Source organism: Coregonus clupeaformis, chromosome 23, assembly GCF_020615455.1.
Source record: "Coregonus clupeaformis isolate EN_2021a chromosome 23, ASM2061545v1, whole genome shotgun sequence".
Taxonomy (NCBI): domain Eukaryota; kingdom Metazoa; phylum Chordata; class Actinopteri; order Salmoniformes; family Salmonidae; genus Coregonus; species Coregonus clupeaformis.
Window position 1 is genome coordinate 13387532 of NC_059214.1, and position 138472 is coordinate 13526003.

A 138472-nucleotide genomic window follows, 5' to 3' on the forward strand; every position below is an offset into this window, starting at 1 on the left:
AATCCCGGAACATATTCCAGTCTACGCTAGCAAAACAGTCCTGTAAAATATGCATCCAAGACAAACTGAAATACTATCAGAAACATGTTGGATCATTTTCACAGATTTTAATTTCCTTAAAACCAGTCAACAAATTGTCAATGATGAGATGAGGAGCGGCAGTGGCTGGAAGGCCAGTGACGACGAACGCCGAAGCCTGCCCGAACCAGGAGAGGAGGCAGCTTTGGAGGAAGTCGTGACACAATGGTGACTTTAAAACAGTTACAGAGTTTAATGGCTGCTATGGGGAGGGGATGATGTTCTTGGGGTCATAGGCAGCATTCCTCCTCCTCCAAACACGGCGAGTTGAGTTGATGCCAAAGAGCTCAATTTTCGTCTCATCTGACCACAACACTTTCACCCAGTTCTCCTCTGAATCATTCAGAAGTTCATTGGCAAACTTCAGATGGCCCTGTATATGTGCTTTCTTGAGCAGGGGGACCTTGCGGGCACTGCAGGATTTCAGTCCTTCACGGCGTAGTGTGTTACCAATTGTTTTCTTGGTGACTATGGTCCCAGCTGCCTTGAGATCATTGACAAGATCCTCCCGTGTAGTTCTAGACTGATTCCTCACCGTTCTCATTGCAACTCCACGAGGTGAGATCTTGCATGGAGCCCCAGGCCGAGGGAGATTGACAGTTATTTTGTGTTTCTTCCATTTGCGAATAATCGTACCAACTGTTGTCACCTTCTCACCAAGCTGCTTGGCGATGGTCTTGTAGCCCATTCCAGCCTTGTGTAGGTCTACAATCTTGTCCCTGACATCCTTGGAGAGCTCTTTGGTCTTGGCCATGGTGGAGAATTTGGAATCTGATTGATTGATTGCTTCTGTGGACAGGTGTCTTTTATACAGGTAACAAGCTGAGATTAGGAGCACTCCCTTTAAGAGTGTGCTCCTAATCTCAGCTCGTTACCTGTATAAAACACACCTGGGAGACAGAAATCTTTCTGATTGAGAGGGGGTCAAATACTTATTTCCCTCATTAAAATGCAAATCAATTTATAACATTCTTGACATGCGTTTTTCTGGATGTTTTTGTTGTTATTCTGTCTCTCACTGTTCAAATAAATCTACCATTAAAATTATAGACTGATCATGTATTTGTCAGTGGGCAAACGTACAAAATCAGCAGGGGATCAAATATTTTTTTCCCTCACTGTACTAATTGATTAAAAAACATAATTTTTTTGTTTAAATGTTTAAAAAAGGTATAATCTTCATAAATGATATCATAGGTAGGACAGGTGGAGTTATGTCACACATGCAGCTAACAAAAACATATGGAAATGTCTGCTCTACCCAAAATTACAACCAAATAATTGCAGAATTATCGCAAAAATGGAAGAGGAAAGTGGAAGGGGGAATAAGTAAGGAACTTGTCTGTCGGCCGTGCATTAAAACCATAATTGGTTAAAGAAAATTGTGATAAATAAAAAAGTATACCAGTTTCATTTAAGGACCAAAGGATTGACAGCCGTCCTATTTGAATTGCAAAATAGTTGGCATAGTGTTTATGAACTGATACGCAAAACAACGCCAAATTAAACTTTGCATTTTTCAATTTTAATTATTATACAAAATTCTTGCTACCAATAGAATGTTATTTATATGGGGGATACAATCTTCCCAGCTCTGCAGATTTTGCTGCAAAGAGACAGAATCATTAGATCATTTGGTTTGGTACTGTCCATTTGTAGCTTGTTTTTGGACACAGGTTCACGAATGGCTAAAGGATTGCAATATTTACCTGGAGCTGTAGATAGCACTACTGGGTGATCTGAAAAGTCATAGTCAATCGATCAATAATATAATAATATTTTTAGCAAAAATGTTTATTTTTAATTCACAATCTGTAGAAACAATGAGAACAGAAGGGTTCAGAATTTGTGAAACATCACAGTACAGTTGAAAAATATGGCAAATAGAAATCCAATTTGGATGGTGTTAAGAGCTAGATTGGAGGGGTTGAATGGAGCTGAAGGTTGGGACTAATAACTAATAACAACTAAATAACTAATTATGGACATACTGTGTCGATAATACGTTTTTAGGTTATAGGTTGAGAACTTTTGTGAAAGAGCACATTTTGAAAGATATGGCATATAATTTAGAAGCAAACCAGATGGACATTATGAAAATGATCGGAGAGGTTAAGGATAGAGGAAAATAAACTAATTCGAATTATTGTAAAATTATGAACTTATCCTCTGCAGCAGAGGTAACTCTGGGTCTTCCATTCCTGTGGCGGTCCTTGATGGTTTTTGCGACTGCACTTGAAGAAAATTTAAAAGTTATTGAAATGTTCCATATTGACTAATCTTCATGTCTTAAAGTAATGATGGACTGTCGTTTCTCTTTGCTTATTTGAGCTGTTCTTGCCATAATATGGACTTGGTCTTTTACCAAATAGGGCTATCTTCTGTATACCCCCCTTACCTTGTCACAATTCAACTGATTGGCTCAAACGCATTAAGAAGGAAAGAAATTCCACAAATTAACTTTTAAGAAGGCACACCTGTTAATTGAAATGCATTTCAGGTGACTACCTCATGAAGCTGGTTGAGAGAATGCCAAGAGTGTGCAAAGCTGTCATCAAGGGTGGCTATTTGAAGAATCTCAAATCTCAAATATATTTTTACTTGTTTAACACTATTTTGGTTACTACATGATTCCATATATATTATTTAATAGTTTGGATGTCTTCACTATTATTCTACAATGTAGAAAATAGTAAAAATAAAGAAAAACCCTTGAATGAGAAGGTGTGTCTGCTGTTTACTGATTTCACACACCTCGACATCATCACTTTTCAAAGTGCAAGGACGTGTCCGAATCCATATCACCAACCAACATACTGTAGATACAGCCTCTTTCACAGTGAAAAGTCGTGTCCATTTCAGCGCCGTCATTTTGAGTAATGAAGTAAAACATTTTTTTAAAGTCAAATGACAGCATACCCTGTTTCCGGTTTCTGGTTGATGACAACAGCCACGCGAGTACGACAACACGTTGTTAGCACCTCCCTGACCAAGGCCCTTCTCCCCCGATTGCTCAGTCTGGCCGCGCGGCCAGCTCTAGGAAGAGAAGAATGATGGAGGCCACTGTGTTCTTGGGGACCTTCAATGCTGCAGAAATGTTTTTGTACCCTTCCCCAGATCTGTACCTCGACACAATCCTGTCTCTGAGCTCTACGGACAATTCCTTCGACCTCATGGCTTGGTTTTTGCTCTGACATGCACTGTCAACTGTGGGACCTTATATAGACAGGTGTGTGCCTTTCCAAATCATGTCCAATCAATTGAATTTACCACAGGTGGACTCAAATCAAGTTGTAGAAACATCTCAAGGATGATCAATGGAAACAGGATGCAACTGAGCTCAATTTCGAGTCTCATATCAAAAGGTCTGAATACCTATGTAAATAAGGTTTTTTATTTTTTATACATTTGCAAAAATGTCTAACCTGTTTTCGCATTGTCAGTATGGGAAATATATTGTGTGTAGATTGCTGAGGAACATTTTTTATTTAATCTATTTTAGAATAAGGCTGTAACGTAACAAAATGTGGACAAAGTCAAGGGGTCTGCATACTTTCCGAAGGCACTGTATATCCAAAATATTTTTTATGACAGGGCCATTAACAATAACTAGAAATGCTGCATACTCCAAGAAAGGTTAAAATCTCACCTTTTTGGTAAAACATTGTTATAAATTGCTAAGGTGTTGACGACACAAGCTCAATTATACAGTACAAATATGAAATATTTTATGACTTATTTCCTATTCAACAAAACTGTATGAATAAGGCTTGAAATTACTTAAATGCTTTCTAAATATAGTTTAATCAAATTATAATACAACTAACTATAAGATTTCACCTTCCTTATAACAGTAAAATACATATTTGTATTTTTAGTGTTAAAGAAAATGAGCATATTTTCTAAAGGTCTCTCTTAAACATAATGTACAGTTGAAGTCGGAAGTTTACATACACCTTAGCCAAATACATTTAAACTCAGTTTTTCACAATTCCTGACATTTAATCCTAGTAAAAATTCCCCGTCTTAGGTCAGTTAGGATCACCACTTTATTTTAAGAATGTGAAATGTCAGTAGTAGAGAGAATGATTTATTTCAGCTTTTATTTATTTCATCACATTCCCAGTGGGTCAGAAGTTTACATACACTCAATTAGTATTTGGTAGCATTGCCTTTAAATAGTTTAACTTGGGACAAACGTTTCGGGTAGCCTTCCACAAGCTTCCCACAATAAGTTGGGTGAATTTTGGCCCATTCCTCCTGACAGAGCTGGTGTAACTGAGTCAGGTTTGTAGGCCTCCTTGCTCGCACACACTTTTTCAGTTCTGCCCACACATTTTCTATAGGATAGAGGTCGGCTTTGTGATGGCCACTCCCATACCTTGACTTTGTTGTCCTTAAGCCATTTTGCCACAACTTTGGAAGTATGCTTGGGGTCATTGTCCATTTGGAAGACCAATTTTCGACCAATCTTTAACTTCCTGACTGATGTCTTGAGATGTTGCTTCAATATATCCACATAATTTTCCTTCCTCATGATGCCATCTATTTTGTGAAGTGCACCAGTCCCTCCTGCAGCAAAGCACCCCCACAGCATGATGCTGCCACCCCCGTGCTTCACAGTTGGGATGGTGTTCTTCAGCTTGCAAGCCTGCTCCTTTTTCCTCCAAACATAACGATGGTCATTATGGCCAATCAGTTCTATTTTTGTTTATCAGACCAGAGGACATTTCTCCAAAAAGTACGATCTTTGTCCCCATGTGCAGTTTCAAACCGTAGTCTGGCTTTTTTATGGCGGTTTTGGAACAGTGGCTTCTTCTTTGCTGAGCGGCCTTTCAGGTTATGTTGATATAGGACTTGTTTTACTGTGGATATAGATACTTTTGTACCTGTTTCCTCCAGCGTCTTCACAAGTTCCTTTGCTGTTGTTCTGGATTGATTTGCACTTTTCGCACCAAAGTACGTTAATCTCTAGGAGACAGAACGCGTCTCCTTCCTGAGTGGTATGACGGTTGCGTGGTCCCATGGTGTTTATACTTGCGTACTATTGTTTGTACCGATGAACTTCGTACCTTCAGGCATTTGGAAATTGCTCCCAAGGATGAACCAGACTTGTGGAGCTCGACAATTATTTTATTTTGATTTTCCCATGATGTCAAGCAAAGAGGCACTGAGATTGAAGGTAGGCCTTGAAATACATTCACAGGTACACCTCCAATTGACTCAAATTATGTCAATTAGCCTATCAGATGCTTCTAAATCCATGACATCATTTTCTGGAATTTTCCAAGCTGTTTAAAGGCACAGTCAACTTAGTGTATGTAAACTTCTGACCCATTGGAATTGTGATACAGTGAATTATAAGTGAAATAATCTGTCTGTAAACAATTGTTGGAAAAATTACTTCTGTCATGCACAAAGTAGATGTCCTAACCGACTTGCCAAAACTATAGTTTGTTAACAGGAAATTTGTGGAGTGGTTGAAAAACGAGTTTTAATGACTCCAACCTAAGTGTATGTAAACGTGTTAGGAACTCACCTTTCATCTCATATTAATCTTGTCCATGTATGACAAACATAAATGTTTTTTTGTTTAAAATCTATTAATTATTTTAGATCACTAGCTATAAATCGATCTCTGAATGTGCTACAGCGGGGAAACTACACTCTTCTGCTGCACTACGATGTAAGGATTGCAGGCATATGCATTGTTAGTGGCTGTGAGGTAGGGTTCAGCCAGGAGTTGATGGACAGTCAGAAGAGCGAATGAAAGGGTAGGAGGGACATCCCAACTTCAAATGTTGTCAGATTTTTCATCCTGCTTCACATAGGTAAAATAAACATACTCCTGTGTCTGTGAAAATCAGGGCTACCACCCAAGCAAGCAATTTCGATCTACGGTGTCCACAGATCGATTTATGAGTGAAAATGTCAGTCTGAACCAGTACCAGAACCAGGTTCTGGGGACCTGTGTGGTTCTGGTTCTGGAAAAAAACTAAGTGTTACTTTCCTGTTCTCGCTTAAGCCATTGTTAGATTATTTTTGCCCTCAAATGATGTCATCCTTGTATTTGAAGGCCAGAAAATGACATCTTCACTAAAAAGTAGAAATGACAGCCACAATGTAGTGATAGGCTTATTTAAAGAGGCAATCTGCAGTTGCTACACCCATTTTTGTATGTTTAAATTCATGATACAGTATATACCCATTGATACTTGAACAATATAACTTATAGATGCCTTATGAGCTTCGGTCAACTGTTATACCCAATCAGAACCCAAAATATGAGCTTGTTTTACACCTTTGTTTGTAAATAATGTAAATGTAAACCAACACTATAGCCTAAAAACATGGTCAGTCCCTGTATCCATAGCTCTGTCCATGAGTTTGAGCGTGATTACATTCCTCCAACCCCATCCCTCAGCTATTTACAAAATCAGTTGGCCTTTGTTATTGTTAGAACTGCAAATTGCCCCTTTAATGAAGCCTAAATTAGCATTATTATTAAGTGTTATGGTTTATATGGAGACTTTAGCCTGTCACCTTTAAAAACAATTTGCCCTTCCACCATATATTTCAATATATTGCTTTTCTGTATGGGATTGCTGGCTATATAGCATGAACTACATGGCAGGCAGAGCCCACAATGGATGGGATATTAACCTAACCCACGTCTATGAATTATCTAAAATATATGGGTAAAAATGCAGTCCTGTCATTTGCAGACACATGCATGCATTCCAACACACACACACACACACACACACACACACACACACACACACACACACACACACACACACACACACACACACCCCCTCCCTCCATCCCTCCCTCTTGCTGGAGGGGTCTATCCTGCAGGGTTTCCCAAACTCTGTCCTTGGGACCCCAAGGGTGCACGTTTTGGTTTTGTACTAGCACTACACAGCTGATTCAAATAATCAACTAATCATCAAGCTTTGATAATTTGAATCAGCTGTGTAGTGTTAGGGCAATAACCAAAACGTGCACCCCTTGAGGTCCCGAGGACTGAGTTTGGGAAGCGCTGGTCTATCGCCTTTAAAGTCAACGCCCACTTTGCGCTCTCCCCCTATAATGAAACCATATCAACAGTGAGGAGGCACGGCTCACGCATCAGGTATATTATGCATAATTTCATAATGACCAATGTTAGACAAACGACTTATAGCCAAACGGCGATAATTAAGTAAGCTACATTCGCCATCTTACTCGGTAGGTTCCGCGACAAACCTGCATTGCTTGCTAGACAGGGCGTTCGGATTTGAGAATGAGTTGGCAGAGAAGATGATACGGAGGACCTTATCCGTGAGGGTGTAGAAGGCGCATTGCGATGCAGAAGCAAAGATGGGGATACGTTGAAAAGGAGACAAAACGAGCCGTGAAGTCCTAATAATTAAGGAGAATGGTGTTGTTAGCGCGCACCTTTAGACACTGTGACATTTTGCTACAAAAAGGACGACCTGCCTCCGCAACCCGACAATTTCACACCAACGGTGCTGCCAACCGGAGGAGATATGCGGACGCTGTACGTGACTCAAACCCAGGGTACCTCTATACCCCTGCCCTGGATTTGGTCCCCCTAAAGCGGTACCCCGCCCGTCCATAAATCCGAGACTGCACAAAACGGAAACAAAGTAATTCATCGTGATATCAACACCATAACTGCAGATAAAGGCTGTTCCATTTTTTTGCACCGTTATCTCGCACCTCTGCGCAAACGGTAAGTCATGGATAGGCTACCCGATGCACCCGTGGTCAGAATGTTATATTTTATTATCTTTCATTGTTTTCGATAAGAATGGTGACCAAATGAATTGTAATATGTTTATAGTCAAACAACTACATTGGTATAAGTGTCGTGTGTATGTGTTGATCACTTTAAATGAAGTGAAAGTGATTGATTTAAAGCCTGCGTCTTGTTAATGAGATGGGCATTAAGAAATGACATAGGGGAATCCCAGAGTAACCCAATAGCGAGCAATTGTAGGATACTGTTCAGTGCAGTCCCTATTCAGTCATGTGCGCAAGGCAAAGAGCATGTGTGCTCGACGCACCACAGAAACGTTTTGACATGCAAATTAATTGATGTAAGGTAGTTGCATTACCGTTATCCTAGCAGCAGGATAGTATGCTGGCAACACAATCGCGGATTGTTTAATTCAAAATAAGAGTCCCCCTGCAAAGACATGCTAAACTTTGGGTATCCATTTTTATGTTTTTTCGGGGGTTTGACTCTAGTGCAGTACAACTGTTTTTCACAGCACTGCAACCGCCTTTGACGAAATAAATGGATAATTTGGCAAAGTTTAATATTGTATTATTTATACCAGCATTTCTTTTGAAAGTTTACACAAATACTGAAATTTGCAATGGAGGCTGCTGAGGGGATGGCGGCTCATAATAATGGCTGGAACAGTGCAAATGGAATGGCATCAAACACATGGAAACCATGTAAACTCAGCAAAAAAAGAAATGGCCTCTCACTGTCAACTGCGTTTATCAAATCAGATTTTATTTGTCACATACACGTGTTTAGAAGATGTTATTGCGGGTGTAGCGAAATGCTTGTGCTGTATGTGTAAGGTTAGGGTAAGGGTTAAGGTTAGGGTTATGGTATAGGGTAGGGATGTCCCAAGGATCCCAGATACCAATTACCATAAACATATAGGCGCTATGGATGCAAGTACTGGCCATCCATTAACCTTTTCACGTGTGAGTTCCAGATATCTCTAACAGTTGCCCCAGCCTGAGTTTTTTTTATGCTTGTGATGTAAGAATGAATGCATTCACTGTTCCAAAATATGATTATTACGCAACAGGACATTTAACCCGCGCTGCCCTCAAACCAGAGCACGCTGCCTGCTAATTATCTATAGGCAATGTTTAACATTGTCCATTTCTAATTATTTTCTAACAAGTTTTATTTTCTAACAACAGTTTGAATTAAGGTGTGTTCCACCTCCTCATGAATTCACATAAGACGTAGCCCATTTCACTGTTGCGGACAATTTATGTTTGAGGAGCCCAAGCAAGATTTGACGGTACATGGCCCCGTCCATCGCCCAAGAAAGACACCGACCGCTGGAAAAAAACTATTTTCTTGTTTAACATAGAGATTATGCTCCAATAGTCTTCCCAGCACAGACCTGACTAACGAGACATGCTGGACTTGGTCAGCAGAATAGACCAAAATGTAATCCATATAAACCACTACACCCCGTCCCAGCATGTCCCGAAACACTTTGTTAATAAAGGCCTGGAAGAAGGAGCATTAGACAGGCCAAAGTGCATTACGAGATACTCGTAATGCCCCGTGGTCGTAGAAAATGCCGTTTTCCATTCGTCACCTGCTTGAATGCGCACAAGATTGTAGGCGCTCCTCAAGTCCATTTTCGTGAAGTACTGCGCCCCGTGCATTTGTTCGATGATCAAATAAAATAAAATAAAAATGGATTTGTCACATACTAGTGTTTAGCAGATGTTATTGCGGGTGTAGCGAAATGCTTGTGCTTCTAGCTCCGACAGTGCAGTAATATCTAACAAGTAATATCTAACAATTTCACAACATATACCCAATACACACAAATCTAGTAAGGAATGGAATTTAAGAATATATAAATATATGGACAAGCAATGACAGAGCGGCATGGACTAAGATACAATAGAATATTATAGAATACAGTATATTATACATTATTCAAGTGACTAGTGTTCCATTTCTTAAAGTGGCCAGTGAATTCAATAGGCAGTAGCAGCCTCTAATGTGCTAGTGATGGCTATTTAACAGTCTGATGGCCTTGAAATAGAAGCTGTTTTTCATTCTCTCGGTCCCAGCTTTGATGCACCTGAACTGACCTCGCCTTCTGGATGATAGCGGGGTGAACAGGCAGTGGCTCAGGTGGTTGATGTCCTTGATGATCTGTTTGGCCTTCCTGTGACATCGGGTGCTGTAAGTGTGTTGGAGGGCGGGTAGTTTGCCCCCGGAAATGTGTTCGGCAGTCCGCACCACCCTCTGAAGAGTCCTGCGGTTGAGGGCGGTGCAGTTGCCGTACCAGGCAGTGATACATACAGCCCAACAGGATGCTCTCAATTGTGCATCTGTAAAAGTTTGAGGGTTTTAGGTGCCAAGCCTCCTGAGGTTGAAGTGGCTCTGTTGCGCCTTCACCACACTGTCTGCGTGGGTGGACCATTTCAGTTTGTCAGTGATGTGTACGCCAAGGAACTTGAAGCTTTCTACCTTCTCCACTGCGGTCCCGTCGATGTGGATAGGGGGGTGCACCCTCCTCTGTTTCCTGAAGTCCACGATCATCTCCTTTGTTTTGTTGACGTTGAGTGAGAGGTTATTTTCCTGACACCACACTCCCAGAGCCCTTACCTCCTCCCTGTAGGCGGTCTCGTCATTGTTGGTAATCAAGCCTACTACTGTTGTCTTCTGCAAACTTGATGATTGAGTTGGAGGCGTGCTTGGCCACGCAGTCATGGGTGAAAAGGGAGTACAGGAGGGGCCTGAAAACGCACCCTTGTGGGGCCCCAGTGTTGAGGATCAGGGAAATGGAGATGTTGTTTCCTACCTTCACCACCTGGGGGTGGCAGTCAGGAAGTCCAGGACCCAGTTGCACAGGGCGGGGTTCAGACCAAGGGCCTCAAGCTTAATGATGAGCTTGGAGGGTACTATGGTGTTGAATGCTGAGCTATAGTCAATGAACATCATTCTTACATAGGTATTCCTCTTGTCCAGATGGGATAGGGCAGTGTGCAGTGTGATGGCGATTGCATCGTCTGTGGATCTATTGGGGCGTTAAGCAAATTGAAGTGGGTCTAGGGTAACTAGTCTCTCAAAGCACTTCATGATGACAGAGGTGAGTGCTACGGGGCAATAGTCATTTAGTTCAGTTGCCTTTGCTTTCTTGGGTACAGGAACAATGGTGGCCATCTTGAAGCATGTGGGAACAGCAGACTGGGAAAGGGAGAGATTGAATATGTCCATAAACACACCAGCCAGCTGGTCTGCGCATGCTCTGAGGACACAGCTAGGGATGCCATCTGGGCCGGCAGCCTTGCGGGGGTTAACATGCTTAAATGTATTACTCACGTCGGCCACGGAGAAGGAGAGGCCACAATCCTTGGTAGTGGGCCTCATCGGTGGCACTGTGTTATCCTCAAAGTGGGTGAAGAAGGTGTTTAGCTTGTCTGGAAGCGAGCCGTCGGAGTCCTTTTGTAGTCCGTGATTGTCTGTAGACCCTGCCACATACGTCTCGTGTCTGAACCGTTGAATTGCGACTCCACTTTGTCTCTATACTGATGTTTTGCCAGTTTAATTGCCTTGCGGAGTGAGTAGCTACACTGTTTGTTTGTATTCTGCCATATTCCCAGTCACCTTGCCATGGTTAAATGCAGTGGTTCGCGCTTTCAGTTTTGCGCGAATGCAGCCATCTATCCACGGTTTCTGGTTAGGGTAGGTTTTAATAGTCACAGTTGGCACAACATCACCTATACACTTCCTGATAAACTCAGTCACCATTTCAGTGTATTCGTCTAAATTATTTTCGCAAGCTATCCGGAACATATCCCAGTCCGCGTGATCAAAACAATCTTGAAGCGTGCATTCCAATTGGTCAGACCAGCGTTGAATAGTCCTTAGCACGGGTACTTCCTGTTTGAGTTTCTGCCTATAGGAAGGGAGGAGCAAAATGGAGTCTTGGTCAGATTTGCCGAAAGGAGGGCGGGGGAAGGCCTTATAACCATCCCGGAAGTTCGAATAGCAATGGTCGAGGATTTTAGCAGCGCGAATACAACAGTCGATATGTTGATAGAACTTCGGCAGCCTAGTCCTCAAATTTGCTTTGTTAAAATCCCCGGCTACAATAAATGCAGCCTCAGGATATGTGGTTTCCAGTTTGCATAAAGTCCAGTGAAGTTCTTTGAGTGCCGTCATGGAATCGGTTTGAGGGGGAATAAACACGGCCGTGACTATAACCAAAGAAAATTCTTGGTCGGCATTTCATTGTGAGGTATTCTAGGTCGGGTGAACAGAAGGACTTGAGTTCCTGTATGTTACTACAATTACACCATTAGTTATTAATCATGAAACACACACCTCCACCCTTCTGCTTCCCAGAGAGATATTTATTCCTGTCTGCGTGATGAACTGAGAACCCATCTGGCTGGAACGATTTAGACAAAATATCCCCAGAGAGCCATGTTTCCGTGAAACAAAGTATGTTACAGGCCTTGACGTCTCTCTGGAAATAAATCCTTGCCCGGAGCTCGTCGAGCTTGTTAACCAGAGACTGAACATTAGCGAGTAGTATACTTGGATGCGGTGGGTGGTGTGCGTGCCTCCTAATTCGAACCAGCAGGCCGCTCCGAGTGCCTCTCCTCCGCCGGCGATGTTTTGGGTCAGCCGCTGGAATCGGTAGAACAAATGTTGGATGACAAGGATGGGATTCAAACCCATGCATGCAGAGCACAATGGATTAGCAGTCCATTGTCTTAAACACTCAGCCACCTCGTCCTGTAAATATTTGTATGAACATAACAAGATTCAACAACTGAGACATAAACTGAACAAGTTCCACAGAAATATGACTAACAGAAATTGAATAATGTGTCCCTGAACAAAGGGGGGTCAAAATCAAAAGTAACAGTCAGTATCTGGTGTGGCCACCAGCTGCATTAGGTACTGCAGTGCATCTCCTCCTCATGGACTGCACCAGATGTGCCAGTTCTTGCTGTGAGATGTTACCCCACTCTTCCACCAAGGCACCTGCAAGTTTCCGGACATCTCTGGGGGGAATGGCCCTAGCCCTCACCTTCCGATCCAACAGGTCCCAGAGGTGCTCAATGGGATTGAGATCCGGGCTCTTCGCTGGCCATGGCAGAACACTGACATTCCTGTCTTGCAGGAAATCACGCACAGAACGAGCAGTATGGCTGGTGGCATTGTCATGCTGGAGGGTCATGTCAGGATGAGCCTGCAGGAAGGGTACCACATGAGGGAGGAGGATGTCTTCCCTGTAATGCACAGCATTGAGATTGCCTGCAATGACAACAAGCTCAGTCCGATGATGCTGTGACACACCGCCCCAGACCATGACCGACCCTCCACCTCCAAATCGATCCCGCTCCAGAGTACAGGCCTCGGTGTAATGCTCATTCCTTCGACGATAAACGCGAATGCAACCATCACCCCTGGTGAGACAAAACCACGACTCGTCAGTGAAGAGCACTTTTTGCCAGTCCTGTCTGGTCCAGCGACGGTGGGTTTGTGCCCATAGGTGACATTGTTGCCAGTGATGTCTGGTGAGGACCTGCCTTACAACAGGCCTTCAAGCCCTCAGTCCAGCCTCTCTCAGCCTATTGCGGACAGTATGAGCACTGATGGAGGGATTGTGCGTTCCTGGTGTATTGGCTTGTAGAGAACTTTTCTACCGGTCTCAGCTAAAGTGGGGTGGGAAATACTCAGTAGGGTCACTACTAACCAAATATGTGTAGTTTTGGAGGGGGGAGTGTGTCATACATATCCGACAGAGGGCACCTCGCCTCGAGCTCCGATAAAACATTGCAGGTTTGTACATTTTTTTTTTCTCAAATGTTCTTAATCAGTTTGTTTTGTTCATTACTACATACATCCGGGTAGAACTATTGGAATACGAATCGCTGGGTACTCACCGTCCACCTGAATTCCCTGAGATGGCGGAACAATGGACTATTTTTTTCTACCGGAGAGTAGGAAGCGACGACACCGACGGGGAGGTAGATGTGGTGGGGTCTTAGTAAGATTTAAGACACCGGGCGACCTGTCCTCCATTACCGAGCATACTACTACTACTACTACTATGTTCAATCATTAGTGAATAAACTTGACGAACTCGAGGATCTCCTTCCAGAGGGACATCAGATCCTGCAACATACTCTGTTTTTCAGAGACTTTGCGAGCTTCTGCTCCCCCGACATGGAATAGTTGGTCATTAAATGTCGGCCTCTTTACCTTCTGAGAGAGTTCTCAGGGATTATCACAATGGCTGTATGCATCCCGCCCCAAGCCGTAACCAAAAAGGCTCTCAAAGATCTTCATTGGACCCTGAAAAAACTGGAGACCGCATTCCCGGAGGCAGCATTCATTGTTGTGGGGGACTTTAACAAAAATAATTTGAGAACCATGCTCCCAAATTATTACCAACACATTGACTGTCTAACACGCGGAAATTCTACTCTTGACCATTTCTACACGCCTTTTCGACACGGGTATAAGGCCCTCTCCCGTACTTCTTTAGGCAAATCCGACCATAACTCTATCTTGCTTCTCCCCGCCTACAAACAAAAACTTGAGGGAAGTTCCGGTGGTCAGGTCTGTACTGCGTTGGTCAGACCAATCAGAATTCACGCTCCAAGACTGTTTTGATCACATGGACTGGAATATGTTCCGGGTCACCTCTGGAGATAAATAACATCAATGAATATGACGATTCAGTCACCGGATTAATAAAAATGCATAGATGACGTGATACCGATAATGTCTTTCAAAACGTTACCGACTCAAAAACTGTGGATTGATAGCAACCTTGTAGGAAAACTGAAAGAGTGAGATGCTGCTTATAAACAGGGCAAGGTGACCGGGGACAATTTTGGTTAAACAGTAAAAATACGACCTACGCAGATCGATCAAGATGGCGAAACACAAGTATAGGGAAAAAGTGGAGAAGCAATTCAGAGGGTCGGACACAAGGCATAAGTGGCATGGGCTCCTAACAATCATGGATTACAAAAAGAAAGCCAGCCACATCGCGGTCACCAACGCCACCCTACCGGAGAAGCTAAACACCTTTTTCTCATGATTCGAGGACAATGAGCCTGAGCTGCCAAGCAGAGCCCCCGATGACAACTACTCAGTCTCCACTGAGATGGCGTAGCAGTGCGGTCGTGTTTTTTTCTGTGTCCTTGTGTAAATAGCCAGGTTTTTTTGTCTATTTTGTATATATTTCTCAATTTTACTTTTCATTCTTTAACTAAATATACTTTCCTGCAACCCGCCTCACCCAACGTGGAAAGGATTATATTATTTCTTTATAACTTTTATCAAGAACCTTAAGCTGAAACTAGTCTAGCTGCAACCGAATGGCTACTTGCTATTAGCCCCCGTTAGCGTCTTCACCATTGTCCGTGGCCTGCACTACCCACCAGCTAGCTCTAGCTCTAGCCTGGACAATTTGTCGGCCAGTCTGCACAGCGCGCTATCGACCCAGAGCATATTGGATTTGCTGCCGGAATCACTGGACCCTAGCGCCGGATCATCGCAACCAGCTAGCTGCAACCAAATGGCTGTTGTCGTTGGCTAATTACCATTACCCCTTAGCAAGCACCAGTTAGCCTTGAGCTAGCCTCGAGCCAGGCCCATCTCCCGGCTATCTACCTCTCTGTCAACCAGACGGGACCTCCTAGTGTTGACACGGAGCCCCACCGATCCAACACATCTAGTTTGCCGACAAAATCGTCTGATGTGGTTTCAACAGGCTTCCCGTTACGACGTCGACCACGAAGATCCATCTGCTAACCCCGGCCCGCTAACACGCGCAAGCCAGGCCTCTTGCTCGCCAGTGCTGTAGCGGCCCCCGAACTACCTCCGAACTCTCCTATTGCTGTTCACCGGACCTTATGATAACTCAGCTATACAGCTGATGCCTGCTGGACTGTTCCTTTATACAGTACTGCATCCTGTTTATGTTTAGCCTCAGCCCAAACTTTGTCGCCATTACCAGCTGTTGTCTTAGCTCTCTCGAATAACACCTGTGATTGCTTTATGCCTCTCTCCCATGTCAATATGCCTTGCTTATTGCTGTTTCGGTTATTTCCTATTGTACTATTTCACTGTAGAGCCCCCAACCCAGCTCAACCTGCCTTAGACAGCTCCTTTGTCCCACCCCCCATTCACACGGAGACCGACTCAATTGCTGCCTCCAGTGATGCTATCTCTTTCATCGTTACCCAGTGCTTAGGTTTACCTCTACTGTACTCATATCCTTCCATATCCTTGTCTGTACATAATGCCCTGAATCTATTCTACAACGCCCGGAAATCTGCCCCTTTTTTTCTCTGTACCCAACGCACTAGAAGACCAGTTCTTAAAGCCTTTAGCCATATCCTTATTCTACTCCTCCTCTGTTCCTCTGGTGATGTAGAGGTTAACCCAGGCCCGGTAGCCCCCAGTATCACTCCTACTCCCCAGGCGTTATCATTTGTTGACTTCTGTAACCGTAAAAGCCTTGGTTTCTTGCACGTTAGCATCCAAAGCCTCCTCCCTAAGTTTGAGTTATTCACTGCGTTAGCACACTCTGCCAACCATAATGATCTAGCAGTGTCTGAATCCTGACTTAGGAAGGCCACCAAAAATTCAGAAATGTCCATACCCAACTACAACATTTTCCATCTCGATGGAACTGCCAAAGGGGGTGGGATTGCAATCCACTGTGGAGATAGCATGCAGAGCTCTATTATACTATCCAGGTCTGTGTCCAAACAGTTTGAGCTTCTACTTCTAAAAATCCACCTTTCCAGAAATAAGTCTCTCACTGTTGCCGCTTCCTACAGACCCCACTCAGCCCGAGCCGTGCCCTGGACACCATATGTGAACTGATTATCCCCCATCTATCCTCAGAGTTCGTACTGCTTGGTGACATAAACTAGATGCCCTCAATCTCACACAAATGATCAAAGAACCTACCAGGTACAACCCAAAATCTGTAAACATGGGCACCCTCATAGATATCATCCTGACAAATGTACCCTCTAAATACACCTCCGCTGTCTTCAACCAGAATCTCAGCGATCACTGCCTTATTGCCTGCGTCCGTAATGGGTCCGTGGTCAAATGACCACCCCTCATCACTGTCAAACGCTCCCTAAAACACTTCAGCGAGCAGGCCTTTCTAATTGACCTGGCCCTGGTATCCTGGATGGATATTGACCTCATTCCATCAGTAGAGGATGCCTGGTTGTTCTTTAAAAGTGCTTTCCTCTCAATCTTAAATAAGCATGCCCCATTCAAAAAATTCAGAACTAAGAACAAATATAGCCCCTGGTTCTCCTCAGACTTGACTGCCCTTGACCAGCACAAAAACATCCTGTGGCGTACTACATTCGCATCGAACAGCCCCCGCGATATGCAACTTTTAAGGGAAGTCAGGAACCAATATATATACAATCAGTTGGAAAGCAAAGGCTAACTTTTTCAAACAGAAATTTGCATCCTGTAGCACTAACTCCAAAAAGTTTTGGGACACTGTAAAGTCCATGGAGAATAAGAGCACCTCCTCCCAACTGCCCACTGCACTGAGGCTAGGAAACACTGTCACCACCGATAAATCTACAATAATCGAGAATTTCAACAAGCATTTTGCTACGGCTGGCCATGCTTTCCACCTGGCTACTACTACCCTGGCCACGAGCTCTGCACCTCCGCTGCAACTTGCTAGACAATCTGGACCCTTTCTTTCTAAAATTAGCCACCAAAATTGTCGCAACCCCTATTACTAGCCTGTTCAACCTCTCTTTCGTAACGGCTGAGATCCCCAAAGATTGGAAAGCTGCCGCGGTTATCCCCCTCTTCAAAGGGGGTGACACTCTAGATCCAAACTGTTACAGACCTATATCCATCCTGCCCTGCCTTTCGAAAGTTTTTGAAAGCCAAGTTAACAAACAGATCACCGACCATTTCGAATCCCACCGTACCTTCTCCGCTATGCAATCCGGTTTCCAAGCTGGTCATGGGTGCACCTCAGCCACGCTCAAGGTCCTAAGCGATATTATAACTGCGATCGATAAAAGACAGTACTGCGCAGCCGTCTTCATCGACCTGGCCAAGGCTTTCGACTCTGTCAACCACCGCATTCTTATTGGCAGACTAAATAGCCTTGGTTTCTCAAATGACTGCCTCGCCTGGTTCACCAACTCAGATAGAGTTCAATGTGTCAAATCGGAGGGCCTGTTGTTTGGACCTCTGGCAGTCTCTATGGGGGTGCCACAGGGTTCAATTCTCAGGGCCGACTCTATTCTCTGTGTATATCAATGATGTTGCTCTTGCTGCTGGTGATGCTCGGATCTCGGATGAGGGAAAAAAGTATTTGATCCCCTGCGGATTTTGTACGTTTGCACACTGACAAAGAAATGACCAGTCTATAATTTTAATGGTAGGTTTATTTGAACAGTGAGAGACAGAATAACAACAAATAAATCCAGGAAACGCATGTCAAAAATGGTATAAATTGATTTGCATTTTAATGAGGGAAATAAGTATTTGACCCCTCTGCAAAACAAGACTTAGTACTTGGTGGCAAAACCCTTGTTGGCAATCACAGAGGTCAAACGTTTCTTGTAGTTGGCCACCAGGTTTGCACACATCTCAGGAGGGATTTTGTTCCACTCCTCTTTGCAGATCTTCTCCAAGTCATTAAGGTTTCATGGCTGATGTTTGGCAACTCGAACCTTCAGCTCCCTCCACAGATGTTCTATGGGATTAAGGTCTGGAGACTGGCTAGGCAACTCCAGGACCTTAATGTGCTTCTTCTTGAGCCACTACTTTGTTAACTTGGCCGTGTGTTTTGGGTCATTGTCATGGTGGAATACCAATCCACGACCCATTTTCAATGCCCTGGCTGAGGGAAGGAGGTTCTCACCCAAGATTTGACAGTACATGGGCCCCGTCCATTGTCCCTTTGATGCGGTGAAGTTGTCCTGTCCCCCTGTTTGATGGTGGGGATGGTGTCATTGGGGTCATAGGCATCATTCCTCCTCCTCCAAACACGTTGAGTTGATGGCAAAGAGCTCAATTTTGGTCTCATCTGACCACAACACTTTCACCCAGTTCTCCTCTGAATCATTCAGATGTTCATTGGCAAACTTCAGACGGGCATGTATATGTGCTTTCTTGAGCAGAGGGACCTTGCGGGCGCTGCAGGATTTCAGTCCTTCACGGTGTAGTGATTTACCAATTGTTTTCTTGGTGACTATGGTCCCAGCTGCCTTGAGATCATTGACAAGATCCTCCCGTGTAGTTCTGGGCTGATTCCTCACCATTCTCATGATCATTGCAACTCCACGAGGTGAGATCTTGCATGGAGCCCCAGGCCGAGGGAGATTGACAGTTATTTTGTGTTTCTTCCATTTGCGAATAATCGCACCAACTGTTGTCACCTTCTCACCAAGCTGCTCGGCGATGGTCTACAGGGAGGAGGTAGGCGGAATGGTACCAGGTAAACAACCTCTGCCTTAGCGTTAGCAAAACAAAGGAGCTGATTGTGGACTTCAGGAGAAACCAGACTGGACACACCCCCATCCTCATCAACAGGGCCGCCATGGAGACGGTCAATAAATTCAAATTCCTCAGCTTACACATCTCGGAGAAGCTGAAATGGACTAACCACACGGACTCCGTGGTGAAGAAGGCACGACAGCGTCTCTTCAACCTCAGGATGCTGAAGAAATGTGGCCTGTCCCTGAGGGTCTTCACAGTGTTCTACAGGAGCACCATCGAGAGCACACTGTCCGGCTGCATCACAGCCTGGTACGGCAACTCCACCGCCGCGGACCCCAAGGCATTTCAGAGGGTGATACGTGCAGCCGAACGCACCATTGGGTGCACACTGCCTGCCCTACAGGACACCTACAACACCAGGTGTCGCAGGAAGACCAAGAAGATCATCAGGGACCCCAGCCACCCAAGCCATGCCCTTTTCTCCCCGCTTCAATCACTCAGATATGGGAAGTGCAGGAGCATCATGGTAAAAACTGGAAGACTGGCCAATAGTTTCTACCCTCAGACCATCAGGCTACTAAATATGGAGTAAAAAGTACATTATTTTCTTTAGGAATATAGTGAAATAAAAGTTCCAAAATATAAAAAGTAAAGTATAGCTACCCAAAAAAACAACTTAAGTACTTTACACTACTGGCCAGTGGGAAAACGTTTGTGCAAGGCCTGTTCTGACTAGAGATGCGCAAATGTCTGCATACTTGATCTGGGGAAACACTGGGGAAGTGCTTGGGCTCTCGTCGAAGAGAGCAGTTTGTCCGGGTCAGTAACGCCTCAAACGTAAATTGTCCGCTACAGTGAAATGGGCTACTTATTATGTGAATTAATGAGGAGGTGGAACACACCTCAATTCAAACTGTTAGAAAATAAAACCTGTAAAAAAATAATATGAAATTGACAAGTTGAAACAGCCTATAGATAATTAGCAGGCAGCGTGTCTTGGTTTGAGGGCAGCGCAGGTTAACTCTCCTGTTGCGTAACAATCACATTTTGGAACAGTGAGTGCATTCTGACATCATGCGCATTCAAAAAACTCATGCTGCGGCGACCGTTAGAAAGTTAACACACGTGAAAAGGTTAAAACATATTTTTTTATCTTTTTTCAGAAATTACTTATTGCATTTTCTTGTTGACACAATAAAAGTGGCCATTGATTAAAATTCAATGCAGGCTTTTATTTTGAAGGTTTCCTCATTACCATAGGAAAGTGATGTCATCATTTGTGTTGCTGGCAGAATACTAGTGCTAGGTGTGATAGTAAGATGTGCGAACTATTTAATTTGCCTGTCAATATTCAGAGTATTATGCTAAACATTATGATAGGCTACTGATTGTAACATAACTTTGTGGTGAATAATGCCCTTGGGAGTAGAGAATAATGCTTACTCTATGTAGCTAAGCATTGACATTATGCCATCATGTCAGATGTGAGTGGGTTTATGTTATGCCTATAGCCAGGGTGTCAGAGCTCCAGTCTTCAAGGGCAGACATGTCTGCTGGTTCTCGTTCTATCCTTTTCATCTGAGACTGATTGAGTCCTGGGAAACGGAAACAATTACCCTTTCACAATATCATGCAGACTCAAACAATATTGTGCTGGCTCAGTTATTTTTATTTCACATTGTTCTTTTCAGAACGGTTCCAGTAACTATGGGGGATCTGTAACCAGGCGAGCTCAGTACGCCTTGATTTGGGCTCGGTTCGGCTCAGTTGTGTCAAAAGCCTCCGTGTGTGCATTCTGTGGGTAATCAGTGACTTTAATCGATCAATTCAGTGATAGTACAGGGAGAGATAAGGCAGCAAGACTGCAGCCCCTGAAGACAAGATATTTGCCCTCTGGCCTTTGCATACAAACAGTATAGTCACCTCAAACCAAGTGGGACACACCCAGGATTTATCAAAGCAAACTGTAACATCTTATATTGAAATTCAAATAGGCCTAATGTCTATTAATTTTTTTACTTGTACATTTTCAATACATCACAGTCACCACCAACAACCACCTTAAACATACAACATGGGGAATTCCACGGAATTTCACTTTAAAATGTATGCCAAACAAAAACCATTGATTTCAAAGTTTAACAATCAATACTCTATGCACAAGGACTACTTTGAGCGATTTACACAAAGTTTCACAAAAACACATTTACTGGAACAACAGTGCAGATGCAAACTTTGTCAACAGAATTACGGTAAAATCTCCCTTAGTTTTTTATGCGACCACATTTTCCAAAAACTCTGTTAAATATCTGTTCCAAATTAAGATTCAAAGATGTCTGCAGAAAGAATAGGGTGTCCGCTATGACATGACACCTTTTGAGTAAAAAAATATAATAATTTGGTTATTGAAATACAGTAGGTGAAGTTGATCTATATCCGGTAACAGAATTACATCCTAGGTCCCTGATCTGTACTATACAGAAATGCATAATCTGGATACATAAAGGTATAAATATACAATATCCTTCTATTGCATATTTGGGTATTATTCTACACACTGGCTATTATTGTAATGAGCTCCGCCCCCAAACAAGACCACATTTTGCTGGTCCGTACCAGACCAAATCTGAAACAATAATAGATGTCTATGTCTAACAAAAAATGTAGACAGCATAGTGGAATTCACTACGTTACAGTATAGTATAGTAAAGAAGATATGTTCAGTAGAGTACAGTACATTATACTGTACTCTAGTGTACAGTACTGCACTCTACCTTTCTTTACTGTACTGTTCTCAACTGTGCTATACTGTACTGTGATGTCCAACTTGTGAAACATAGATGTCTATGATTGGTTCAGATTTGGTCCGGCCAGGGCAGACTGACCAAATTTCAACTCCTTTTCAATGTCCATGGACGTCCGGTGTCGGTCGGTGCGCAGTGGGTGAGGATGCTTGTTACAGTAAATGGAAAGACTGTAAGTGTGTGTGTGTGTGTGTGTGTGTGTGTGTGAGCTTTCACAGTCTTGCTTTGACCACCAGATTGCAGAAAGAGAGAAAAAAAACAGCTACAGTTAAAGTCGGAAGTTTACATACACTTAGGTTGGAGTCATTAAAACTTGTTTTTAAACCACTCCACAAATTTCTTGTTAACAAACTGTAGTTTTGGCAAGTCGGTTAGGACATCTATTTTGTGCATGACACAAGTATTTTTACCAACAATTATTTACAGACAGATTATTTCAGTTAAAATTCACTGTATCACAATTCCAGTGGGTCAGAAGTTTACATACACTTAAGTTGACTGTGCCTTTAAACAGCTTGGAAAATTCCAGAAAACGATGTCATGGCTTTAGAAGCTTCTGATAGACCAATTGACATAATTTGAGTCAATTGGAGGTGTACCTGTGGATGTATTTCAAGGCCTACCTTCAAACTCAGTGCCTCTTTGCTTGACATCATGGGAAAATTAAAAGAAATCAGCCAAGACCTCAGAAAAAAAATTGTAGACCTCCAGTCTGTTTCATCCTTGGGAGCAATTTCCCAACGCCTGAAGGTACCACGTTAATCTGTACAAACAATAGTATGCAAGTATAAACACCATGGGACCACGCAGCCGTCATACCGCTCAGGAAGGCTCCTAGAGATGAACGTACTTTGGTGCAAAAAGTGCAAATCAATCCCAGAACAACAGCAAAGGACCTTGTGAAGATTCTGGTGGAAACAGGTACCAAAGGTATCTATATCCACAGTAAAACGAGTCCTATATCGACATAACCTGAAAGGCTGCTCAGCAAGGAAGAAGCCACTTCTCCAAAACTCAACTGCCATTAAAAAGCCAGACTACGGTTTGCAACTGCACATGGGGACAAAGATCGTACATTTTGGAGAAATGTCCACTGGTCTGATTAAACAAAAATATAACTGTTTGGCCATAATGACCATCGTTATGTTTGGAGGAAAAAGGGGGGCGCTTGTAAGCCGAAGAACACCATCCCAACCGTGAAGCACGGGGGTGGCAGCATCATGCTGTGGGGGTGATTTGCTGCAGGAGGGACTGTTGCACTTCACAAAATAGATGGCATCATGAGGAAGGAAAATTATGTGGATATATTGAAGCAACATCTCATGACATCAGTCAGGAAGTTAAAGCTTGGTCGCAAATGGGTCTTCCAAATTAACAATGACCCCAAGCATACTTCCAAAGTTGTAGCAAAATGGCTTAAGGACAACAAAGTCAAGGTATTGGAGTGGCCATCACAAAGCCCTGACCTCAATCTTATAGAAAATTTGTGGGCAGAACTGAAAAAGCGTGTGCGAGCAAGGAGGCCTACAAACCTGACTCAGTTACACCAGCTCTGTCAGGAGAAATGGGCCAAAATTCACACAACTTATTGTGGGAAGCTTGTGGAAGGCTACCCGAAACGTTTGACCCAAGTTAAACAATGTAAAGGCAATGCTACCAAATACTAATTGAGTGAATGTAAACTTCTGACCCACTGGGAATGTGATGAAATAAATAAAAGCTGAAATACATCATTCTCTCTACTATTATTCTGACATTTCACATTCTTAAAATAAAGTGGTGATCCTAACTGATCTAAGAGAGGGAATTTTTTTACTAGGATTAAATGTCAGGAATTGTGCCTTCAGGAAGTATTCACACCCCTTGACTTATGTAACATTTTGTTGTGTTACAGCCTGAATTTAAAATGGAATAAATTTAGATTTTGTGACTGGCCTAAACACAATACCCCATTTATGTCAAAGTGGAATTTTGTTTTTAGAAATCTTTACAAATTAAATAAAAAATGAAAAGCTGAAATATCTTGAGTCAATAAGTATTCAACCCCTTTGTTATGGCAAGCCTAAATATGTTAAGGGGTACACATTTGCTTAACAAGTCACATAATAAGTTGCATGTAATAATTGCAATAATAGTGTTAAACAACTTTTTTATGACTACCTCATCTCTGTACACCACACATTCAATTACCTGTAAGGTTCCTCAGTCGAGCAGTGAATTTCAGACACAGATTCAACCACAAAGACCAGGGAGGTTTTCCAATGTCTTGCAAAGAAGGGCACTTACGTAATTTTTTATTATTTATTTTTTTGTAATTTTTTTTGTTATTTCTTTCATTATTGTTTTTCATATCCTTTAAAAAAGATATATTCCCCTTTTATTACTTTCCAACCCCACCACCCTTTCCCTAAGTGGAGTAAACTAGTGAACAACAATGCTTAGGCCTCTACTTCCAGCTAATACTTACTATATACATTTTATGGACACGGGGATCATGGGATCGGTACGTCAAAAATCTCTTCCCAACTATTTTGCAATCTAAATGGGACGGCTGTCAATCCTTTGGTCCTTAAATGAAACGGGCATACTTTTTTAAATCTATAGGCTATGTCTCATCAATTTCAAATTATTTTCGAACAAATTGTATTTTCTAACAACAGTTTGAATTGAGGTGTGTTCCGCCTCATTAGTTCACATAGATCTAACAGCGCCGGAGAAGATGGCTGCCGTTTTACAGCCCTCTAACCAATTGTACTATTATGTGTGTTTTTCCGCGTTATTTGTAATTTATTTTGTACATAATGTTTCTGCCATCGTCTCTTATAACCAAAGAGAGCTTCTGGATATCAGGATAGCGATTACTCACCTCGCATTGGACAAATAATTTTTCTTCAACGAGGCGTTCGCGAAGGATATCCTACAGACACCCTACAAGGCCCAGATCCCCGTCATTCGCGTGAGGAAGAGACGGAGATATCGTGGACGCAGATCCGGTGCCTTGTAAGGGATCCGACGGCGAGCGAGTAAACTGCCTCTCCCATCAATCCTATTAGCCAACGTTCAATCTTTTGAGAATAAAATTGACGATTTAAGATTACGGTTATCCTACCAACGGGACATTAAAAACTGTAATATCTTATGTTTCACGGAGTCGTGGCTGAACGACAACAATGATAACATTCAGCTAGCAGGCTATACGCTACATCGACAGGACAGAACGGCAGACTCCGGTAAGACAAGGGGCGGCGGTCTGTGTATATTTGTAAACAACAGCTGGTGCACAAAATCAAATACTAAGGAAGTCTCTAGGTTTTGCTCGCCTGAGGTAGAGTATCTTATGATAAGCTGTAGACCACACTATTTACCAAGAGAGTTTTCATCTATATTTTTCATAGCTGTCTATTTACCACCACAAACCAATGCTGGCATTAAGATTGCACTGAATGAGTTGTACAAGGCCATTAATCAACAGGAAAACGCTCATCCAGATGCAGCGCTCCTAGTAGCCGGGGACTTTAATGCAGGGAAACTTAAATCCGTTCTACCTAATTTCTACCAGCATGTTAAATGTGCAACCAGAGGGAAAAAAACTCTAGACCACCTTTACTCCACACACAGAGACGCATACAAAGCTCTCCCTCGCCCTCCATTTGGCAAATCTGACCATAACTCTATCCTCCTGATTCCTGCTTATAAGCAAAAACTGAAGCAGGAAGCACCAGTGATTCGGTTAATAAAAAAGTGGTCAGATGACGCAGATGCTAAGCTACAGGACTGTTTTGCTAGCACAGACTGGAACATGTTCCGGGATTCTTCAGACAGCATTGAGGAGTACACCACATCAGTCACTGGCTTCATCAATAAGTGCATCGATGATGTCGTCCCCCACAGTGACCGTACGTACATACCCCAACCAGAAGCCATGGATTACAGGAAACATCCGCACTGAGCTAAAGGGGTAGAGCTGCCGCTTTCAAGGAACGGGACTCTAACCCGGACGCTTATAAGAAATCCCGCTATGACCTCCGACGAACCATCAAAAAGGCAAAGAGTCAATACAGGTCTAAGATTGAATCATACTACACTGGCTCTGACGCTCGTCGGATGTGGCAGGGCTTGAAAACTATTACAGACTACAAAGGGAAGCACAGCCGCGAGCTGCCCAGTGACACAAGCCTACCAGACGAGCTAAACCACTTCTATGCTCGCTTCGAGGCAAGCAACACTGAAGCATGCATGAGAGCACCAGCTGTTCCGGACGACTATGTGATCACGCTCTCCGTAGCCGATGTGAGTAAGACTTTTAAGCAGGTCAACATTCACAAGGCCGCAGGGCCAGACGGATTACCAGGACGTGTACTCCGAGCATGTGCTGACCAACTGGCAAGTGTCTTCGCTGACATTTTCAACATGTCCCTGACTGAGTCTGTAATACCAACATGTTTCAAGCAGACCACCATAGTCCCCGTGCCCAAGAACTCTAAGATAACCTGCCTAAATGACTACCGACCCGTAGCACTGACGTCTGTAGCCATGAAGTGCTTTGAAAGACTGGTCATGGCTCACATCAACAGCATAATCCCAGAAACCCTAGACCCACTCCAATTTGCATACCGCCCCAACAGATCCACAGATGATGCAATCTCTATCGCACTCCACACTGCCCTTTCCCACCTGGACAAGAGGAACACCTACGTGAGAATGCTATTCATTGACTACAGCTCAGCATTCAACACCATAGTGCCCTCTAAGCTCATCACTAAGCTAAGGATCCTGGGACTAAACACCTCCCTCTGCAACTGGATCCTGGACTTCCTGACGGGCCGCCCCAGGTGGTAAGGGGTAGGTAACAACACATCTGCCACACTGATCCTCAACACGGGGGCCCCTCAGGGGTGCGTGCTCAGTCCCCCTCCTGTACTCTCTGTTCACCCATGACTGCATGGCCAGGCACGACTCCAACACCATCATTAAGTTTGCCGACGACACAACAGTGGTAGGCCTGATCACCGACAACGATGAGACAGCCTATAGGGAGGAGGTCAGAGATCTGGCCGTGTGGTGCCAGGACAACAACCTCTCCCTCAACGTGACCAAGACAAAGGAGATGATTGTGGACTACAGGAAAAAAAAGAGGACTGAGCACGCCCCCATTCTCATCGACGGGCTGTAGTGGAACAGGTTGAGAGCTTCAAGTTCCTTGGTGTCCACATCACCAACGAACTATCATGGTCCAAACACACCAAGACAGTCGTGAAGAGGGCACGACAAAGCCTATTCCCCCTCAGGAGACTAAAAAGATTTGGCATGGGTCCTCAGATCCTCAAAAATTCTACAGCTGCACCATCGAGAGCATCCTGACTGGTTGCATCACCGCCTGGTATGGCAACTGCTTGGCCTCTGACCGCAAGGCACTACAGAGGGTTGTGCGTACGGCCCAGTACATCACTGGGGCAAAGCTCCCTGCCATCCAGGACCTCTATACCAGGCGGTGTCAGAGGAAGGCCCTCAAAATTGTCAAAGACTCCAGCCACCCTAGTCATAGACTGTTCTCTCTGCTACCGCACGGCAAGCGGTACCGGAGTGCCAAGTCTAGGTCCAAAAGACTTCTCAACAGCTTCTACCCCCAAGCCATAAGACTCTGAACAGCTCATCATGGCTACCCGGACTATTTGCACTGCCCCCCCACCCCATCCTTTTACGCTGCTGCTACTCTGTTAAGTAAGTATTTATGCATAGTCACTTTAACTCTACCCACATGTACATATTACCTCAACTACCTCAACTAGCCGGTGCCCCCGCACATTGACTCTGCAACGGTACCCCCCTGTATATATAGCCTCCCTACTGTCACTTTATTTTACTGTATATATAGCCTCCCTACTGTCACTTTATTTTACTTCTGCTCTTTTTTTCTCAACACTTTTTTTGTTGTTGTTTTATTCTTACTTTTTTGTTTAAAATAAATGCACTGTTGGTTAAGGGCTGTAAGTAAGCATTTCACTGTAATGTCTGCACCTGTTGTATTCGGCGCATGTGACCAATAAAATTTGATTTGATTTGATTTGAAGTAGCCCATTTCAGTGTTGTGGACAATTTATGTTTGAGGCTTTACTGAGCCGGACAAATTTCACTCTTCGAGGAGAGCCCTTCCCCATTTTTTACGCACATCAAGTATGCAGACATTTGCGCAGTCTTGCACGAACTAGCACATTTTCTTGCTGGCGCTTGCATTGTTGCATTGTTGTTTTCCTTACAAATAATAACTTTGGACATGTGTGAGTTCCTTTCAAAGTAAGTGCCTTATTTTCTGTATATCGTGTTGTCGTTTCTATTGTAGCATACAGTATATACAGTGGGGAGAACAAGTATTTGATACACTGCCGATTTTGCAGGTTTTCCTACTTACAAAGCATACGTTTCCTGTAGGCCTTGACCAGGTTTGCACACACTGCAGCAGGGATTTTGGCCCACTCCTCCATACAGACCTTCTCCAGATCCTTCAGGTTTCGGGGCTGTCGCTGGGCAATACGGACTTTCAGCTCCCTCCAAAGATGTTCTATTGGGTTCAGGTGTGGAGACTGGCTAGGCCACTCCAGGACCTTGAGATGCTTCTTATGGAGCCACTCCTCAGTTGCCCTGGCTGTGTGTGTCACACCCTGGCTCTGGGGACTCTATATGTTGAGCCAGGGTGTGTAGATTCTATGTGTTTGTGTTCTGTGTGGTAGATTCTAGTTGTTCTATTTCTATGTTGGCCAGAGTGGTTCTCAATCAGAGGCAACAAGTGTCAGCTGTTGCTGGTTGTCTCTGATTGGGAACCACATTTAGACAGGCTGTTTTCCCACAGTAGTTGTGGGATCTTGTTCCGTGTTGGTTGTGTTAGACCTAGGACGTCACGTTATCGTGTGTTGTTTTGTTTATTGTGTGCACTTAATAAAATAAGATGTACGAATTTCACGCTGCACCTTGGTCCTCTTCCTTCGACGATCTTGACAGTGTGTTTCGGGTCGTTGTCATGCTGGAAGACCCAGCCACGACCCATCTTTAATGCTCTTACTGAGGGAAGGAGGTTGTTGGCCAAGATCTCGCGATACATGGCCCCATCCATCCTCCCCTCAATACGGTGCAGTCGTCCTGTCCCCTTTGCAGAAAAGCATCCCCAAAGAATGATGTTTCCACCTCCATGCTTCACGGTTGGGATGGTGTTCTTGGGGTTGTACTCATCCTTCTTCTTCCTCCAAACATGGCGAGTGGAGTTTAGACCAAAAGGCTCTATTTTTGTCTCATCAGACCACATGACCTTCTCCCATTCCTCCTCTGGATCATCCAGATGGTAATTGGCAAACTTCAGACGGGCCTGGACATGCGCTGGCTTGAGCAGGGGGACCTTGCGTGCGCTGCAGGATTTTAATCCATGACGGCAAAGTGTGTTACTAATGGTTTTCTTTGAGACTGTGGTCCCAGCTCTCTTCAGGTCATTGACCAGGTCCTGCCGTGTAGTTCTGGGCTGATCCCTCACCTTCCTCATGATCATTGATGCCCCACGAGGTGAGATCTTGCATGGAGCCCCAGACCAAGGGTGATTGACCGTCATCTTGAACTTCTTCCATTTTCTAATAATTGCGCCAACAGTTGTTGCCTTCTCACCAAACTGCTTGCCTATTGTCCTGTAGCCCATCCCAGCCTTGTGCAGGTCTACAATTTTATCCCTGTTGTCCTTACACAGCTCTCTGCTCTTGGCCATTGTGGAGAGGTTGGAGTCTGTTTGAGTTTGTGGACAGGTGTCTTTTATACAGGTAACGATTTCAAACAGGTGCAGTTAATACAGGTAATGAGTGGAGAACAGGAGGGCTGTGAGAGACGGAATTCTTACTGGTTGGTAGGTGATCAAATACTTATGTCATGCAATAAAATGCAAATTAATTACTTAAAAATCATACAATGTGATTTTCTGGATTTTTTAGATTCCGTCTCTCACAGTTGAAGTGTACCTATGATTAAAATTACAGACCTCTACATGCTTTGTAAGTAGGAAAACCTGCAAAATCGGCAGTGTATGAAATACTTGTTCTCCCCACTGTATGTATGGAGCATAATGTATTACCGTTTTATTCACATGTTTTCAAGTACTGGTGACAAATAATGCATTCCGATTATTGCATAGATTGTAATGGATGCCTATGATGTGTGTAAAATACTTTTTGGTATTTTGTTGTACAGATTATAATGAGCTAATGCTAAACTATTTGACAGCTATGTGTGGCGCCATGTATGTTGACATTATACAATGTATTCTGGGTGTGATGTAAACGTCTGTCAGATGAAAGATTGTTATAATGTGGTGAAGGAATAGTTCGCTTATCTTTCGATTAAACTTCCGGAAGTGAATGAAGGGAAGTGAATGATCGTAGACGACACACCCCCTTCAACATGCATACTGCAAACAGACCAAACTCATCTAGTCTCCTCTTATTATCTTTGGTTGACGGGAAAAACGTTGGGCACAAACTACCCAACGTCGGATTACTTTTGATTTCTAGAAAGTGTTTTACTCAATTATTTCGATCAATGTTGTGCTTACTCGTGATGTGATGAATTATAAATAGTAATTGCTATTAGCTAATTCATATTGTGGTTTCTGTTAGCCGAGAGTTCTCTAAATATGACCGCTTGTGTTACGTCAATCTTTCCTCAGTTAGCGCTAGGACTAATGTAGCCTACATTTTCCAGTTTGGATGATTGTATGCTGTCACTACTTCTGTGAATGTCTGAACATTGCATCCAAAAAGAAACTGGTCACATTCAGGACATAACTTTGTAAGGACTGTGTTTGTGCAAAATGTTTCTGTGAAAAAAAAACAGTGGCTAGCTCAAATGGTGACTGTTGCATCAATCGAAACTGGACGTTCTAAATAAGCTTTCTAATCACACTGGTTTGAGCGTACGCTGCAGAATGATCACACCCGTTTGTTGGTACGTGTGAAAAGGTTAAAGGCTGTGACGAGAGAAAACTGAGGCTGGATCAACACTAACCTAAATGACAGAGTGAAAAGAAGGAAGCCTGTACAGAATAAAAATATTCCAAAACATGCATCCTGTTTTCAACAAAGTGAAACTGAAAAAAATGTGGCAAAGAAATTAACTTTATGTCCTGAATACAAATCATTATGTTTGGGGCAAATCCAACACAACACATCACTGAGTAAAACTCTTCATAATTTCAAGCATGGTGGTGGCTGCTTCATGTTATGGATATGCTTGTCAACGGCAAGGACTAAGGAGTTTTTTTGGATAAAAAGAAACGGAATAGCGCTAAGCACAGGCATAATCCTAGAGGAAAACCTGGTTCAGTCTGCTTTCCAACAGACACTGGGAGACAAATTCACCTTTCAGCAGGACAATAACCTTAAACACAAGGCCAAATATACACTGGAGTTGCTTACCAAGATGACATCGAGTGTTCCTGAGTGGCCTAGTTAAAGTTTTGACTTAAATTGGCTTGAAAATCTATGGCAAGACTTGTCTGAAAATGTCTGTCCAGCAATGATCAACAACCAACTTGACAGAGCTTGAAGAATTTAAAAAATAATGTAAAAATATTGTACAATCCAAGTGTGCAAAGCTCTTAGATTTACCCAGAAAGACTCACAGCTGTAATCACTTTCAAAGGTGATACTAACATGTATTTACTTAGGGGTGTGACTAGTATACTTATGTAAATTAGATATTTCTGTATTTCATGTTCAATACATTTGCAAAAATGTCATTTTTATGGGTTATTGTGTGTGTAGATGGGTGAGAAAAAAATCAATTTAATCAATTTTGAAATCAGGCTGTAACTCAACAAAATGTGGAAAAAGTCAAGGGGTCTGAATACTTTCCGAATACACGGTATCTGTGACCAATAGGTGCATATGTGTTCCCAGTCATGTGAAATCCATAGATTAGGGCCTAATTTATTTATTTCAATTGCCTGCTTTCCACATATGATCTGTAACTCAGTAAAAACTTAGAAATTGTTGCATGTTGCGTTTTATATTTTTGTTCAGTGAAAAAGGACCCATGAGCACCAACATGTCAAGTTCATAGGACCATGTCAAATGAAAAGCAACGCGTCTATATATTTTTTAAATGAAGGCATATACAGTGAGGGAAAAAAGTATTTGATCCCCTGCTGATTTTGTACATTTGCCCACTGACAAAGAAATGATCAGTCTATAATTTTAATGGTAGGTTTATTTGAACAGTGAGAGACAGAATAACAACAAAGATATCCAGAAAAATGCATGTAACATTTTTTATAAATTGTTTGCATTGTAATGAGGGAAATAAGTATTTGACCCCCTCTCAATCAGAAAGATTTCTGGTTCCCAGGTGCCTTTTTAAACAGGTAACGAGCTGAGATTAGAGCACACTCTTAAAGGGAGTTCTCCTAATCTCAGTTTGTTACCTGTATAAAAGACACCTGTCCACAGAAGCAATCAATCAATCAGATTCCAAACTCTCCACCATGGCCAAGACCAAAGAGCTCTCCAAGGCTGTCAGGGACAAGATTGTAGACCTACACAAGGCTGGAATGGGCTACAAGACCATCGCCAAGCAGCTTGGTGAGAAGGTGACAACAGTTGGTGCGATTATTCGCAAATGGAAGAAACACAAAAGACCTGTCAATCTCCCTCGGCCTGGGGCTCCATGCAAGATCTCACCTCGTGGAGTTGCAATGATCATGAGAACGGTGAGGAATCAGCCCAGAACTACACGGGAGGATCTTGTCAATGATCTCAAGGCAGCTGGGACCATAGTCACCAAGAAAACAATTGGTAACACACTACGCCGTGAAGGACTGAAATCCTGCAGCTCCCGCAAGGTCCCCCTGCTCAAGAAAGCACATATACAAGTTTGCCAATGAACATCTGAATGATTCAGAGGAGAACTGGGTGAAAGTGTTGTGGTCAGATGAGACCAAAATGGAGCTCTTTGGCATCAACTCAACTCGCCGTGTTTGGAGGAGGAGGAATGCTGCCTATGACCCCAAGAACATCATCCCCACCATCCCCACCGTCAAACACGGAGGTGGAAACATTATGCTTTGGGGGTGTTTTTCTGCTAAGGGGACAGGACAACTACATTTAAGTAATTTAGCAGACACTCTTATCCAGAGCGACTTACAGTAGTGAGTGCATACATTTTCATACTTTTTTTCGCTGGTATACCTCCCAGTATGTGACTCATTCCAGGCACGTATTCTCACAGGGAAGCAGTCCGCAAAGTAACCCTGACGGTAGCTCCATGGCATATGGCTGGGAATACTTGGGCACAGTCTGCTGTTACTGTTCTCATTGTGAGTAAGAACTGCATTCAGTATTATGAGAACTCTGTGCGTTGACAAAGCTTACATGTTTAGATTAACTGCGTTACCCATGGTGCACGGGTCCATGAAATGATTAGCCTACATCCACAGTAACATTAGCATAGTTAATTTACAACATATCATTCTTATAGCTGTGTTTGTGTGTGGACTGTGAGCGCATTCGGCATGTGGTTTTGTGTGTGATTCTGGGGGGTGCCGTATGTGTAAGCGTCATATGCCTGTGTGGGAGTATAGTGTGTGTGCTGGCTGTATGTTTGAGTCCTTACTGAAAGTGTTTGTGGGGCACAATTAGATCCCGGTGACACTCTTCATGCCAGCTCCCCAAGGTTCCTGTTCTGTCAAGCGGGAAAGTGCTGCAGTCACCTCCACAGGAGCACTGAGGGGTCCCTATGCTGACACACACACACACACACACACACACACACACACACACACACACACCCCACCCCCCCCCCCCCCCCACCACACACCACACACACACATACATACATACATACATACATACATACATACATACATACATACATACATACATACATACATACATACATACAGTAAAGGAATCCCTTTGCTGACATCACTGCAGGTGCATAATGTACACAAGCTCACAGATATTTATTTATGCACATACATGAACTCACACTTTTCCATTACAGTATTTGATAACCAATACAGGTCTGTGCTGTGTCAGGTCAAAAAACAAAACAATACTTGCTGACATACTACTGTCAGTGTGTACACACACCCATGCACATTACATAATGGGAGTGCAAGTTTGTGTGTGCTGCAAAGGAGTGCTGTATACAGCGCCTTGCGTTGTGAAGATTCAGCACTTCTCCTTGGCAAGAGGTGTGTAAGGGAGGGAGGTGTGTGCACTCTTCCGTACTGTCATCTATCCTCCCTGAGTTTTTCAGCCTTTGAGAGACCCGAATCTCCTCTGGACAGACTGATATCGACAGGAAGCCTGGAAGACGGACAGCTGTCAATCAATATTCACAAGGCCAACCACCCTCTAGCAGGGACACAGACGTGTAGGGAGAGAGAGAGAGTGATACCTTTCCCACTGTCTAAGTGTGCAGTGGTGTTGGTAGAATGCGGGTCAATTGCCAAGAACCGCAATATCCTCCTTATTCCAGCCATCCTATTTATTTATTTTTATAGATACTTTATTTTTCACCAACTTCCCGTTTGAATGAATACTGTAGTTGTGAACTTCCCCAAAGTTTGTTGCTAGCACTTTTGCTTTTGGAGTAAGGCAACCTGGACTCCATCCCCGCTCAGGGAGGTAATCACCCCCATTCTTCACTACATTGGTGTCAGAAGTGGGATGGCACACTGTGTGGCCATTGGAAGTGGGTCCCAGGTCTGAGGTGTGAGGGATTTGTAATAGTGAAGCACAGGGATGTTACAAACGCCCCAAGGGTAATATCTTTACTCACCCCTGCCATTCGCTACAATACATTGCAAGTATAATCTTCCTTCTTCCTTTCTTATTTCCTTGAAATACTTATTGATTTAACATGACTGGACGGGAGAAAGCATATCTTTAGTCATATCAGATCAGTGACGTTCCTTTTCCGTTTCAAAGAAGGGATGGGATGGAGGAAGATAGCAGTTCAAAATCTAAACTCAGCAAAAAAGAAACGTTCCTTTTTCAGGACCCTGTCTTTGAAAGATAGTTTGTAGAAATCCAAATAACTTCACTGATGTTTATTGTAAAGGGTTTAAACACTGTTTCCCATGCTTGTTCAATGAACCATAAACAATTAATGAACGTACACCTGTGGAACGGTTGTTAAGACACTAACAGCATACATATGGTAGGCAATTAAGGTCACAGTTATGGAAACTTAGGACACTAAGGAGGCCTTTCTACTGACTCTGAAAAACACCAAAAGAAAGATGCCCAGGGTCCCTGCTCATCTGCGTGAATGTGCCTTAGGCATGCGACAAGGAGGCATGAGGACTGCAGATGTGGCCAGGGCAATAAGTTGCAATGTCCGTACTGTGAGATGCCTAAGACAGCACTACAGGGAGACAGGATGGACAGCTGATCATCCTCGCAGTGGCAGACCACGTGTAACAACACCTGCACAGGATCGGTACATCCGAACATCACACCTGCGGGACAGGTACAGGATGGCAACAACAACTGCCCGAGTTACACCAGGAACGCATAATCCCTCCATCAGTGCTCAGACTGTCCGCAATAGGCTGAGAGAGGCTGGACTGAGGGCTTGTAGGCCTGTTGTAAGGAAGGTCCTCACCAGACATCACTGGCAACAACGTCGCCTATGGGCACAAACCCACAGTCGCTGGACCAGACAGGACTGGCAAAAAGTGCTCTTCACTGACGAGTTGCGGTTTTGTCTCACCAGGGGTGATGGTCGGATTCGCGTTTATCATCGAAGGAATGAGCATTACAACGAGGCCTGTACTCTGGAGCGGGATTGATTTGGAGGTGGAGGGTCCGTCATGGTCTGGGGCGTTGTGTCACAGCATCATCGGACTGAGCTTGTTGTCATTGCAGGCAATCTCAATGCTGTGCGTTACAGGGAAGACATCCTCCTCCCTCATGTGATACCCTTCCTGCAGGCTCATCCTGACATGACCCTCCAGCATGACAATGCCACCAACCATACTGCTCGTTCTGTGCGTGATTTCCTGCAAGACAGGAATGTCAGTGTTTTGTCATGGCCAGTGAAGAGCCCGGATCTCAATCCTATTGAGCATTTCTGGGACCTGTTGGATCGGAGGGTGAGGGCTAGCGCCATTCCCCCCAGAGATGTCCGGGAACTTGCAGGTGCCTTGGTGGAAGAGTGGGGTAACATCTCACAGCAAGAACTGGCACATCTGGTGCAATCCATGAGGAGGATATGCACTGCAGGTCTTAATGCAGCTGGTGGCCACACCAGATACTGACTGTTACTTTTGATTTTGACCCCCCCCCCCCACCCCCCTTTGTTCAGGGTCACATTATTCAATTTCTGTTAGTCACACGTCTGTGGAACTTATTCAGTTTATGTCTCAGTTGTCGAATCTTGTTATGATCATACAAATATTTACATGTTAAGTTTGCTGAAAGTAAACGCAGTTGACAGTGAGAGGACGTTTCTTTTTTTGCTGAGTTTAGTTGATATCAACAAAAATTGGAACCATGCCATTGGATTTAGGTTAAAAGTTGACTGAGAAAAAGTCAAACATTTTCAAAAAAATTTTACGTTGATGACTGCTTTCAAATACAATCGTTTTCTATGGCTTTACAATAAGCTTGGTGTCCAATGAGCTCAAAATTGAACTAATTATTTATTTATAGGCCTAATAATACACTATGTTTCATGCAGCTATAATCAGAATGTCAAGGCACCAGATGGAATCTGTGGGTCCCACTACATAAGAACATCCTTTTATTTTACCAACCTTTCGAACCTGCAATTTGTCCTAAACAGAAATGGCTACCATGGCCTTGTTATGCTCCTTTGAAAATGAATCCTTGCTTCCTTCTTTTCTTCTTAGACTTCAATAAAGCACATATCTCACATGACATGATGGATGAAAGCAGTGTAGTGGAAGCCTAGCTTTCACCTATCCAGTCATGTTAGATCAGTAATTATTTCAAGGAAGGGAAGAAGGATTTTCAGGTCAAGGCCCTGTGTGTAGAGGCAGTGAACAGACTCCTTCTCCCGTTAGCTCAGTGAGAAAGACAACCCAGACTTCTCCCACTCAAATCAGTGAAAACAATGGAACACAGACATGGAAAGAATTTGAGGACTGACCTCAAGAACAGTTACATAACTACCATGCAAGTGTACAGACTTTTCTCTGTCTCTGTTTGTTTACTGATAATGCTCCTCTTTCCACAAGTGTGTTTGTTTGTGTCTGTGTGTGTACATGTAGCAGGGACATCCATGCAGGCATCCCTTTCTCCAGTTTCAGCATCAGTCTGGAAGCACAGGCAATCATCACACACACACACACATATATATATATAGCATGCTTCTGTTATAGGAATGTCCAGGTGAATAAAAAGGAGAGCAGTCATAGGTAAAGTCAATCAAAAATCACTTGGTGTATTACAAACTGCATCAGGGAGACAACACCCAGCACAGAAGCAGAGAAAAAGTATATCTGGCTTTCTCTAAACAGGCCTTTAAATCCCAATCAGACAGGAAACTGTTTTGTCAGCATTAGCCCTAGGGGCTTGTAGGAAACCCAGTGTAGCAGTGACCTTTGTCTCCTGCTACATAGTTATAAACATCAGCTACAACAGAATACAGTAAGAGAGCGATCACAGTAGTCGGACGATCATCGGTAATCAATGACATCAAAGGGCAGTCATAAAGTAATCAGATCATCAAACAGTGTCCACATAATGTCATCAATACAATACAACAGTGAATAATCAGTGTGTCCTCGGTCCTTGTACTGGGACCTTCAGTAACTTGCTCTGGCGTCAATCACTACTTACAGATATGAGAACAATCTATAACATTAGGGCATCAAGTCTAGTGACCATCAACCCACACCCTAAGTGTCACAAATAGAACACTGGAAATCATGTGTACTACAGAAACATTACAGAAACATTGTGTTCATCACTCTAAACTAAAATGAACTTTAGTGATCATAAATGTACCCATCACAGCTTCACTCTGCTACAACGTAGCTGCGGGGACAAGAACAGCAGAAAAGTTTAGCCTCACACTTCACACTCGTACTTCTTGCGGACTTTGGCCTGCTGTTTCATTTGTGCATTGCTGACTCTGATGAAGGCTGTCGACCTGGCTCCTAACATTACATGTTTTCTTTCAGATAGTTTAGGTGCTTGATTTAGCTCGCACCCCTTAAGCTCATCAAAGATCACCTCAATTTACAGAGGAGCTACAATACTATGCAATGGTCTGCATCACCCAGAACAGCTTAGTTGGCTAGAATAGTGCTGACCAGCCGATGAGACGAGCCCAGCATAGATCAGCCCAAATCAAAAATGACTTGCGCTAGCATTAGCTCAAATTATACCCAAGCCTCCAAAAAGCCTTGGTTATTGCTCAGCACATCTAAAATAAGCTCCCGTTGAATCATAGAGTCGCATGTCCCCCTTTTTCCTACTAAACGGCTGTGGTTCAGAATCGGACAGCCAATCAGACAGTCCTCCCTCCTGATATCCCCCTGCGGCCTTTGCTGATTTAGGAGCTTCCAGAGAGGCAGTTAAAGCTGTCGGTCTCTACTGGGTCTCCACTTGCCTTTTCTGGGGCAGTCAATCTGACAGACAGAGATTTCCTGATTCATTTGGAAGGTTGATTAAGAAGGAGAGAATGACACAGTGTGCAAATTGGAATGGCTAGGCCTAGTACTGCATTGGTGACTGGTTGCTTGATGACTCAAACTGAATTCTTCTGCTGCTCTTATCGTTCGCTACATACTTCAGTCTGAGACTGCCATCATTGAAGTTGTTTGTGGTGGTGTCAAAATGAGGGGTGTTGTACAAAACAAAGTAATCAGTGATTGGATCATCTCTAACCAATCAGAGTATCAAAGCAAATGATTAATTTTCAAAACACTGCTTTACCCACATGTTGAACCAATCAGATGCTCTAGAATAGATTTCCATTCTAGATATTGTTGGAGAGGTACTCAGATCCAGACACATTGCGGAGAAGAAGGTAATGTCCGTGTGCGTGGCATAGTGTTTGGGGAGCCAGGCAAGGTGACTCGATCTTTGACAACACACCTGCTGGTGACAAATGCTTGTTCAGGGATCTCTTGATTGCATTTCACTGAAACTTGTCCAGTGTCCACTGCTTTTGCTGTGTGTGTGTGTGTGTGTAGTGAATCGGTTAAGAGTACTGACGTGTTTGTTTCTTTGTGTCTCTTCATCTGTCTGCTTCTGTCCCTCATTTTCCCCTCCATCTTGCCTTGTTCTCCTCTTTCCTAGCCTCGAGGTCTCTCTCTTGATCTTTGCATGTCGGACAACGTCAATTTGGAGTAACGTAGTGGACAATGCTGGCTGTGTCTTCAACCCGTCTTTACTCCTGGATAAGGTCTGCAGCCTCCACATCAAACACTACTGCCACCACCATCAGAAAGCTAAAGCTGTAGCAAGCTACTATAGTTATTAAGTGGCCGAAGTAGACCACATCTTTGAAGCCTAACCCAACCACTAAGACCAAGGGTTTCCGGTTATCTGACCCCTTGCCAGCTCCCGTAACCCCGCCAAACGTTCCATTTCCTGCTTTGTCCCCTTCCCCGCAGCCACCATGCGTCCCTCACTCGCGGTCCTTCCCAGGACCCGTAACCATCCCCACACAGCCCACCCCCACAATGCACACGGATTGTCCGCACACGTCGGGCGGGAGCACCTGTCGGCACCGCGGAGGCGCAGCCCACACCTGCGACACACACTCAGCCCGGAGAACCTGCGGAGCCTGGCAGAGCGAGGCAATGCCGCCAGGGACACGGCTTCCGTGGTGAGCAGCCCCATGGGCCTCCCGAGGGCCAACAGCGACACAGACCTGGTGACGTCGCAGAGCCGCTCGTCGCTGACTGCGTCCACACTGGAGTTCACGCTGGGGAGGGGCCAGAACCTGGTCATCTCCTGGGACATCAAGGAGGAGGTGGACGCCACCGACTGGATCGGCCTGTATCATATCGGTGAGACACTCCGTATATTCATTTCATAATGGTGTAGTTCGTAACTAGGAAAGTTTAAAGTAGAAAACCTGTACTGGTTGCCCCCAGGGATACACAGTAATGTTATAGTCCTGCATGAATACAACCTGATTCAACTACTCAACTAATAATATAGCCATTGATTTGTTGAATCAGGAGTGTTAGTACAGGCCTAAACAAAAATTAACTGGAGTTTAGAAACATTGTCTATTTACTGGTGGAGCATGGAATCAAAGGTTGAAAGAAATGTTAAACATTTATTGATTATATGACAGTAAAGTGTTTCTTTGAATTGTACAGACAAGGCTAACTTTTTAACTAATTGCACTGATCTGACTGAACTGATAGCTGCTCTGTAGGACTGGCTGATTCTAGCTTGTAGAGCGCAAGTCTTTGGTGCAGGAGACTCCAGAGTCAATACTGAAACTGAAGCTGTTGAAGTTCCACAAAAGGGAAGCCTGAGTCAACATCAATACTTCTGTCTTGGTGTACTTTAAAGGCGCCGCATACTAGGTTCAATTTGCTCCTAGCAGAACTCGGCTAGGTGAAGCGAATGTCTGTGCCTCGCATACCCCCCTAAAAGACCTACGCTTGAAAAACTAGAAAAAAGCAACAATATTACTGTTTGTCCCTCTTGAGATGCCATAGCAACAACATAGCAGGTATACACTTCCTCATATAGTCAGAATTAATCTAAGATAAATCAAGAAATCGTATTTATATTTTATTTTGCAGATTGTAACTTCCATCAATGTAATTGTCTGCATCACTTCCAATCCTTCGTTTTATTTTCTCACAAATACTGTATATACGTATATACAGTGGGGAGAACAAGTATTTGATACACTGCCGATTTTGCAGGTTTTCCTACTTACAAAGCATGTAGAGGTCTGTAATTGTTATCATAGGTTCAACTGTGAGAGACAGAATCTAAAACAAAAATCAAGAAAATCACATTGTATGATTTTTAAGTATTTCATTTGCATTTTATTGCATGACATAAGTATTTGATCACCTACCAACCAGTAAGAATTCTGGCTCTCACAGACCTGTTAGTTTTTCTTTAAGAAGTCCTCCTGTTCTCCACTCGTTACCTGTATAGATACACGCAATTATTAGAACATGGATGAAGTTCAAGATGATGGTCAATCACCTTCGGTCTGGGGCTCCATGCAAGATCTCACCTTGTGGGGCATCGATGATCATGAGGAAGGTGAGGGATCATCCCAGAACTACACGGCAGGACCTGGTCCATGACCTGAAGAGAGCTGGGACCACAGTCTCAAAGAAAACCATTAGTAACACACTACGCCGTCATGGATTAAAATCCTGCAGCGCACGCAAGGTCCCCCTGCTCAAGCCAGCGCATGTCCAGGCCCGTCTGAAGTTTGCCAATGACCATCTGGATGATCCAGAGGAGGAATGGGAGAAGGTCATGTGATCTGATGAGACAAAAATATAGTTTTTTGGTCTAAACTCCACTCGCCGTGTTTGGAGGAAGAAGAAGGATGAGTACAACCCCAAGAACACCATCCCAACCGTGAAGCATGGAGGTGGAAAAATCATTCTTTGGGGATGCTTTTCTGCAAAGGGGACAGGACGACTGCACTGTATTGAGGGGAGGATGGATGGGGCCATGTATCGCGAGATCTTGGCCAACAACCTCCTTCCCTCAGTAAGAGCATTGAAGATGGGTCGTGGCTGGGTCTTCCAGCATGACAACGACCCGAAACATACAGCCAGGGCAACTAAGGAGTGGCTCCATAAGAAGCATCTCAACGTCCTGGAGTGGCCTAGCCAGTCTCCAGACCTGAACCCAATAGAAAATCTTTGGAGGGAGCTGAAAGTCCGTATTGCCCAGCGACAGCCCTGAAACCTGAAGGATCTGGAGAAGGTCTGTATGGAGGAGTGGGCCAAAATCCCTGCTGCAGTGTGTGCAAACCTGGTCAAGACCTACAGGAAACGTATGATCTCTGTAATTGCAAACAAAGGTTTCTGTACCAAATATTAAGTTCTGCTTTTCTGATGTATCAAATACTTTATGTCATGCAATAAAATGCAAATGAATTACTTAAAAATCATACAATGTGATTTTCTGGATTTTTGTTTTAGATTCCGTCTCTCACAGTTGAAGTGTACCTATGATAAAAATTACAGACCTCTACATGCTTTGTAAGTAGGAAAACCTGCAAAATCGGCAGTGTATCAAATACTTGTTCTCTCCACTGTAGTTAACTTACAGCAGGGCCATAAAACAAATGGGGACTTCTCTTTGGTGTATGGGTTGCTCAGGTCTAGGATATAGGGTTGGGGACCGTTCCATCATGATAGGACAATAAAATAATAGATTAGATGTATACTTTATTTTTAAATGTATATCCCTCATCTGCACAAAATTGAAAGCTCTCTCACAACCCCTGCTCACAGACACACGTTGGTTCTGGGATATGCAACCATTTCCTTTCTCACTCACTTAACACCACACTTTTCCAAACACAAAAATGCACACCACACCTTCCATCACAATACATCCACACATACCCACAAACTGTGCCTTCTATTTCTTCTGTTTGCTATGTTTTTATCTCCACTATGTTGATTGAGTACTTGTGTTCTAATTAGTTATATTTGAAGATGTATTATTTCGCTTGTTATCCTTTCTTGTAATACCGTCTTATCCCTTTATAAAATAATATAAATACTATAAATGTGTTTTATTATTACAATCCCTTCCATGGCTACTATTGGGTGTTCCATTATTCGACTCCTCTATTAGAACTTTCAGAATAGCCACTGAGTAGTCTTTGTGTCGCGGAACATTTGGTTGTCAGTCCCGTGTAGCTCAGTTGGTAAAGCATGGCGCTTGTAACGCCAGGGTTGTGGGTTCATTTCCCACGGGGGACCAGTATGAAAATGTATGCACTCATTAACTGTAAGTCGCTCTGCATAAGAGCGTCTGCTAAATGACTAAAATGTAAAAATGTTTATCAACTACGAGAGCAACACGCTTCCCTTTTATTCTATTTTCCTTGAAGATTGGGTACAGAACTTTGCGCGGTTCTGCATTCCAACTCGGAAACTGATCATTCATGCCTATTTTCATGCCAGCAAGTCTTTTACCTAGGCTTTGAACCATTACTTTATCCTTAAAGAAAGCAAATTTGGCAACGATTGGACGCTCATATCTCTGTCCTCTTTGTCCGAAACGGTGTACACGTTCGAGTTGGATTTTATCGACAGCATCGAGTGGGATTTGAAGCGCTGTAAGAAAGAAGTTCTTCACCATTTTTTTCGGTAACGTCTCCTTCTTTTTCTTGGATACCCGTAAGTACTAGATTTTCTCTCATCGATCTAGTTTCTGTCTAGTAAGGCTTCATTGAACAATCCCGTCCATAGTTCCCACTCCTACTAGCAGTAGTACTGTTGACCAATCAACGATGAAGGGGTCGTAGACTTCAGCTACCAAATTTCAACTTGACTCAAGAAAATATGCTGTGCACACAAACAGCCGAAAAAAAAAAACTGCCGAACACCAAAATGAAGAAAAACGTCACACAAATGGTCATAATATATGCGCAAACTGTTTTGACTGGGAAGCATGCGATAGACTTTACACACATGCCATTACATATACCATGTACACCTAGACTATCCTGGGTGGTCTCCAACATGATAGCCCTGCTTAGTCAGGACTTTGATTGTAAACTATATTAAGCGGTACACTGCATAAGGCTACTAAGCCTAAATGTTGCAGTGAAAAGCAACTTATCTAGCATATTCATATTTGTTCATAATATGAACCACATATTGTTTTGAAACTACAGTATGACCAATTTGGTTCTATGCAAGTATGCATACCCACTAGAGACATTCAGCCAACAAACTCTATAGTATTTATCTAACAGAAAGCTATAGCAACCACATTATGATTGACTCTAATACTCTCTAATACTAATTTACCGGTTTACCAATATACCAATCGGCTGTTGGATGAGTCAGTCGACCTCTAGAAGCTCCTGAATCCTCTATCCACCCGCCCCTTGACCTCTCTGGACTTCCCCCCTTCCTCATTTAAGGAAGAAGGATCCCAATGGTTCACTGTAAGGTAAAAATATGAGAGGCGGTAGAAAGCAGAGAAAGCATGCAGGGAGGGCACCAGGCCATGTGGCTATCGATCACGAGGCCATCATGCTCTTCATTACTAGCGTCAGGGTCTTTATCCCCCCCCGGGGTGCTCCGTCCTCTCCCACTTTCCTCGACTAAGCAGACATTCAATGATATCACCTACCTCCTCCTTCTCTCTCCCCCCTCATCGTGCTGCTTCGTGCTTGTTCAGTTCAGCCTGAAGTGGGGGGGGTCATGAAAGTGCTACGTACAGCGGAATTCCCTGAGTTTTAACACCGTGGTAGGTTACAATTTCTTGTCCTTTGTGTTAGAGGTTGTAGAGAATGTATGTTAGGCACTACATTTACGGATTAAAGGAAAATTGTTTGAAGTTTGAAGTATCTGTCATGGTTATATGACATGAGGCAAAACAGACATTATACATGGAACAACAGCTGTGATAAGGCTGCAATGTGGAGCAGAGATAAATGCTGTTCAATAAACATCTGACCATAACATTATAATGTTATTTGGGGTCAACCATTTTCAAGGTTAGACAATAGTCCAGAAGTTTGTCTGTCACTGTCATGTCTTCATTGAACACAACACACACACTCACTCATTTAGAACCACACACACAAACTGAATGGACTGACGAAGCTTTCTCTCTGTTCCCCGGCCGGCCCAGATGAAACCAGCCCATCCAATGTGTGGGACTGTAAGAACCGTGGGGTGAATGGGACACAGAGGGGCCAGATCATCTGGAGGCTGGAGCCTGGGCCTTACTTCATGGACGGTGAGTGGAAGGAGAAGGAGAGGAGAGAAATGAGAGGGAAGGAAAGAAAGCATCAGTGGGATTTATACAGTGAGAAATATGATCAAGTATGATGTGGAAACTACGTTTCAAAAGGTCTTTGAGTAATGAGTGTGGTCAAATGGGACAGGATTAAGAAAGGGGGAGATGCAATACTTAATAATTTACATAGGTTTCGTTCCAAATGGCACCCTATTCCCTATGTAGTGCACTACTATATCTATATATCTATATATATATATATATATATATATATAACAGTTGAAGTCGGAAGTTTACATACACCTTAGCCAAATACATTTAAACTCAGTTTTTCACAATTCCTGACATTTAATCCAAGTAAAGATTCACTGTCTTAGGTCAGTTAGGATCACCACTTTATTTTAAGAATGTGAAATGTCAGAATAATAGTAGAGAGAATGATTTATTTCAGCTTTTATTTCTTTCATCACATTTCCAGTGGGTCAGAAGTTTACATACACTCAGTTAGTATTTGGAAGCATTGCCTTTAAATTGTTTAACTTGGGTCAAACGTTTTGGGTAGCCTTCCACAAGCTTTCCACAATAAGTTGGGTGAATTTTGGCCCATTCCTCCTGACAGACCTGGTGTAACTGAGTCAGGTTTGTAGGCCTCCTTGCTTGCATACGCTTTTTCAGTTCTGCCCACAAATGTTCTATAGGATTGAGGTCAGGGCTTTGTGATGGCCACTCCAATACCTTGACTTTGTTGTCCTTAAGCCATTTTGCCACAACTTTGGAAGTATGCTTGGGGTACAGTATATATGTATGTGATATATCTTTGTATATTTACACACATACATATGTATGTGTGTGTATATATATGTATAGATATATATGTATACATATACATATATGTATGTATGTGTATATATGTATGTATGTATGTATGTATGTATGTGTATACATACAGTGGGGGGAAAAAAGTATTTAGTCAGCCGCCAATTGTGCAAGTTCTCCCACTTAAAAAGATGAGGCCTGTAATTTTCATCATAGGTACACGTCAACTATGACAGACAAAATGAGATTTTTTTCCCCAGAAAATCACATTGTAGGATTTTTAATGAATTTATTTGCAAATTATGGTGGAAAATAAGTATTTGGTCAATAACAAAAGTTTCTCAATACTTTGTTATATACCCTTTGTTGGCAATGACACAGGTCAAACGTTTTCTGTAAGTATTCACAAGGTTTTCACACACTGTTGCTGGTATTTTGGCCCATTCCTCCATGCAGATCTCCTCTAGAGCAGTGATGTTTTGGGGCTGTCGCTGGGCAACACGGACTTTCAACTCCCTCCAAAGATTTTCTATGGGGTTGAGATCTGGAGACTGGCTAGGCCACTCCAGGACCTTGAAATGCTTCTTACGAAGCCACTCCTTCATTGCCTGGGCGGTGTGTTTGGGATCATTGTCATGCTGAAAGACCCAGCCACGTTTCATCTTCAATGGCCTTGCTGATGGAAGGAGGTTTTCACTCAAAATCTCACGATACATGGCCCCATTCATTCTTTCCTTTACACGGATCAGTCGTCCTGGTCCCTTTGCAGAAAAACAGCCCCAAAGCATGATGTTTCCACCCCCATGCTTCACAATAGGTATGGTGTTCTTTGGATGCAACTCAGCATTCTTTGTCCTCCAAACACGACGAGTTGAGTTTTTACCAAAAAGTTATATTTTGGTTTCATTTGACCATATGACATTCTCCCAATCCTCTTCTGGATCATCCAAATGCACTCTAGCAAACTTCAGACGGGCCTGGACATGGACTGGCTTAAGCAGGGGGACACGTCTGGCACTGCAGGATTTGAGTCCCTGACGGCGTAGTGTGTTACTGATGGTAGGCTTTGTTACTTTGGTCCCAACTCTCTGCAGGTCATTCACTAGGTCTGGTGTGGTTCTGGGATTTTGACCCCACGGGTGAGATCTTGCGTGGAGCCCCAGATCGAGGGAGATTATCAGTGGTCTTGTATGTCTTCCATTTCCTAATAATTGCTCCCACAGTTGATTTCTTCAAACCAAGCTGCTTACCTATTGCAAATTCAGTCTTCCCAGCCTGGTGCAGGTCTACAATTTTGTTTCTGGTGTCCTTTGACAGCTCTTTGGTCTTGGCCATAGTGGAGTTTGGAGTGTGACTATTTGAGGTTGTGGACAGGTGTCTTTTATACTGATAACAAGTTCAAACAGGTGCCATTAATACAGGTAACGAGTGGAGGACAGATGAGCCTCTTTAAAGAAGAAGTTACAGGTCTGTGAGAGCCAGAAATCTTGCTTGTTTGTAGGTGACCAAATACTTATTTTCCAACATCATTTGCAAATAAATTCATAAAAAATCCTACAATGTGATTTTCTGGAAAACATTTTCTCAATTTGTCTGTCATAGTTGACGTGTACCTATGATGAAAATTACAGGCCTCTCATCTTTTTAAGTGGGAGAACTTGCACAATTGGTGGCTGACTAAATACTTTTTTCCCCCACTGTATGTATGTGTGTGTTTATATATGTACAGTGAGGGAAAAAAGTATTTGATCCCCTGCTGATTTTGTACGTTTGCCCACTGACAAAGAAATGATCAGTCTATAATTTTAATGGTAGGTTTATTTGAACAGTGAGAGACAGAATAACAACAAAAAAATCCAGGAAAACGCATGTCAAAAATGTTATAAATTGATTCGCATTTTAATGAGGGAAATAAGTATTTGACCCCCTCTCAATCAGAAACATTTCTGGCTCCCAGGTGTCTTTTATACAGGTAACGAGCTGAGATTAGGAGCACACTCTTAAAGGGAGTGCTCCTAATCTCAGCTTGTTACCTGTATAAAAGACACCTGTCCACAGAAGCAATCAATCAGATTCCAAACTCTCCACCATGGCTAAGACCAAAGAGCTCTCCAAGGATGTCAGGGACAAGATTGTTGACCTACACAAGGCTGGAATGGGCTACAAGACCATCGCCAAGCAGCTTGGTGAGAAGGTGACAACAGTTGGTGCGATTATTCGCAAATGGAAGAAACACAAAAGAACTGTCAATCTCCCTCGGCCTGGGGCTCCATGCAAGATCTCACCTCGTGGAGTTGCAATGTTCATGAAAACGGTGAGGAATCAGCCCAGAACTACACGGGAGGATCTTGTCAATGATCTCAAGGCAGCTGGGACCATAGTCACCAAGAAAACAATTGGTAACAGGACTGAAATCCTGCAGCGCCCGCAAGGTCCCCCTGCTCAAGAAAGCACATATACAGGCCCGTCTGAAGTTTGCCAGTGAATATCTGAATGATTCAGAGGAGAACTGGGTGAAAGTGTTGTGGTCAGATGAGACCAAAATCAAGCTCTTTGGCATCAACTCAACTCGCCGTGTTTGGAGGAGGAGGAATGCTGCCTATGACCCCAAGAACACCATCCCCACCGTCAAACATGGAGGTGGAAACATTATGCTTTGGGGGTGTTTTTCTGCTAAGGGGACAGGACAACTTCACTGCATCAAAGGGACGATGGACAGGGCCATGTACCGTCAAATCTTGGGTGAGAACCTCTTTCCCTCAGCCAGGGCATTGAAAATGGGTCGTGGATGGGTATTCCAGCATGACAATGACACAAAACACATGGCCAAGGCAACAAAGGAGTGGCTCAAGAAGAAGCACATTAAGGTCCTGGAGTGGCCTAGCCAGTCTCCAGACCTTAATCCCATAGAACATCTGTGTAGGGAGCTGAAGGTTCGAGTTGCCAAACGTCAGGCTCGAAACCTTAATGACTTGGACAAGATCTGCAAAGAGGAGTGGGACAAAATCCCTCCTGAGATGTGTGCAAACCTGGTGGCCAACTACAAGAAACGTCTGACCTCTGTGATTGCCAAAAAGGGTTTTGCCAACAAGTACTAAGTCATGTTTTGCAAAGGGGTCAAATACTTATTTCCCTCATTAAAATGCATATCAATTTATAACATATTTGACATGCGTTTTTCTAGATTTCTTTGTTGTTATTCTTTCTCTCACTGTTCAAATAAACCTACCCTTAAAAGTATAGACTGATCCTTTCTTTGTCAGTGGGCAAACTTACAAAATCAGCAGGGGATCAAATACTTTTTTCCCTCACTGTATGTGTGTGTGTGTGTGTCTATGTATGTATGTATGTATGTATATATGTATATACATATATGTATGTGTATATATATATATATATATATATATATATATATATATATATATATATATATACACACACACACACACACACAAGTGGGGAGAACAAGTATTTGATACACTGCCGATTTTGCAGGTTTTCCTACTTACAAAGCATGTAGAGGTCTGTACTTTTTATCATAGGTACACTTCAATTGTGAGAGACGGAATCTAAAACAAAAATCCAGAAAATCACATTGTATGATTTTTAAGTAATTAATTTGCATTTTATTGCATGACATAAGTATTTGATACATCAAAAAAGTAGAACTTAATATTTGGTACAGAAACCTTTGTTTGCAATTACAGAGATCATACGTTTCCTGTAGGTCTTGACCAGGTTTGCACACACTGCAGCAGGGATTTTGGCCCACTCCTCCATCAGACCTTCTCCAGATCCTTCAGGTTTCGGGGGCTGTCGCTGGGCAATCACGGACTTTCAGCTCCCTCCAAAGATTTTCTATTGGGTTCAGGTCTGGAGACTGGCTAGGCCACTCCAGGACCTTGAGATGCTTCTACGGAGCCACTCCTTAGTTGCCCTGGCTGTGTGTTTCGGGTCGTTGTCATGCTGGAAGACCCAGCCACGACCCCATCTTCAATGCTCTTACTGAGGGAAGGAGGTTGTTGGCCAAGATCTCACGATACATGGCCCCATCCATCCTCCCCTCAATATGGTGTAGTCGTCCTGTCCCCTTTGCAGAAAAGCATCCCCAAAGAATGATGTTTCCACCTCCATGGTTCACGGTTCGGATGGTGTTCTTGGGGTTGTACTCATCCTTCTTCTTCCTCCAAACACGGCGAGTGGAGTTTAGACCAAAAAGCTCTATTTTTGTCTCATCAGACCACATGACTTTCTCCCATTCCTCCTCTGGATCATCCAGATGGTCATTGGCAAACTTCAGACAGGCATGGACATGCGCTGGCTTGAACAGGGGGACCTTGCTTGCGCTGCAGGATTTTAATCCATGACGGCATAGTGTGTTACTAATGGTTTTCTTTGAGACTGTGGTCCCAGCTCTCTTCAGGTCATTGACCAGGTCCTGCCGTGTAGTTCTGGGCTGATCCCTCACCTTCCTCATGATCATTGATGCCCCATGAGGTGAGATCTGGCATGGAGCCCCAGACCGAGTGTGATTGACCGTCATCTTGAACTTCTTACATTTTCTAATAATTGCGTCAACAGTTGTTGCCTTCTCACCAAGCTGCTTGCCTAATGTCCTGTAGCCCATCCCAGCCTTGTGCAGGTCTACAATTTTATCCCTGATGTCCTTACACAGCTCTCTGGTCTTGGCCATTGTGGAGAGGTTGGAGTCTGTTTGATTGAGTGTGTGGACAGGTGTCTTTTATACAGGTAACGAGTGGAGAACAGGAGGGCTTCTTAAAGAAAAACGAACAGGTCTGTGAGAGCCGGAATTCTTACTGGTTGGTAGGTGATCAAATACTTATGTCATGCAATAAAATGCAAATTAATTACTTAAAAATCATACAATGTGATTTTCTTGATTTTTGTTTTAGATTCTGTCTCTCACAGTTGAAGTGTACCTATGATAAAAATTACAGACCTCTACATGCATTGTAAGTAGGAAAACCTGCAAAATCGGCAGTGTATCAAATACTTGTTCTCCCCAATGTATATATATATATATATATATATATATATATATATATATATATATATATATATATATGTGTATATGTTTGTATGTATGTATGTATGAGTGTATGTATATGTATATATGTATATACATATATATCCATATATGTGTATATACAGTGGGGGAAAAAAGTATTTAGTCAGCCACCAATTGTGCAAGTTCTCCCACTTAAAAAGATGAGAGAGGCCTGTAATTTTCATCATAGGTACCCGTCAACTATGACAGACAAAATTAGAAAAAAAAATCCAGAAAATCACATTGTAGGATTTTTAATGAATTTATTTGCAAATTATGGTGGAAAATAAGTATTTGGTCAATGACAAAAGTTTCTCAATAGTTTGTTATATACCCTTTGTTGGCAATGACACAGGTCAAACGTTTTCTGTAAGTCTTCACAAGGTTTTCACACACTGTTGCTGGTATTTTGGCCCATTCCTCCATGCAGATCTCCTCTAGAGCAGTGATGTTTTGGGGCTGTCGCTGGGCAACACAGACTTTCAACTCCCCTCCAAAGATTGTCTATGGGGTTGAGATCTGGAGACTGGCTAGGCCACTCCAGGACCTTGAAATGCTTCTTACGAAGCCACTCCTTTGTTGCCCGGGCGGTGTGTTTGGGATCATTGTCATGCTGAAAGACCCAGCCACGTTTCATCTTCAATGCCTTTGCTGATGGAAGGAGGTTTTCACTCAAAATCTCACGATACATGGCCCCCATTCATTCTTTCCTTTACACAGATCAGTCGTCCTGGTCCCTTTGCAGAAAAACAGCCCCAAAGCATGATGTTTCCACCCCCCATGCTTCACAGTAGGTATGGTGTTCTTTGGATGCAACTCAGCATTCTTTGTCCTCCAAACACGACGAGTTGAGTTTTTACCAAAAAGTTCTATTTTGGTTTCATCTGACCATATGATATTCTCCCAATCCTCTTCTGGATCATCCAAATGCACTCTAGCAAACTTCAGACGGGCCTGGACATGTACTGGCTTAAGCAGGGGGACACGTCTGGCACTGCAGTATTTGAGTCCCTGGCGGCGTAGTGTGTTACTGATGGTAGGCTTTGTTACTTTGGTCCCAGCTCTCTGCAGGTCATTCACTAGGTCCCCCCGTGTGGTTCTGGGATTTTTGCTCACCGTTCTTGTGATCATTTTGACCCCCACGGGGTGAGATCTTGCGTGGAGCCCCAGATCGAGGGAGATTATCAGTGGTCTTGTATGTCTTCCATTTCCTAATAATTGCTCCCACAGTTGATTTCTTCAAACCAAGCTGCTTACCTATTGCAGATTCAGTCTTCCCAGCCTGGTGCAGGTCTACTATTTTGTTTCTGGTGTCCTTTGACAGCTCCTTGGTCTTGGCCATAGTGGAGTTTGGAGTGTGACTGTTTGAGGTTGTGGACAGGTGTCTTTTATACTGATAACAAGTTCAAACAGGTGCCATTAATACAGGTAACGAGTGGAGGACAGAGGAGCCTCTTAAAGAAGAAGTTACAGGTCTGTGAGAGCCAGAAATCTTGCTTGTTTGTAGGTGACCAAATACTTATTTTCCACCATAATTTGCAAATAAATTCATTAAAAATCCTACAATGTGATTTTCTGGATTTTTTCTCCTCAATTTGTCTGTCATAGTTGACGTGTACCTATGATGAAAATTACAGGCCTCTCTCATCTTTTTTTAAGTGGGAGAACTTGCACAATTGGTGGCTGACTAAATACTTTTTTCCCCACTGTATATATATATATATATATATATATATATATATATATATATATCTATATCCCCAATATCGAATTGGTAGTTAGTCTTTTCCCATCGCTGCAACTCCAGTACGGACTTGGGTTAGGCGAAGGTCGAGAGCTATGCGTCCTCCGAAACACGACCATGCCAAGCCGCACTGCTTCTTGACACACTGCTCGCTTAAACCGGAAGCCAGCCGCACCAATTTTTTCGGAGGAAACACTGTACAGCTGGCTACCGAAGTCAGTGTGCATGCGCCCGGCCGCCACAAGGAGTCGCTAGAGCGCGACGGGACAAGGACATTCCAGCCGTCCAAACCCTCCCCTAACCCGGACGACGCTGGGCCAATTGTGCGCCGCCTCATGGGTCTCCCGGTTGCGGCCGGCTGCAACACAGCCGGGGATCGAACCCGGATCGGTAGTGACGCCTGTAGCACTGCGATGCAGTGCCTTAGACCGCTGCGACCCTCGGGAGGCCCGGTAGTGCACTACTTTTGAGCAGGGCCCATAGGGAACACAACCACAGTGCCATTATTCTATGGGTAACTAATGGGAAGGTAATTACACTGCAGTAGTAGTACACTACTTTTAATTGACTTGTTTATTATGTAATGCATGTAAATACAAGTAATTGTAAGCAAGATTTGTATGTTTTGCATTACTCCGTGTACGCACTTCCCTCTTACATAAGACTATATAACGAAAAGCCTTTATTGAATATTAGAAGTCACGTCTCACAATTGAGATGCAGCCAGCCAAAGAGTGGGTGAAGAGGGAAAAAGAGGGATGATGTTCATCATGCATCTCTCTGTTTTCCCATAGCTGAGACCAAGATCTGCTTCAAGTACTATCACGGTGTCAGTGGAGCCCTGAGAGCAACCACCCCCTGCATCACTGTGAAGAACCCTGGAGTCCTGGTGTGTCTGTGTGTGTTTATGGTTTGTTGTGTGTGTGTGTGTGTGTGTGTGTGTGTGTTTACATTCAACTTCTCTGTGTCTCTCAGGGAGAAGGTCAAAGTGAGGGGCAGTCATCCACAGATCATCCTCGCACACTAATCAGCTTTACTTTGACAGGTGAGGTGTGGTTTGGCTAAAACCAGGAACATGTCCTCATTGACTCTGACTTTGAAAAGGTGCTCTCTCTAGTTCCGATTCAAATTATTTAATAGAAAATCATCGAAGTTTTCCATTATTGATTAACTTATTATTCTAATCTACTACTACTTCTTCTTTATTTGACCATTTATTTACATGTGTTATTCCCACTTGAAAATAAGTGGTTCTAACTTTGCATTGCTCCTAACATCCGACATGCAAGCTATTATACAGTCAGTCTCAATCATTGACTAAAGTTTCTTCCAATTGGCCTCAAAATTAACAAAAGCACTGATTTCTATTACAAAAGTAGAACCAACTTAGTATGCATGTATGTATTTATGTATGTATGTATGTATGTATGTATGTATGTATGTACAGTACCAGTCAAGAGTTTGGACACCTATTCATTCAAGGGTTTTCCTTTATTTTAAGTATTTTCTACATTGTAGAAAAATAGATAAGACATCAAAACTAAAAATTAACAATTTTTTTTAAACAAATCAAAATATATTTTATATTTGAGATTCTTCAAATAGCCACCCTTTGCCTTGATGACAGCGTTGCACACTCTTGGCATTCTCTCAACCAGCTTCACCTAGAATGCTTTTCCAACAGTATTGAAGGAGTTCCCACACATGCTGAGCACTTGTTGGCTGCTTTTCCTTCACTCTGCGGTCCGACTCATCCCAAACCATCTCAATTGGGTTGAGGTCGAGGGATTATGGAGGCCAGGTCATCTGATGCAGCACTCCATCGCTCTCCTTCTTGGTAAAATAGCCCTTACACAGCCTGGAGGTGTTTTGGGTCATTGTCCTGTTGAAAAACAAATGATAGTCCCACTAAGCCCAAACCGGATGGGATGGCGTATCGCTTCAGAATGCTGTGGTAACCATGCTGATTGTGTCTTGAAATCTAAATAAATCACAGACAGTGTCACCAGCAAAGCACCCCCAACCCCCATGGCGGTTGGAACCAAAAATCTCCAATTTGGACTCCAGACCAAAGGACAAATTTCCAATGTCCATTGCTCGTGTTTCTTGGCCCAAGCAGGTCTCTTCTTCTTATTGGTGACCTTTAGTAGTGGTTTCTTTTCATCAATTTGATCATGAAGGCCTGATTCACACAGTCTCCTCTGAACAGTTGATGTTGAGATGTTTCTGTTACTTGAAGCATTTTTTTGGGCTGCAATTTCTGAGGCTGGTAACTCTAATGAACTTATCCTCTGCAGCAGAGGTAACTCTGGGTCTTCCATTCCTGTGGCAGTCCTCATGAGAGACAGTTTCATCATAGCGCTTGATGGTTTTTGCGACTGCACTTGAAGAAACATTTTCGTATTGATTGACCTTCATGTCTTGAAGTAAAGATGGACTGTTGTTTCTCTTTGCTTATTTGAGCTGTTCTTGCCATAATATGGACTTTGTCTTTGACCAAATAGGGCTATCTTCTGTATACCCCCCTTACCTTGTCACAACTCAACTGATTGGCTCAAACGCATTAAGAAGGAAAGAAATTCCACAAATTAACTTTTAAGAAGGCACACCTGTTAATTGAAATGCATTCCAGGTGACTACCTCATGAAGCTGGTTGAGAGAATGCCACGCGTCTGCAAAGCTGTCATCAAGGCAAAGGGTGGCTATTTGAAGGCTCTTAAATATAGAATATACTGTATTTTGATTTGTTTAACACTTTTTTGGTTACTACATGATTCCATATGTGTCATTTCATATTTTTGATGTCTTCACTATTAATCTACAATATAACAAATAATAAAAAAAAAAAAAAAACCTTGAATGAGTAGGTGTTTCCAAACTTTTTACTGGTAGTGTATGTATATCATCCTTCCCTTGCAATAAAAAAAGCAGAAGTTTCTGTTCACTCTCTGATTGCAATACGAGTTCAAATGGTAAGCTGCTCTCCACCCAATGGCCTCCTCTGGTTGGCAGTTTAGCCTCCAATTTTGTTTGGTCAAAGCCTCAGACGATGCACAGTGAAGCAGGATATGGGTCTGCCTCCCCTGTCCATGTAGTCTTATTCATTGTGAGCTAAAAAGCTAAACTGATCCTGGGTCAGCACGCCTACTCGGAGACTCTTGATAGATACAGCCCCTGATTTGATGACGGTCTTCCTCTGTGTAGATATGCGTGCTGTGGGGCTGAAGAAGGGTATGTTCTTCAACCCGGATCCCTACCTGAAGATGTCCATCCACCCTGGGAAGAGAAGCGGCTTCCCCACCTTCAGCCACCACGGACAGGAGAGACGCTCAGCCATCATCGCCAATACCACCAACCCTAAGTGGCACGGAGAGGTGATCTATATGCATGCATGTGCGCACACACACACACACACACACTTACACACGTGCACACACATACACACACTCATTCCACTCATAGATCACTGGTTCACTATAAATGTGTTCCCTATTATTTACAATATTGTAACGATTAAAGTTTGAAATCAATATGGCTGAAGAGTCTAGCTAAATATAGAGTTCATGGGGAGCCGAGCGAGCCTTTCCCTCTAGGCTTCTCCTGGTGCTGAACTTCAGACTTCCAATTAAGTTGCTGCCCACTTAAATTGGTGCTGATTCTCTGATCGCCGCAAATCCCTTTTACTTAGCTAAGCACCATCTGACCATCTTTTTAATAGTCTGTTTCTCCCTCTCTCTGTAGAAATACACGTTTGTAGCACTGATGACAGACATTCTGAACATCGAGGTGAAGGACAAGTTTGCCAAAAGTCGACCAATCATCAAGCGCTTCCTTGGTCAGCTGACCATTCCTGTGCAGAGGCTGATTGAGAAAATACCTGGGTAGGTAACGTAGAAAACGGACGCATGCACACACACACACACACACACACACACACACACACACACACACACACAAAATGTGCTTTAAAACAAGTAGACCCATGCTCATAATTATTGATTTTTCACTATACTTTATCATTGCGTGTTAACTATAGTTGAGTAATTGCATTTGGTTGTTTGTTTGTCTGTCCTCAGTGTCCAGCCTCTGAGCTTCTCTCTGTGTCGACGGTTGCCCACTGAGCACGTGAGTGGCCAGATGCAGTTCAGAGTGGAGCTCACATCCACTGGACCTGACGGTGAGGGCTATTGCCTGTAATTTATTGTGTTTGTAAACAACAATACATAATTAAAGTACACACTGATGAATTGTAATGGAATAAAAATCAAGGTATTACAAAATGATTCATCTTTATCTCGTTCATGCTCAGGGGCCTCTCCAGACTCTATCATTGGTGTGCCCAATAACGGGGCCCCGGGGACTCCGTCAGATGACGAGGATCTGCCCCACCTACTCCTGGGGGTGGTCACTGGAGGCCCCTCCCCTACTGGCTCCCTGGGCTCACAGAGGTCCTGGGAAGGCGGGGCCACAGCCTATCCAGTCTCAGACTACAGGGACTTCAGCGGTACAGAGAGCAGAACCACAGAGGGCGAATCCTACTCTGGCCCTCAACGGTTGCTGAGGTCCCTTAGCGAAGGCCTGGATGCCATCGAGGCCCCCAAGGGCCCCGGAGAGAGGCCCCTGGGCGCTGCCTCACCGAAGCTGCGCTCTAGCTTCCCCACTCATACACGCCTCAGTGCCATGCTGCACATTGACTCAGACGAAGATGAGGAGCGCTCGGGGCCCACCGACATCTACCCGGTACCCGGGTCACCCCTACTGCTCAACGGGGGTCCCGAGGGGCCTGAAGAAGAAGACGTCTTCCCTGAGCAGATGGAACCTAGGGTGGAGGGGGATGAACAGGAGGTGGTAACGGGGGAAGACTGTGCCTGTGGTGGTGAATCCGATGTGGCCCCTGAGTTAGACCTGGCCCTCGACTTGGAGGACTCCTCAGAGCCTGATGTTTTCTCGGAGGTGGAGGAAGTTCCTTTCTTCTCAGAGGCGCTGTCCCAGAGTATTTTGGCTGAGGGCCTGGAGGGGCCAGAGGAGGGCCAGGGGCCCTCTGACGACCCCTTGTCGGAGATTGACACCTGCTTCATGGCAATGGCCCCACAGACAGTCTTCTCTTCCTCAGAGAGTTGCCCAATCACAATGTCTGCGGCTCAGGTGAGTGACTGGTGGTGCAGTAAGTAGATCTTACCTGTGGTTAAAAGTTATCTATGCAATAATAAAATAGCCTCTAATATACAATATCTGTAGTAGTAAGTCAAGGAACAATCATGGAAACCCAGAACTAAAATCTTGCGGGATTGTGTCAGATGCTCGATTAAGTTCTGGGGGCAGACGTGTTAGAAAATATACTAGAATGAGGAGCGGAAGCAGGGCAGTAGCTCCACCCCCCTCTCTTTGCAAGTTACAGGCAAGTCTATGGGCCAAATGTCCCCTCCCCGTCTGAAATCAGAAAAATGCAAAATCAGGATTTGTCCAAATGATAATTGACAAAGAATCTGCGCACCGGAACAAAGTTCCTCGTTAATCGTCGCGTCCCACTGTCTGTTTACAGATGCTAGGATACCAGTTATGTTATGTGCGTCTGTCCATGAGACATTAGTAAAGGAATAATTGAGTTAAAGGATTTAAAGCTATAAAGATGCTTGTTCACTGGTGAGTGGTCTTCCTGTTTCAGGATTGGTTCTCATTCTCAGAGGTTGAAAACAGAAATAATATAACACTACCTCAAAAACATCAAACAATGTTTCTAGCCAGGACCTTACTTTGTTTCAACAAACAAAATCCTCACAAAGAAAGGTATGAAAATAAAAAGCAATGAACCACAACCCGCCAATGGGTCCTAACCAGAGATGTAGTAGTGGTTAAAAAAAGGTGGGTAAACATGAACGCCTTTCGAGATGATGCTGGCAAATGCTAACAATGTCATTTTAGTGTAATAGGCGTGCACCAAAGCAAATAAGGGTGTGTTAACATAATTTATTAATGCTCCACTACATCCCTGGTCCTGACCCATCATTTGGGAAACACTGTTCTGACCTCATTGAGCCCTCCTCATGTTGTCAGATGTCTTTGGGCTTTGTAGGAGTTAGAGGAGAGGGCAGAAGCTGCCATTGACCCAGGGGGAGACACCTTCACTGACAATCCACCCACCCACCAGCATGTAGACGACGAGGGGGGCGGGCAGACCCCAGCCATTGAGGTTGAAGGAGACGCTCCGTCAGCCAATGAGCTGGAGCCAGGGGAGGAGATTAGTGAACGGATGCGGAGCTTGCAGGTATCTGGGGGTGTTCCCCAGGATGAGGAGGCGGAGGAGCCAAGACCCGCAGGGGTGGCGGTATCTGTTGATTCAGATGCAGTTGACATGGAGACAGATGGAGAGGACGGTGTGTAACTACCACCTTTAAAATAATTACTTCATGCTTTATTTAACAGTCTAATATTTACGTTGTATTATCTTTGAAATTACATGGTGAAATTATAACTACATTTTTCTTCCTTGGGATTCATTAAAGCATCCACATACTTCCCTACCTGAAATTATCATTAAATATTATTAATTAATTCATCCAGTCATATAGAAACTAATAATGAATGACTATAAAAAGGCTAATGTGTTCTTCCTTTTCCTGAATGTATGCTCAGGTGCTCAAGTGAACGGTCACCCCGTGCACTCCCTCCCATCAGTGCGCCATGACATTCACCGATACCAACGAGTGGACGAACCCTTACCTCCTAGTAAGTGTCTGTCTGTACATACTACATCTGGATGTATTTGAGGTGAAGGAAGATGACAAAAAGGAGAGAAAGAAAGCTGCTTGATACAATGTGTGTATTTGTCTCCATAGAGGCTGATAGAGGGGGCTTATTTGTATATGTGCCTTAATGGCTTCTGTGACAGCATGGGCAGTGCCATTGAAGGCTTTCTCCAAGTATTCTTCTTCTTCTATTACTTCTATAAGTATCTAGACAAACTGAAAGGGTGCATACTGCCGCCTGGAGTGTGTTGTTTGAACATGTATAAAACAAAGGTTGGTGATTTACTGCCACATGCAGATATGGAATGTTTGATCAGGATTATAATTAATTGGCTGATCCTTTCCTTATGACCTGGATGTCTACTTCAAAATGGTGACAGTTCTCAATGGCACTGCCCATGCTAAAACAAGCTTTGGGGCACTAGAGCTGTCTATCTAAGTCTATGATTTGTCTTACATTTCTAACTGCTATGTACACAATGGTATACTATTTGACATACTGAATGTTTATGCTATTTCAAGGTGTCATGGTTGTGTGTCAGAACGCATCTGTGCATGTCAACCATGTGTGAATTTAGTTTGACTGTGGTTGTATCCCAAATGGCACCCTATTCCCTATGGCCTTTGGTCAAAAGTAGTGTACTATAAAGGAAATAGGGTGCCATTTGGGACAAAGCCTCTGACTCAAATGTTAAGTGTGTGTTTGCGACTGTAAAGCCATGTGTTTGTTCTCCTCACAGACTGGGAGGCGAGGATCGATAGTCACGGTCGTATTTTCTTTGTCGATCATGTGAACCGGACCACCACGTGGCAGCGCCCCACGGGACCCCCCGCCCCCCAGGGCCTGACCCGCTCCAACTCCATCCAACAGATGGAGCAGCTCAACCGCAGGTCTGTATCATGTAGAGACACACAGGCACACACACACGTACATACACACCATACGCTCATACACATATACACACACACTCGCACACATATATGTACGTACATATACACTCACACGTTCTCTCTCACTCACACACACACACAGACACACACGCACACACACACGTGCACACACTTTTGTAACTTCAGTCCTCTACGTTTCCTCTTCTCTCCTTCACCCTTCACACCCTTCCTCTCTCTCTCTCACACTGTCCTTCTTTCCCTCTATTTCTATTTCTGTCTGTCAGATATCAGAGCATCAGGAGGACGATGACCAGTGAGAGGTCTGAGGAGAACACAGTTGACCTCCCGCCAGAGCCCACAGAGAGTGACCTTCTGCCCCAGACCATCCCTGGTGTGCTAGTACACTAACATACACACACACTGATAACACTCACGAGATATGCACACACACCCACACTTGCGCGCATACAAGCGCACACGCACAAGCACACACACACACAAACACACACATCCTTCCCAACATATATTTAACTCTAACAGTTTGTGTTTTGTCTGTTGTAGAGTACAGGAGAGAGAGTGCGTTGGGTCACTCCAGCTCTCGGTCGCGTCTCTCTCTGCTGCTCCAGTCCCCAAGTGCAAAGTTCCTGTGCAGCCCAGACTTCTTCACCGTGCTGCATTCTAACCCTGTGAGTCTGGCTGCACAGGTGCTCAACTCTCACCTTTCACCTTCTTATGGATCACATTTGATCCCTCAAGGTCTCACTTACCACGTCACATCTCTCAGTAGTTGATAATGATCTGCAAAGGTGTGTGGTAAGGGAATAGCTTTTTGGAATGAAATGCTATTTTCTAGTGTAAGTCAAATGTTGCCTTCATCAGGTTAATTGAAATATAACTACGAGCTATGCTACCTGTGTTTTCATTTTTGACAGAAATTCATAATTCTCCCTTAATATGTGTTTGCTCAAAGTAATGACAACCCCATTTACAGAAGAGCCCAGCATTTCATATGTCCCTCTTTGATGTCCTCATCAGTCTGTTCCCTCCCTCCCCAGAGTGCCTACAGCATGTTTACGAGCAACACTTGCCTGAAGCACATGATCAGTAAGGTGCGTCGGGACGCCCACCACTATGAGCGTTACCAGCACAATCGGGACCTGGTAGCCTTCCTCAACATGTTCACCAACAAACAGCTGGAGCTACCCAGGGGCTGGGAGATGAAGCACGACCAGACCGGCAAGGTCTGGACCACAGTATGTGTGGGGGAGGGAGTAGGGGTGTGTGTGAAGTGGGGTTGGGTGTAAGAGCAGGGTGTGTGTGTGTGTGTGTGTGGATATATGCACAGTACACCTTTATAAACTGTAGTTTGTTTATCTATCTTACTGTAAGTGTCTGGCTGTGTGTCTCCACAGCCCTTCTTTGTGGATCACAACTGTCGCTCCACGACCTTCATCGACCCGCGACTCCCCCTCCAGAGTGCACGCTCCACTAGCCTGCTAGCCCACCGCCAGCACCTTAGCCGCCAACGCAGCCACAGCGCAGGCGAGGTGAGAGACTACTACTAAGTTCACATAGGCGAATCAAAAAAAGGTCAGACCAGACTGCATGACGGCATGCAAGCTAGTGGACTACCCTACATTACATGTGGCTTGGCAGTTTGCCTGGCTAGCTGGTTTGAAGAACATGCTAGCTTACACATCCAAAATAGAAAATACCACCACAGTGGATGGTATTTTCAGTCAGCCTCAACGGAATTTGCCGTCATAGTCTCAGTGAAAACATGTAGATTAATCTTGCCGGATTCAGTCGCTTATGTGAACGCAGGAAACTACTGTACTACTGCACCACTAGTACAGGCCCGAGGTCAGCTCTAAATACAGTCTATTGCACCCACTGCACCACTGACACACTGGCCTGAGATCAGCATTAAATCTAGTCTATTATACCCACTGACACACTGGAATACAGGCCAGAGATCAGCACTAAGACGTTACATAAGCTGCTTTAACAAGACCAATATTAATCATAATGCTTATAGCAAAACAAATAATAATGCAGGTTAATGGAATGGACTAAAATGAGTGTCCCCTTCTGTTGCAGGTGGTAGATGACACAAGACACTCCAGCCCACCTGTCATGCCCCGTCCCTCCAGCACCTTCAGTGGGTCCACTCGCAATCAGTACCTGGACCTGGTGCCTGTGGGTGAGTACACTGGCTTATACACACACACACACACATGCAGTTACAGACCCAGGAATGTTGATATTGACACATGTTTCTCCCCAGCCTACAATGACAAGATTGTGGCATTTCTACGGCAACCCAACATCATTGAGATCCTACAGGAGAGGCAGCCAGAGCTTGTCAGGAACCACTCACTCAAGTAGGTCACCCCAATCACCATGGGAACCCTTTAACCAGATATTTAAACTTTAATCCTAACCCTCTAAGTGTATTATGTTTGTGCCAAACAGCAGTATCACGAATGTTAACCTGTGTGTGTGTGTGTGTGTGTCTGCAGGGAAAGGTTACAGTTCATTCGCAGTGAGGGTGTTTCTGGGCTTGCTCGTCTCTCTAGCGATGCTGACCTAGTCATTTTGCTCAGGTGTGTCTTTAGGGGTTAATGTCTGTTTGTGATTAGTGTGTGTTTGTGTGTGCGAGATGGTATTGAGTGTGTGTGTGTCAGTGTGTGTGACTGTGTGTGTTTATGTATGTATGTATGTTTGTGAGTATTGTGTTTGTGAGTGTGTATTATTAAGCACCCCTCTCTCCCTCAGCCTGTTTGAAGAGGAGGTGATGTCTTATGTGCCACCTCATGCCTTACTGCACCCCAGCTACTGCTCCTCCCCTCAGAGCTCCCCCGGTGAGAGCACACACACACACGCGCAAAGCCGCACGCGTGCACACACACACTTTCCTCTCATCTTCTCCTCACGCCCTTCTTCTTCCCATAGCCTTGCTTCTAATCCAAACTATCCATCCAAAGCAGGGCAAGATAATGAGATAAAGCCTTGAGTGGTAAAAGTTGCTTAGCGCACTCAATCAGTAAAGTTTAGTGTTTTATCTGAACTAATTATATTCTAATGAAAGTTGTAATAATGAGATACACGTTACTTATCATAAACGTATGTATTTGTTGTATATTTTTCATCCCCCTCTTCCTCCTTTCTGCTCTTCCTCCTTCTTCCGCCCCTCTCTCAGGTACTCAGCGAGCTAATGCACGCGCCCCTGCCCCTTACAAACGTGACTTTGAGGCCAAACTGAGAAACTTCTATCGCAAGCTGGAGACGAAAGGCTACGGCCAGGGACCTGGGAAAGTCAAGTGAGTACTGTTGCTGTTTGATGACGTCATTCAATAGGTGGAGAGAACAGCTAAATATCAGCCGTATCCTGTATTGTTTAATCCTAACCTGTGTGTGTGGTGTGCGCATTCGTGACTGTCTGTGTTTCTCCTTCTTCCAGATTGATCATTCGTAGAGATCACCTATTGGAGGATGCCTTCAATCAGATCATGTGCTACTCCCGCAAAGACCTGCAGAGGAGTAAGCTCTATGTCAGCTTTGTGGGCGAGGAAGGGTGAGTGTTGCCGTTGGGGTTTAGGTCTTTCATATATGCTACACATTTCCTTAAAGTTTGCTCATATGCATCGGCTGTCATGTCAAGGTCAGATACGTGGGTGCTTATATTTGTCCTGTTCCACACACACAAGTGTTTTACAAGTGTGTTGGTGTGAAATGGAAATGTGTTTTTTGCATTTCCCAGCTTCCCCTGAGACACCTTCGGAGAGTGGGGTCACGGCCAGGGATCAGCCATTATTGACGGTGACCCTGGAGCAATTAGGGTTGAGTGCCTTGCTCAAGGGCCGATTGACAGATCACCTTGTCGGCTCTGGGATTCGAACCAGCAACCTTTCGGTTACTGGCCCAACGCTCTAAGTGCTAGCATACCGCTGTGTACGTTATGTGTATATTTTCCATAATCTTAATACATGGTTTACAAAAATGTGTGTGTGTGTTATAGACTGGACTACAGCGGCCCCTCAAGGGAGTTCTTCTTCCTGGTGTCGAGGGAGTTGTTTAACCCTTACTATGGCCTGTTTGAGTACTCAGCCAACGACACCTACACTGTGCAGATAAGCCCCATGTCTGCCTTCGTGGACAACCATCACGAGTGGTGAGTGACAAGTTTACATCACCATGATTAGGATGGATGGGTTGTGGGTGGGTGGATGGATGGAAGGACGGATGGACGAATTTAGGAGGACAGACAGACATGCTGTAGATCAAACAAAGAACAAAGACCCAGAAAATCTGACTTGTCATCATAAACATACTGTACTGTACACCTAGCAGTGATGCTCTGTGTTCAAGGTTTCGTTTCAGTGGGCGTATCCTAGGCCTGGCTCTGATCCACCAGTATCTGCTGGATGCCTTCTTTACCCGCCCCTTCTACAAGGGCCTGCTGCGCATGTGAGTGTCTCAATCAGGCCCTCTCAGCCAGCAGCTGGCTAGGGCTCCTATTGTCATGAACACTGCATTGTTAATAGGTCTGGGAACACAACCACCATGGCAAATAGCCAATTATGCTTTAACGTAAATATTTTATATAAAACTACTGAACTGGTGGAAGCTGAACTGACAGGAATTGTTGAAATGGATTTGACTTTAGTTATTCAGTTACCATGCTTTCATTAAGTGGTTGATATACACTCTGGAGAAGAACATTCTAAATGACTAAAATGCCAACGTAAGACTTAATCATTGTAGAGTTATGAGTTCTATCTTTGACCTCTATTTACCCTTGTTGTCCTCTCGTTGACCTTTGTCCCCTGCAGCCCGTGTGACCTGAGTGACCTGGAGTTCCTGGATGAGGAGTTTCACCAGAGTTTACAGTGGATGAAGGACAACGACATCGAGGACATGCTGGACCTCACCTTCACCGTCAACGAGGAGGTCTTCGGACAGGTATGTGTGTGTGCGTGCATGAATGCATGATTGTGTTTTGAATAATGAATATATTGTATGTATCTTCAATGGTTTTTAGACTATATACTATTGCAATGTGCTGTCGTTGTGGCTGAATCCTAACTTTCACTTAAGTCACATTTTTACTTAGTCATGCATTGATGTCAATGGGAAGGTAGGATTCACCTAGCCTGGGTATCAGTCTTTTTAGCTAACATTCCACTCCTTGCCACTACTGTCATTTGCCAAAGAGACTGGCCTTTCGGCAATCTCAACGTGCAGCTTGATTTCCGCAGGAGTAGCTCGTTGGTTGTTGGAAATATGTCTTGAGGAGTTCCCACATATGCTGAGCACTTGTTGGCTGCTTTTCCTTCACTCTGTGGTCCAACTCATCCCAAACCATCTCAATTGGGTTGAGGTCGGGTGATTGCGGAGGCCAGGTCATCTGATGCAGCACTCCATCACTCTACTTCTTGGTCAAATAGCGCTTACACAGCCTGGAGGTGTGTTTTTGGTCATTTTCCTGTTGAAAAACAAATGCTAGTCCCACTATGTGCAAACCAGATGGGATGGCGTATCGCTGCAGAATGCTGTGGTAGCCATGCTGGTTAAGTGTGCCTTGAATTCTAAATAAATCACAGACAGTGTCACCAGCAAAGCACCCCCACACCATAACACCTCCTCCTCCATGCTTTACGGTGGAAATACACATGCGGAGATCATCCGTTGACCCACACCGCGTCTCATAAAGACACGGCGATTGGAACCAAAAATCTCCAATTTGGACTCCAGAACAAATGACACATTTCCACTGGTCTAATGTCCATTGCTCGTGTTTCTTGGCCCAAGCAAGTCTCTTCTTCTTGGTGTCCTTTAGTAGTGGTTTATTTGCAGCAATTTGATCATGAAGGCCCCTTACACTTCAGTGTAGTGACGCAACAATTCTAGCAAAAGGCATAGCGCATAAAATTAAAATGATATTGTCGGATATTATTCATCCTAATCAGATATATTATCTCCAATGTATCATCCATGTAAATAACCTAACACAAGTACTGGAAACTATAGAACATTATAAAAAATCTGGGAAACCAGGCCTGGTATTCATAGCAGACTTTGAAAATGCTTTTGATAAAGAATGACTGGAATTTAGATATAAATGCCTGGAATATTTCAATTTTGGAGAATCTCTTATACAATAGGTTAAAGTTATGTATGGTAACCCTAGGTGTACAATAGTAAATAATGGCTACTTCCCAGAAAGTATTACTGTCAAGAGGAGTAAAACAAGGTTGTCCACTATCGGCATATTTATTTATTATGTCCATCGAAATATAAGCTATTAAAATCAGATCCAACAATAATATCAAGAAGCTAGAAATCCAGGGCTTAAAAACAAAGGTGTGATTGTATGCTGATGATTCATGTTTTCTTTTAAATCCACAATTTGGATCCCTCCACAGCCTCATAGAGGATCTAGATAATTTTTCTAACCTCTCTGGATTACAACAACATGTTGATAAATGTACTATATTACGTATTGGCTCACCAAAAAATACAACTTTTACATTACCATGTAGTTTACCAATAAAACAGTCTGACGGTGAAGTAGACATACTCTGTATTCATATCCCGAAAGAAAGAAATGATCTCACTACAATACATTTTAATAAAAAATTAGCAAAAATAGATAAGATCTTGCTACCATTGAAAGGAAAATACCTGTCTATTTGTGGAAAAATCACCCTGATTAACTCTTTAGTCATATCCCAGTTCGACAAAAAAAAAAAAAGTATTATATGAGCAAAAAATATTCTATTTTATTTGGAATGGCAAGCCAGATAAAATGTTATATAATGAATATGAATTCAGAGGGCAGAAATAAAATATTAAAGCATTAGACCTCTCACTAAAGGTTTCAGTCATACAAAACTGTACTTAAATCCTAACTGGTTCTCTTGCAGATTAGTAAGAATGGCTCACCCCGTGTTCTAGAACGGCCTTTTTCCATTTATTCAGATTACAACCTCACTTTAGGTTATTTTAAAATATAAAAAAAAATATATATATATATTGGTTGGTTGCAATTTCAGTTTAATCCACCAGAAAAGACAGAACAAATATTATGGTTAAACTCAAATATACTAATTGATAAAAAAAGAAATGAATGAGCCATTCGCAGTATTATTGTACCAGCCATGTAAAACAATTGGTGAAAGAAAATTGTGATAAATAAAAAAGTATACCAGTTTCATTTAAGGACCAAAAAATTGACAGCTGTGCCATATAGATTGAAAAATAACTGGGAAGACTGATACACAAAATGACGCCGGATTCAAAACTTTGTTTTTCAATTTAAATTATTATACAAAATTCTTGCAACCAATACAATGTTATATACAGTGCATTCCGAAAGTATTCAGACCCCTCACTTTTTCCACATTTTGATTACATTACAGCCTTATTTTAAAATGGATATTCTAAAATGGATTAAATTGTTGTTTTTTCCTCATCAATCTACACACAATACCCCATAATTTGCAAATGTATAAAAAAGCAACAACTTCAATATTACATTTACATAAATATTCAGACCCTTTACTCAGTCCTTTGTTGAAGCACCTTTGGCAGCGATTACAGCCTCGTCTTCTTGGGTATGACGCTACAAGCTTGGCACACCTGTATTTGGGGAGTTTCTTTCATTCTTCTCTGCAGATCCTCTCAAGCTCTGTCTGGTTGGATAGGGTGCGTCGCTGCACAGCTATTTTCAGGTCTCTCCAGAGATGTTAGATCGGGTTCAAGTCCGGGCTCTGGCTAGGCCACTAAAAGGACATTCAGATACTTGTCCCGAAGCCACTCCTGCATTGTCTTGACTGTTTGCTTAGGGTCGTTGTCCTATTGGAAGGTGAACCTTCGCCCCAGCCTGAGCTCCTGAGCGCTCTGGAGCAGGTTTTCATAAATTATCTCTCTGTACTTTGCTCCGTTCATCTTTCCCTTGATCCTGACTAGTCTTCCAGTCCCTGCCGCTGAAAAACACCCCCACAGCATGATGCTGCCACCACCATGCTTCAGCGTAGGGATGGTGCCAGGTTTCTTCCAGAAGTGACGCTTGACATTCAGGCCAAAGAGCTCAATCTTGTTTCTCATGGTCTGAGAGTCCTTTAGGTGCCTTCCGTCTGACCACTCTACCATAAAGGCCTGATTGGTGGAGTGCTGCAGATATTGTTGTCCCTCTGGAAGGTTCTTCCATCTCCACTCTCTGTCAGAGTGACCATCGGGTTGTTGGTCACCTCCCTGACCAAGCCCCTTCTCCCCCGATTGCTCAGTTTGGCCGGGTGGCCAGCTCTAGGAAGAGTCTTGGTGGTTCCAAATTTCATCCATTTAAGAATGATGGAGGCCACTGTGTCCCTGGGGACCTTCAATGCTGCAGACATTTTTTGGTACCCTTCCCCATATAGACAGGTGTGTGCCTTTCCAAATCATGTCCAATCAATTGAATTTACCACAGGTGGACTCCAATGAAGTTGTAGAAACATCACAAGAATGATGGATGGAAACAGGATGCACCTGAGCTCAATTTTTAGTCTCATAGCAAAGGGTCTGAATACTTATGTAAATAAGGTATTTCTGTTTTTAATTTTGTAAACATTTGCAAACATTTCTACAAACCTGTTTTCACTTCGTTATTATGGGGTATTGTGTGTAGATTGATGAGGAAAAACATTTATTTAATCCATTTTAGGATAAGGCTGTAACGTAATAAAATGTGGAAAAAGTCAAGGGGTCTGAATACTTTCCAAATGCACTGTAGATGGGAGAGGTTGAGGGAGCTGACTTATTGGACTAAAAACAAACAAAAGATAACTAATGTAAAATATACTGTGTCCATAAAATGGATATAATATGTATAAGCTGGAAGGAGAATCCTTAGTGTTGTTGTCCATTAGTTTACTCCAATAAGGGAGGGGGGGGAATAATAAAGGAAAATATATACAAAAACTGAACAAAAATAAATGTAAATTGTAAAGTGTTGATCCCATGTTTCATGAGCTGAAATAAAACATTCCAGAAATGTTCCATATGCACAAAAGACGTATTTCTCTCAAATTATGGTGCACAAATTTGTTTACATACCTGTTAGTGAGCATTTGTCCTTTTCCAAGATAATCCATCCACCTGACAGGTGTGGCATATCAAGAAGTTGATTAAACAGCTTGATCATTACACAGGTGCACCTTGTGCTGGGGACAATAAAAGGCCACTCTAAAATGTGCAGTTTTGTCACAAAACACAATGCCACAGATGTCTCAAGTTTTGAGGGATTGTGCAATTGGCATGCCGACTACAGGAATGTCCACCAGAGCTGTTGCCAGAGAAGTTCATGTTAATTTCTCTACCATAAGCCGCCTCCAACGTCTTTTCAGTGAATTTGGCAGTATGTCCAACCGGCTTCACAACCGCAGACCATGTGTAACCACGCTAGCCCAGGACCTCCACATCCGGCTTCTTCACATGTGGGATCGTCTGAGACCTGCCACCCGGACAGCTGATGAAACTGAGGAGTATTTATGTCTGTAATAAAGCCCTTTTGTGGGGAAAAGTGGGTCAGCCTGGCTCCCAAGTGGGTGGGCTTTTGCCCTCCCAGGCCCACCCATGGCTGCGCCCCTGTCCAGTCATGTGAAATCCATAGACTAGGGCCTAATGATTTTATTTCATTTGACTTATTTCCTAATAAGAACCTTAACTGAGTAAAATCGTTGAAATTCTCACGTTGTACTTGTCTCATCGCGCTCTAGCGACTCCTTGTGGGGTGCCGGGCGCATGCACGCTGACTTCGGTCACCAGATGTACGGCATTTCCTCCGACACATTGGTGTGGCTGGCTTCCAGGTTAAGCGAGAAGTGTGTCAAGAAGCAGTGCGGCTTGGCAGGGTCGTGTTTCGGAGGACGCATGGCTCTCGACCTTCGCCTCTCCCGAGTCCGTACGGGAGTTGCAGCGATGGGACAAGACTGTAACTACTAATTGGATATCACGAAATTGGGGGGAAAAAAGTGGGGGGGGGGGGAGTACACAAAAAAAATGACATTCTCACATGTTGCGTTTATATTTTTGATCAGTGTATATATTTATTTTTAAAAAATGTATGGGGGATTGGAAATGATGCAGACAATTACATTAAATGAAGCCACAATCTATTCGCAATATTAAAGCTGATCCACCCCCTAAAGAAAAAATATATACAGTGGGGGAAAAAAGTATTTAGTCAGCCACCAATTGTGCAAGTTCTCCCACTTAAAAAGATGAGAGAGGCCTGTAATTTTCATCATAGGTACAAGTCAACTATGACAGACAAAATTAGATTTTTTTTCTCCAGAAAATCACATTGTATGATTTTTAATGAATTTATTTGCAAATTATGGTGAAAAATAAGTATTTGGTCAATAACAAAAGTTTATCAATACTTTGTTATATACCCTTTGTTGGCAATGACACAGGTCAAACGTTTTCTGTAAGTCTTCACAAGGTTTTCACACACTGTTGCTGGTATTTTGGCCCATTCCTCCATGCAGATCTCCTCTAGAGCAGTGATGTTTTGGGGCTGTCGCTGGGCAACACGGACTTTCAACTCCCTCCAAAGATTTTCTATGGGGTTGAGATCTGGAGACTGGCTAGGCCACTCCAGGACCTTGAAATGCTTCTTTCGAAGCCACTCCTTCGTTGCCCGGGCGGTGTGTTTGGGATCATTGTCATGTTGAAAGACCCAGCCACGTTTCATCTTCAATGCCCTGGCTGATGGAAGGAGGTGTTCACTCAAAATCTCACGATACATGGCCCCATTCATTATTTCCTTTACACGGATCAGTCGTCCTGGTCCCTTTGCAGAAAGACAGCCCCAAAGCATGATGTTTCCACCCCCATGCTTCACAGTAGGTATGGTGTTCTTTGGATGCAACTCAGCATTCTTTGTCCTCCAAACACGACGAGTTGAGTTTTTACCAAAAAGTTATATTTTGGTTTCATCTGACCATATGACATTCTCCCAATCCTCCTCTGGATCATCCAAATGCACTCTAGCAAACTTCAGACGGGCCTGGACATGTACTGGCTTAAGCAGGGGGACACGTTTGGCACTGCAGGATTTGAGTCCCTGGCGGCGTAGTGTGTTACTGATGGTAGGCTTTGTTACTTTGGTCCCAGCTCTCTGCAGGTCATTCACTAGGTCCCCCCGTGTGGTTCTGGGATTTTTGCTCACCGTTCTTGTGATCATTTTGACCCCATGAGGTGAGATCTTGCGTGGAGCCCCAGATCGAGGGAGATTATCAGTGGTCTTGTATGTCTTCCATTTCCTAATAATTGCTCCCACAGTTGATTTCTTCAAACCAAGCTGCTTACCTATTGCAGATTCAGTCTTCCCAGCCTGGTGCAGGTCTACATTTTTGTTTCTGGTGTCCTTTGACAGCTCTTTGGTCTTGGCCATAGTGGAGTTTGGAGTGTGACTGTTTGAGGTTGTAGACAGGTGTCTTTTAAGCTGATAACAAGTTCAAACAGGTGCCATTAATACAGGTAACGAGTGGAGGACAGAGGAGCCTCTTAAAGAAGAAGTTACAGGTCTGTGAGAGCCAGAAATCTTGCTTGTTTGTAGGTGACCAAATACTTATTTTCCACCATAATTTGCAAATTAATTCATTAAAAATCCTACAATGTGATTTCCTTGTTTTTTATTTCTCAATTTGTCTGTCATAGTTGACGTGTACCTATGATGAAAATGACAGGCCTCTCTCATCTTTTTAAGTGGGAGAACTTGCACAATTGGTGGCTGACTAAATACTTTTTTCCCCCACTGTATAAAAAATATTTATAGGTAGATATATTAAACTTTTTATCGCATTACTCAACAATATGAAAGCAGATCTATTTAAATGGAACAATCTTCCTATAAATCTTACAGGTAGAATAAACCTCTTCAGAATAGCATGGCTCCCAAAGTTTTTATATTTATTCCCTGTAATACCAATTACCCCACAGAAGACATTCTTTAAAAAAGAAATAGACTTTATATGGGAAAATAAAACTCATAGAATAAAAAGGAAAGTTTTACATCTCCCTTAGTCTGAGGGTGGTTTTAACTTCCCAGACTTGGAATTGTATCAACTCGCCACCCAAGGCTTTTACTTAAATGCACTGAAGAGAGTATGAAAAATGTATGCACTCACTAACTGTAAGTCGCTCTGGATAAGAGCGTCTGCTAAATGACTAAAATGTAAATGTAAATGTAAGAGGAACAATGGGTCATTATTGAAGATGCGGATGCTCACCCCCAGAATCTTTTCACGTGTCTATTTTCAAAGGATAAAGCTAAGAACATTAACAACTTCATAGTTAAGAACACTATAACAATATGGAAGAAAATTCTACAGATTCTACAAGAACCAATATCACTCCTAAAAAAGAAAACCAATGGAAAATGAAAGGTATAGAAACCGTAAATGAATTGGTAATAGGAAATAAAAAAAATCCATGAAAGAATTCAAAAACAATTTTGGACTGACCAATGTAGATATTTTCTAATAAATATCAAATTCATATCATAAACTGTCGATTTGAAATATTTTGGACATCGGAGCAATCTTACAATACAAATGTATTTGGATTAATTATGAATCCCCATTGGCAGCAGCTACACTTCCTGGGGTACAGCAAAATTAAGTCAGTTATACAATTTTTTAAACATTACAATACATTCACAACAGATTTCACAACACATTAAGTGTATGCCTTCAGGCCCCTACTCTACTACCACATATCCACAACACAAAATCCATGTGTACGTGTGTGTATAGTGCATATGTTATCGTGTGTTTGTATGCATGTGTCCATGTTTGTGTTGCTTCACAGTTCCCGCTGTTCCATAAGGTGTATTTTTATCTGTTTTTTAAATCAAATTTTACTGCTTGCATGAGTTACTTGATGTGGAATAGAGTTCCATGTAGTCATGGCTGTATGTAGTACTGTGCACCTCCCATAGTCTGTTCTGGACTTGGGAACTGTGAAGAGACCTCTGGTGTCATGTCTTGTTGGGTATGCATGGGTGTCTGAGCTGTGTGCCAGTAGTTCAAACAGACAGCTCTGTGCATTCCACATGTCAATACCTCTCACAAATACAAGTAGTGATGAAGTCAATGTCTTCCAATCTGTCTTGAGCAAGGAGGGATTGACATGCATATTATTAATGTTAGCTCTATGTGTACATCTAAGGGCCAGCCATGCTGCCCTGTTCTGAGCCAATTGCAATTTTCCTAGGTCCCTCTTTGTGGCACCTGACCACACAACTGAACAATAGTCCAGGTGTGACAAAACTAGGGCCTGTAGGACCTGCCTTGTTGATAGTGCTGTTAAGAATGCAGAAAAGCGCTTTATTATGGACAGACTTCTCCCCATCTTAGCTACTGTTGTATCAATATGGTATACTCCAAGCAATTTAGTCACCTAAATTTGCTCAATTTCCACATTATTTATTTCAAGATTTAGTTGAGGTTTAGGGTTTAGTGAATGATTTGTCCCAAATACAATGCTTTTAGTTTTTGAAATATTTAGGACTAATTTATTCCTTGCCACCCATTCTAAAACTAACTGTAGCTCTTTAAGTGTTGCAGTCATTTCAGTCGCTGTAGTAGCTGATGTGTATAGTGTTGAGTCATCCGCATACATAGACCCACTGTATTTACTCAAAGCCAGTGGTCCTCTGTAGCTCAGCTGGTAGAGCACGGTGCTTGTAACGCCAAGGTAGTGGGTTCGATCCCCGGGACCACCCGTACACACAAAAAATTATGCACGCATGACTGTAAGTCGCTTTGGATAAAAGCGTCTGCTAAATGGCATATTTATTATTATTATTATTATTATTATTATTATTATATTATTATGTTGTTAGTAAAGACTGAAAATAGTAAAGGGCCTAGACAGCTGCCCTGGGGAATTCCTGATTCTACCTGGATTATGTTGGAGAGGCTTCCATTAAAGAACACCCTCTGTGTTCTGTTAGACAGGTAACTCTTTATCCACAATATAGCAGTGGGTGTAAAGCCGTAACACATATGTTTTTCCAGCAGCAGACTAACAAAACAGCCCCCACAATCTTTTATCATCAATTTCTCTCAGCCAATCATCAGCCATTTGTGTAAGTGCTTGTTGAAGGTCCTTCCCTATAAGCGTGCTGAAAGTCTGTCCATTTGTTTACTGTAAAATAGCATTGTATCTGGTCAAACACAATTTTTTCCAAAAGTTTACTAAGGGTTGGTAACAGGCTGATTGGTTGACTATTTACTATTCTTAGGTAGGGGAATGACTTTTGCTTCCCTCCAGGCCTGAGGGCACACACTTTCTAGTAGGCTTAAATTGAAGATATGGCAAATATGACTGGCAATAACGTCCTTTATTATCCTCAGTAACTTTCCATCCAAATTGTCAGACCCCGGTGGCTTGTCATTGTTGATAGACAATACTTTTTTCACCTCTTCCACACTCACTTAATGGAATTCAAAATTACAATGATTGTCTGTCATTATTTGGTCAGATATACTTGAGTCTGTAGTGTCAGCGTTTGTTGTTGGCACGTCATGCCTAAATTTGCTAATCTTGCCAATGAAAAAATCATTAAAGTAGTTAGCAATTTCAGTGGATTTTGTGATGAATGAGCCATCTGATTTAATGAATGATGGAGCAGAGTTTGCCCTTTTTCCCAAAATTTCATTTAAGGTGCTCCAAAGCTTTTTACTATCATTCTTTATGTTATTTATCTTATCAACATACTAAAAAACAATTTTAGAAAGTTATTCGTTATCATCTTATCTCATAGATACATTTTCACCGGGCCTCCCGAGTGGCGCAAGGCACTGCATCGCAGTGCTTGAGGCGTCACTACAGACCCAGGTTCGATCCCAGGCTGTGTCACAGCCAGCCGTGAACAGGAGACCATTGAGGCAGCGCACAGTTGGCCCAGCGTCGTCCGGGTTAGGGGAGGGTTTGACCAGCCGGGATTTCCTTGTCCCATCGCGCTCTAGTGACTCCTTGTGGCGGGCATGGCGCCTGGACGGTGTTTGGTGCGGCTGGCTTCCGGGTTAAGCAAGCAGTGTGTTAAGAAGCAGTGCAGCTTGGCAGGGTCGTGTTTCGGAGGACGCATGGCTCTTGACCTTCGCCTCTCCCGAGTCCTTAGGGGAGTTGCAGCGATGGCACAAGACTGTAACTACCAATTGGGGAGAAAAAGGGGTAAAAGAACAAAAAAATAGATTGATTTTCATCATGTAATTCTCAACCTATCCCTAAAAACAGCACGTTACAATGTTTCCCTTTCTTTACACTGTGTGAACGTTCGTTGGTCCTGTCACCATGACTACGACAGGCTAGCTTGACTGGAGCTAACTTTAGCCAACGTTAGCTTCTATACTAACGGACTTATAAATTAATTAAACTATCAAAACATATCATTAAAAAAAACAGCTATTATATCATTACACTCTGCTGCTTAACTTGATGTTTCATATCTTCTGCTTTATAACTCGCTCACCGGGAAGATAACATTTAAAATATGTTGTTTATCTGGTACTTCTCTCTTCTGTTGGCTCTCTCATTCAACTGACTCACTTACTAGGTAGGTTAGTGAGAGAGCGTGAAGCAACCACTAGAGCGAACGGATCCTTCTGCGGGCCAAACCAAGCGCAACAGCCCTTGACTATGAATAATGTAAATTACAAAATGCCAAAGATTAAGCTACCATATAAATTATATTACATTCTACCACATTTCAGGTTGGCAACACAGGGAACCCAAACATGAGCAAAAAACTGTACTATTAATACAGGAAGTATGACCTCTTTTTTACAGCAACTATTCCCCTTTTTCTTTGATGTTACAGATTGTTGGTTTGAGGTTTTATTCATTCGCACCAAAGAAAATAAGTGAAAGACAAAACAGAATAGAAAAAGAAATAAAAAGAAACGGTGTGCAGGTGAGGTTGGAAGCCCAAAAGGGCTTATATGAAAACCACACCACAAATATAAGTACAAAAAAAAAAGTTTGTTCAATCAGTTAAACAAAGCATTATAATTGTACATGGTATATTCAGTATACAAGAAAAAACATGTTTGATTATGTGCGTATGAGTGTGAGAGGTAGGCTACATGGAGGGGAATATTGGGTAGTTTGGTTCATCAGGCTGACCCCCAGTCTTTGCTTGAAGTTATTGAGGGATGATGAGGTGTTGGCAATGTTAAGATAAGAATTCCAGAGTATGGTACCTCTGTATCTGATAGAGAATTGACTGTGAGGTGCTGCAGTGGGGAGGGTGAAGGTTACCATAGTGTCTTGTGTCTTGTGTTATATAGATGGATTTCAGAATTAACCTGGAAGAATCCACTGAAGGGTTTAGGTAAACTGTCTGGGAGGTATGAGTATTTGTAGATGAAAGTGCATAATTGGCATACATTAATGTCATAAATAGACAAGATATTTAGTTTCTTAAACAAAGGTGCAGATGGAGCCAGGTAATTAGAGGAGGTGGCTAATATTGCACATTTATTTTGTATGATGAGTAATTTGTGTAGGTAGGAGGCATATGTACTGGCCCAGACAATATTACAGTTAATGAGATATGGGTAAATTAAGCTATAGTATAGAGTTAGGAAGCAAGCCTGATGAAACAAACCACTAATCTTTCTGATGATACCAACAGATTTCATCACTTTGCTACAGAGAAATGTAACAGGATCTTTCCAGGATAACTTTTCATCAATTAGAACTCAGAGGAATCTAGTGGATGTGACTTGTTCCATTTCATTCCCACCAACTGACACTCTGGCTCTTAATTATTTAAAAAAAAATGTATTTGTAAAATATTTTGTAGTCTTAAAGTTGGATTTTTTTTACATGTCAAAATAATTGGTTTATCTGAAACCATTCAGAAAATTTGGCCATACCAGAGTTGGCTTCATTAATTAGTGAATCAACATTTCTTGTGTCATAAAATCAAATTGGTATCATCAGCAAAGAGAATGGGAAGTATGGTAGAAGACACAGCAGCAAGGTCATTGATATATATTAGGAAAAACAAAGGTCCAATTATCAAACCCTGTGGCGCATCACAGGATATCTTGGCCCTGTAGATGCACAGCTATTTGCATAAACAAATTGTTCTCTATCATAAACATAACTATATAACCAATTATATGTATAATCATGAAAACCGTAATAATTCAATTTAGAGAGTATTATTTTATGATCAACTGTGTCAAATGCTTTGGATAAATCTAAAAAGATAACAAGAGCGTATTCATTGTTGTTAAGGGCTGTAAAGATTTTATCCGCAAGTCGCAAAAGAGCCGTATCTGTGGAGTAGTTTTTACACAAACCATATTGGTGATCATATAGAATACAGTGTTGATTTAAATGTTTCAACTTTCTCTTATACACCAATTTTTCTAGGATTTTAGAAAAACATGGTAGTACCGATATTGGGCAATAATTTGTAAAAGATCTTGGATCCCCAGATTTATAGAGGGGGATAACTTTGGCAATATTCAAATTTTTAGGAATGATACCTGTTTGCATAGATTTGGTGAAGATCTACGTTAGAGGCTCATTAATCGAGGAAGAAACGTATTTCACCAAAGAGGCACCAATCTCATCATGACCTGCTGCTATCTTTGTTACCAATTTCATCCATTACATCAGGAGGATCAAACTGAAGCAGAGAAGGGAAATGTCCCTTAATGTAATCCAAGGGATTCCCATCAGTTTTCTCAATATTCTTTGACAGAGAGGAACCCACATTCACAAAAAAATATATTAAATTCACATGAAATAACATCAGGATCACTATTGGACTTATTTCCAACAATAAATTGAGATGGAATAGTTGTAGATAGCTTTTTCTTATTCAACAGTTGACGTTATATTATTTAAGGATTCTTGGAATTTGTTAGTAAAATACATTTTTTGGGATATCCGAAGTAGGTGAGTAAATTTGTTCTTCTACTTTTTGTAATTTGCAGAATTCAGGAGAGGGATTTGTGAGAAACATTTTATACAACTTGTTTTCTTATTACAGAGTTTTTTTTTAGGTTTCCAGAACCCTTCTGCTGCTTTCTTACGTGGTTTAACTAAGGGAAAGGAGAATAACTAAGACCAACAATAGTAGCCTGCCTCTGTCTTTATCAGAAACTTGCTCATACTGATATATAAATTCATCAGTATAATACCAATTAACCAGTGGCGTGTATTCATGGACGACAAGGGAAGCCAGGCTTCCCCAAAAATTGTAACTAAAAAATAAAATCAAAGTCTTATAATAATTGATCTTTCATCTCTGTATTTCATAATTTTCCTTACATTCCGCCTCTTGGGAATTTATCTCACAGTAGAAAGCATCCGAGCGAGCGAAACAGCACCCCTCTGTCTCTCTAAGTGTAGGCCATATATCTGATGCTGTCTGGTCCAAACGAGTATGACATCGTTGCCGCCCGTAGCATTGAATGCAAGAGAAGCCAGCGAGCATTTGGCGTGCATTGACAAAAAAAGTATAAAACGTTAGCCAATCAGCGTTGAGCTAAACTGAGCGAGCTCAACTGTGAATGGTCCTGGTAAAAAAAGAAAGGTGTCAAGGGAAGCAAGATTAGAATTGATGTCTCTCCTATCAAATCGCTTTGAGAGCACACGTCATTAACAGAAACAACTTGAATTGTTTCTCATGAATGGGAGTTAGGCTAGCGAACAAGCATTTTAGCCAGATAGCCTAGGACAACAAAAAATAAAAGCGTGTACTGTATGACAGAGTGATAGACCGTTTCGTCAACATGAAAGAGAGGAGGATGGTATTGGCATTTCTCTACAAGTAGGGTGAGTCAACATGTTTTTCTAAATGCTTGGCTTCTCCAGTGATTTTACCCACACACTGCTACTGCAACTAACCTCTTTTGACCTTGAGCGGTTTATTTATTTAATGCATTATACTGCCATTGTGCTATGGTAACGCACAATTAATAAACATGGTACAATATGATAATTATTGATACCATTTATCATAATTGTGCATTACCATGGTAGAATATATAATGCAGGTTAAAACCATGGTATTTCCATGATCCACATCTACCATGGTATAAATGATGCAATACCATGGTCATATTTAGGTACAATGGCAGTAGCATGGTAGTACCATCATACTGTAAAGCTAAAACCATGGTACATTTCCATTATTCTGAATATACCATGATATAAATTATGCAAACCATGGTAATATTTAGGTACAATGGCAGTAACATGGTACTACCATCATACTGTAAAGCAAAACCATGGTACATTTCCATGATTCTGAATATACCATGGTATAAGTGAAAGTACCATTGTAGTACCATGGTATGAATGAAAGTACCATAGTAGTACCATGGTACATATTTGTAAGTGTCGCTTCGCCTCTTCCTCTCTGCCTTAGTCCTGCTTGCAACCAAAGTCTTTCAAAATATGTTCGCCCTCTGGTTGGTATTGTCATCGGAAAAACGTAGTCCCTTTTTAACAGACTAAGGTCGATTTGATCTACTTGACAATCATTCCATACAATAACAAATAAAGTATTTCCTCGTTTACCATGGCAAATATACTGTTGCAATTTACCTGACACTGTATGAATGGAAACTAATGTTGGTGTAGCATACTGTTATGATTTTATTTGTTTCCTATTTATGTTATCCAAAAGTGTCTGGTATGGTCATTACTTAAATTATCCCTGGTCTGTCCATATTTGTAATGTGTAACTAAATCAAGTCAATCAGGGGCATTGAGTTATTTGTGTCAGAACGACACGATAGGCCTATATGTGCGGGCTGAAGGCAGCGACCCTAAATCTAGACCACCCCTGGCAACGATTGAACTAAATCTTGACAGGTCATTCATAACCTTAGGATACACTCCACACTTGTATGTCGTAGCCTAGTGGAGACCAATATCTATCTTCTGTTATTAAGCTATATAAAACAACGGTTGATGATGTGTATGGCTGCATTTCAGATACATTTTTGTACATTTGAATGTTCCGGTAATATGACCTAGGCCTAGCATTTGAGCGAGCAAAATATAATATTATTTTGATAGCAGACCCAATGACTCAACTGCCCCCCCATGGAGAGAAAGAGAACTGCTCATTTTCAAGGAATCACTAGGCTCATTTGAATTTCTTGAAACAACAGGAACATTCTCAGTGACAAAAGAGTAATCAAGTTAACATCCAACATCTGTATAAAAGTCAAAAACCAACATTTAGCTGTTAGCTAGGCAAGTTGTTGTATGATATTTGTGGTTGGAATTGCAGTATGTATTTAATTTGAGAATTTAGATGTGCGCTAACAACTTCTGACAGACTGGTTTTCCTCTGGACAACTAAAATCAGTTGCTTAACAACCAAACTCCAACGGATCTGTGGAGAACAAAGAGTTCCAATATTTGCATAACCTTTGTGATTGGAGGATAGCTATTAGGGTTATCTAATCAGGATCAAATCCTCTGATCTCCTCGAGCTCATTAATGATAGAATGTTCATATTTGAAGATTTAAGAAAGGCCAGTCTCTTTGGCAAATGACAGGACTGTCAAGAAGTGGAATGCTAGCTAAAAAGACTGGTACCCAGACTATGATTCACCCGATATTGTGTATCAATCTCTACGGCCCTTTAGATCACAGAGAGAGAGCTGAAGCCAGGCGGGGCAGGTATTCCAGTGTCAGAGAAGAATAAGAAGGAGTACATCGAGGGCATGGTTAAGTGGCGCATCGAAAGGGGTGTTGCTCAGCAGACGGAGAGCCTTGTGCGAGGCTTCTATGAGGTAGGGCCCTGTGTTTTGCGCAATCATGTGACATGCAGTCGTGGTCAAAAGTTTTGAGAATGACACAAGTATTGGTCTTCACAAAGTTTGCTGCTTCAGTGTTTTTATATATTTTTGTCAGATGTTACTATGGTATACTGAAGTATAATTACAAGCATTCCATAAGTGTCAAATGCTTTTATTAACAATTACATGAAGTTTATGCAAAGAGTCAATATTTGCAGTGTTGACCCTTCTTTTTCAAAACCTCTGCAATCCGCACTGGCATGCTGTCAATTAACTTCTGGGCCACATCCTGACTGATGGCAGCTCATTCTTGCATAATCAATGCTTGGAGTTTGTCAGAATTGGTGGATTTTTGTTTGTCCACCCGCCTCTTGAGGATCGACCACAAGTTCTCAATGGGATTAAGGTCTGGGGAGTTTCCTGGCTATGGACCCAAAATTTCGATGTTTTGTTCCCCGAGCCACTTAGTTATCACTTTTGCCTTATGGCAAGGTGCTCCATCATGCTGGAAAAGGCATTGTTCGTCACCAAACTGTTCTTGGATGGTTGGGAGAAGTTGCTCTCGGAGGATGTGTTGGTACCATTCTTTATTCATGACTGTGTTCTTAGGCAAAATTGTGAGTGAGCCCACTCCCTTGGCTGAGAAGCAACCCCACACATGAATGATCTCAGCATGCTTTACTGTTGGCATGACACAGGACTGATGGTAGCGCTCACCTTGTCTTCTCCGGACAAGCTTTTTTCCGGATGCCCCAAACAATCGGAAAGGGGATTCATCAGAGAAAATGACTTTTCCCAGTCCTCAGCAGTCCAATCCCTGTACCTTTTGCAGAATATCAGTCTGTCCCTGATGTTTTTCCTGGAGAGAAGTGGCTTCCTCGCTGCCCTTCTTGACACCAGGCCATCCTCTAAAAGTCTTCGCCTCACTGTGCGGCAGATGCACTCACACCTGCCTGCTGCCATTCCTGAGCAAGCTCTGCGCTGGTGGTGCCCTGATCCCACAGCTGAATCAACTTTAGGAGACGATCCTGGCGCTTGCTGGACTTTCTTGGGCGCCCTGAAGCCTTCTTCACAACAATTGAACCTCTCTCCTTGAAGTTATTGATGATCCGATAAATGGTTGATTTAGGTGCAATCTTACTAGCAGCAATATCCTTGCCTGTGAAGCCCTTTTTGTGCAAAGCAATGATGACTGCACCTGTTTCCTTGCAGGTAACCATGGTTAACAGAGGAAGAACAATGATTTCAAGCACCACCCTCCTTTTAAAGCTTCCAGTCTGTTATTCTAACTCAATCAGCATGACAGAGTGATCTCCAGCCTTGTCCTCGTCAACACTCTCACCTGTGTTAACGAGAGAATCACCTGACATGATGTCAGCTGGTCCTTTTGTGGCAGGGCTGAAATGCAGTGGAAATGTTTTTTTGGGATTAAGTGCATTTTCATGGCAAAGAGGGACTGCAATTAAATTCAATTCATCTGATCACTCTTCATAACATTCTGGAGTATATGCAAATTGCCATCATAAAAACTGAGGCAGCAGACTTTGTGAAAATTAATATTTGTGTCATTCTCAAAACTTTTGACCACCAGTGAGCTCCAAAAAGTATTGGGACAGTGACACTTTTTATTTTATTTTTTTATTTCACCTTTATTTAACCAGGTAAACCAGTTGAGAACAAGTACACATGTTTTGTTGTTTTAGCTCTGTACTCCAGCACTTTGGATTTGAAATGATGCAATGACTATGAAGTTCAAGTGGTGAATGTCACAGACGCACAAATATACCCCCAAGACATGCTAAACTCTCACCATTACAGTAACAGGGGATGTTAGAATTTCTTGGGAGGTATGATACAGTATTTCTGCATCTAACTTTCTCACTCATTATTCAGAATTTATTCAGGATTATCTGTAATCATACCCCCAAGACATGCTAACCTCTCACAATTACAATAACAAGATTCAGTCAGGATTATCAGTAATCATGGTAGCATCCACATTCATTTAGAAGTGTTTAGAAACATATACTATTCTTATTTACAATAAAAGTGAATCTAAAATGACACAATAAATTGTTTACCATTAATTTCTATTGGGCACAAAATAATCTGAAACACAACCAAAACAAACAGCAAATGCATCCAACAAATTTGTAGAGTCACAAGCTTGATTGTGGACTATGAAATGGGACCAAATTCTTAACTTTTGGCTACTTTTAATACACATATAAGTGCATTTTGTCACAATACTTTTGGTCCCCTAAAATGGGGGGACTATGTACAAAAAGTGCTGTAATTTCTAAACGGTTCATCCGATATGGATAAAAATACACTCAAATTAAAGCTGACAGTTTTACATCAACCTCATAGTCATTGTATCATTTCAAATCCAAAAGTGCTGGAGACCAAACAACAAAAAATGTGTCACTGTCCCAATACTTTAGGAGCTCACTATAGTATGATTTTATCCTGTATTTTAAGCCTTATCCTGAAATTAGTTGCACCAAAAATGAAAGCAATTGTCAGAGGATGGTGCTGGACCATCTGAAATATAAAGATAAGGGGACAGTTTGATGAAAAAGCTTTAAATAAAGGTTCAAATCTAGGTCATGTGACATGATTGTACAAAACACAGGGCCCTATCACATCACACACATCATCAATAATGGTCCATCATTGTGATATGTATTGGTCAAGTGTTATTGTATCTGCAATAGATAATGTTGCACAGTTACATTGTGGTAATGTACAGTATGTGTATTGTGTAATAGATAATGATGCAGCAGGTGGTAATGTATCTTAAATACAGTGTGGGAAAAAAGTATTTGATCCCCTGCTGATTTTGTATGTTTGCCCACTGACAAAGAAATGATCAATCTATAATTTTAATGGTAGGTTTATTTGAACAGTGAGAGACAGAATCACAACAACAAAAATACAGAAAAACGCATGTAAAAAATGTTTAAATTGATTTGCATTTTAATGAGGGAAATAAGTATTTGACCCATGGGGGAGCACTCTTAAAGGGAGTGCTCCTAATCTCAGCTTGTTACCTGTATAAAAGACACCTGTCCACAGAAGCAATCAATCAATCAGATTCCAAACTCTCCACCATGGCCAAGACCAAAGAGCTCTCCAAGGATGTCAGGGACAAGATTGTAGACCTACACAAGGCTGGAATGGGCTAAAAGACCATCGCCAAGCAGCTTGGTGAGAAGGTGACAACAGTTGGTGCGATTATTCGCAAATGGAAGAAACACAAAATAACTGTAAATCTCCCTCGGCCTGGGGCGCCATGCAAGATCTCACCTCGTGGAGTTGCAATGATCATGAGAACGGTGAGGAATCAGCCCAGAACTACACGGGAGGATCTTGTCAATGATCTCAAGGCAGCTGGGACCATAGTCACCAAGAAAATAATTCGTAACACACTACGCCGTGAAGGACTGAAATCCTGCAGCGCCCGCAAGGTCCCCCTGCTCAAGAAAGCACATATACAGGCCCGTCTGAAGTTTGCCAATGAACATCTGAATGATTCAGAGGAGAACTGGGTGAAAGTGTTGTGGTCAGATGAGACCAAAATCGAGCTCTTTGGCATCATCTCAATTTGCCGTGTTTGGAGGAGGAGGAATGCTGCCTATGACCCCAAGAACACCATCCCCACCATCAAACATGGAGGTGGAAACATTATGCTTTGGGGGTGTTTTTCTGGTAAGGGGACAGGACAACTTCACTGCATCAAAGGGACGATGGACGGGGCCATGTACCGTCAAATCTTGGGTGAGAACCTCCTTCCCTCAGCCAGGGCATTGAAAATGGGTCGTGGATGGGTATTCCAGCATAACAATGATGGAAAACACACGGCCAAGGCAACAAAGGAGTGGCTCAAGAAGAAGCACATTAAGGTCCTAGAGTGGCCTAGCCAATCTCCAGACCTTAATCCCATAGAAAATCTGTGGAGGGAGTTGCCAAATGTCAGCCTCGAAACCTTAATGACTTGGAGAAGATCTGCAAAGAGGAGTGGGACAAAATCCCTCCTGAGATGTGTGCAAACCTGGTGGCCAACTATAAGAAATGTCTGACCTCTGTGATTGCCAACAAGGGTTTTGCCACCAAGTTCTAAGTCATGTTTTGCAGAGGGGTCAAATAGTTATTTCCCTCATTAAAATGCAAATCAATTTATAATATTTCTGACATGCATTTTTCTGGATTTTTGTTGTTGTTATTCTGTCTCTCACTGTTCAAATAAACCTACCATTAAAATTATAGACTGATCATGTCTTTGTCAGTGGGCAAACGTACAAAATCAGCAGGGGATCAAATACTTAATTCCCTCACTGTAGATATAATGAAATAGATAAGCATGCAGGCCATTAACATTCCATGTGGTTACTCTAAATTAATTAGGGGTGTATCAGTATTGCAATATGTATTGGCCAGGTGGCAATGTCTCTGTGATAGATAATACATTAGTATTGTGACATGCATTGGTTAGGTGGTGGACGTGCGGCTGGTATCGGTGTTTGATGCCCGGGAGCTGGAGCTGGTGATCGCTGGCACTGCAGAGATCGACCTGGCAGACTGGAGGAACAACACCGAGTACAGAGGAGGTAGAGACAGGGGAGCTGTGGTGGGCCTGGGAGGGTCAGATGTTGTGGGGGCAAGCTTTTTCTAATTCTGCTAATCTTAGTCTTCAAAGATTAGATCATGACTTTGATTAGTGGAATCAGGTGTTACTGCTTGGCCCCGAACAACCCACCCAGTTTACAAACAAGTGCAGGGGCAACACTTTTGACTGGACATGAAAGTTACATATTGTACTTTTTAAGAACAGGAGGCTTCCATCTTTCTCCCAAGGGTATCATGACAGCCACATAGTCATCCGCTGGTTCTGGGCGGCAGTGGAGAGGTTCAACAATGAGCAGAGACTGAGACTGCTGCAGGTACTACTTTTCAGGGGAAACTCCAACAGATTTTGATACTTACGAAAGGCTGAGCTCCCCAGTCTTAACTTACAATAACTCTTTATTTTACAGCCCTGTTACCACTGGTATTTATCTGGTATTGAATGTGAAATTACTTGCTTAAAATTGGTACTTCCTGTTACAATTAAATCTCCTAGTGACCTAGAAGTAATTTCTGAGAAAAATGGATGTAATTGCCCTTTTTTACATGTCTTTTCTAGGTAAATACCTGGTTATTAGGTCCTGTAAAAAAAAGTGTTACCTAAATTGGATTGTTAACATTGTGTATTTCTCCCTAGTTTGTGACAGGAACCTCAAGTATTCCCTATGAGGGCTTTGCCTCTCTCAGAGGTAGCAATGGACCACGCAGGTTCTGTGTGGAGAAGTGGGGCAAAATCACCTCCTTACCCAGGTACAGTACACCTGTCTGTCTGTCCATATTTGCCTACCTGTTTGTGTGAGCTATTCTACATTTTCCGCTTCTGTCGCCATTTTCTTGTGTGTACTGTGTGTGTGTGTGTGTGTGTGTATGTGATGTGTGTGCACATCAGTGGATGCTCCTCAGAGGAGGAAGGGGAGGACCATCCTCCTCAGTGAATTTAATAAAAGTTTAATAGTGAAACATAAAAAAATTTAACTATCATTTTTAGATACAACTATACTAAATATATTCACGTCACCAAATAATTGATTAAAACACACTGTTTTGCAATGAAGGTCTACAGTAGCCTCAACAGCACTCTATAGGGAAGCACCATGAAGTAGCTGGAGGACAGCTCGTTTCCGTCCTCCTCTGACTTGACTTCAATACAAAACCTAGGAGGCTCATGGTTCTCACCGCCTTCCGTAGACTTACACAATAATTATGACAACTTCCAGAGGACGACCTCCAACCTATCAGAGCTCTTGCAGCATGAACTGCAATTTTGTCCACCCAATCAAGGGATTAGAGAATTAATCTAATACTGAAAGCATAAGCTACAGCTAGCTAGCACTGCAGTGCATAAAATGTGGTGAGTAGTTGACTCAAAGAGAGAGAAAGACAATAGTTGAACAGTTTTGAACAAATAAATGTCTTCTATTTTTTCACTTTCACTTACTTAGCTAGCTAGTTTAGCCTACTCAAACAGCTGGCTAAAAACAAAGAGGGATGCTACAGTATGTTAGCTAGCTGGCTATTGCTATCCAACATTGGAACGCTTTCGGTTTTATTAATTTATTGCCACCGGGCGTGCCGGTGTAACTGCTAAAGTGCTTGCTGACTGTACACTGTACTGCATGATTGTAGCGGGTTTACTAATGCGTTTAGTTCTATTAGCTATGTTGACAATTACGTGAGATGGTGACAATGATTTAGGTTGTGTGTCGCTTTTATAATATGAATGTTTGGCTTGGAAAGCTTTTTTCGCCTGGTCACAGATAGCTGATGTGTTGTGCACTGAAGTCCACAAGCGAAGTGAAAAGGTGAGAGAGGAGAGCGCGTAGATGCGAGAATGAATTACAACCAGCAAAGTGATCATGCTGTTTGTATGTGGCTGCTATGAAAGTGAACTGTGTTTGTGTGTGATTAGGGGTGTATTCATTCCGCCGATTCTGTTGAAAAAAGTACCTTGAATGGAAGCAAAGGGAACGAAACGGGGATAAACATACCTGAATTTGTCCAATAGAAACTCTCATTTGCAACCGTTGGACTAATGATTACACCCTAGATCTGCTAGATTCAGGCAAGAGTGTGCAAAGTGGTATTGAATGTGTCACTGTCTGTCCACTTGATTATTAAAAATTATCTCGACCTGTGCACCTAAGTTGTAAACTTCATTTTATAGGCTAGGTTGTAGCAACCTAGGTATAGGGAAATTCAAGTATCATGTAGTAGCCTAAATCTATCGATGTTACATTGAGTTGGGTGAATGGAATATGAATGACAGTCATCCAATATGCTGTAATAGAAATAAGGCCATGCTCCTAAAAAAATAAACAGCATCCTCCATTTTAAACGGCACCGACCGCCACTGTTGCACATATAAAGTAGAATGTGTGTGTATATTAAGCACATTGTACACGCATGGGTGTACTCCTCTCACTATCGGTCTGTCTCTCTACAGGGCTCACACATGCTTTAACCGTCTGGACCTCCCGCCGTACCCATCGTTCTCCATGCTCTACGAGAAAATGCTGACGGCCGTGGAGGAAACCAGCACCTTTGGCCTGGAGTAACCTCTCCAAAATGTCAGCCGCAGCCAGGGGTTGAATTGGGAAAGAACAATGGTGGAGAGGAAATCCCACCACCACCTTAGCTTGAGGCGAGACAGTACTCACAGTACACAATGGAAACTGAATAGACATCTACAATAAATTATCATTGAAACAAACTTTTGGGGACAATTCCACCACCAAGACAATCCCAATTTGACCCCCCTGGCTTTGCTATACCTCCCTGCTCCATGATCCCATACTTCCTGGAATAACGTTACTGTTCTTTTACCTGCACTGATGCCCTCCGTTCGATTCCTGCGTACAACAACCACAATTGTGCTTTATCTCTTATCAGTTTAATGGCCTTGGTTACTGTATCTCCAGTCCTTCTTATTCCTCCAGGGGTTCAGCCTGCACTTCAAGCCCAGATAAACCTTATCCTAATCCCATATGCTTCCTCCTGGAGTGACCCTGTGCTCTGGACCTCAGAACTGTGTCAATTTCTACTCTGGGGCTGCAGACTTTGCACACTATAATACATTATGGACTAATGCCTTGGCTTCTAGCATACACACACACACATGCACTCACACACGCACACAATTTCAAGATGACTCTCATGAGTAAGACTGTTATAATTTTTGAGGGGATGAAATTGTATGTCAGAGCTCCTAAGGGGCACCAAAGGCATTGTCACACTCCAAAACACACTGTACTTATCTTCTTATGTTAGACTACATGAGCAAGGCTTTAAAACTGACACACACTGATTTACGGATACAAATACAATTGTAGGGTAACTCTTTTTCCAAATAGATGAGATGCACTTTCTCATAGACGCATGTAGCTCCACACGCATGTACACACACACACACGCTGAGACATTGCCAAACAAAAGGCTTTATTTCTCACTGATGTAATTTTTCTCCCATTCAGTGAACTGATGAATGTATCACATAAAAGAGTGAATGTATGAACCTCCAGCTTACTGTAGTAGGAGGACTGAGGAGCCTTCAAAGAAGAAGAAGAAACATCGGAGCCGAACGAGGAAGTGTAGCTCATACTATTTGACTGTGGTTGATTGAGGAATATGGAAGCCGAGACTCAAAGTGGCATCGGACACGTGCCTTGACATGAGAGACACTTTCACTCATTGTTTTGCGAAGGGTTGCGTCCATTTCCTATTGGATCACAACTGAAAACTGAGTTATAACGAGAGACTTTGCATTGTTTATTTGGTTAGTCAAAATGACATTCAAAAGGCTTTAGGTGTGTCACACACAAAAAAAATACAGAGCCACAACTCTTAAAGCTAGAATCCTTAGTTGCGACCTTTATCCATTTTTAGACCTATAAATTAATGATATATACCCATTGATTCTTGAAGAATATAACTTATAAATGCATCATGAACTTAGTTCAACTATTGTACCCCATCAGAACTTAAAATATGAAACTTGTTTTACTCCAATGTTTGTAAACAATGTAAATGTAAACAAACTGTATAGCCTCAAAACTGGATGGTCAGTCCTTGCATCCATAGCTCTGTCTATGATTTGAGAGGGGTTACATTTCTCCAGGCCCATCCCTCAGCTTTTTACAAAAACAGAGGCGGGGTGCCCTTTGTTATTCTTTCAATTATGGATTCTAGCTTTAAGTGTATTCCAAAACAGTTACAGGATGCAAACACAAGAGGGCAGCACATGATATATGGGTACTTACTTCAGTACCGTTGACACAGCAATAGAAGCATCTTTAAGCTCGGGGCATACACTACACACCAACAGAAATGCTTACGATTTCTTGAAAGCATGTGTTCATCCTGGTTTTGGACTTCTCAGTGCATAACCCCTACCCAAAGGATTTATTTAGACACACACACACACACACACAGTGTACACAGACACGTATACACATGTTTTCTATGGGGTGCACACACTACTGTACAGAGGTCTATGTGAGCTAGACAGACAACCCGGGCTGGAGTAGAGAGTAATAGAAGCCCCACTGTGATGCTCTGTGGAGGCAGCCTTCATATCTCAGCCTGGCTCGATACTGCATGCAGGGTCCCATCTCAGCAACTCTGTGAGCTGCACTGAGTCCGGAACCCCTAGATGGTGTTGTGTTATAGCTCGATATTTGCATGCCAAAATAGTGCAACACAAGTTTGTCCTTATTAGCTTTTGCATGAGGATATCACTATCGATGTGGAGAAAAGGGCGGGAGGAGCCGGATAGTACTTTAGGGTATGTTGCTATAATGTGTTCGTTGCACTGTTATAAATACGTCCAAAGACGTGACGAGGGATACATCAAATAAATCTCTACGTTTTGTGCCCCATTGTGCATGGGTTCAGTAACTATGAAATGTTATAACATGCATTATGTTGTTTATATGACAGGTTATGACGAGTGTTACTGAAGTACTATGCCAGCACGCTTTAAGGGGATTTGGATTTGTTTAGTTACATTCAAGTGTTCACTTGTCGTGATGATATGTCAGAGGTTAGAGGTTAAAGGTCATGGTTCATGGCTACACGGGGAACCAATATGGCTGTAATGAATGACGACGAGGAAGTGAGAGCACCTGTATACAGTGGGGAGAACAAGTATTTGATACACTGACGATTTTGCAGGTTTTCCTACATACAAAGCATTTAGAGGTCTGTCATTTTTATCATAGGTACACTTCAACTGTGAGAGACGGAATCTAAAACAAAAATCCAGAAAATCACATTTGTATGATTTTTAAGTAATTCATTTGCATTTTATTGCATGACATAAGTATTTGATCACCTACCAACCAGTAAGAATTCCGGCTCTCACAGACCTGTTAGTTTTTCTTTAAGAAGCCCTCCTGTTCTCCACTCATTACCTGTATTAACTGCACCTGTTTGAACTCGTTACCTGTATAAAAGACACCTGTCCACACACTCAATCAAACAGACTCCAACCTCTCCACAATGGCCAATACCAGAGAGCTGTGTACGGACATCAGGAATACAATTGTAGACCTGCACAAGGCTGGGATGGGCTACAGGACAATAGGCAAGCAGCTTGGTGAGAAGGCAATAACTGTTGGCGCAATTATTAGAAAATGGAAGAAGTTCAAGATGACGGTCAATCACCCTCGGTCTGGGGCTCCATGCAAGATCTCACCTCGTGGGGCATCAATGATCATGAGGAAGGTGAGGGATCAGCCCAGAACTACACGGCAGGACCTGGTCAATGACCTGAAGAGAGCTGGGACCACAGTCTCAAAGAAAACCATTAGTAACACACTACGCCGTCATGGATTAAAATCCTGCAGCGCACGCAAGGTCCCCCTGCTCAAGCCAGCGCATGTCCAGGTCCGTCTGAAGTTTGCCAATGACCATCTGGATGATCCAGAGGAGGAATGGGAGAAGGTCATGTGGTCTGATGAGACAAAAATAGAGCTTTTTTGTCTAAACTCCACTGACCGTGTTTGGAGGAAGAAGAAGGATGAGTACAACCCCAAGAACACCATCCCAACCGTGAAGCATGGAGGTGGAAACATCATTCTTTGGGGATGCATTTCTGCAAAGGGGACAGGACGACTGCACCGTATTAAGGGGAGGATGGATGGGGCCATGTATCGCGAGATCTTGGCCAACAACCTCCTTCCCTCAGTAAGAGCATTGAAGATGGGTCGTTGCTGGGTCTTCCAGCATGACAACGACCCGAAACGCACAGCCAGGGCAACTAAGGAGTGGCTCCATAAGAAGCATCTCAAGGTCCTGGAGTGGCCTAGCCAGTCTCCAGACCTGAACCCAAAGAAAATCTTTGGAGGGAGCTGAAAGTCCGTATTGCCCAGCGACAGCCCCGAAACCTGAAGGATCTGGAGAAGGTCTGTATGGAGGAGTGGGCCAAAATCCCTGCTGCAGTGTGTGCAAACCTGGTTAAGACCTACAGGAAATGTATGATCTCTGTAATTGCAAACAAAGGTTTCTGTACCAAATATTAAGTTCTGCTTTTCTGATGTATCAAATACTTATGTCATGCAATAAAATGCAAATTAATTACTTAAAAATCATACAATGCTTTGTAAGTAGGAAAACCTGCAAATTCGGCAGTCTATCAAATACTTGTTCTCCCCACTGTATGTACCATGCGTGCTCTTTTCTTTGTATATACTTGTACATGTACTGTATGTCTGTCCCTGTTGTGTGTATACATATATATTTTGCACTGAATGTACCAAAAGTTTGGGGCTCGCATAGTCAACCATGTCTCCCTATTTCTGTTTAACGGAATGACCCCAGCCTCGAACGTCCACACATCCCCACATCACCTCGAGTTTAGAGGGGCAGCTTCGTGGCATGGGCAGTAACCTTTCACAATGGGGTTCAAATAATTTCTGCCAATCAAGACATTTTCCACACTAAGGCTTTTTATTCTGCTGCAAATGTCCAATAAGAATAAAGTCAGTTTGCTTCTCGCCCAATGAGGACAAAGCTCACCGCCACCACCACTCCCCTTGCCTGATCAATTACCATTTTGTAATTGTAATTTGTGATTGGACATCCCAGTGTCAGAACTCCACTCTATGCAAAAGCTCCTGTATTATTCATTTTCACCCCAATGATTGTATTAAAAGACAATGACACATGGCAAGTTTTAATTAGCAATACATGAATGTGTGTTTTCTTTCAATGTGTTTTATTTTTTAAGTGAAGCAGGGACTTAGCCAGTGGGGCACAACACTTAGAGAGCAGCATATAGAGATGTACAGCATACCATGGACATGGTTTTTTATTCTATGAGATGAAGAATATCTCTCCTTCTATCCTAGACATTTCTTTCACACGCACACACACATCTTATTTTAACTCTGCATTCCATAACAAACTAAGTATATTGGAAAATATGAAAATACCGAGGCCCAGCGAAACAATTATCTTTTTGGACAATACATGTGAGAATGACCCTGTCATAGGGAGATAGTTTTTCTGGGATCAGATAACACAAAAATTGCCCCCAGACGGCATCAGAGGCCACAGGTTCACGTCGAATGATCTGTTTGAGAAGCCCCTCATCATAAGTATGGGTAACTGCATATGTGGAGTGTGTCTGAAAGTGGGCGTGTCAACAGAAGTGGGAGGAACAGCAGTGATAGGAGTTACACCAGAGCTCTGTAATTGGTTAGACGGTTTTGATTGAGTGTGTTGTTTTTAGTTTCTTAACACATTTTTATTGGTCAGTTCCTGACCGTGTGAAACAAGACTGGGAGATCTAAAAGGCACTCTATTCTTGATAGAGAATCATACTGTGCCATTGAAATGTTAACAAAACACACAACAAACACCTCACGTATAGTCTAAATATGAAAATAAAAGTAATGACGTCAGTTATTAGTCTACCAGTTTTTTATTTATTACTACTAATAATAATTACTCTTGTATAACTGGGCAGCAAACAGCCTACTGGTTTTTAATTTACCAATAAATCTATGTTTGATTATTATAACTCATGGCATCTATTTGACCTATCATCAGATGATGACAATAAAATTATGTTTGGCTCAATGTAATAGCTCTTGTAGAATTGGGCAGCTTAAAATCAAGTGTATTAAAGGACCCCTATCAGCTTGCTTACAAATACAAACGTGGCACTGATGAAGCAATCCTCATCGTAGTGCATCTCATCCTGCAACATCTGGAGAACCCCAAAGCCTATGTTCGACTGCTATTTGTGGATTTTAGTTAAGCATTTAACATCTTGCAGCCACACATCCTCCTCAGTAAACTCAGACAGATGTCAGTCAAACCCTATACTGTCAGGTGGTATGACTCATTTCTGACCAACAGGATCCAGCACGTCAGAGTGAATGAGACACTGGCTGAGCCCAAGGTCATTCAAGTGCCCCACAAGGCTAAGAGTTCAGTTATCCTATTCACACTATATACCAATGCATGTACAAGTAGGCACCCTGATAACGATATTGTCCAGTTTTCTGATGATACTGCCATTCTGGGTCTAATGTATAGACACTGACACTACTGTACAGGTTAGAGATACAGAGGTTTGTGCAGTGGTGTGATGACCACCACCTCATCCTAAATGTCAAGCACACTGAGGAAATGGTTTTCAACCCCAGATCTGTTGGTGACCACTCACCTGTGGTGGTCCATAATGTGGACATTACTCAGGTCCACTCTTACAAACGCTCTAGGGTCTAACAACGCCTTTATTTTCTGAGTAGGTTTCAGGGTTTTTGGAGTCAAACAGAAGGGCATGCTCCTATTCTATCATGCTGTCATAAAGAGCATTCTATTCTATGGCATTTCAGCCTGTTTTGGCAACTTGTCAGTTACCTTAAAATCCCAAATCAATCACCTGGCCATGACAGCCATGAAGGTGATGGGTGTGAGGTAGCACCCGTCACTGCAGACTGTGTTTATGAACAAACAATCATGGGACAGGCCAAGAAAATAGTCAGACCCCTCCCATGTACTCCACCCAGTTTCAGCTTCTTCCCTCAGGCAGACGCAACAGAGATCCTCAGTGTAAGCTGAACAGATATAAGCACTCAATCATCCCCCTGTCAGTCAAACTCCTAAACAGCAGTATGTAGGGGGAGACCATGTGCAATGTGATGTACATGTACAGTAAGCTCCAACATTATTGGGACAAGTGACAAATGTTTTGTTGTTTTGGCTCTGTACTGCAGCACTTTGGATTTGAAATGATACTATGACTATGAAGTTCAAGTGCAGACTGTTCGATGCATTTGCTCTTTGGTTGTGTTTTAGATTACTTTGTGCCCAATAGAAATGAATGGTAAATAATGTATTGTGTCATTTTGGAGTCACTTTTATTGTAAATAAGAATATAATATGTTTATAAACACTTCTACATGAATGTGGATGCTACCATGATTACGGATCATCCTGAATGAATCGTAAATTAGGATCAGTGAGAAAGTTACATACGCACAAATATCATACCCCACCAAAATGCTAACCTGTAATGGTGAGAGGTTAGCATGTCTTGGGGGTATGATATTTGTGTGTCTGTAACTTTCTCACTCATCATTATTCACGATTCATTCACGATTATCTGTAATCATGGAAGCATCCACATTAATGTAGAAGTGTTTGGAAACATATTCTGTTCTTATTTACAATTAAAGTGACTCCAAAATGACAAAATACATTATTTACCATTCATTTCTATTGGGCACAAAATTATCTGAAACACAATCAAAACAGACAGCAAATGCATCCAACAAATTTGTAGAGTCACAAGCTTGATGTAGTCATTGCGTGCTATGAATATGGGACCAAATACTTAACTTTTTACTACTTTAATACACGTATAAGTGAATTTTTCCCAAAACGTTTAGTCCCCTTAAATGGGGGGACTATGTACAGAAAGTGCTGTATTTCCAAATGGTTCACCCTATATGGATGAAAATACCCTCAAATTAATGCTTACAGTCTGCACTTCAACCTCATAGTCATTGTATCATTTCAAAGTGCTGGAGTACAGAGCCAAAACAAAAAATGTGTCACTGTCCCAATACTTTAGGAGCTCACTGTATATGTACTGTATGTAGGTCTGATTAAATAATCTATGATTTGGTGGGCTATGTATGATAGTGCAATGTTTGTGATTTAATGTACTTTCATGTTTGTATTGTTAGTGTATGCAGCAGCTATGTGTGTCCGAGACAAATTTCCCCTTGGGGACAATAAAGTAAATCTTGAATCTTGAATTACCTTTTATCTGTCCTGAATGATATGCCTACATATTATTCTGATACATAGACTATTCATCTTGGCAAACATTAAGCTTTACACCTGATGAAATGTTGTTAAAATGTGTCTGTATGTCCTGATCTATGGTTTTACGGTGCTGAGGAGTATTTCTGTCTGTAATAAAGACCTTTTGTGGGAAGAAAAACTCATTCTGATTGACAGGGCCTGGCTCCCCAGTGGGTGGGCTTATGCCCTCCAAGGCACACCAATGGCTGCACTCCTGCCCAGTCATGTTAAATCCATAGATTGGGGCCTAATTCATTTATTTTAATTGACTGATTTCCTTATATGAACTGTAACTCAGTAAAATATTTTATATGTTCACCTGCCCGGGGACTGCAGATGTAAATTACCGACCAGCTAAATCTGGTGCAACACATCACTTCTCAAATTCTGAGACTTATATGTTTAGTTGTACACTGCTCAAAATCACTAAAACACTAAAATAACACATCCTAGATCTGAATGAATGAAATAATCTTATTAAATACTTTTTTCTTTACATAGTTGAATGTGCTGACAACAAAATCACACAAAAATTATCAATGGAAATCAGATTTATCAACCCATGGAGGTCTGGATTTGGAGTCACCCTCAAAATTAAAGTGGAAAACCACACTACAGGCTGATCCAACTTTGATGTAATGTCCTTAAAACAAGTCAAAATGAGGCTCAGTAGTGTGTGTGGCCTCCACGTGCCTGTATGACCTCCCTACAATGCCTGGGCATGTTCCTGATGAGGTGGCAGATGGTCTCCTGAGGGATCTCCTCCCAGACCTGGACTAAAGCATCCGCCAACTCCTGGACAGTCTGTGGTGCAACGTGGCATTGGTGGATGGAGCGAGACATGATGTGCCAGATGTGCTCAATTGGATTCAGGTCTGGGGAACGGGCGGGCCAGTCCATAGCATCAATGCCTTCCTCTTGCAGGAACTGCTGACACACTCCAGCCACATGAGGTCTAGCATTGTCTTGCATTAGGAGGAACCCAGGGCCAACCGCACCAGCATATGGTCTCACAAAGGGTCTGAGGATCTCATCTCGGTACCTAATGGCAGTCAGGCTACCTCTGGCGAGCACATGGAGGGCTGTGCGGCCCCCCAAAGAAATGCCACCCCACACCATGACTGACCCACCGCCAAACCGGTCATGCTGGAGGATGTTGCAGGCATCTCCAGACTCTGTCACGTCTGTCACATGTGCTCAGTGTGAACCTGCTTTCATCTGTGAAGAGCACAGGGCGCCAGTGGCGAATTTGCCAATCTTGGTGTTCTCTGGCAAATGCCAAACGTCCTGCATGGTGTTGGGCTGTAAGCACAACCCCCACCTGTGGACGTCGGGCCCTCATACCACCCTCATGGAGTCTGTTTTTTGACCGTTTGAGCAGACACATGCACATTTTGTGGCCTGCTGGAGGTCATTTTGCAGGGCTCTGGCAGTGCTCCTCCTGCTCCTCCTTGCACAAAGGCGGAGGTAGCAGTCCTGCTGCTGGGTTGTTGCCCTCCTATGGCCTCCTCCACGTCTCCTGATGTACTGGGCTGTCTCCTGGTAGCGCCTCCATGCTCTGGACACTACGCTGACAGACACAGCAAACCTTCTTGCCACAGCTGACATTGATGTGCCATCCTGGATGAGCTGCACTACCTGAGCCACTTGTGTGGGTTGTAGACTCCGTCTCATGCTACCACTAGAGTGAAAGTACCGCCAGCATTCAAAAGTGACCAAAACATCAGCCAGGAAGCATAGGAACTGAGAAGTGGTCTGTGGTCACCATCTGCAAAACCAGTCCTTTATTGGGGGTGTCTTGCTAATTGCCTATAATTTCCACCTGTTGTCTATTCCATTTGCACAACAGCATGTGAAATGTATTGTCAATCAGTGTTGCTTCCTAAGTGGACAGTTTGATTTCACAGAAGTGTGATTGACTTGGAGTTACATTGTGTTGTTTAAGTGTTCCCTTAATTTTTTTGAGCAGTGTACATTGTCCCTGCCAAATAAACCTAATAAATAATACATATTGCCTATTCAGCTCAAGCTAAACAATCCTGAACCACAGATTTTAGATGCAGTACAAGTAATGATAGATGGACTCTCAAAATCACACAAATATTTAGCATGGTCCAATGGTTTCCCATGTGAACAGCATCCACACTTATCACGTAGGACAATAATGAAAGACAGAATGAAATTATGAAAAATAGTATTTTAAATGTGAGATATTCATCTAACAAAGTACGTCATGGAATATCACAAATATCATGGATTTATTGGAACTAGTGGATATATGGAGGCTTAAATATCCTGACCTAGTGAGATGTACGTGGCTTTCTCATGTCATTCTCGCTGTCACCAAAAGTTATAAAAGTGTTGATAGGGGGACAACCACCTCTAAAGCACTCCACCAATCAGGCCTTTATGGTAGTGGCCGGACGGAAGCCACTCCACCTAAAGACTCTCAGACCATGAGAAACAAGATTCTCTGGTCTGATGAAACCAAGATTGAACTCTTTGGCCTGAATGCCAAGCGTCACATCTGGAGGAAACCTGGCACCATCCCTATGGTGTAGCATGGTGGTGGCAGCATCATACTGTGGGGATGTTTTCAGCAGCAGGGACTGGGATACTACTCAGGAACGAGGCAAAGATGAATGGAGCAATGTACAGAGAGATCCTTGATGAAAACCTGCTCCAGAGCGCTCATGACCTCAGACTGGGGCGAAAGTTCACCTTCCAACAGGACAATAACCCTAAGCACACAGCCAAGACAACGCAGGAGTGGCTTTGGGACAAGTCTCTGAATGTCCTTGAGAGGCCCAGCCAGAGCTCAGACTTGAACCCGATCTAACATCTCTGGAGAGACCTGAAAATAGCCTAACAGAGCTTGAGAGGATCTGCAGAGAAGAATGGGAGAAACTCCCCAAATACTGGTGTGCAAAGCTTGTAGCATCATACCCAAGAAGACTCGAGGCTGTAATCGCTGCCAAAGGTGCTTCAACAATGTACTGAGTAAAGGGTCTGAATACTTATGTAAATGTGTATTACAGTTGTTGTTGTTTTAAACATTTTCTAAAAACCTGTTTTTGCTTAGTCATTATGGGTTATTGTGTGTAGATTGATGAGGGGAAAAAAACAATTTAATCCATTTTTGAATAAGGCTGTAACGTAACAAAATTTGGAAAAAGTCAAGGGGTCTGAATATTTTCTGAATGCACTGTATGTTTATTAAAATATATCTAAGTCTGTTACGATGAGTTTCTCGGGTATCAAGTAATTCATGATGCAAGAAGATATTTAACACTTAGATGGAGAGTTGATACAAATATTTAAAAGAAACAGTACCAGGTTCATCTAAGAAAAGGTGAGTGCTTTGCCTCTTGCCATTCGAACTACTAGACATAGAAAACCTCTCAGTTGATATATGTCATGTTACGCGTTTCTTCAACAACATCTGTTAACCATCAGTGGGCACTCTCTTCTTTGATGCTATTACCTTGTACCCCAAGTCAGTATATTATGTCCATCAATCATTCTAAGATAAACCTCAGTACTCTCCCTCGACATACTGGAATCCTTGGCCTCCAGACTGTGTGGCACCAAGAGTCACTTATCTCATAAATGTAACCTTGTTCCCACAACACTCTGAAAAGACATGAAAACAATGAAACAATCCTTCATTTTTTTTCTTTCTGGTAAGTAATATTCCTCAGATATAACATTACTTAACTTCAACAATTCACATATAAATTCATATGAAATAAAAATGTATCCAATCAATAGTATACATATATGATTAGAGTCTAAACTATGCTAGATAACTGAGCATTCATCCCCTTCTACCTTCTACAGTGAGGGAAAAAAAGTATTTGATCCCCTGCTGATTTTGTACGTTTGCCCACTGACAAAGACATGATTAGTCTGTAATTTTAATGGTAGGTTTATTTGAACAGTGAGAGACAGAATAACAACAACAAAATCCAGAAAAACGCATGTCAAAAATGTTATAAACTGATTTGCATTTTAATGAGGGAAATAAGTATTTGACCCCTCTGCAAAACATGACTTAGTACGTGGTGGCAAAACCCTTGTTGGCAATCACAGAGGTGAGACATTTCTTGTAGTTGGCCACCAGGTTTGCACACATCTCAGGAGGGATTTTGTTCCTCTCCTCTTTGCAGATCTTCTCCAAGTCATTAAGGTTTCGAGGCTGACGTTTGGCAACTCGAACCTTCAGATCCCTCCACAGATTTTCTATGGGATTAAGGTCTGGAGACTGACTAGGCCACTCCAGGACCTTAATGTGCTTCTTCTTAAGCCACTCCTTTGTTGCCTTGGCCGTGTGTTTTGGGTCATTGTCATGCTGGAAAACCCATCAACGACCCATTTTCAATGCCCTGGCTGAGGGAAGAAGGTCCATCATCCCTTTGATGCGGTGAAGTTGTCCTGTCCCCTTAGCAGAAAAACACCCCCAACGCATAATGTTTCCACCTCCATGTTTGATGGTGGGGATGATGTTCTTGGGGTCATAGGCAGCATTCCTCCTCCTCCAAACACGGCGAGTTGAGTTGATGCCAAAGAGCTCGATTTTGGACTCATCTGACCACAACACTTTCACCCAGTTCTCCTCTGAATCATTCAGATGTTCATTGGCAAACTTCAGATGGCCCAGTATATGTGCTTTCTTAAGCAGGGGGACCTTGCGGGTGCTGCAGGATTTCAGGCCTTCATGGCGTAGTGTGTTACCAATTGTTTTCTTGGTGACTATGGTCCCAGCTGCCTTGAGATCATTGACAAGATCCTCCCGTGTAGTTCTGGGCTGATTCCTCACCGTTCTCATGATCATTGCAACTCCACGAGGTGAGATCTTGCATGGAGCCTCAGGCCGAGGGAGATTGACAGTTATTTTGTGTTTCTTCCATTTGCGAATAATCGCACCAACTTTTGTCACCTTCTCACCAAGCTGCTTGGCGATGGTCTTGTAGCCCATTCCAGCCTTGTGTAGGTCAACAATCTTGTCCCTGACATCCTTGGAGAGCTCTTTGGTCTTAGCCATGGTGGAGAGTTTGGAATCTGATTGATTGATTGCTTCTGTGGACAGGTGTCTTTTATACAGGTAACAAACTGAGATTAGGAGCACTCCCTTTAAGAGTGTGCTCCTAATCTCAGCTCGTTACCTGTATAAAAGACACCTGGGAGCCAGAAATCTTTCTGATTGAGAGGGGGTCAAATACTTATTTCCCTAATTAAAATGCAAATCATTTTATAAAATTTTTGACATGCGTTTTTCTGGATTTTGTTGTTGTTATTCTGTCTCTCACTGTTCAAATAAACCTACCATTAAAATTATAGACTGATAATTTCTTTGTGAGTGGGCAAATGTACAAAATCAGCAGGGGATCAACTATTTTTTTCCCTCACTGTATACCTGAATCCAACCAGATTCTCAATATATTTAATCAACAAAGGTATACATTCTCAGTCACTTAGCTCATGCACTATCAAACCTCTCAAACCTGCTATGGACTCAGTCTGAGTAGAAGATAGATACATAATTAACTACTATATATTCATGCTAAAAATCTATGTAGTCAAAACCTTACTGATATATAAGGAAAGAATCCTACATAGACCATCCCTATTTAGACACCCTTGTATACATACTTTTCAAATATACCCATCCTCTTAGACATGCTACCAAGAAAAACATACATAGAAATACATTCTTAACATTATGACATCATCCACACAAATACAATGATACATGTCACTTTGTAAGTTACATGGGATGTTATAATACATTCAAATGAATATATCCCAATAAAAATAACTTCAGTCTTCTTCATCAATGTTCATTCAGATGAACCCCAAGCTTTTCTCTGGTCACTTGGGGTGCTATCTGATCGACTGACTTAGTCTTGTTTCCACATCTTCAATCCTGTAAACCCTAAATTCCACGTTATACAGTTCCAACTTAACATTCCCCATTCCTCAATCAACATTATCAAAGGACTCTACACTGGAATAACATTATATAGATTAAGAATTAGTACCCCAAGTCAGTATATTATGTCCATCAATCATTCTAAGATAAACCTCAGTAATCTCCTTCGACATACTGGAATCCTTGGCCTCCAGACTGTGTGGCACCAAGAGTCACATATCTCATAAATTTAACCTTGTTCCTATGACAAGACATCATAACAAAGTCTCTCTGGGTCTATCCGCCCTTTACTTGCTGAGTTCGGTCCTCTCCTTTCTGCCTCCGTGTCTGTCTAGTGCAAGCTAAAGCCACCTTGTGACGAACTTCGTCTCTCCATCTGCAGCCTTGGATGTGAAAGTGTTTCATTTTACAGCACCTTTGAATACCAGAAAAAAAAGAGAAAAATATGTAGTTACAACAATTAGTAAGATTTTGACACCACACAAAAATCCTAGGAATTACAATCCAGACCTCAATTGGGAAGCACATCAACACAACACAATAACCACAGAGGTTTTACATTTCAACACTGAATCAAACTGATCAAGAGATATAAATATGTGCCTGTTGTAGCGCCACCTTGTGGTCAACCTGAATCTGCTTGCACATGTTGAGTCTTGACAGGGTTTGGAACATGTGTACCAAGTTTGGTTACAATTCAAATATCTGTGCCTGATTTATATGCATTTATGTGCTAGACCACGCCCACATGAATGTTTATTGGTCAGTTAACATTGAAGTTGACATTTAAAATGGTTAAGGTTAGTTAAGGGATTTGGTTACAGTGCGTTGCAAAAGTATTCGTCCCCCTTGGCATTTTTCCTATTTTGTTGCATTACAACTAGTGATTTAAATGGATTTCTATTTGGATTTCATGTAATAGACATACACAAAATAGTCCAAATTGGTGAATAAGAAATTGGTTCAAAAAATTCTGAAAAATAAATAACGGAAAAGTGGTGCGTGCATATGTATACTATGAAGCCTCTAAATAAGATCTGGTGCAACCAATTACCTCCAAAAGTCACATAATTAGTTAAATAAAGTCCACCTGTGTGCAATCTAAGTGTCACATGATCTCAGTATATATACACCTGTTCTGAAAGGCCCCAGAGTCTGCAACACCACTAAGCAAGGGGCACCACCAAGCAAGCGGCACCAGGAAGAGCAAGGAGCTCTCCAAACAGGTCAGGGACAATGTTGTGGAGAAGTACAGATATGGGTTGGGTTATAATAAAATTATCAGAAACATTGAACATGCCACGGAGCACCATTAAATCCATTATTAAAAATGGAAAGAATATGGCACCACAACAAACCTGCCAAGAGAGGGCCGCCCACCAAAACTCACAGACCAGGTAAGGAGGGCATTAATTAGAGAGGCAATAAAGAGACCAAAGATAACCCTGAAGGAGCTGCAAAGCTCCACAGTGGAGATTGGAATATCTGTCCACAGGATCAATTTAAGCCGTACACTCCACAGAGCTGGGCTTTACAGAAGAGTGGCCAGAAAAAAAGCCATTGCTTAAGAGAAAAATAAGCAAACACGTTTGGTGTTCGACAAAAGCCATGTGGGAGACTCCCCAAACATATGGAAGAAGGTACTCTGGTCAGATGAGACTAAAATTGAGCTTTTTGTCCATCAAGGAAAACACTATGTCTGGCACAAACCCAACACCTCTCATCACCCAGAGAACACCATGGTGGTGGCAGCATCATGCTGTGGGGATGTTTTTCATTGTCAGGGACTAGGAAACTGGTCAGAATTGAAGGAATGATGGATGGCGCTAAATACAGGGATAGTCTTGAGGGAAACCTGTTTCAGTCTTCCAGAGATTTGAGACTGGGACGGAGGTTCACCTTCCAGCAGGACAATGACCCTAAGCATACTGCTAAAGCAACGCGCAAGTGGTTTAAGGGGAAACATTTAAATATCTTGAATGGCCTAGCCAAAGCCCAGACCTCAATCCAATTGAGAATCTGTGGTATGACTTAAAGATTGCTGTACACCAGCGGAACCCATCCAACTTGAAGGAGCTGGAGCAGTTTTTCCTTAAAGAATGGACAAAAATCCCAGTGGCTAGATGTGCCAAGCTTACAGAGACATACCCCAAGAGACTTGCAGCTGTAATTGCTGCAAAAGCTGGCTCTACAAAGTATTGACTTTGGGGGGGTGAATAGTTATGCACGCTCAAGTTTTCTTGTTGCACGCTCATATTTCTTGTTTGTTTCACCAAACATTTATTTTGCATCTTCAAAGTGGTAGGCGTGTTGTGTAAATCAAATGATACAACCCCCCCAAAAATCATTTTTAATTCCAGGTTGTAAGGCAACAAATTAAGATAAATGCCAAGGGGGGTGAATACTTTTGCAAGCCACTGTATGTGTAAGGTTAGGGTAAGAGTTAAGGTTAGGGTTAAGGGGTGTGGTAGGGATGTCCTAAGAATCCCAGATATCAATTACCATAAACATATAGGATTTATGGATGCAAGTACTGGCCATCCATTAACCTTTTCACGTGTTAGTTCCAAATATCTCTAACAGTCGCCCCAGCCTGAGTTTGTTTCATGCTTGTGATGTAAGAATGCATTCACTGTTCCAAAATGTGATTGGTACGCAACAGGACATTTAAACCGCGCTGCCCTCAAACCAGTGCACGCTGCCTGCTAATTATCTATAGGCTATGTTTAACATTGTTCATTTCTAATTATTTTCTGTTTTATTTATTTATTGTATTTTATAACAACAGTTTGAATTAAGGTGTGTTCCACCTCCTCATTAGTTCACATAAGATGTAGCCCATTTCACAATTGACAATTTATGTTTGAGGAGCCCAAGCATTTCCCAATGTTTCCCCAGCTCAAGTATGAAGACATCTCTAGTCAGAACAGGCCTTGCAAAAACGTTTTACCCCCTGGCACATTTTCTGGCTGTGTCACGTTGTATAATGATTAGAAGACAGGCGCAGGAATACGTATTAGTTTTTTTTATTACTCAACCCAACACAAGGTATGTCATGAAAAAACGACAGGGATGAAGCCCAAAACAAACACGTATATATAAATATAACACTGGGATGTAACCCAAACAAAAGAGCGAGGTGTAAACCTCCAAACAAATACACGGGACGAGACCCGTAATAGCAAGAGAACAATACACGGTACTCACGAGACCAACGGACATGGGACAATAATCAACAAGGACAATGGGGAACAGAGCGCACATATATAGACATACTAATCAGGGGGAATGGGAACCAGGTGTGTGTAATGAGACAAGACAGTCCCGGGGATGGTGGTAATGAACCAGGTCAGTGACGCCTAGAAGGCTGGAGACGTAGACCTCCGGAGCTGGTGAACGGATTGAGCAGCAGTACTGGTGGGATCCGTGACAGTACCCCACCCCCCTGATACGCTGCACCAGCAGAGGGATGACACCGGCCTCGGAGACGACCACAGGAACGCGGTGCGAAGCGTCCAGGATGTCCACTGCAGGAACCCAGCACCGCTCCTCTGGGCCGTACCCGTCCCAGTCGATGAGGAACTGGTGACGCCCTGCCTGACGCCTCAAATCCAGGACTTCACGGACCGAGGACGCCGGACCTCCCTCGATGTCCAGAGGAGGAGGCGGGGTGTCACTGGGTCCAGCCTCAGTGAGGGGACCAAGCACCACTGGCCTGAGGAGAGACACATGAAGAGTCGGGTTAATGCGGTAATCAGCAGGGAGTTGCAAACGGTATGTTACCTCATTAACCCTCCTCAGCACTTTAAACGGCCCCACAAACCATGGGCTCAGCTTTCGGCAGTGCAAGCGGAGGGGTAGGTTCCGGCTGGAGAGAAAACAGGCGCCTCACTGCGGTGGAGGTCGGCTAGTTCCTTGTGCCGACGCACGACCTGCTGGAGATAAGTGTGCACAGCATTCCAGATCTCCTCAGTGTGTCGAAACCACTCGTACACCTCAGGGGCCTCGGTCTGGCTCGGATGCCAAGGTGCCTGTGCCAGCTGATACCCCAACACGTACTGGAAAGGAGTGAGGTTAGTGGAGGAGCAGTGGAGGAAATTCTGTGCGTACTCAGCCCAAGGTAGAAAATCTGCCCACTCCCCTGGTCGGTCCTAACAGTACACCTCAGGAACCTGCCTTCTTCCTGATTGACCCTCTCCACCTGCCCATTAGCTTGAGGATGGTACCCGGAGGTGAGACTGACCGTGACCCCCAGGAGTTCAATGAACACTTTCCATACGCGTGAGGTGAACTGAGGACCACGGTCTAACACAATGTCCTCTGGGATCCCGTAGTGCCGGAAGACGTGCATAAAAATAGTTTCCGCAGTTTGCATTGCCGACAAGAGCCCAGGCGGAGGAAGGAGGCAACAAGCTTTCGAAAACCGGTCCACGACGACGAGAACGGTGGTGTTCCCCTGAGAGGGGGGAAGGTCAGTGACAAAGTCCACCGAGAGGTGAGACCAGGGTCATTGTGGAACCGGCAGGGGAAGGAGCTTTCCATAAGGGAGGTGTCTGGGTGTCTTAGACTGGGCACAGATAGAGTAGAGACGTAAACCCGGACGTCCCTAGCCAAGGTGGGCCACCAGTACTTCTCAGTCAGGTAGGCGATGATACGGCCTATACCAGGATGACCCGACACAGGTGCCGTGTGCGCCCAGGAAAAGTGTCGGTCCCGTACACCCGTGGGCACGGTTTTCCGGGCACTATGCAGGTGCGGGTTCCGTACGCAGGGCATGCCGAATGTTGGCGTCCACGTCCCACACCACTGGCGCGATGATATGGAATGGAGGGATGATGGGGGTCTCCTCTCCCTGCCTCTCCTCTGGATCATAGAGGCGAGACAGGGCGTCTGCCTTCACGTTCCTCGAGCCTGGCCTATAGGAAAGCATGAATTGGAACCTGGTGAAGAATAGAGCCCACCTGGCCTGTCTCGGGTTTAGCCTCTTTGCTGCCCTGATGTACTCCAGTTGTGGTGATCCGTCCACACCAGGAAAGGGTGTTTGGACCTCTCCAGCCAGTGCCTCCACGCCTTCAGAGCCTTCTTGACCGCCAAGAGTTCCCGGTCCCCTACGTCGTAGTTCCTCTGGTCGGGGCTCCGCTGCTTGTAGTAGAAGGCACAGGGTGGCAGTTTTGGAGGGGTTCCGGTGCGCTGGGACAGCACTGCCCCAACTCCTACTTCGGAGGCATCCACCTCGACGATGAAGGGGAGTGAGGGGTCGGGATGTGCCAGCACGGGAGCAGTGGTGAAGCGTGCCTTCATCGTCTCGAACGCCCTCTCCGCCTCCGCCATCCAACAAAGCTGCTGGGGACCTCCTCTCAGCAGGGAGGTAAGAGGCGCGACCACCGTGCTGAAGCACCGGATGAACCTCCGGAATTAGTTGGCGAACCCCAGGAATCGCTGGACTGCTTTCACGGAGCCATGACCTGACTGCGCTGACGCATTGCTCCTCCATCTCCACTCCCTCCGTGGATATGACGTAGCCCAAGAAAGACACGGACCGCTGGAAAAACAAAACAATTTTTCTTGTTTAACATAGAGATTATGCTCCAACAGTCTTCCCAGCACTGACCTGACTAACGAGACATGCTGGACTCGGTCAGCAGAGTAGCCAAAATGTAATCTAAATAAACCACTACACCCCGTCCCAGCATGTCCCGAAACACTTTGTTAACAAAGGCCTGGAAGACTGAAGGAGCATTAGACAGGCCAAAGTGCATTACGAGATACTCGTAATGCCCCGTGGTCGTGGAAAAGGCCGTTTTCCATTCATCGCCTACACGAATGCGCACCAGATTGTAGGCACTGCAGTTTCGTGATGTACTACGCCCCGTGCATTTGTTTGATGATGGTTGGGATGAGGGGTAAAGGATAGCTGAACTTAACGGTGGCTTTGTTCAGTGTTTGATAATCAATGCAGGGGTGCAGTCCCCCATCTTTCTTCTTAATAAAAAATAAGCTTGAGGAGGCTGGTGACGTAGAGGGGCGGATAAAACCCTGCTGGAGGCTTTCCTCTACGTAGGTCTCCATGACCTCGGTCTCCGTGTAGGAGAGGGGATAGACTTGTCCTCTCTGGAGGATTGCGTCAGACAGCAGGTCAATGGCACAGTCCCAGGGGCGATGAGGAAGCAGGCTTGTAGCCTGGGTCTTAGAGAAAACCCGGTCCAGACCCTGGTATTCATCATGTAAATCCACTTGAGTGGCGTGGTCCGGACTTTCCACAGTAGTGGTGTTGACAGACACTGCGAGACACTGACAATCCTGTGACCAACCCAGCAGTCTCGGCTCGGTCCAGAAAATAACTGGGTTATGCCAACTCAACCAGGGGTACCTAAAACAACGGGGTGCATGGGGGTGTCTATAATCAAAAAGGTGATCTGTTCTAAATGAGTGTCATGGGTCAGCAGAGAAACGGGAACAGTGATGTGATGTACGAGCCCTGTCCCTATTGGATGATTATCCAGGGCTCGAACTGGAATGGGTGACTGAAGTTGGGTTGGAGCAGGGGAATTCCCTGGCTTGTCACCTCCTCGCCTATTAGTGGATAGAGGGCAGGTCTCCACCATAGGAGCAGAGGCCCAGATTCCTCTTCTCCTACACTCTGCCTTGGGCAAAAACGTGCAGAGCCCACCTCCATCGGATCGGGCCACGGAGCAGGTGTAGCCATGGGCTCCGGATTCCACGCACGTCTTCGTCGGGACCGCAGGAGGTTGTCCAACCAGATCGCCATGCTGACGAGCTGGTCGAGTGACAGGTTGTCATCACGGCAGGCTAACTCCATCTGTACCGCCTCCTGCAATCCGCTGCGGAAAACGGTGACCAGAGCCGACTCGTTCCATCCAGTGGAGGCCGTGATGGTCCGGAACTCCAGGGCGAACTACGAGGCGGTCCTAGATTCCTAACATAGTCGGAGTAGACGCTCACCCCCCTCTCGTCCCTCCACAGGATGATCAAACACCGAGCGGAAGAGGAGGGTGAAGCACTCGTAGGACTCGACCTCGGGTCCGCACGTCTCCCAGACCTCGGCACCCCATTCCAGGGCCCGTCCGGTCAGTGCCGAGATGACTGTGGCAACCCTGTCTCTCACGGAGACAGCCTCGGCGTAGCGAGCGAGGTACAGGTCGCATTGCAGAAGGAATCCCTTGCATCTCGCTGGCACGCCATCAAAGCGCTCCGGGAGGGACAGGGGTATTCTGCGGACCGGCTCAGATGGGACGGAGGCAGGTAGTGGTAGTGTGGGGGCTGGTGCCAGAACCGGTGCTGGAGACTGGAGGGACTGCACTTTCCCCTCCAACCGCAGGATGTTTGCCAGCACGCTGTCCATGGCACTGCCGAGTCTGGAGAGACAGTCCTTGTGATGATGGACTGTCTCTACGATGGTCTCCAGCTTGGCCTTCCCCGCTGCCTCCATTATTATGGGTCGATTATTCTGTCACGTTGTATAATGATTAGAAGACAGGCGCAGGAATACGTGTTAGGTTTTTTTATTACTCCACCCAACACAAGGTACGTCATGAAAAAACGACAGGGACGAAGCCCAAAACAAACACGTATATACAGTGGCTTGCAAATGTATTCACCCCCCCTTGGCTTTTTTCCTACTTTGTTGCCTAACAACCTGGAATTAAAATAAATTTTTTGGGGGTTTGTTTCATTTGATTTACACAACATGCCTACAACTTTGAATATGCAAAATAATTTGTTTCCGTGAAACAAACAAGAAATAAGACAAAAAAAATAGAAACCTTGAGCGTGCATAACTATTCACCTCCCCAAAGTCAATACTTTGTAGAGCCACCTTTTGCAGCAATTACAGCTGCAAGTGTCTTGGGGTTTGTCTCTATAAGCTTGGCACATCTAGCCACTGGGTTTTTGCCCATTCGTCAAGGAAAAACTGCTCCAGCTCCTTCAAGTTGGATGGGTTCCGATGGTGTACAGCAATCTTTAAGTCATACCACAGATTCCAAATTTGAATTGAGGTCTGGGCTTTGACTAGGCCATTCCAAGACATTTACATGTTTTCCCTTAAACCACTTGAGTGTTACTTTAGCATTATAATTACGGTCATTGTCCTGCTGGAAGGTGAACCTCCGTGACCAGTTTCCAAGTCCCTGCCGATGAAAAACATCCCCAAAGCATGATGGGGATGGTGTTCGCGGGGTAATGAGTGGTGTTGGGTTTGCGCCAGACATAGCGTTTTCCTGGATGGACAAAAAGCTAAATTTTAGTCTCATCTGACCAGAGTACCATCTTTCATATGTCTGGGGAGTCTCCCACATGACTATTTGTTTCTTTAAGCAATGGCTTTTTTCTGGCCACTCTTCCGTAAAGACCAGCTCTGTGGAGTGTACGGCTTAAAGTGGTCCTATGGACAGATACTCCAATCTCCGCTGTGGAGCTTTGCAGCTCCTTCAGGGTTATCTTTGGTCTCTTTGTTGCCTCTCTGATTAATGCCCTCCTTGCCTGGTCCGTGAGTTTTGGTGGGTGGCCCTCTCTTGGCAGGTTTGTTGTGGTGCCATATTCTTTCCATGTTTTAATAATGGATTTAATGGTACTCCATGGGATGTTCAAAGGTTCAGATATTTTTTTATAACCCAACCCTGATCTGTTTGGAGAGCTCCTTGCTCTTCATGGTGTCGCTTGTGTCATGACTTCCGCCGAGGCTGCCTCCCCTCCTTGTTCGGGCAGGTTTCGGCGTTCGTCGTCACCGGCTTACTAGCTACTGCCGCTCCCATTCTCATCACTCCACTTCTCTTGTCTTGTCAATCACACACATCTGGTGCTCATCCCTTAATTAGTCTGTGTATAAGTGTTCCCTCTGCCCTCTTGTCTTTGTGAGTGATTGTTCTATGTGGGAGGAGAGGAGCTCGGTTGAGATACTCTCTCATTTATTTTGCCAGGGTTGATTTTCCCCTGTGTCATTACATTTACTGTATTTTCTGAGACTGTGTTTTGTCAGGGAGGATTGTTTCCCCTGTACCTGTTTTGATTGCCATTGTAGGCGCATTGTATGTCTGGAAGGAATAAATCTGCATCCGGTTATTTTACTCCTGCGCTTGACTCCGTCCATCATTCACCACAGCTTGCTTGGTGGTGCCCCTTGCTTAGTGGTGTTGCAGACTCTGGGGACTTTCAGAACAGGTGTATATATACTGAGATCATGTGACAGATCATGTGACACTTAGATTGCACAGAGGTGGCCTTTATTTAACTAATTATGTGACTTCTGAAGGTAATTGGTTGCACCAGATCTTATTTATGGGCTTCATAGCAAAGGGGGTGAATACATATGCACACCCCACTTTTCCGTTATTTTTTGTTGTTGATTTTGTTGAAAATGTTTGGACTATTTTGTGTATGTCCATTACATGAAATTGTCACATGCACAGGGTACAGAAGGTGTAAATGGTACAGTGAAGTGGTTACTTGCATATTTGCGTAGTAGCAATATCAAAAACAGAAAGTGTCCAGATAAAAATATTTTATAAATATGTTATCATTATTAGATGTCGCTTCCCCAGACACACTTGTCTAAATTGATATGTCTTGTGAAAGAAATGCTATAAATACCCCCCAGCCACATCTAGCTAAGTGAATGTCACTATTGTCTAGACATGTACACATGTTTATGAAATACAATAGATGCCCGTAATCACCCCCAGACACACCTGGCTAACTTGATGGGTCATGTAATCATATGGCGAAGTGGAGTCTTTTGTTTAGACATGTAGCTAGCTAGCTAAACAATGAACCAGCATAATCCCAACTCATACACCTACCAATACAAACTGATTGTCATAGCTGTAGTATGAATCTGCAGCTAGCTAAAGCTAACTGACTAGGTCCAATGTTAGCTAGCTGGCTATAACTAGCAATGCAAATAGGTTTCTGATTCAAATAATATTACTACACAGATCATACACGTAACGTTATCTAGTGAGCCAGCAAGCTAACATTCGCTAGCTAGCTATCAGTAAACTTTAACTTGCAATGAAAATGACTTTCTGACAAAATTAGAATCTTATAATATCTAAAAATATAGCTACTCTTACCCGTATACATGGGTGAACGCTTCATGGCAGACTGGAACCATTTAACTCTGTTTTGTTTGTAGCTACATCTTGTTTGACCAACGTTGTGTCAAGTCACTCCAGTCACACTGGCGTGTGCAGAAGGTAGCCTACCACAACTTTTTCCAACTGATCTGTCAATAGTGCCTGCTAAATTCGGGGCATCAATGTTGTTGAGAAAAGTAGCAAAACTTTTGTAGTTCTTGATGGCTAACGTTATATCTTTCAAAAAAGCTGTGGTAGAAAGGATTATCAACACATACTGAGTAGCTCATATTAGCGGTAAGCCTAGCTAGCCAAAGTTAGCTTGTATTAAACTCTGAAAGCCATCAGCTAAATCACGTAGCTAGCTATATTTTGGATTCAAAATATCCATCAATTCAGCCTATGCCATGCTAGCTAGCTAACGTTTTTTAGTCACTGCTAGACTAGTAACTTGGCTAGTTTGTTCTATCCATAGAACTAGGAATTAGAACTAGGATCTCTATGATTATATCTTTGACTAGCTAACGTTAGCAAATGATAGTTGCTTGTAGACATCTAAAACACTTTTATTACAATTATTGCCAGGTTGACATTAGCTAACTCACTTTCTGTTTGTGTTTTGGAAGCATTATCAATGATTGGATTGTTTATCAGCTGGCTAGAAATCTTGCTACAGGTTTAGTAATAGATAGTAGAATGGCGCCGGAGTGGATGGCTGCCGTTTTATGGACTCTTAACCAACCGTGCTACTTTGTTTATTTTTTCGCATTGTTTGTAACTTATTTTGTACATAATGTTGCTGCTACCGTCTCTTATGACCGAAAAGAGCTTCTGGACATCAGAACAGCGATTACTCACCTTGAACTGGACAAACATTTTTCTTTATTGAGTCGGACGAGAGGGATTTGCTCCAGACACCCAACAGGGCCCTCATCTTCGTCATTCATAGTAGAAAGAAAAGGAGATATCGCAGAAGGAGATTGGGTTGCCTGGTAAGGAGCCAGCGACGAGTGGCTAATCTGCCTTTGCCATCGATACTATTGGCCAACGTACAATCGCTTGATATTAAAGTGGACGAACTACAAGTACGTATATCCTACCAACGGGACAATAGAAACTGTGATATCTTATGTTTCACCGAGTCGTGGCTGAACGACGACATGAATAACATATAGCTGGCGGGTTAAACACTGTATCAGCAGGATAGAACAGCAGCCTCTGATAAGGCAAGGGGTGGCAGTCTATGTATATTTGTAAACAACAGCTGGTGCATGATATCTAAGGAAGTCTCAAGGTTTTGCTCGCCTAAGGTAGAGTATCTCATGATCAGCTGCAGACCACACTATCTACCAAGAGAGTTTTCATCTATATTCTTCATAGCTGTCTATTTACCACCACAAACCGATGCTGGCACTAAGACTGCACTCAATGAACTGTATACGGCCATCAGCAAACAGGAAAACGCTCATCCAGAGGCGGCGCTCCTAGTGGCCGGGGACTTTAATGCAGGGAAACTTCAATCTGTTTTACTTCATTTCTACCAGCATGTTAAATGTGCAGCCAGAGGGGAAAAAAAACTCTAGACCACCTTTACTCCACACACAGAGACGCATACAAAGCTCTCCCTCGCCCTCCATTTGGCAAATCTGATCATAATTATATCCTCCTGATTCCTGCTTACAAGCAAAAATTTAAGCAGGAAAAACCAGTGACTCGGTCAATAAAAAAGTGGTCAGATGAAGCAGATGCTAAGCTACAGGACTGTTTTGCTAGCACACACTGGAATATGTTCCGGGATTCTTCCGATGGCATTGAAGAGTACACCACATCAGTCACTGGCTTCATCAATAAGTGAATCGATGATGTCGTCCCAACAGCGACTGTACGTACATACCCCAACGAGAAGCCATGGATTACAGGCAACATCCACACTGAGCTAAAGGGTAGAGCTGCCACTTTCAAGGAGCAGGACTCTAACCCGGAAGCTTATAAGAAATCCCGCTATGCCCTCCGACGAACCATCAAACAGGCAAAGCATCAAAACAGGACTAAGATCAAATCGTACGACACCGGATCCGACGCTCGTCGGATGTGGCAGGACTTGCAAACTATTTCAGATTACAAAGGGAAGCACAGCCGCGAGCTGCCCATTGACACGAGCCTAGCTAAATTACTTCTATGCTCGCTTCGAGGTAAGCAACACTGAAACATGCATGAGAGCATCAGCTGTTCCGGACGACTGTGTGATCACGCTCTTCGTAGCCAATGTGAGTAAGACCTTTAAACAGGTCAACATTCACAAGGCTGCAGGGCCAGACGGATTACCAGGACATGTACTGTGAGCATGCGCTGACCAACTGGCAAGTGTCTTCACTGACATATTCAACCTCTCCCTGTCTGAGTCTGTAATACCAACATGTTTCAAGCAGACCACCATAGTCCCTGTGCCCAAAAACACTAAGGTAACTTGCCTAAATGACTACCGACACGTAGCACTCACGTCTGTAGCCCTGAAGTGCTTTGAAAGGATGGTCATGGCTCACATCAATACCATTATCCCAGAAACCCTAGACCCACTCCAATTTGCATACCGCCCCAACAGATCCACAGATGATGCAATCTCTATTGCGCTCCACACTGCCCTTTCCCACCTGGACAAAAGGAATACCTATGTGAGAAGGCTATTCATTGACTACAGCTCAGTGTTCAACACCATAGTGCCCTCAATGCTCATCACTGAGCTAAGGACCCTGGGACTAAACACCTCCCTCTGCAACTGGATCCTGGACTTCCTGACGGGCCGCCCACCAGGTGGTAAGGGTAGGTAACAACACATCCGCCACGCTGATCCTCAACAAGGGGGCCCCTCAGGGGTGCGTGCTCAGTCCCCACCTGTACTCCCTGTTCACTCATGACTGCATGGCCAGGCACGACTCCAACACCATCATTAAGTTTGCCGATGACACAACAGTGGTAGGCCTGATCACAGACAACGACGAGACAGCCTATATGGAGGAGGTCAGAGACCTGGCCATTTGGTGCCAGGACAACAACCTCTCCCTCAACGTGATCAAGACAAAGGAGATGACTGTGGACTACACTACCGGTCAAAGGTTTTAGAACACCTACTCATTCAAGGGTTTTTCTTTATTTTTTTTACTATTTTCTATATTGTAAAATAATAGTGAAGACATCAAAACTATTAAATAACACATGGAATCATGTAGTAACCAAAAAAGTGTTAAATATATTTGAGATTCTTCAAATAACCACCCTTTGCCTTGATGACAGGTTTGCACACTCTTGGCATTCTCTCAACCAGCTTCATGAGGTAGTCATCCAGAATGCATTTCAATTAATAGGTGTGCCTTCTTAAAAGTTAATTTGTGGAATTTCTTTCCTTCTTCATGCGTTTGAGCCAATCAGTTGTGTTGTGACATGGTAGGGGGGTATACAGAAGATAGCCCTATTTGGTAAAAGACCAAGTCCATATTATGGAAAGAACAGCTCAAATAAGCAAAGATAAACGACAGTCAATCATTACTTTAAGACATGAAGGTCAGTCAATACTGTAAACTTCAAGAACTTTGAACGTTTCTTCAAGTGCAGTCACAAAAACCATCAAGCGCTCTCATGAGGACCGCAACAGGAATGGAAGACCCAGAGTTACCTCTGCTGCAGAGGATGAATTCATTCGAGTTACCAGCCCCCAAATAAATGCTTCACAGATTTCAAGTAACAGACACATCTCAACATCAATTGTTCAGAGGAGACTGTGTGAATCAGGCCTTCATGGTCGAATTGCTGCAAAGAAACCACTACTAACGGACACCAATAAGAAGAAGAGACTTGCTTGGGCCAAGAAAGATGAGCAATGGACATTAGACCGGTGGAAATTTGTCCTTTGGTCTGGAGTCCAAATTGGAGATTTTTGGTTTCAACCGCCGTATCTTTGTGAGATGCGGTGTGGTGAACGGATGATCTCCGCATGTGTATTTCCCACCATATAGCATGGAGGAGGAGGTGTTATGGTGTGGGGGTGCCTTGCTGGTGACATTGTCTGTGATTTATTTAACCAGCATGGCTACCACAGTATTCTACAGCGATATGCCATCCCATTTGGTTTGGGCTTACTGGGACTATCGTTTGTTTTTTAACATGACAAGGACCCAACACACCTCCAGGCTGTGTAAGGGCTATTTCACCAAGAAGGAGAGTGATGGAGTGCTGCATCAGACGACCTGGCCTGCAAAATCCCCCAACCTCAACCAAATTGAGATGGTTTGGGATGAGTCGGACCACAGAGTGAAGGAAAAGCAGCTAACAAGTGCTCAGCATATGTGGGAACTCTTTCAAGACTGTTGGAAAAGCATTCCAGGTGAAGCTGGTTGAGAGAATGCCAAGAGTATGCAAAGCTGTCATCAACGGTGGCTATTTGAAGAATCTCAAATATAAAATATATTTAGATTTGTTTAACACTTTTTTGGTTACTACATGATTCCATATGTGTTTTTTCATAGTGTAAAGTGAGGGAAAAATGTATTTGATCGCCTGCTGATTTTGTACGTTTGCCCACTGACAAAGAAATGATCAGTCTATAATTTTAATGGTAGGTTTATTTGAACAGTGAGAGACAGAATAACAACAACAAAATCCAGAAAGACGCATGTCAAAAATGTTATAAATTGATTTGCATTTTAATGTGGGAAATAAGTATTTGACCCCCTCTCAATCAGAAAGATTTCTGGCTCCCAGGTGTCTTTTATACAGATAACAAGCTGAGATTAGGAGCACACTCTTAAAGGGAGTGCTCCTAATCTCAGCTTGTTACCTGTATAAAAGACACCTGTCCACAGAAGCAGTCAATCAATCAGATTCCAAACTTTCCACCATGGCCAAGACCAAAGAGCTCTCCAAGGATGTCAGGGACAATATTGTAGACCTACACAAGGCTGGAATGGGCTACAAGACCATCACCAAGCAGCTTGGTGAGAAGGTGACAACAGTTGGTGCGATTATTCACAAATGGAAGAAACACAAAAGCACTGTCAATCTCCCTCGGTCTGGGGTTCCATGCAAGATCTCACCACGTGGAGTTGCAATGATCATGAGAATGGTGAGGAATAAGCCCAGAACTACACAGGAGGATCTTGTCAATGATCTCAAGGCAGCTGGGACCATAGTCACCAAGAAAACAATTGGTAACACACTACGCCGTGAAGGACTGAAATCCTGCAGTGCCTGCAAGTTCCCCCTGCTCAAGAAAGCACATATACAGGGCCGTCTGAAGTTTGCCAATGAACATCTGAATGATTCAGAGGAGAACTGGGTGAAAGTGTTGTGGTCAGATGAGACCAAAATCGAGCACTTTGGCATCAACTCAACTCGCCGTGTTTTGAGGAGGAGGAATGCTGCCTATGACCCCAAGAACACCATCCCCACCGTCAAACATGGAGGTGGAAACATTATGCTTTCGGAGTGTTTTTCTGCTAAGTGGACAGGACATCTTCACCGCATCAAAGGGACGATGGACGGGGCCATGTACCGTCAAATCTTGGGTGAGAACCTCTCAGCCAGGGCATTGAAAGTGGGTCGTGAATGGGTATTCCAGCATGACATTGACTCAAAACACACGGCCAAGGCAACAAAGGAGTGGCTCAAGAAGAATCACATTAAGGTCCTGGAGTGGCCTAGCCAGTCTCCAGACCTTAATACCATAGAAAATCTGTGGAGGGAGCTGAAGGTTGGAGAAGATCTGCAAAGAGGAGTGGGACAAAATCCCTCCTGAGATGTGTGCAAACCTGGTGGCCAACTACAAGAAACGTCTGACCTCTGTGATTGCCAACAAGGGTTTTGCTATCAAGTACTAAGTCATGTTTTGCAGAGGGGTCAAATACTTATTTCCCTAATTAAAATGCAAATCAATTCATAATATTTTTGACATGCGTTTTTCTGGATTTTTTTGTTGTTTTCTGTCTCTCACTGTTCAAATAAACCTACCATTAAAATTATAGACTGATCATGTCTTTGTCAGTGGGCAAACGTACAAAATCAGCAGGGGATCAAATACTTTTTTCCCTCACTGTATATGTCTTCACTATTAATCTACAATGTAGAACATTTTAAAAATAAAGAAAAACCCTTGAATGAGTAGGTGTTCTAAAACTTTTGACCGGTAGTGTACAGGAAAAAGAAGATGACCGAGCACGCCCCCATTCTCATCGATGGGGCTATAGTGGAGAAGGTTGAGAGTTTCAAGTTCTTTGGTGTCCACGTCCCCAACAAACTAACATGGTCAAGCATGAACAGACAGTTGTGAAAAGGGCACGACAAAACCTATTCCCCCTAAGGAGACTGAAAAGATTTGGCATGGGTCCTCAGATCCTCAAAAGGTTCTACAGCTGCACCATCGAGAGCATCCTGACTGGTTGCATTACTGGTATGGCATCTGCTCGGCCTCCGACTGCAAGGCACTACAGAGGGTAGTGCGTACGGCCCAGTATATCACTGGGGCCAAGCTTCCTGCCACCCAGGACTTCTATACCAGGCGGTGTCAGAGGAAGGCCCTGAATAAAGACTCCAGCCACCCTAGTCATAGAATGTTCTCTCTGCTACCGCATGGCAAGCGGTACCGGAGCGCCAAGTCTAGGTCCAAGAGGCTTCTAAACAGCTTCTACCCCCAAGACATAAGACTCAGATATGCTTCCCAGATCAAATGGCTTCCCAGACTATTTGCATTGCCCCCCCTTTACGCTGCTGCTACTCTCTGTTTATTATCTATGCATAGTCACTTTAAGAACTGTACCTACATGTACATATTACCTCAATTACCTCGACTAACTGGTGCCCCTGCACATTGACTCGGTACCGGTACCCCCTGTATATAGCCTCGCTATTATTCTTTTACTGCTTCTCTTTAATTATTTGTTACTTTTATTTATTATTATATCTTTATTTTATTATTTTTTGGTATTCTTTCTTAAAACTGCATTGTTGGTTAAGGGCTTGTAAGTAAGCATTTCACTGTAAGGTCTACACCTGTTGTATTCGGCACATGTGACAAATACAATTTGATTTGATTTGATTTGAAAGCTAGCTAGCAAACTAGCAGGAACAAATGGCCTGGTTAGGTTTACTAAGGTAGCCAGTGCAATCCAAAAAGAGGCCAAGATATTTGGAAAGGTGGTTAAATTGTGTGTTGTGTATTTTGTTGTAGGTGTTACAGAATTTGATTCCACCAGCATATGTTACCACGTCCAGCTCTGCACAAGGTGTGATGGTAAGTTGACAAAGTCTTTACAAGCTGACCACTAAAGTACTTAAAATTATAAGATGAAAATTATACAGAAGTAGAGTTTGTTGTTTTGTAATTACTTTTATGGAGGTAATTGGTATCTGTGTGTAATATATTTGTACTGTGTTTTTCAGACTGACCCTGAAGCTGCTGTTTCTTCATCAGGTCATGACACCAGCTTCAATTGCACTGAGTCCGCAGACCCAAAGGATGAGAGTTTTCACCTGGATCAAGCTCTACATCATCTTCAGAAGAGGAAGAAGAGACACGCTCAGGTTCTGACTGGCAATATTCTGACTGGCAAGAGCTGAAGTGTATTGTGAATGAGTCCAAAATCATGGAACTCATGAAGTTCTGCCAGACATGTGGACAGCCAATAGTGAACACAGAGATTTCATACCTGGGAGCAATGAAAGTCAAATGGGACTGAAATGTGGACTTCCTCTCCCAAATTTAGAAAGATGCCACAGATCCATCTCCACGCTGCTGCATCCGTGCTTTTCACAGGCGGTACCAACACTGAACTGGAAGACTGGTCTAAGACTATGCACCTGAAGATGATTGGCAGCACAACCTTCTGTGACAATCAAAACGCTTAGCTGCTTCCAGTGATAAATGCTGAATATGAAGAAGGGAGGGCAGCTATCTTAGGAAGAATGTTCCTAAATCAACTAGATGGCATTGGAGCACAGCTGTCCGGGGATGGAAGCAGTAACTCCCCTGGCTTCAACGCAAAGTTGACAAACTACACCCTGATGACAGACAACACAAACAAGATTGTCACACTGAGCTAATACAGGTACAGTACATTATAATGAATATATATATTTTTTTTTAAATAAAAATAAAATAAAGGGTACATTGTAGTCTGTTTGACACCTTTTAGCATGCTGTTATGCAACACTCTTGTCCATTACAGGTCACAGAGGCTCCCAACTCTGTGGCAATGGAGCCAATTGGCTTCACGTGCTCCATGATTTCACTTCTTGACATGGGTCTTCAAGTGTATATGGTTGCTACAGACCACAGCCCATCAATTCGCAAAATGATGTGCGAGACCTTCTCTGAAATCCTCCATCAGATTGATGTATGGCATACAGTTAAAGGTTAGTACTAGTCTTTCTAAATAAATAAACAATTTCGCTCAATGTTTTAAGGCTACTCAGTGTGTTAATTTTAAATGTTTTTCCTATAAAACAAATAAAGAGAGTCGCACACTCTATGTATAAACTCTCAGTAATTTATTGGGTAAAAAAAACACCAACGTTTCTGTTGGTGGTTTTTTACCCAATAAATTACTGGGAGTTTATACATAGAGTGTGCGACTCTCTTTATTTGTTTTTATAGCTTACAGTTTATTCTCCGTTAGTCAGCACCTCTACACTAAGTGATGTTCTCTCGGTGTGTGCCAGCTTATGCTTTAAAAAAAAAGTTTTTCCAACAGGTCTCCAAAATAAGCTGGTGTTGAAGTCCAAGAAGCGAGGGAACGAGGGTTTGTGTCCGTGGATACGCTCAATCACCAATCATCTCTACAAAGGCTTGCACACAACTGTACTCTCCGATGTATTTCTGACTACTTTTGTAAATGTCAACAATCAGTCAGCTGACATGTTTTGGTAGTTGACCTAACTAACTTGTCATTTGTTTCTTGTCTTTGGAGGAACTTAAGCGCCATTAGACTTCAATTCCTCAACACATCTCTGATGTCCACAGCTGGACTGAGGATGGGGAGGAAGTCAGTTGTCACCACACTGAACTAAGCGACATTGACAGGGACAAGAAGATGTGGCTGTCCAGTGACTCAGCTGAGTATGATGAATTGTCTCAATCATTCTGGAAAAGCATTTCTTTGACTAAGCTGTCACCAATGGCAGAATTCTAGCACACTGGTTAGTTGCTGACAAATGATAAGGTGTGCATTTCAAAAGTTTACTTCAGGAAAGCATGTGTATTTACTCTACACTTTGTCCCTTTGTCAAACTCAGGTTATCTGGAGTCCTTCCACAGTTCGCTGCTTAAGTACACCCCCAAAGAGTCTTCACTACCCAGGCATGAAGGAGCGGACACACCTTGCCGTTATGGAACACAACAAGAATGTGGGACGGAAACAAGCCAGGAAACGTAAAGGTAATTTCTTTCTCAATACAAAACAAGTCTACAAAAGGCTCCCTGCCAAGGGCTACTATTGGCAAAGTCGATTGGCTGGGGAGGTTAACAGACAGGTCTTTGATATGAGGAATGGGGTTCTTGGTAGACGTCTCAACAGGGTTGTTCTCAGAGACAGTACATTTATTGTTGTGTATGAGAGAGATTGAGAGCTGCCATTTCTCCTCAATGTCTGTCATACACAACAATACATACTTACCATCTAACAACTGCCTTCCTAAGACTTTTCACATCTGCAACCGCCAGCTCATTCAGTTTGTTGAGTGATTGTTTCTCTCAAAAGCAGCTGCCAATGTCCCTCATTGTCCCTTAACAATACACTAGCCGGTCTCTAATCACTTAGGTCCCATCCTGTTGACACTTTTACGAACAAAGGTATGTTGCCCTATGCTTTTTCCCCAACTAAGTCTAAGCACACTGGCTCAGATAATGTTTCAGATTAAAATTGCTAACACAACAACCATGTCTTTACAGGAGACTTGCGGTACAAGCAGATCTTCTGCAAAAGGTCCAAGCAGTGGGTGGTAATTAGGTTGTATGAGTCCCGTACTCACCACTTCCGGCAGACTCTGTCACGTTCATTTATAGACGGGACGGACCAAGGCGCATATGCATATGCATACCTAAGTATGGTCCCCAATCAGAGACAACGAGCTACAGCTGCCTCTGATTGGGAACCACACCGGCCAACATAGATCTACACATACTAGATCTAAACATAGAAAATCAACATAGCAAAACACAACACAGAAAATACACACCCTGACTCAACAAATACGAGTCCCTTGAGTCAGATTAACATAACATAAACATAATAGGGTAGAGGCCGGGTGGGCATTCCGCCTCGGAGGCGGATCCGGCTCCCGGGCGTGACCACCACTTACTCTCCACCTCCCTGTTGCGCCCCTGGTCTGCTCTGGACCTCGGCGCGCTGCTTCCCCTCTCCTTCCTCCCACGACGTACCAAGCCCTGTCTGGACCCTGGTGTGGGAGACCCCAAATCTGGAGAGGGGCTGACGTCTGGGTCTGGACTGGAACCACTGACTGGAGCTGGACCCGACCCCGGTGGAGCGGATTGCTCTGGCTCCGGAGTGGAGCAGCCAGAGCAATCCGCTCCACCGGGGTCCAGTCCAGCTCCGGTCAGCGGCTCCACTCCGGAGCCAGAGCAGTCCGCTCCACCGGTGCCTGATCCAGCTCCGGTCAGCGGCTCCACTCCGGAGCCAGAGCAGTTCGATCCACCGTCGTCGGGTCCAGCTCCAGTCAGCGGTTCCAGTCCAGACCCAGACGTCAGCCCCTCTCCAGATTTGGGGTCTCCCACACCAGGGTCCAGACAGGGCTTGGTACGTCGTGGGAGGAAGGAGAGGGGAAGCAGCGCGCCGAGGTCCAGAGCAGACCAGGGGCGCAACAGGGAGGTGGAGAGTAAGTGGTGGTCACGCCCGGAGCCGGATCCGCCTCCGAGGCGGAATGCCCACCCGGCCTCTACCCTATTATGTTTATGTTATGTTAATCTGACTCAAGGGACTCGTATTTGTTGAGTCAGGGTGTGTATTTTCTGTGTTGTGTTTTGCTATGTTGATTTTCTATGTTTAGATCTAGTATGTGTAGATCTATGTTGGCCGGTGTGGTTCCCAATCAGAGGCAGCTGTAGCTCGTTGTCTCTGATTGGGGACCATACTTAGGTATGCATATGCATATGCGCCTTGGTCCGTCCCGTCTATAAATGAATGTGACAGAGTCTGCCGGAAGTGGTGAGTACGGGACTCATACAACCTAATTACCACCCACTGCTTGGACCTTTTGCAGAAGATCTGCTTGTACCGCAAGTCTCCTGTAAAGACATGGTTGTTGTGTTAGCAATTTTAATCACTTTCGCACTACACATGCAGGGTGCTGGCACAGGACGCACTGGGCTGTGCACGCGCACTGGCGATACAGCTAGTAGAACAGGCGCAGGAGGCGTACTGGAGACCAGGAGCGTTGAGCCTGCACACCCCGTCCTGGCTGAATGCCCATCTTCGCACGACACGTGCGTGGTGCTAGCACAGGACGTACAGGACTGTGCCGGAACACTGGCGACACAGTACGTAGCTCCGCAAAACACGGAGCCTGCCCAGTCACACGCCTCCTCACGTGAGTACGGGGAGTTGGCTCTGCTCTACCTCTAGACTCTGCCAACCACCCTTTTAGCCCCACCCCAACATTTTCTTGGGGCTGTCTCTCGGGCTTCTTCCTCGGCCGGCGCCTTCCGCGTTGCCGCTGCTCCTCTCTATACCGCGCCTCCACTGTCTCCTCCCAAGGACGGCGATCCATCCCGGCCTGAATCTCCTCCCAAGTCCAGGATCCCTTACCGTCCAGGATCTCCTCCCAGGCCCAGGCTGTCTGCTCCTGGACACGCTGCTTGGTCCTCGTTTGGTGGGATCTTCTGTCACAATCGTTTATAGACGGGACGGACCAAGGCGCAGCGTGATATGCATACATGTTTATTAACGAATAAACACAACGACAAAACAATAAACAAACGATACGTGAAGTCCAAGGCAGCGCAACACAACACAACATACCTCAACACGGAACAAGATCCCACAAACCACTAGTGCCAATAGGCTAGTGCTGTATAGCTACAATAGCTACAGCTGCCTCTGATTGGGAACCACACCGGCCAACATAGATCTACACATACTAGATCTAAACATAGAAAATCAACATAGCAAAACACAACACAGAAAATACACACCCTGACTCAACAAATACGAGTCCCTTGAGTCAGGGCGTGACAGACTCTGATCCAGCTGGCCGTAGACCGCAGAAAGGTTAAGACCAATCAGTACAAGGACTCTCAGCTTCCCCAGCTCAACATGCCACCCAACACTGCCAGTGTACCGAAGCTGGATAAAGGACAGTCTGTAGCTCAACACAAGACCAACTGAGCCACACAGGACCATGTCAGTGAAATCAAAAAGGAAGGGGTGAAGTGAGAGGGCTGACTCATCCAAAAATCTGTCATTTTTTAATTTTTTGCCCACTAAGCTAAGCGTTTTTTTTATGAATGTCAATGAGTATTGAATATGGTCAACAACAAAGTGAGTGGCTTATTTTCTACTTGAGGCTTATTTGATCTAATCAAAGTTTTGTGGTTGTTACGAATGTACTGATACATTCCATCTCAATTGGGTAGAGGTCGGGGGATTGTGGAGGCCAGGTCATCTGATGCAGCACAACATCACTCTCCTTCTTGGTAAAATAGCCCTTACAAACGTGTGTTGGAGGTGTGTTGGGTCATTGCCTGTTCAAAAACTAATTATAGTCCCACTAAACCCAAACCAGATGGGATGGCGTATCGCTGCAGAATGCTGTGGTAGCCATAATGGTTAAGTGTGCCTTGAATTCTAAATAAATCACAGACAGTGTCACCAGCAAAGCACCCACACCATAACACCTCCTCCTCAATGCTTTATGGTGGTAAATACACATGCGGAGATCATCCGTTCACCCACACCGCGTCTCACAAAGGCACGGCGGTTTGAACCAAAAATCTCAAATTTGGACTCCAGACCAAAGGGCAAATTTCCACCAGTCTAATGTCCATTGTCCATGTTTCTTGGCCCAAGCAGGTCTCTTCTTCTTATTGGTGTCCTTTAGTAGTGGTTTCTTTGCAGCAATTCGACCATGAAGGCCTGATTCACACAGTCTCCTCTGAACAGTTGATGTGGAGATGTGTCTGCTACTTGAACTCTGTGAAGCATTTACTTGGGCTGCAATTTCTGAGGCTGGTAACTCTAATGAACTTATCCTCTGCAGCAGACGTAACTCTGGGTCTTCCTTTCCTGTGGCGGTCCTCATGAGAGCCAGTTTCATCATAGCGCTTGATGGTTTTTGCGACTGGACTTGAAGAAAATCTCAATGTTCTTGAAACTCTCCATATTGACTGACCTTCATGTCTTAAGGTAATGATGGACTGTCATTTCTCTTTGCTTATTTGAGCAGTTCCTGACAAATAGGGCTTAGTCTTTTACCAAATAGGGCTATCTTCTGTATACCCCCCCAGTTATACACAACTGATTGGCTCAAACGCATTAAGAAGGAAATATATTCCACAAATTAACTTTTAAGAAGGTACACCTGTTAATTGAAATGCATGTGTTATTTCATATTTTTGATGTCTCCACTATTATCCTATAATGTAAAAAATAGTAAAAATAAAGAAAAGCCCTTTGAATGAGTAGGTGTGTCCAAACTTTTGACTGGTAGTGTATATTTTCAGGAGAAGACCCAGATACAGACAGCATCGAAGTAACAAAAGTTTATAACAAAAACAGGGGGCTAGAAAACGACAGGTCAAGGGCAGACAGAGGTCAGTAATCCAGGGTGGTGTGACAAGGTACAGAACGGCAGGCAGGCTCAGGGTCAGGGCAGGGACAATGGTTAAAACCGGGAAAACTAGAAAACAGGAACTTGAGAAAGACAGGAGCAAGGGGGAAAATGCTGGTAAGCTTGACGAAACAAAACGAACTGGCAATGGACAGAGAACACAGGTATAAATACACTGGGGATAATGGGGAAGATGGGCGACACCTGGACGGGGTTGAAGACAATCACAAAGACAGGTGAAACAGATCAGTGTGTGACAGTACCCCCCCCCCCTCTTGGTGAGCCACCTGACGTTTTACCTGGGCACATACCTGGTTGACCGGGGTACCGGCGTTGAAACTCAGCGATGAGGCCTGGGTCCAGGATGTCCCTAAAGGGGACCCAGCACCTCTCCTCCGGGCCATAACCCTCCCAGTCAACCAGGTACTGGAATCCCCTGCCCAGAGGTCGAACCTTCAGGAGACGCCTCACCGTGTACGCCGGTTGGCCATCGATGAGACAGGGGAGAGGGGTGGGCCTGGAAACAGGAGACAATGGGCTGTGAGACATGGGTTTGATCCTAGACACATGAAAAGTGGGATGTATATGGAGGGTACGGGGCAACAGAAGATGAACAGCAGAGGGGCTAATGATCTTGGAGAAGGTGAAAGGGCCGATAAACCGGGGGAAAGTTTGCGGGACTCTACCTGGAGGGGCAGATATCGGGTGGACAGCCATACTTTCTGCCCGAGACGAGACCGGGAAGCCAGGGTCCAGTAGCGGTCCGCTTGTTGTCGATACCTAGACTTGGTCTTGAGAAGGGCCGACCGGGCTCTCCTCCAGGTACGCCGATAGCAGCAGACAAACATCTGGGCCAAGGGTATGCCGACCTCTTCCTCTTGCTCCGGGAAGAGCGGGAACTGATAACCCAGGGAACACTCAAAGGGAGAAAGACCAGTGGCAGAGCAGAAAAGGGTGTTGCGGGCGTATTCGACCCACACTAGTTGCTGGCTCCAGGTGGTGGGGTTGGCGGAGGCCAGGCAGCGCAGAGTCATCTCCAGGTCTTGGTTGGCTTGCTCCGACTGGCTGTTGGACTGAGGGTGGAAACCGGAGGACAGGCTGGCCGACGACCCAATGAGTGTGCAGAACGCCTTCCAGAACCGGGATAAGAACTGCAGACCCCGGTCGGAGACCATGTCCACTGGGAGTCCATGGATCCGGAAGACGTGGTGCACCATGAGCTAGGCCGTCTCTTTGGCGGAGGGTAGCTTGGGGAGAGGAAGGAAGTGGGCAGCTTTGGAAAACCGGTCCACAACTGTCAGGATGGCAGTGTTGCCATCCAGATGTGGGAAGACCCGTGACAAAGTCCATGGATATGTGTGACCAGGGACGGTGAGGAACAGGCAGAGGTTGGAGGAGACCAGCCGGAGTTTGCTAAGGAGTCTTGTTTTGCACACAGATCTTGCAGGGGCGACAACCACGGAGACTTAGCGGTGCGGAGATATTCCAAGTTCTTGTGGTCTGTCCACACAATGAACGGATGTTCCGCCCCCTCCAGCCAGTGCCTCCACTCCAACGCCATCTTCACCGCGAGAAGTTCACAATTCCCCACATCGTAATTCCTCTCCGTGGCGTTGAGGCGATGGGAGAAGAAGGAGCAGGGATGTAACTTGAGGTCCAGGGCCGAACGCTGGGACAGGACCGCCCCCACTCCGATATCCAAAGCATCTGCCTCCACCACGAACTGGCAGGACGGGTCAGGATGAACCAAGATGGGAGCAGTGGTAAAATGGTGTTTGAGGTCCCGGAACGCCCGGTCAGCAGCTGGCGACCATGTGAATGGAACCTTGGGAGAGGTGAGTGCATACAAGGGGGAAGCCAGGGTGCTGTAACCCCGGAAATCTGTCCTTTGGTTCCAACCGCTGTGTCTTTGTGAGACGCAGAGTAGGTGAATGGATGATCTCTGCATGTGTGGTTCCCACCATGAAGCATGGAGGAGGAGGTGTGATGGTGTGGGGGTGCTTTGCTGGTAACACTGTCTGTGATTTATTTAGAATTCAAAGCACACCTAACCAGCATGGCTACAACTGCATTCTGCAGCGATACGCCATCCCATCTGGTTTGGGCTTAGTGGGACTATTATTTGTTTTTCAACAGGACAATGACCCAACAGACCTCCAGGCTGTGTAAGGGCTATTTGACCAAGAAGGAGAGTGATGAAGTGCTGCATCAGATGACCTGGCCTCCACAATCACCCGACCTCAACCCAATTGAGATGGTTTGGGATGAGTTGGACCGCAGAGTGAAGGAAAAGCAGCCAACAAGTGCTCAGCATATGTGGGAACTCCTTCAAGACTGTTTGAAAAGCATTCCAAGTGAAGCTGGTTGAGAGAATGCCAAGAGTGTGCAAAGCGGTCATCAAGGCAAAGGGTGGCTACTTCGAAGAATCTCAAATAAAAATGTATTTGTTTAACACTTTTTTTGGTTACTACATGATTCCATATGTGTTATTTGATAGTTTTGATGTCTTCACTATTATTCTACAATGTAGAAAATAGTAAAAATAAAGAAAACCCTTTTGAATGGTGCTGTAAGCACACACGGCATACTGGCAACTTTGAGTTGTGCTTATTGTTCACACGATATCTGCCCTTTCATTGCCTAGAATGGTCCAATGTGATCTCTTTTCCTCTCTCTGCCACTTAATCTCTGAAGACAACGAACCCCATTGTCAGGGCGTAGAGACAAGCATCTGGTCAATATATTGATAATCTGTGGTGACATGTTGCAAAGACACTGTTACTGGAAAATGTTGTATTTATATAAATAATGCCATGTTATTACTTTTTCTGATTCACATAACTAACAGTCTAACACTTTTCCACTATGGACTGCAACCAGGTGAACTGTGAAATTCCTAGTTCTAATTTTGCTGCATTTTTTAAATCCAGTATCCTACATTGTATTTAATGGAAAGTGTAACCGGGAATTAGTTTGGCCTGGCTCAGCCTTGTGGCGTAGAAACTCCATAAAAAACAAGGATAGTCTCGATCATTCTTTTAAATCTGTCTGCCTGTATGGATTCACATTAGACATATTTAAGTTGTACAGGGTATTATCAAACATATCTAAGACATTCAGATATATCCAAATAATGTTTATTTGTCAAATTCCACAATACAGGGGAGTGTACACAACTATTAAATACTTCTAAAGGAACTGGGCAAGTGAAAGTAATACATGTTATGAATATGGTGAAAATAATTGTAACGCTTTGTGTGTCTGGTGTAGTAGCAGAGAACTAGTCCTCTGTAGCTCAGCTGGTAGAGCACGGCGCTTGTAACGCCAAGGTAGTGGGTTCGATCCCCGGGACCACCCGTACACAAAAAACATTTATGCACGCATGACTGTAAGTCGCTTTGGATAAAAGCGTCTGCTAAATGGCATATTATATTATATTATTATTATGAAATTACCATTCACAGACTACCCCCACCTCAGCTTTACTTGGCTTCGCACAGACAAAAACTTTTAGGTCCTTACTGAGGTAATCTACCCCCCACCTCTGCAAAGGGCAATTCACACCTCTCTTGCTAGGAGAAACTCCCTTGCTGACCAGATGTGTGGTGTGTGTGTGTGGAAATAGTGTAATTAGTCTTTAAAAGGTGCAGGTGTGTAAAGAGTCACTCAAGGTGCAGGTGAGTAGGTGAGCAGCTGTTTGGCATTCTTATGGCTTGGAAGTATATATTGTTACTGGGGCTGTTGGTCTGGGCCATGATGCTCTGGTACCACTTGCAAGAACGGTAAAGGTTAGAACCGTCTGTGACTGGGGTGATTGGTGTCTTTGATAATTTTCCGGACTTGCCCAGACACACCCTGGCATAAATGTCTTAAATGACTGGGAGGTAAATCCCAGTGATTGACTGGGCAGCCTGCATCACCATTCACAGCTCATCCTGAGAATATTCAACTTCTTGGAATCCAGCATATTGTCCGTCCACAGAGGGATACAGGTCACGAACGGCTCCAACAACACAATAGGCATTCCCTCTCCCAAGTTTCACTCCATCCAGGATCCATTCCATGAAGAATATGTACGTGACCAAGCGGTTTTGTCTGCAACACAGAAAATATAATAATTGATCAAACTGTGTACCGATATATTTTGACCTGTGCCAGCATAACATCAAACTTAGGGTGGGTTAATTGAACATGCATACATGTGTGCACAGGCACAGAGATTACATAACAGAACAAAATCCTGCCTGAGAAAGAAATGTGGCCCTCAACTTCTGCTCATGTACCTACAGGCAGACAGTACAGCCATGTCTAGGCAAATATGTTTCTAGTAATACCAGCTCATCAGTTTTAGAGATGGAACTACAACAGTAACGTTAAATGGGTGCATGATCATTTATTCTCAGTTAGTAAACTTAGCTAGCTAGCCAATACTTGATTTACATCTGTTTAGAGTCCTAGTGTATTTTGCACGATCATTTTTCTAATGATGTGATTGAAATGCATCGGCTGTCATAATCATAACCAATATGTCAATAATTGCATTTTTGTTTTGTTTTACAATGCCAATAAAATTACTCATGGTTTACAGTTGCTGATGTCAGCTAACAAGTTTAGCTACAAATGCTTTGCATAACATTAGCAAGTAGCATATTAACCATATTAGCTAGCTAGCCAACTCCAGTCAAGTGCTTAGCTAACGTTAGCTACGTTTGTTGGTAAACCTGGCTAGCTATCTTGTAGTCATTTGCTGTTTAGTAGACTTATCTAGCTAACGTAGCTAGCTAGCTATGTTAAAAAATATACGTTGTTTTACAATCACAATACACATCTCATATTATAAAATGTCTTATCTTTTTAGTTGTTTAGCTAGCTAGCTAACCAACCTAAATAACAAAAAATGTCAAATATTTTCCTCCTCACTGTAACACATTTTGTTAGCCAGCAAGACACAAGATTGGTTTTCAGTAGCTAGATAGACTAAAGTTAGCTGGCTAGATGGCTGGCATGAAAAATAACTTACTCATTTGTCATCTGCCCTCTTTGTCCGGCTGGCATTGGCTGCCTTCTCCAATTGAACTTCGAGACTCTGAAGTATGCTCTCAATACCTCTATGTCCATATGTGGAAAATAACTGTTGTGGTCCATGACACATATGCGATCATCAGTCCTGCTTGCAGTGACCCTTCCCAATAAAAACTGTCTGTGATCCCATTCATTGCAGCAAATACATTCTTGCTCTGTTGGCATACCTGGACAATTACCATAGAGACACCACCAAAATGTCACCTTACACGTTTATCAATGAATCTGGAAGCCGTTATAGGGCGTATCAATCAGTGCGCAAAGCCCAGACCTGCCTTCCTCCTGGGCAATTACAGTATGTGTGAAACACATCTCATTGACCTAGAAATTTATAGGACATGATGAAAACAAGATTTCCCCCAGGGTGAAATTCCTCTTTAAACACTCCAATCATTGCTGAGATCTGATATCCTGCCACAGTGCAAGACGAGACACAGGCCAATGTCATAATCCTCAACCTTATCATATCTTTCAAAATCCTTTCGGGCTAAATTCTAGCTAAATATCGAGATGGACGGTTAGGCCTCCTAACTACTTACAAAAAGCTTGCTTCTGATAAAGAGCTACAAAAGTAAGTAAATAGCCGTATTAGACTGAAAGATAAGGTACTTTTGTCAAACCTGTGAGGCTCTCCATGCTCATTAGTTGCTCATTCAACATATTTGCTGCTACATCACTCAATCGCATCCTAACAGCCACATATGTAGTCTCTCGTTTCTGCATCAAGAGTAGGCTAAACTTCAATTGCTCGGTCGGTGCAGTGGACTGCAGGGGTATAGTGCTGCTGGAGCACACTGGAGTGCCACTTCTCACAATAGTGCTTGTTTAGTAAAGTTAGATCAAAGCTGAATCAATGTCTGGGGGGTATTGCCAAATGTCTTTATTCAGTAGGTTCCACTGTCCCGCAAAATCAACCTGTTGTCCCATAGTTGGGTATTTTAAATGTGGTCCCCCTAGATGGAGTTGACCTAGTATTTTATATCAAACCTACCTTACACATCCAGTTTTTCCATTTGTAACAACCACCCAAAACCAATATGCTGTTTTACATTTTGTGTTATTTGTGCGGGTCTAATTCCTAAAATGGAAAAGCAGAATAATCTGTGCGCTCTAGGATAGTAATAATAGTTCATATGGTGCTCTTCGATGTCTCAGGTTTGTGGCATTGATGAATACATCATTTAGTGTTCACTTAAATTCAGATGTTTATATGTTATGTATAAAAGGCTCAGGTGTTTATGCTTATTCATTCATGATTATGGATACATTCTGCAATTAGTTAATCTGGCGTTGAATCTGCAACAGAATATGTCAACAAGTTAGTTCTGAATTCCTTTAATATAGCAGTGCATTCTGACACCATGAATTGAAATAGATTTCACATTGTTCATATAGTGGGCAGAAATTATAAGGGAATAAATAAAGACCTCCACCGGCTGAAGGAGAAGAGGATCTGGTAAAATAAGGGTATGTTGCTAATACCATCTAGGTCAGTGGTTCTCAACTGGTTTTGCCTCTGGACCCAAATTGAACCAGGTTGTCTCAGTCGCGAACCAATATTCGCATTGCTAAAATGAATCGCCAAAATACAATCTGGAAAACTATTTTTAATGCTATATTGATAGGTCATGTACAGTGGGGAGAACAAGTATTTGATACACTGCCGATTTTGCAGGTTTTCCTACTTACAAAGCATGTAGAGGTCTGTAATTTTTATCATAGGTACACTTCAACTGTGAGAGACGGAATCTAAAACAAAAATCCAGAAAATCACATTTTATGATTTTTAAGTAATTCATTTGCATTTTATTGCATGACATAAGTATTTGATCACCTACCAACCAGTAAGAATTCCGGCACTCACAGACCTGTTTTTCTTTAAGAAGCCCTCCTGTTCTCCACTCATTACCTGTATTAACTGCACCTGTTTGAACTCGTTACCTGTATAAAAGACACCTGTCCACACACTCAATCAAACACACTCCAACCTCTCCCACAATGGCCAAGACCAGAGAGCTGTGTAAGGACATCAGGGATAAAATTGTAGACCTGCACAAGGCTGGGATGGGCTACAGGACAATAGGCAAGCAGCTTGGTGAGAAGGCAACTACTGTTGGTGCAATTATTAGAAAATGGAAGAAGTTCAAGATGACGGTAAATCACCCTCGGTCTGGGGCTCCATGCAAGATCTCACCTCGTGGGGCATCAATGATCATGAGGAAGGTGAGGGATCAGCCCAGAACTACACGGCAGGACCTGGTCAATGACCTGAAGAGAGCTGGGACCACAGTCTCAAAGAAAACCATTAGTAACACACTACGCCGTCATGGATTAAAATCCTGCAGCGCACGCAAGGTCCCCCTGCTCAAGCCAGCGCATGTCCAGGCCCGTCTGAAGTTTGCCAATGACCATCTGGATGATCCAGAGGAGGAATGGGAGAAGGTCATGTGGTCTGATGAGACAAAAATTGAGCTTTTTGGTCTAAACTCCACTCGCCATGTTTGGAGGAAGAAGAAGGATGAGTACAACCCCAAGAACACCATCCCAACCGTGAAGCATGGAGGTGGAAACATCATTCTTTGGGGATGCTTTTCTGCAAAGGGGACAGGACGACTGCACCGTATTGAGGGGAGGATGGATGGGGTCATGTATCGCGAGATCTTGGCCAACAACCTCCTTCCCTCAGTAAGAGCATTGAAGATGGGTTGTGGCTGGGTCTTCCAGCATGACAACGACCCGAAACACACAGCCAGGGCAACTAAGGAGTGGCTCCGTAAGAAGCATCTCAAGGTCCTGGAGTGGCCTAGCCAGTCTCCAGACCTGAACCCAATAGAAAATCTTTGGAGGGAGCTGAAAGTCCGTATTGCACAGCGACAGCCCCGAAACCTGAAGGATCTGGAGAAGGTCTGTATGGAGGAGTGGCCAAAATCCCTGCTGCAGTGTGTGCAAACCTGGTCAAGACCTACAGGAAACGTATGATCTCTGTAATTGCAAACAAAGGTTTCTGTACCAAATATTAAGTTCTGCTTTTCTGATGTATCAAATACTTATGTCATGCAATAAAATCCAAATTAATTACTTAAAAATCATACAATGTGATTTTCTGGATTTTTGTTTTAGATTCTGTCTCTCACAGTTGAAGTGTACCTATGATAAAAATTACAGACCTCTACATGCTTTGTAAGTAGAAAAACCTGCAAAATCGGCAGTGTATCAAATACTTGTTCTCCCCACTGTAGCAATTATATGACAAGGGAACAACATTCTCACCTCATTCATTGTCAATAATAAAATGTTGCCCATCTGCTTGATGAAGAATGCTAATAAACTCACTGGTTTGAGACCACAAAATCAACCAGAATAGTGCTGCTAATAGCTGTATGTTGAAAATACTTTGATTGAATAAAAGTTGTTCAGAGATAAAATTATTAAAAAATGTAAGTTCATAGTCATTTCTACACACTTTCTACCTGGTTAAAGTTGTTTATGTTCAGACTGGAGTATTTTTTAAATAATGAAAAACTATTATTTATTTTTTTACTTAGACTCCCGTGACCCACTCAAAACCTCCCACGACCCTCCACTTGATCTAGGTAGCTAGCTAGCTAGCTATATAGCTTCTTTGCAAAAAAACTAGTTTTAGTATTCTGTACAAGACACAAAAACAAATGCATAAATAAGACAAAAAAAAATATTAGTTCATTAAAATATGGAACAAAATTGAAATGTTCAATATATATTTGGTTTTGGATCAAGGTAGCTAGTAGCTAGCTAGCTGACAGCAAAGGTGTCCACTAGAGATGGCATGCAGGAGCTTGCAGGGATTTGCAGTCTTGTATGATGTTTACTTTGGTGCTAATTAGCATTTCAGAATCTGAAAGTAAATAGAGTCCGAGAGAGATTTACATGGTTATCAAAACGCCAGGGTAAGCCTACATGAAACACAGCCCTTATTCTAAGTGTTTCTAAAATCCACAATGGAAAACATGAATGGTGGAAAAACATTTGGAACCATTTCCATGTTTGACCACTAGGTTTTATGGGTATTATGACACGTCCACTATGGGCAAGTATGGGTAGTGCAGCCCAATATGGCAACAGGAGTATTTGCGAGTGGGTGTGTCAAAAGGAGTGGGTGTATGGAAAGTGAATCAGCTAATTGGGCAGATTTGTTGCCACTCAAGACCGTTTTGCGTGGCAGATTGGGCTGCACTACGAGTCGATAGTAGGCCAGCAGTGTTCTAGTGTTGTGCCTGCTGACTTGAAGTGGTTCCTACTGGGCATCATGGTCTTGTCGCCGGCGGTAGCTACATGGCCATTTTTTTCTCGCATATGATTTTCTTTCAAGTAGGATAGCAGCATACACAAGAAATAACTAATATTGATAACCATTTAGATGTCACCTTGACACATACAGTACATACAGTCTACTGAACGGCAACAACACGGCAACAACACTTGGAGAAGGGGGTAGCTGCATCCCAATATGCCGACCAGGGCATGGGCTAATGGGTGTGTCGAAAGGAAAGTAGTGGGCATGTGGAAAGGAGTGGGAAGTGTCGAAAGGAAAGTAGTGGGTGTGTTGATAGCGCTCTGCTATTAAAAAAGTACCACAGTATGACTCATAATACCCATAAAACCTGCGGTAAAACCCGGAAATGTTTCCAATAGTGTTTTCACCATTCAATTTTCCGTCTGGGTTTTTAGAACTACTTCATGTAAGGACGGTGTTTCGTGTAGGCTAACCCAGGCGTAACGTTTTGATAACCACGCAAATCTCTCTCGGACAAGGTCACTTTTATCAATATGTTCGCCTGTAAATACCCCCCAAAAATGAAACGCTAATTAGCCATTCATGTGGTTGACGTCATCCCTCAAGGCACATTTCTCCATGCAAACTCTCATCGACAAGTAGCAAGTAACCTACCAAGTAGATAATATAGTATTTTTAGTTTCTTGTGTAAATAATTGATATTGTGTTTATTCTTGTTTAGCATTTTTCAAATGACCTAGCTAGCTACCTTAGCATTATTTTATTATATTTTAGAAATATTTTTTTACCCTCTGCCCTTTGTAGCGAACTAGCTAACCTTAGGTCTCTCCGTCGATCAGAAGCAAGGATGGTTCTGTGCTATGTACCGGATTGTAACCACTACTCCGATAAGCACATGTGCATTTCGTTGTTTTCCAACCTCTGTAATCGATAGGCGTCGCTGGAGCCGTGTGATAAGGTAAGCCCTGTTTGCTAGCTGCTAACAAGCTATTTTGGTTAGGTCAAAGATCTGTGGTTAGCTGGGAGGTTATGAAAATTAGCTAGATAACCACCGACTGTAGTTACATGTACAACTCACATTACCTTCCTCACAAGTAAAAAGAAAACCAGCATCGGCTAGCATAATGACTGTTGTGACCTTTTTATTGACAAGTCTTTAGTGAGCAAGCCAGCTAGTTAGCATTAGCTCACGGTTTGTGTAGTCATACTTTTTCACGTGGTGACATGCTAGCTAGTGTTAGCCCACCAGGGAAGAGATATTTAGCTAGCTAGTTAACGTTAGCTCACCGTTTGTGTAGTCAGACCTGCTAGCTAACGTTAGACCGGTACCATGGCAAGGATAGTTGGTTAGCTAGCATGTCACCACTTAGAAAAGTCTGACTACACAAACGGTGAGCTAAGATTAACTAGCTAGCTAGCTAAATATTGCCTGGTGGGCTAGCTAGTTAGGTACCTTGGTTGGCTAGTTAGCTACATTGGCTAAAGTTGTCTAGCTAGCTCACAAAGGACTTGTGGGGTCAATGTTTTCCCCAAACAAAACACAGAAATGGTTTTGTTCCACGAGTGCATCTGTTGTACATTAATAATCAAATTGCCTGTGAAGTCAGTTAGAAATGTCAGCAGGGATGAAATTATACTAGCCCGAGGCTAGTATTTTTCAGACTGGGCTAGTAGACAATGTATCAAACTAGCCTGACACAGCAGTGAAATGGCTAGTAGAAAATGTGTCAAACTAGCCTGACACAGCAGTGAAATTGTGCCTTTACAAACATTGCATGCCACAGATTTAGGACCTGAATTTTACCCGGGCTAGTAGAAATCGTGGTCTGCTGGCCAGTGCCATAATCCTTATGTTTCATCCCTGCATGTCAGTCCCTTTCAGACGATCCCCCTACCACTGTTGGTCCTCCTCAGTGACCTCACGGCTGAGGGTTATAAGTCCCTCAGCTCATCGCAATACTTCACCTCTTAGGGCAAATTATACCCTAGACTGTCCTGGTCATCTAGTTGAGCATTCCAGATAATTCCTCCATCCCAGCTGAAACGTCCCATCCACATAGTAGGATTTTAGATGTGCAGATAGACCAAAGCCCAGTCTATTTGACCGTTACTATAGTCAAGTCTGTGAGTTATGGTATTTAAATATAGATGTTACCATTTTAGTAATCAACCTAACTAGCTAGTAAAATTAATGGCCCTTTATTTACCAGAAATGGTATCTCATCCACTATGCCAGAAGAGGAAGATCCAGACTCATCCACCATGGCAGAAGAGGAAGATCCAGACACATCCACCATGGCAGATGATGAAGTTCCAGGGCCCTTGGCCGCTGAAGAATGTAGGAGGTCGCTGTCTGCACTGGTGCATAATGTTCTTACTGAGGTCCATCTTGAAGAAACATTAGCGAAGTTAAGGTTCTACAGGAGAATCAGCTGTATAACCGCAACAGGTATTCAGCATCACAGCTGTCTGATAAAGTACTTAGGATGGAAACAGGACTTCCAGACAAAGACATGTTCAACATTGTTGTTGATTACTTGGAACGTTACAAGGACTGCGTTGTCTTCTTTGCCAAGTGGAGGGTCGAGATGCTGTCATTTGGGGATCAAGTGTTTATGGCGCTTATGAAGTTGCGTCACAGTTACAACAATATAATATAAATATATAATAATATTATATAATATAATATAACTTGCACCTGGCTCAACTATTCCATTTTAGTGCAAGCACTGTCAGCAATGTTACCATCACTTTCATTCACGTGATCCACAAGCTTTTTTTCATTAGCATCATGAAGACTGTTCCAAGTCGGGACTCGGGAGAAGAACCAAACGTGCTGGCCTGTGTCTTTTCAGGGGTCCAGCAGAAACTGCAGGATGGTTATTGACTGTGCTGACATAGCAGTTGCTACTCCAAGTCGGATCGATCTGCAGAAGCAAACCTACTCTGTGTACCGTTCAATGCACTCCTTCAAGCTACTCCTGGGACTTGCACCTACAGTGAGGGGAAACAAGTATTTGATACCCTGCTGATTTTGTAGGTTTGCCCACTGACAAAGACATGATCAGTCTATAATTTTAATGGTAGGTTTATTTGAACAGTGAGAGACAGAATAACAACAACA

The 138472-nt window shown here is 43.3% G+C and overlaps 1 protein-coding gene across 2 annotated transcripts; it reads left to right on the forward strand.

Annotated features, from left to right (window-relative positions):
* Positions 1–7188: 7188 nt before the first annotated feature.
* On the forward strand, positions 7189–89780 carry LOC121536631 (E3 ubiquitin-protein ligase HECW2-like). Of its 2 annotated transcripts, XM_041844041.2 has the most exons (31): positions 7189–7819; positions 39459–39564; positions 39776–40174; positions 44985–45092; positions 53515–53609; positions 53696–53765; positions 55925–56094; positions 56462–56601; positions 56797–56897; positions 57030–57865; positions 58794–59094; positions 59354–59446; positions 60207–60357; positions 60642–60748; positions 60919–61043; positions 61413–61610; positions 61770–61904; positions 62458–62560; positions 62645–62741; positions 62880–62963; positions 63136–63221; positions 63560–63680; positions 63821–63934; positions 64379–64531; positions 64729–64827; positions 65193–65322; positions 81042–81188; positions 85690–85804; positions 86052–86137; positions 86458–86570; positions 88264–89780. In XM_041844041.2, exons 3-31 carry the CDS (start codon positions 39781–39783, stop codon positions 88373–88375), a joined length of 4584 nt encoding a protein of 1527 aa, XP_041699975.1. In that variant the 5' UTR covers positions 7189–7819; positions 39459–39564; positions 39776–39780; the 3' UTR covers positions 88376–89780. The 2 variants fall into 2 exon arrangements, with proteins under 2 accessions (XP_041699975.1, XP_041699976.1); XM_041844042.2 differs by having other exon boundaries at positions 39459–40174; positions 61413–61598.
* Positions 89781–138472: the final 48692 nt, after the last annotated feature.

Coding starts and splice junctions, on each gene's coding strand:
- LOC121536631 (XM_041844041.2), top strand. CDS start 39,781: ATGCGTCCCTCACTCGCGGTCCTTCCCAGGACCCGTAACCATCCCCAC. Junction 64,532..64,728: donor GTGGACAACCATCACGAGTG/GTGAGTGACAAG, acceptor TCTGTGTTCAAG/GTTTCGTTTCAGTGGGCGTA. Junction 86,138..86,457: donor AGAGACTGAGACTGCTGCAG/GTACTACTTTTC, acceptor ATTTCTCCCTAG/TTTGTGACAGGAACCTCAAG.